The sequence below is a fragment of the Gossypium hirsutum genome, chromosome D06 (genome assembly GCF_007990345.1).
Source record: "Gossypium hirsutum isolate 1008001.06 chromosome D06, Gossypium_hirsutum_v2.1, whole genome shotgun sequence".
NCBI lineage: Eukaryota > Viridiplantae > Streptophyta > Magnoliopsida > Malvales > Malvaceae > Gossypium > Gossypium hirsutum.
In genome coordinates this window covers 7,790,928-7,920,739 of record NC_053442.1, presented here as the reverse complement: position 1 = coordinate 7,920,739, position 129,812 = coordinate 7,790,928, and the positions used below count along the sequence as shown (strand labels likewise).

At 32.4% G+C, this 129,812-nt stretch overlaps 11 protein-coding genes, 2 long non-coding RNA genes and 1 pseudogene across 17 annotated transcripts; 8 read left to right on the top strand and 6 right to left on the bottom strand.

Moving 5' to 3' along the window:
• Positions 1–9,079: 9,079 nt before the first annotated feature.
• LOC107901336 (translocase of chloroplast 90, chloroplastic) lies at positions 9,080–13,341 on the bottom strand. 2 transcript variants are annotated; one of them, XM_016827290.2, is made up of 3 exons: positions 12,906–13,341; positions 12,456–12,596; positions 9,080–11,816 (listed from the first exon to the last, which is right to left on the bottom strand). In XM_016827290.2, exons 2-3 carry the CDS (start codon positions 12,589–12,591, stop codon positions 9,547–9,549), a joined length of 2,406 nt encoding a protein of 801 aa, XP_016682779.2. In that variant the 5' UTR covers positions 12,592–12,596; positions 12,906–13,341; the 3' UTR covers positions 9,080–9,546. The 2 variants fall into 2 exon arrangements, with proteins under 2 accessions (XP_016682779.2, XP_016682780.2); XM_016827291.2 differs by having other exon boundaries at positions 12,941–13,341.
• A 970-nt stretch (positions 13,342–14,311) lies between these two features.
• On the top strand, positions 14,312–16,366 carry LOC107901337 (mRNA-capping enzyme). Its single transcript, XM_016827292.2, has one exon. It carries the CDS (start codon positions 14,416–14,418, stop codon positions 16,327–16,329), a length of 1,914 nt encoding a protein of 637 aa, XP_016682781.2. The 5' UTR covers positions 14,312–14,415; the 3' UTR covers positions 16,330–16,366.
• A 25,639-nt stretch (positions 16,367–42,005) lies between these two features.
• Positions 42,006–47,100, top strand: LOC107901338 (pyrophosphate-energized vacuolar membrane proton pump). Its single transcript, XM_016827293.2, has 8 exons — positions 42,006–42,397; positions 43,764–44,338; positions 44,449–44,828; positions 44,912–44,998; positions 45,083–45,413; positions 45,883–46,293; positions 46,392–46,451; positions 46,541–47,100. The coding sequence occupies exons 1-8, from the start codon at positions 42,136–42,138 to the stop codon at positions 46,745–46,747; spliced, it is 2,313 nt and encodes a 770-aa protein (XP_016682782.1). The 5' UTR covers positions 42,006–42,135; the 3' UTR covers positions 46,748–47,100.
• A 1,461-nt stretch (positions 47,101–48,561) lies between these two features.
• Positions 48,562–52,360, top strand: LOC107901339 (arogenate dehydrogenase 1, chloroplastic). Its single transcript, XM_016827294.2, has 3 exons — positions 48,562–49,912; positions 50,334–51,310; positions 51,709–52,360. Exons 1-2 carry the CDS (start codon positions 48,819–48,821, stop codon positions 51,286–51,288), a joined length of 2,049 nt encoding a protein of 682 aa, XP_016682783.2. The 5' UTR covers positions 48,562–48,818; the 3' UTR covers positions 51,289–51,310; positions 51,709–52,360.
• A 1,079-nt stretch (positions 52,361–53,439) lies between these two features.
• LOC107900002 (protein SRG1-like) lies at positions 53,440–54,855 on the bottom strand. Its single transcript, XM_016825732.1, has 4 exons — positions 54,556–54,855; positions 54,127–54,296; positions 53,692–53,983; positions 53,440–53,580 (listed from the first exon to the last, which is right to left on the bottom strand). The coding sequence occupies exons 1-4, from the start codon at positions 54,853–54,855 to the stop codon at positions 53,440–53,442; spliced, it is 903 nt and encodes a 300-aa protein (XP_016681221.1).
• A 3,279-nt stretch (positions 54,856–58,134) lies between these two features.
• Positions 58,135–61,665, bottom strand: LOC107901340 (heparanase-like protein 3). Of its 3 annotated transcripts, XM_041095212.1 has the most exons (10): positions 61,528–61,665; positions 60,962–61,122; positions 60,634–60,670; positions 60,362–60,545; positions 60,125–60,273; positions 59,774–60,004; positions 59,497–59,686; positions 59,283–59,408; positions 58,755–58,854; positions 58,135–58,635 (listed from the first exon to the last, which is right to left on the bottom strand). In XM_041095212.1, exons 4-10 carry the CDS (start codon positions 60,433–60,435, stop codon positions 58,246–58,248), a joined length of 1,260 nt encoding a protein of 419 aa, XP_040951146.1. In that variant the 5' UTR covers positions 60,436–60,545; positions 60,634–60,670; positions 60,962–61,122; positions 61,528–61,665; the 3' UTR covers positions 58,135–58,245. The 3 variants fall into 3 exon arrangements, with proteins under 3 accessions (XP_040951146.1, XP_016682784.1, XP_016682785.1); XM_016827295.2 differs by having other exon boundaries at positions 60,962–61,529; XM_016827296.2 differs by lacking the exon at positions 61,528–61,665 and having other exon boundaries at positions 58,726–58,854; positions 60,962–61,523.
• A 21,400-nt stretch (positions 61,666–83,065) lies between these two features.
• On the top strand, positions 83,066–84,660 carry LOC107900312 (coumaroyl-CoA:anthocyanidin 3-O-glucoside-6''-O-coumaroyltransferase 1). The gene has a single exon (XM_016825961.2). The coding sequence runs from the start codon at positions 83,129–83,131 to the stop codon at positions 84,548–84,550; it is 1,422 nt and encodes a 473-aa protein (XP_016681450.1). The 5' UTR covers positions 83,066–83,128; the 3' UTR covers positions 84,551–84,660.
• A 698-nt stretch (positions 84,661–85,358) lies between these two features.
• On the top strand, positions 85,359–91,733 carry LOC121218273 (uncharacterized). The gene is made up of 3 exons (XR_005914455.1): positions 85,359–85,683; positions 85,852–85,917; positions 91,323–91,733. It is a non-coding gene; the product is annotated as an uncharacterized lncRNA (long non-coding RNA).
• A 1,281-nt stretch (positions 91,734–93,014) lies between these two features.
• Positions 93,015–95,128, bottom strand: LOC107901341 (coumaroyl-CoA:anthocyanidin 3-O-glucoside-6''-O-coumaroyltransferase 1). Of its 2 annotated transcripts, none has more exons than XM_016827297.2 (2): positions 93,636–95,128; positions 93,015–93,515 (listed from the first exon to the last, which is right to left on the bottom strand). In XM_016827297.2, exon 1 carries the CDS (start codon positions 95,009–95,011, stop codon positions 93,638–93,640), a length of 1,374 nt encoding a protein of 457 aa, XP_016682786.2. In that variant the 5' UTR covers positions 95,012–95,128; the 3' UTR covers positions 93,015–93,515; positions 93,636–93,637. The 2 variants fall into 2 exon arrangements, with proteins under 2 accessions (XP_016682786.2, XP_016682787.2); XM_016827298.2 differs by having other exon boundaries at positions 93,015–93,439.
• A 688-nt stretch (positions 95,129–95,816) lies between these two features.
• On the top strand, positions 95,817–97,971 carry LOC107901344 (triphosphate tunnel metalloenzyme 3). The gene is made up of 2 exons (XM_016827299.2): positions 95,817–96,787; positions 97,697–97,971. Exon 1 carries the CDS (start codon positions 96,167–96,169, stop codon positions 96,770–96,772), a length of 606 nt encoding a protein of 201 aa, XP_016682788.1. The 5' UTR covers positions 95,817–96,166; the 3' UTR covers positions 96,773–96,787; positions 97,697–97,971.
• On the bottom strand, positions 97,935–99,607 carry LOC107901345 (acidic leucine-rich nuclear phosphoprotein 32 family member B-like; annotated as a pseudogene).
• A 5,998-nt stretch (positions 99,608–105,605) lies between these two features.
• On the top strand, positions 105,606–108,890 carry LOC107900003 (probable inactive leucine-rich repeat receptor kinase XIAO). The gene is made up of 7 exons (XM_016825733.1): positions 105,606–105,678; positions 106,300–106,410; positions 107,301–107,428; positions 107,684–108,043; positions 108,154–108,322; positions 108,440–108,764; positions 108,857–108,890. Exons 1-7 carry the CDS (start codon positions 105,606–105,608, stop codon positions 108,888–108,890), a joined length of 1,200 nt encoding a protein of 399 aa, XP_016681222.1.
• Positions 108,891–110,272: 1,382 nt separating this feature from the next.
• On the top strand, positions 110,273–111,784 carry LOC107901347 (uncharacterized). The gene is made up of 2 exons (XR_001685230.2): positions 110,273–110,816; positions 111,128–111,784. It is a non-coding gene; the product is annotated as an uncharacterized lncRNA (long non-coding RNA).
• Positions 111,785–111,970: 186 nt separating this feature from the next.
• On the bottom strand, positions 111,971–119,213 carry LOC107901346 (protein S-acyltransferase 24). Its single transcript, XM_016827302.2, has 13 exons — positions 118,594–119,213; positions 117,940–118,080; positions 117,136–117,248; positions 116,494–116,573; positions 116,230–116,393; positions 115,428–115,566; positions 115,223–115,322; positions 114,490–114,547; positions 114,213–114,290; positions 114,022–114,120; positions 113,651–113,729; positions 113,399–113,547; positions 111,971–112,450 (listed from the first exon to the last, which is right to left on the bottom strand). The coding sequence occupies exons 1-13, from the start codon at positions 118,888–118,890 to the stop codon at positions 112,064–112,066; spliced, it is 1,884 nt and encodes a 627-aa protein (XP_016682791.1). The 5' UTR covers positions 118,891–119,213; the 3' UTR covers positions 111,971–112,063.
• Positions 119,214–129,812: the final 10,599 nt, after the last annotated feature.

Below are 129,812 nucleotides of genomic sequence, written 5' to 3'. Positions count from 1 at the left end.
TAAAATAAATAACAGAATTAAATGTTTGGTTTTGAAAACGAAAAATAAATAAAAACAGATTTAAGAATATTGAATCGAAAATTAGAGAAATTAAAAATAGAGTTGAGAGAAAGAAAATTCTTATGGGAGATTCCAGCCTCCAGTTGTCTCGTTTCGCCTTGAGTTCAATCCTCAGCTTTTAGATGATCCTTCCCAAACTGAATAAGCCAATTATAGTGGAAGAGGACGCCTACGACCACTAGCTCCAAGGATTTAGACTTACGATTTGGTGGAACTTGACTCTAGCCAACAATCGCTTCTGTGGGATCGTCTTATGCTAGATCAACGCTTCTCAATGGAGAATCCCACACCATTTTGTCTCTTGGGCTCGCCAACCTCTGACGCAGTAAGCTAACGAACCGACTGTGCAACCTTCCTAAAACATACAAAGCGGTCGCCTTTGCATACGTTGAAAAGCTTACTTCTTAAGGGACATGGACGGAAGCGTCAGCCCCGTAGTGCGGAGAAACGATGAATACTCGTTGAGAAGGCTAAGTACGGATTCTAAGCCTTAAGAAGGCTAAGTACGGATTCTAAGCCTCAAGAACCCTTTTTGGGGAATATCAACAACCTTCGGCTAGATGGGTTTAGTGGCTCATGGTTGTGGTGGAAAAGAAAATAAATATAATAAAAATAGAGATTTTATTAAAAGGAAATATGAGAAGAACAAAAGCCTAGACTTTTGGAGAGAGAGTATTTACAGAAAAATATCTATCTCTTTTGAGTCACTTCACCCTCTATTTATAGTGTTAGGGGAGATAGTCTAATCCTACTTAAATTCTTAAAAGATAAATACATTTAATTGAAGATAAATAAAATAAAATCCTAAAAATAATCCTTAATAATTATCTCAATATTAATTATCCTAATATAATTAAAATAGAGTTTAATATAATAAAATCTCTTCTTTTTGCATTTCAACCCTTGTATCCTCCATGCTTGCACTTTTGGCACCAACTTTTCCTTGTGGCGCACATTGGCCTTGTGGCGCACATTGGCCCATTTTATCTCTAAATTCACGCTTTTGGCCCTTAATTTTGCTTTTGCCTCAAATTTAATCCCTATGAGATAAAAGATCATAAATAGCTCAAATTAGCAGAATCATACTCAGAATAAATACATAATTAATACATAAAAATACGTTATTCTAGAGTGTTATCAGTACACAGGTTGAAGTTATAGATTTCAATGAAACATTTGCCTCTATTGCTAGAATGGAGGCTATAAGGTTACTTCTAGCTTTGGTCATATATTTGAATATCAAATTGTATTAAATGGACATAAAGAGTGACTTTTTAAATAACTACCTAAAGGAAGAAGTTTGTCAGACTCAACCAAATAGATTTGAAGACATAGCATATCCAGATTATGTTTACAGGTTGAGGAAGGCTCTACGGCCAAAAACAGGCACCTAGGCCCTGGTACGAGAGGTTAACATAGTTTCTTCTAGGACAATATTATCAAAGGGGATCAGTGAATAAAACCTTGTTCATCAAAAAACATAAAGGTCATATTGTCATTACACAGATCTATGTCGATGACATAATATTTGGTTCAACTTTTGTCAATGTAAATGATAAATTTGTGAAGATGATGAAAAATAAGTTTAAGATGAGCCTTGTTGAGGAAATGACATATTTTCTTTGTTTCTAGACTAAACAACTAAATGATGGTATGTTTCTATTCCAAGAAACGTATGCAAAGAACCTTGCCAATCTTGTTAAAAGTTTTGGCTTAGACTCTACAAAGGCTGCCTTAACACATATGTCAACTAGTGTGAGACTGAATTTAGATGTTGAAGGAGTGCCTACAGAAGTGAGCACATTTTGAAATATGATTGGAAGCTTATTGTATTTTATAACAAGCAGGCTTGACATTATCTTTGTTGTGAATGTGTGTGCTTGGTTCTAATCCAATCCAAAGGAATCCCATGTCAAAGTTGTTAAGAGGGTAATCAAGCATGTTAGTGGCACTCTAGACTATGGCATATGGTTATTTAAAGATAGTGTTATGTCCTATTTCGAATAAGGCTCATCTTACTCTCCACATTTTGTTTCTTGGTATAGAAAGAAACAAAATTCCATCTTACTCTCCACAATTGAGGCAGAGTATATAGTACCTAGGGGCTGCTGTGCACAACTTCTCTGGATGAAGAAAGTGCTTGTAGATTATAGTATGGAAACTTCTATGGCCATTGTTTTCTTTAACAACACGAGTGTAATTAACATATTGACATACATCACTAGTTTATCAGAGAGCTCGTTGAAGAATGAAAGGTAGAGCTAAAATATGTGAAAACAGAGAATCAATTGGCTGACTTGTTCACCAAACCACTAGATGCTTTAAGGTTTGAAGGGATGATAAATTCAAATGGGGCCTGTCGCATTTTGTTCATGGTAATTATGTTATGAAGGCAACCAAATTTCATATTTGTGTTGCCAATTAAAACTTATTTGATGGAAAATTTTAGCATTTAATTTTGATGGTCTTTTCCCTACTTTTGGAGGCAAATATTTGGGAAAAGATTTCTTTCCAATTTCTTGGAGGGAAAAGTTTGATGGGTGTTGTGCCAAAATCAAATTGAAGCCTATAAATACAGATCACGTTAGAGAAAAATACTTACATTTATTCTTTGAATTCACCAAGCCCTAAAGAAATTCTTGCCTTCTTGATTTTCTTACTCTCCTCACCTTTTCGTGTTTGAAGAACCCTACGAAAAAACTATCATGGCGAACATTGAGAATTGCTCTCCCTTACTTGAAGAAACACTAGTACAATAATTTAAAAGTTCAGAGAGAGCTACTACTAAACCTAAAGTTTCTGCTCTTGAAATCCTCGAAGGTTTTTAAACAAAGCCACAAACTATGGGCACTGTCTCAAGAATAGTTTTGCCTGATGATGTTGCATAGATTTCATCTCCTCCCAAGACTAGACTAAGGGTGTTGATGAACCATCTGAGGAGGTCCAAGAGGAGGCCATTGATGTAACAACCTGATTTTCAGTGGTACCAAAAAAAGGTTGTTTCAAAACCCCATTTCCATAAATATAGTCCTTAAATATTAAATTAGAATATTTACGAAGTTTGTATAAAGGAATATTAAATTTTAGTTCTTTAATTTTGCCTATTACTTGCTTAATTAAGGTACAAGGATTAAATTTTAAAATTTTTTATCGCTGTACATTTTTTAATAGCTAAAGGTTCCAAATGGTAAATAAATCATTTGTGTCCTCCAATAGTGGAAAATGATGTTATCATCCACTAATTTTAGTTAATTATGATTAAAGTTTAATTAATTAATTAAGGTTAATTAAGATTTAATACAAGTATATAAGTTAAATTAAAGGAAAAAAAAAGACCATTTCTCTTCATCTTTTTTTCTTACTGTAAGGAAAAGAAATAAAACCCTTGAAGCTTCCAAACAGTCAGTCCTTAATTTGGCGAGTTCAATTAAATCATTTTCTTGTAATTTCTATGTTTTGAGGTCATGAGAGCTTGATTTAGATAGCTCATATGCCAATTTGAAAAAACTATTAAAATTTTTAAAGGTTTCCATTATAGGTTTCTTGAAGATATTGATGTTAAATTGATAGATTTTAAGCTTAGATGTGAAAAAAGACTAGATTGTAATGTTTAAATTGTTGGTTTTGTACATAACGACTAAAGTGAATAAATTGTGAAATTGAGGTGAAATTTCAGTAATAATAGATAGTAGAGGGTCTAGAATGAATGTAATTGAGGTCAGTTTTCAAACTGAAGCCCAAAATTTAAAGTTATGGCTATTTCAGTTTTAAAGACTAAATTGAATAAAATGTAAAACTTTAGGGGCATAAAAAACAAAATTTTATAGGTTCATACATATCATGTCATAATATGAAAATGTTTGGTATTGATGAATTGTCTAAAATAATTGTATAGATCGAGAATTGGATCAAACCAGAGATAATTGGAGAAAAGCCAAAATTATCAATTAGTCTTTGAAGATTCAACTTGTTTTCTTTTTTGAACAAGAAAGTTCATATGGTATTTATTTATATAGATTGATGTGTACTTGGTTTTTTAATTATACGTGTTTGGTTTTTTAATAGATGCCCGTTTGAACTTAGTAAAGGTTAGGATATGATTGGCATGCCAATAGAGTTTTGTGCACGCTTGTACTGGATTAATTATAGAGGATTGCCGAGGTTCAACATTTGTTGTAGATACTCAAGTACATCTGACACAGGTTTACCTCGGACGAGTAACCGAATGTCGTTTTAAAAGTGTAGCCCGGATGAGTAACCTAACATGTATATATTCAACTTGGACAAACAATCATATGTGTTGTTATAAAGGTTTAGCCTGAACAAGTAACCTAACATGAATATATTTAGCTCGAATGAGCAACTGGTGTAACAGAGATATCTGCATATCCAAGCCTGCTTACTAGAGTTCATTGGACGATGCAATTCATATGAAATGATAAATTGAGATGAGATATAACGATCTTGATGTTTATATATAGAAATGTTGACTTGAACTTGAATATTGTATTGGAGCAATGCTATTAACATATATGTGATCACATTATCCATTGATTGAATGAGATTGAAAATTTGTTGTACATAATGACTTAACTGGTATGATAAGAAATTGAGATGTTATTGCTCTGCTGTAATTTGATGTGTCAAATTAGGTGTCCTCGTTATACTTAAGGAGCTTGTTTTTGGGTAAATTATAACATATTTTTCGTAGTTTAATGTAGATTTTAGATTTCTAACTTAATAAGTGTAAATATCTCTTTTTACTCATTTTGAGACCTAAATTGGTTGATTGTGCCATTGGGGGCACTAATATTTAATTGAGTGTTGTAAGTACTCGACAGTGGCCTAAAATTACGCGAAAACATCACCAAGAAAAGGGTATCATGACATCGGAGCATGAGAATTGCGATACCTTAAATAGGCCCTAGATAAAGGCTACCTACAGTGGTATCGCGATATCCACCTTCAAAGAGGGACCCCATTTCAAGATTGATTACGGTATTGCAATATCCACATCGTGAAGGGGACAAAAAATGATGCCAAGGGTAGTCTTTGTCCAACTGAAGCACCAATCAGATGAGACTCGTTCAAGGGCATATTGGTAAATAAAATTGGGTAAAATTCTGTTGCTAAAACAACTAATTTTGGCTGAGGAGAGAGGGATACACACATTAGTCTTAGTTTAGCTTAGTTTTCTCTTTAGTTCTCTTAGGTTTTGTTCTTCATTTTTAGGGTTTCTAAGTTCTCATCTTCCTTAGTTGTAGAGTTATTTTTTTGCAACTTTTATTCTTTTTCTTGTTTATTTTGTTAGTTAAGTTAGTTATCACTGTAGCTAGGATTTATTTGCACTTTTAGTCCATTTCCTTTGCTTGTAATGACATTTCAGCCTTTAGTTTAATAAATTTCAGTTTCTTTTAGTTTAATCTATTAAAAATTCCAGTTTTTATGTTTTTTGTATTTCATTCTACTATTAAATGTTCATTTACACTTCTTTTAAGTTTTATAGATTAAAAATCTAAACTTTCATGTTTTCTTAAGCTTTATATTAATGGTATCCATTTCCTTTTCTTGCATGATTATTAGCTTAGTTTTTTGCATGGATAAATAAACTTTAAGGGGTTGATTGGTGAAGATGTGGGTAAGTTGATTTTTGGATGAGAGACTAAGTTACAAATAAATTAGACTAAATTGAATAAACCTAAAAAATTAGGATTAATTCCCCTAAGGGATTATTTAGGCAAGTGAGACTGAGAGGTAATCTTATTGAGCACCAATTCGTTATTCACGAGTTAGCCAATGAGATTAAGAGATAAATCGAACTAATTTGTCTAATTTGGTAAAGTTGAGATCGAGAGGTAAAACAGAACCACTTTATGAGTTTAAACAATTTAGATCCCTAATTCGAAGATTAGTGAACCACATCTAAATCAATCAACCACTATTTTTTATTCATTGGTTGATTCAGTAACTTTTCATATTTTACAATTTAGTCTTTGTGTTAATTAATTGATAAATTAATGTAATTATTCTTGATTTCATGACTTTTCATACTATAGTGTTTAGCGATTAGTTAGTTAGACTCTTTATTTTTCATGCTTGTAGCTATAATTTGCTCAATCGTCGACTCTCTTAGGTTCTATCCTCGGAGTACTTTATACCTTATTGTACAATTATATTACAACTGTCCTTTCACACTTGTAGACACCGCACGTTAGTATATTTTGATTATTTGTTTGTTGTCTTTAATTGTTGATTTCCTCTCATTGTTCGCGAAGGCGATGTGAGGGCAGATAGTTATATGGTTTGATTACATGTTAAAACTCACATTGTTATTGTGTGATTTGTCATGTCTAGACAAGCTATGTCAAGCTAAGTTGCTTATTGTGCTTAATTGAAAGCTAAGGTAAGCTTTTGTTTAATGCCTATGAACTTACTAAGCATTTTATATGCCTACCCTATTTGTTTTCCCTTTTCTTTGTAGATTGTCACCTTACAGAACACATTAAGTTAAGTCATATCGAAGCTCACACTATCTTATCATCGAATCGATAGTTTTGTGGTCATTTTGAGTCCAGGGTTGTAGAATGTATAAATAAGGTGTCTTGAAGTTATTTTGATGTATATAAGTTGTGGTGAATTGAAAAGCTTGGTATAATATGATGCTTATGGTAATGCCTAATTGGAATGGTATATTTTGATTAATGTGCTTGAGGTATGAATGTAAAGTGTATGTTTTAATCATATACTTGAATTGGTATGTTTTAATGATATACTTGAATTATGAGATAGTGAATGGTTAAACAGGTTGATGTTTTAGACCTAAAAGCTATTAATGTCAAGTGTGCACTTATGTGCATGAAATTGAAGTGATTTGATTTGTTTTATTATGGTAAGGACTAGGTAAAGATAAGTGTTTAGATGTTCTGATTGGTATACCTAATGACGCTGAAATGTTAGGTACAATTGATGGTTGTGTTTATTGTTTTGTTAAGATGTTGAACTTGAATATTTGAACTTGATTTGTATGTTTTAGGTATGTTTTGAGCCATTTGAAATTGGTACTTGATGTATATGTGGCAAGGTTTGGATGGAAATATTGAAATAGAAACCAAAAACATGCTTTTTGCCAAATACAGAGGTCACGTGGTGACACCAGATTTTGGACGTCACAACGTTGCCATTACAGTGAGTGACGTCATGACGAGCTGAGGCTTGTCGTCCCGACATGACATACTATGATGGTCACGTCTTGATGAAAGCTAGAACGACGTCGATCCATACATTTCTAAAAATTTACAATTTGATCCTATTTTATGCTCAGGTTGATAAAAGAGCTTTCGTAAGCTCGATTAAGACTTGAAATTGATTGTTTATCATAGTTTGAATGTAATTGGCATGTAATTGCGTGCGTGAATGATTACTTATTTCGGATTTGACTGTAGTTGCTCTAGCAACTGATGTGGCATCCTATAGCTTGGACCCAACAATCGGGTCGGGCGAGGGCGAGGGGTGTTACAATTAATGCTGCAAAGGACCAGGAAAACCAAGCAAGAACAAGCCATGAAGAAGCCTTTGAGCCAACATAGATTATTTCCCAAGTTCTTGCAAAGATCAATCATTCACTCAACATCACATTACATCTTTAACTCAATGCATTTCGATTTTGTATACTAGTCTTTCAAATATTGTGGTTGGCAATGCCTTGGTAAAAAAAGATTTGTCAAATTATCACTAGAATGAATTTGTTGAACTTCTATATCGCCTTTCTTCTCAAAATCATGAGTGAAGAATAATTTTGGTGAAATATTGATTAAAGGAAAAAAGTATAACATGTTTTAGACTCTCATCACATTACATCTTTAAGTCAATGCACTCCAATTTTGTATACTAGTCTTTCGAATGTTGTGGTTGACAATACCTTGGTAAAAATATTTGTAAATTATCACTAGAATGAATTTGTTGAACTTCTATATTGTCTTTCTTCTCGAAATCATAAGTGAAAAATAATTTTGGTGAAATAAGTTTCTTCTATCACCTTTAATGAAACTGTCATTCAATTGAGTTATACATGTTGCATTATCTTCGTATAAGATAGTTGACATTTTTTCTGTAAAAAGAATCACATATCTTCTAGATATGCTAGGTTAACAATCTTAAATATCCAACATCAACATAGTCAACTAATAGAAATCTTTAATCACTTAAATAAAATAACCCATACAAATGACTCCTCTAAAATATTTAAATACATGTTTAATTTCATTTCTAATGTCTGCATGATAAAGAAGAATTAAATCTTTCTAATAAGCTTACAACAATTAACATGACTCAAATCGGTTACTTTTCATTGCACATCTATTAGTATCTTAGCCTTGTTAAATAAGGATGTGTCTTTCTAATAAGCTTACAACAATTAACATGACTCGAGCTGGTTACTTTTCATTGCACATTTATTAGTATCTTAGCCTTGTTAAATAAGGATGTGTTGGGTTTAGCTTTGCCCCCAACATATCACCCTAGTCTACACTTTTAATTTATAAATGTGACTCAATTCTTTTTTTTTTTTTATCAAAGAATCTTATGAACGATTAATTCTTGTATGATACATTTTTGATCGAAAGAGTTTTACCAATTCCAATAACTTTTCTTTTTGATTTGAAAATAGTTTGAATCGGATCCTTTCGATTTCTATATGGAAGTTATACCAAAATTTACCATATATAAAGAATGAATATAAAGTGTCTTTTAAATTATTCACAACATAAGATTGTTGGCATTCACTAAACCTCCAAATTCTCATGATAAATATTTGTTTATTATTATTAAACACCTTCGACTTAGTTTGGACCGATAAAAATGTTGTTTTATATTTGAGTGGGAGGGGGAAAGATGGGACAATCGAATCTAGTTTTTAGATAGTCTTTTAAAAGCTCAACAATCTACTATATCAGCTAAGTAGCAGATCACAGTTCAGCAAGTAAATCAAACATGAAAAGGTTAATTAGTTAAAAGTCATCACTCAGAAATTTTTATATACTGCCATTCAACTCAACAAGAATGAAACTTTTAACAACATTGAACTTATTAGATCAAAATTTTAAATAAAAAAGGGAATTACGGTCAATCTTTTACAACTATAGACTATTTAGCATTATTCTATGAAAAAAAACTCATTTCCCATGAATTCCTATATAACTACTTGCCTTGATTGACACTAACCTCAGCAGACATGGCTGAAAGCTCTCCTGGATACTCAAATGCCATCGCCCCCTCAGGATAGCGGAGATAGCAATGGGACAAACATCCAATACCTTGTCTTTGTTCCTACATATCTGAACTAAAATGTCCAATAAACCGAGACTATATCCAGAATGGCCTCAAAAAATCCTGCATACTATAGCATGTGTTTGGATGAAACTTGTATTCAAGATATAGACCACTTTCATGACCACTCTCTTGCAAGTCCTAACAAGAAAATTCTGGCGCTCAAACACCCTCCAATGCTTCAAGGTCTCTATTTCCAGTGGCCTTTCGACGCAAAAGGGCCTTGAAAATTGAAAAGACAGCAACCAATGCAATCTCCACATGATCCGAGCTACTCATCTTCACACGGACTTGCCCCATTTTCTGGCTATTTATATTGCCATTAATAGACAGCCTCATACCTCGTAATGGCCTGAACTCTGACTCAAAACCTCCGCCAAGGACGGTCTCTTTTCTAAATGAGAGAGCTGTCATAGTCAGGCTGAGATTATCATTTCTCACAGGGTAGTCCCTCCCTCTAAAACAAGCTTCAAAACTCCCACCATATGCCAGTTGTCCAGAACCCTCCATTAGCCCAGTATTCATAACAAACTTCACTCTCTTCCCCACCAATATCGTATCCTCAAGCTTAGCACCAACATAATACTTGTTTCGGAATGATGTCAGAGAGATTCCACAATCAGTAAAATTGTGCTTGAGGCTCCTCAGCTTTGCATTGCTGTGGACATTATACATAAGATCTTTACCAGTAGACTGAAGATCAAGTCCTAAAGAATAAGTAGGCCCCACAGGATCTACATATGCTACCGCACATTCAGATTGAATACTGAAATCACGCTTGTCCTTACTCATCTGCCCTGCAATTGAAGCAAAAACATTGTTTTTCACTTCCAAAGCTGTCTCCAAGTTTATTCCATCAAATCCAACATCATGATCCCATCCATGTGGATCAAGAACAGGTCTCGTAAGCAACAAGTCATTTGTGACCAGGCAGCGGTATCTGTGTACTGGGCAATCTGAGTCAAAACTTGGAGGGACTGCCATATCCGGTAATGGGATAGCCTCTGGAGCCACATTGTTATCAGCATCATCACCATCATTACCTTCAAAGCTTTTCTCTCTGGACAGCTTGCTCTCGTTCCGTCTGAGGCACTCTTCCTTCAACTGTTTCTTCAAATAAAGAGTCTCCCTGTATTCCAGCTCATCAAGATAGGCTTTTTTCTGTGATTTAGTCAATTTTTTAAATTGAGACTTTGTCAGGATTTGAATTGAAGGCAATTGATCATACTCCTCTTCTGCTTCCTCTGAGAGCAGAATCTCATCAATTCCAATTTCTGGCTCAGCTGAATTTGATACTGACCGATGACGTAAAAAAGATGAGAGAAGATGAGGCAGAGAAGGCAACTGATTGTTACTTACTTGTCCTAATTCAATGCTGTCTTGAAACTCAAAGAGCTTGTTGGCATCACCAAGAACCTTGGTACATGTGCATAATAACAAGAACTGAGATTTCCAAACCTGCCCATTTGGAAGTATATTTTCCCCCAAGAAATTTCTTTTGCACTGAGGGTCATTCTCCACCAAAAGTACCGGGTTTTCAAGCCTCGAGTCAGACACTGCCTGGTGAATATATTGCTGCACTAAATCAGTGCAATGGTTCACATAAGATTCATAACTGACAGGGTAACCATTAGGTCCTTCAGGAAGTGCTGAAGAAGAATGTGTCATGACAAGGATAGTGTTAAACCAAATTGCATTACCAAAAACTTCAGTCATAAGCTTCAAAAGTGGGAAATCACTATAACCCATGTTCAAGAGGTCAAGCCGCTCAAAATATAAAACAATGTCTGGAGGGGATCTTCTAATGAATCTCTTCACAGATAGCATAATCTTCCTATTCCTTCTCATGGTACTAGATGATGAAGGTAGAAAACCAGGGGTATCAATGAATGTTACTTTAACCCCATGAACAGTTCCTGTGATCTCTTGAATGCAATCGGTGGCAGGATGAAATGCATTTGTCTCGGTTTTAGGTTGATCAAACATAGAATTTATGGTTGCACTCTTGCCAACTCCTGTTTTGCCAAGGACAAGTATTTTAATAGAGAAATCTAATCCTTGGAGCCCAGATGCCTCCTGTTCCCTTGCTATTGTTTTGGCTCTCTCGTTTCTTAAGTTCACTCTCTTCAAATCTGATTCCCCTGCTCGTATCAAAGTTGCTAGGTGCATCCTATATAAAACTTTAGCCACCAGAAGATTGTCTTGAGATTGCCCCAAACGTATGAGAAGACGCAAGAATGTAATCTGGAGATCCTCAATCTTAACCAATGGATCCATCTTTTTTCTATTAGGACTACTATGCGATATATTAGAACCTTCAACTAGGATTTGCCGCTGTGAAGTAAAAGAGTCATTATCATGAATGCTACCAGAAGGGGAGGATATATCAGGAGGCACTGACAATGCTACTGAACTGGTGGTGTGAGATGAACCTAATAAAATAGAAGACAATTTGCCCAGTTGGTTATGAAAGTTACGTAATCTACCTAGAACATATTTTTTTTTATTCTGCATCAAAATCCACTTCTTTAATATAAGAACAGGTTAAAAGATGAACTTAATGAGAGATTCAGAATACATTTGTAGTCATAAAGGTATTATCAATTTCCAGTTCAAAGATTACTCAAAGCATTATAAATAAAGTTACAAAAAAGATTTGATTCTAAGTAGTGAAACTCCTATCTATTAATCTGCCAAGTAATCCGTCAAATAGGCAGCTCCAAAGTATATAATGTCACGTTCGTTGCAGCTTGCCAAATTCGGTGAAGATATCCAAGCTTCCCCTTTCTCAAGGTTTAATTTGCTTGACTATGATTCTTCAGTTAATTTACTAGTTTTTTGTTTACGACAAATATGTCAGTATCAATGACAGCCATCAATAAGCAAGTTTCTGACCACCTAAGATCATTCCACCAAGTACCAAGGTCGAGCATTTAACCATGTAGTTAAGAATATCCAATGAAATTAGGTTATGAGAAGGACAAGAAAAAGTAAGAGTCTTACATTTTCTAGGGATGAATTAGACTCATAGAGCTATCAAATCGGAACATCGTACAGATATTAAATCATACCTTGATCTTCTGATTCAAACTCTTGAGACGAAGGAGCCTCCGGAAAGAAACCGCCGCCGCTGCCGGACAGTGGTCTAGAGGATGCCAATGAATTGGATAGTACTTGAGTGAAAACCCAGTCTCGAATACCTTTCATCCTTCCTGAAATTTCACCAAAAAGGCTTATTGTTAATACTAAGCCTCAGACCAATACAATTTCCATTACAAGCTGGTACTAGTAAGGAAAAATCCTCACCATAAATCATAAGCCGAGATTAAAAAATAAAAAAAAACGTATTTCCAAATATTTTTATAAAATATGAATCCATCGAGTAAATTTAAGATTTATATAAGTTAAAAAGTAAAGAATAATTCAATTGGAATGAATATTATAATATAAATTAAAGGAGAAACATTGAATCCCAGCAATATGAAATGTCAAAAAACAAAAAAGTGGGGATAACTTCATACCTAAAATGAAAAATAAATAGAGCTGTGAACTATACCCAAATTCAATCTCCCTGATAATTTCAATGAAGAAGAAGAAGAAAACGCTCAGCTAGAATTGGATTCTAAGCAACAAAATTCACATCGGATTCGAATTGGCTGGTGCATCTCTGAGAACGGTGGTGTCAGGCTTATTTGATTTGATTTAATTTAATTTAATTTAAGCTTTAAAAAAAATTGGAATCGAAGGGTTTTTTTATTATTAATATTATAAATTCCTGTAAACACAAGGAGGGGAAGAAACAGAGAAAAGAAGAGGCTGTGGCTGTGGCTGTGGCTGTGAGAAGAAGAAAATTCAGATAAGACAGACAACGATAGAAAATAAGAAAATTTCCCACTTATTATAAAACAAATTTTATTTTTTCCTTTCGATGCAATGTTGGTCGCCAATTTCTTCTGCCCTACCCCGTTTCTTGTTTCTTTTTGTTTTTTATTGGGATAATATTTCTTTTTTAACTTAATCATAATGTTTCATATTTTTATTCATATTAAATATTTTTTGAGATTTTATATTTATCAGTGTTGATGTAATGTAACTTTCTTTTTTCTGTTGAAATTCAATATACGTGTGGGTTTAGATGCACAATGTATTTATTTGTAGTTAGTGTAAAAATAATAATAGCGATAAAATTAAATATTGTAACGATACTGTAACGTAAAATAAACAGTAAATTAAACTTACCTTACTGGCCATCTAAATTTAACCATAATATTATCTGAACCTTTTTCCTGAATTCCTAACTTCATAATCCTTAAACCAAACTCATTTCTTAAGCTTTGAATCTTGCATTGAAACATCTTATAATTGCCTTTCAAATTATTTTATTGTAACATATTCAAGTTATAATATCTTGTCTTATCGGGTCAAGAATTTTGACTGAACTTCATTGTTAATCAAAGTTGATATTGACTCTTTTGTTTGAGATGCATTTTGTGAGCATAGTCCTCTACAAGTGTTTAAGTATTATTTAGATAAGGGAAAAAATATTCTAAATTAATCATAAATAAGGCTTATTGTAAACCCTAAATCATATTTAGGATAAACTCAAATCATATCTAGGGTTATTCTACTAAGTATTTGTGTATCTAAATAATGCTTAAACAATTTATAAATAGGAGGATTATGCGCTTTAATGCACTCAAATCCATGTTATCTTACATTTCATATTCTCAATCGGCTAAAATATTTATTTATATATAAATGGATCTGAACTTTCATGAGGTCGACGGCAGCCCTACCAATGGTCCAACCTAGTAGGTAATCCTTACCTCATTCGTAAAGGAACCACTTAATATACGCATATATAAGATGTTGTCTTTTATCTCCCTATCAACTTTCACAAGTCTACTTTTTTTTTCTCTTGTTCATTAATTTCCCCAGTTTGCAGAAAATTTATATTGCCTTGTCTCTCCAATTTTCCTTTTTCTTCAGTTTAGCTTGGCCAGGAATTGAATGCCACAAATTTAATTTAGAATGGACTCAAATCCTTCTAGTGATCAAGAAAGCCGAAAGAGATTGAAAATACAAGACTTAGAAGATCACGAGCTACTGCTTCTTCATGTTGATCGGTTTCATCAAAGTGAGAGTTACCCCAGAATTCATGATAAGAATGAGATCCCTCCTGGCTGGTTGGATTGCCCTTCACTTGGTCAACAAATCTTAGGCTGCATTCTTCCTTCCAAGGTCCCTCTTGATGAATCCTTCCAAACCAACATTCCTCCTGGAAAAACATACTCTTTCAAACAAGTGATTCAAAGGGTGGAAAATTCCGATGGGAAGCTGAGTTTAGTGGTTGATTTGACGAATACTCGTCGTTACTATTCAGTTCCAGACTTGAAGCAAAAAGGGATTGAGTATGTCAAGATTAGATGCAAGGGGCGTGATGCTATGCCCGATAACTTCTCCGTGAATATTTTTGTGTATGAGTTGTCGAAATTCTTTTCACGTCAGGCGAATGAGTCGAAGAATTTCGTGCTTGTTCATTGTACACACGGGCATAATCGGACCGGGTTTATGATTGTTCATTATCTGATGCGTTTTCAGCCATTGATGCCTGTCACTCGAGCAATGGAAATATTTGCTCTTGCTCGTCCTCCTGGGATCTACAAGCCAAACTATATTGATGCTCTGTATGCATTTTATAACGAAGGAAAGCCTGTAATGTTTGCCTATCCGTCACCTCCTCAGTGGAAGAATACCTCGAATGCATCGTTGAATGAGAATCATAAATTGGATGCAGGTCCAACAACACAAAATGATTATATCTTGGGAGATAAAATACCATTCAATCAAATGAAATCACTTAGGGAATCATGCTACAAGATGTTGAACCTAAATGTTGAAAGAGCTAGAAGGTTTCCAGGGTCTCACCCTGTTTCACTCAACAGGGATAATTTGCAACTTTTGAGGCAACATTACTATTATGCTACATGGAAAGCTGATGGGACTCGGTACATGATGCTAATAACTGTCGATGGATGTTATTTGATCGATAGACATTTTAATTTCCGAAGAGTTCAGATAAGGTTCCCATGCAGTTACAGAAATAGTACTCACCATTATACCTTGCTTGATGGAGAGATGGTGATTGGTACTTTGCCATGTTCTCAAAACAAGGAAAGAAGATTCTTGGTTTTCGATATCATTGCTTGTAATGGAAATAATCTGATGGAGAAACCATTCTCTGAAAGATGGAATTTGGTGGAGAAAGAAGTGATCGAGCCTCGAAATCGAGATCAGAAAAACATTAGCCAAAGCAAGCATTCGTGTTACAAATATGAATTGGAATCTTTCAGGGTTGGGAGAAAAGATTTTTGGTCACTTTCAACTGTGCCAAAGATATTAAAGGAGTTAATCCCCAAACTTTGTCATGAAGCAGATGGTCTTATTTTTCAAGGTCGAGATGATCCTTACATACCTTTCACTCATGAAGGCCTTCTCAAATGGAAATATGCTGAAATGAACTCAGTTGATTTCCTGTTCCAGATGGGTGTTAACGATGATCATAAACTTTTCCTTCACGAAAATGGGAGAAAGAAGGTGATGGAAGGGCACAGAGTTGAATTCAGAGATGGCTCAAATCCTAGCTCATATTCTGGGATGATCATTGAATGTTCTTGGGACAGCAAGGACGCGGTGTGGGTTTATATGAGGAAGAGAAATGATAAAAGAAGCCCTAATGATTTGAATACCTACAAGAAGGTGATGAGAAGCATAAGGGATAACATTACAGCAGACATTTTATTACAGGAGATTGATCACATTATTTGCTTGCCTATTTATAAACATCCTCCTTCTCATCGGTTGAGTTTTAAATACTTATGTATGTTTATGAGTATACTTATTGTAATATTTAAATGTCATATGAAAAATGGTTCTTCTGGTTGACGTATATATGGAAAATAACAGTACTACCATTAGCAACTAAAGATTCTATGCAAATAATTAATTAAGGAACTATCATCTATGCATCTAACAATAAATGATGAGCTCACGCTTTAGCTCTATTCATCATTCATAGAAAAATTCTCTATGAAAATTGTAAACTCTTTGTAATTTTTTTTATTATAACTTGATTTCAATGTGGATATTCAAAACTTGCAAATTCAATTATTTTTTAATTTTAAATTTTAAATATTGTTCTTGATTAAATCTTAACTCGATTCGCACGAACATTGTTGCCGATGTAGGAGGATGTAATTTCGAGTGCACTAAAACACATTATTAGGGGCGAAGCTAGAAATTCTTTTTAGGAGCGGCCGAAATTAAATTGTAATTTTTACGGTAGTAAAAATGCAATTTCACCATTTGAATAGCCTATATTTTTATAATTTTTAAAGGATTAAATCATTTTTTTATCATTTTTAAGGGGCTAAAGTGCAATTTTACCTTACTAATTTAAAATTTTGAAAACTATAAAGGGCTTAAATAGAAAATTTTCCATTTTAAAGGGATCAAGCCTCAGCCAGTCCCCCTAGATACGCCCCTATGCATTATCCTCCTATTCATGGGTTGGGGAATGGCTATAGGTAGTTCTAGGCATTGTGTCATAAAAATTAGATATGATCAAAACCTATAATGAGATTATTCAAAAAAAAAAGTTAATGGGTCAAAGTAAAAATTACAAAAGCCCCTCAACTTCTAAGATTTGCAAAATTGGTCCCTTGTCATTAGAGGTGCTCATGGGCAGAGCGGCCTGGCTAGACGGCCCGCCCGAAATATGGGAGGGTTCGGGTAAAAATATAGGCCCGAAATATGGGTTTGGGTAAGAAATTAAGCCCGTTTTAAAAACGGGCCGGGCCTCAGGTAAAAATTTTTTGGCCCGGCCCGAATTTAATTAATATAATTTTTTTATTTTTTATTTTGTCATTAATACATTTCCCATTTCCCTTCCCTTCCCCATTTCCCCCCGACCCCAGATAAATCCCTAACCCTTTCCCTCCCTTTTTTTTCCCCCAAATCGGATCCAACTCCACCTCCACCGATTCACGACTCCACGTCCACGACTCCACGACTCCACGGTGCTTCACTGCTTCTAGCCTTCTTCATCTTCTCAAAGGTGAGTTTGCTGTTAACCTTTGAATTTGTTTTTTTGCTTTGTGCTTTTTGATTTTCATTTTTATTCGAATTAGTTCCCTCACTTGCTTGTGACTGTAGATGTATAATTTCATTTTATGTATCCGTTCTTTTCTTGCTTGTGACCTGCTTTTCTAGTAGGAATTCTTCTGTCTACATACTATTATCGCTATTATAGAAATAGCTTAAGTGATGTTTTTATCAATATTGGTTCTCCTATGCTTCAATAGTTATCCTTCTTTCTGTCTCTGCTATTGGATGTCATAGGTTAGCTTGCGGATTTTGGTTGGATTATTTTTCATTTGATGTATAATTTCATATATTTGTTGAAAGCCCAGATGCTAAAACTTCAATTTTGATTTTATTATTATTATTATTATTATTTTGGCTTTGGATTTATAGGTAGTTAGGTACTTTCAATTCTAGGATTATTCTACTTTTCTGAATCACTGAATTGATTTTAGCTCTTAAAAAGTATATATTTTTAAGAACCGGGATAGTGCTTGATTTTGACTTTGATCCTTTACTTGAAGATTCATTTTAGATCTTTATTTAGTTGGAAACTGCTGAGAGATTGTGTTGCTTAAATCTCCCTTGCAAACCCTTTTTTCTCTTCTATTTGACGCATAAATTTTGCTTTATTTGGATGTGAAATCTGTTTGAAGATCTAACTAAAACTCATGTTTTTGAGTGATTTTTTTGTTTTTTTTTGTTTGTTTTATCACAGAACTTTTTTCACTACTGGGAAAGAATACTTGGGCAATGATTTCAATAATTCAATTCCATGTCAACTTTATTTTGTTGAGTTGTGATTTGTGAAGAATTTTTGTTTGATTATATCTAGCTGAGTATCCTCAAAAAACCCAATTTGTAGATTTGAGGCTTTTTTTTTTATCTTTATTGACAATGGAGCACCTACCAGTTGAAGTCATTGGAAACATTTTGTCTCGACTTGGAGGTGCCCGAGATGTTGTGATAGCCTCTGCAACATGTTGGAAATGGCGAGAAGCTTATATTTGTTTTAATATATATGAGTTCGGTTATATTGTTTTAATATACTTTTTTAATATATTGTTTTAATATATTGTTATAATATACTGTTATAATTGTATTGTTTTAATATAATGTTTTAACTTTTAAATTTTAGTATACTGTTATAAATATACATTTAATTTGTAACACATTAAATTTTAGTTTCTATACTTTATTTTTTAACATAAAATGGTGCTTATATTTTTTTAATGTTATTAACTAAATAATTAATATTGTTAATTTTTTGATTAAAACAGTAATTTTTAATGTAATATACTGTTTTAATAATATATTGTTATAAAATTTATAATATACTGTTTTAATATACTATTATAAATATATTTTTTTAATATATTGTTTTAATATACTATTATAATTATATTGTTTTAATATAATGTTTTAACTTTTAAATTTTAATATACTGTTATAAATATACATTTAATTTGTAACACATTAAATGTTGATGTCCTAATGTATTATAGTGTTACTACTTACTTGTCAAACATTAAAAATATTTAAATTTAAAATAATTACTTACCATTTTTAATAAAATACTAGAAAACTATGTCATTAATTGCCCAAGATGTTGTTTAAAATCTAATATTTTTATGATTAGATGTCGTAAATCGTAATTTACCCCCAAATGTAGTGTCATTTTGAAGGTGCATGGCATTGATTAAATTTACGATTATTTAATTTTAATACATGTATATATATAATTATATATTCAATAACCGAGTTATAAATAAGATTGTTTTTGGATTGCAGGACTTGAGTTTTATGACTATGGCTAGTTCAAACACTCCTATACCTGTGGATGATGGGTTTAATGAGTATGAAAGTTCTCACAAACATCAAAAGCCTACCACTTCAAAGGTGTGGGATGAAATGACAAAGCTTGAATGCGAGAACAAAAATGAATTGAAGGCACAATGTAATCACTGTAAGACTATCTTCTCTGCTAAATCTTCTAGTGGAACCTCTCATTTAAGACGTCGTCTAAATAGCTGTTTAAGATACTTTCTTTCTAAATGTTTAAAATTTAATTTAGCTTACAATTTATATTTTGTTATGAAATTAAATATGTTGATGGATTAATGTATAAATATTATGGTTTGTTGCTTAATTTTCCAAAGTCATTTTGGAGGTATATGTACTTGTGGGGTTGAACTTATGTTTTCTTATCTCAAACATAGTTTGAAGCAAAATTAGAGATTGGGATTTTCAGTGCTTGATTTTGTTGTGATTATTATGATTAACAACAAACATATGGCTAAAACTTTGTACTAACATTTAAACAGTGGCATTCAAATTTTTTTAGATTTATTCTGATTAGTTATCATATTCTTTCTTGATATGCTATGCTAGATTTGGACATTCATTTGATACATTCTAGTTGATCTCTTTTTCATCTAGTAACTTTGATCTTTGGATTAAAACTTTTAAAAAAGAAAAAAAGTTGAGCTTTACCATTTTAAGTATAAAGTACAGAATAAGAAGTTAAGAACTGACTCCATATTTTAAAATTTATATAATAAGTATTTTTTGACTACTTTTGTCTTACTTATTAAATTGAGTATGGAACTATGGAACAAAGATCAATGAGAGTAATAGTATGGATCAATTTTGATATTGTTATCCTTTAAAAGCATAAAAATGTAATGATATGATAAACTTTAAAATATTTAAGTTAAAAAGTTAAAAAGTTAAAAGTAATTAAATTCTTAGTTAATTGTTTGTAATTACTTGTATAATCATTTTTTATTTTTAAGATTTGATTGTTTGTAATTAAATTCAAATAAGTAATCTTATTTTATTTTTTTGTTCATTATATACAAAAAAAATTACAATTTGATATTTAATATAAATTCAATAATAATTAATTTTAATAACAATTAGTTTTAACTTTTAAGTCAAAAAAAAAAGCCGGGTCGGGCCCGGGCTTCATTTTTTTACGGGCCGGGCCTGGGCAAAATATTAGGCCCATATTTCGCGCCGGGCCTAGGAAATGGGCTGAAATTTTTTATGGGCCTGGCCCGGCCCATGAGCACCTCTACTTGTCATTGTCCTTGTCCTTGTCCAAACTTTTGAAGAGTACATAGACTTATAATATATTTTAACATTTATACTATAAAAATTTATTATATTTATTGCTAAAATATTAATATAAATATTTTCAATAATATATGAAGAATATTATTTAAACTTTAAAATTATTGTTTTTAAAATTTATTATTAAAATAAAATTTTAATATTAAAATAATAAATTATATTAATTATATTATTAAATAGAAATGATAAAATATATATGTGTAATCATATTAAAAATTATAATATTTGATATTAATATTTACATATTTTTAAAATTAAAATTAAAAATTTATTATTAATATAATAATATTAGGCTTGATTCAAGTTGATTTTTATATAAAAATAAAATTACTTATAAAAGAGTTATTTTTTGAAAAATGACTTACGCTTGGATAAGTAATTTTACAAGAAAAATGACTTATTATCCATTGACTTGTTAGTCATTTTTTATTGATCAAGTTATTTTCCATAAAACAAATATAGGAAAATGTAAATAAATAAAAAACATTTCCCATAGGGATGAAGCCATAATTTTTTTATGGAATTAAGTTGTATATTTTTACGATAGTAAAATTGTAATTTTACCATTTTAAAAGCCTATATCTTTATTATTTTTAAAAGATTAAATCAATTTCTATCGCTTTTGAGGGGTCAAAGTGTAATTTTACCATTATTAATTTAAATTTTTATAAATTATAAAAGGGCTAAAAGGGAAATTTTCTATTTTAGGAGGTCGGGGCCTCTACCAGCCCTTGGTTCTGCTCTTAATTTTTCGTAAATTATTTTTTGTGAAACAAATGCACTCTAAGTGTCGTTTCTTTAACAAAGATGACCGGTAAACATAACAAAAATAAACGAAAAACGAACAAACACCACCAACCCAATAGTTTCTAACTTCTAAGCTCTCATAAAAAAAAAAAAAACATGTTCGTGTCTAAAAAGTACATCATTTTATTAATTTTGTTCGTTACGTGATTTTCAAATTTCACCCGAATAACACTCTTTTAATTTAACTTACAAAAGATGATTAAATTACACGAATCATAGTTTTTCAAGTATAATTGATGTTAGAATAATAAATCTCCAAATGTATGATATTTCAAGAATTAACAGGAATGGAAGATGAACTATTATGTATCATTGCATTGAGAAATTCAAGTTACATTCACTTGTAATTTATACACATAAGCTATAAGCTCTCATAACAAACTAATTACTAGTTGAAACTTAACCACTTTGTTAACATATTTAATTGCTACTGTTTTGATATTAATCATATCAATCTTAAATTGATAAATTTAAGTTATGTCCATTTATATAGATGCATAATATTTTATATACTTTTATATTTTAAATCATGTATAAATATTTAGAAAAAAAATTATTATTATTATTTCTTAACTATTTTTTAATATAATTATTAAAAAATAAAATATGATCATTAAATTTGATTAAATAAATAAATTAATAATTTTAAAATATGCAATTGAGGCCTATTTTGCATATATATATTAATATAAATTTATTGAGAAACTAGAAATTGAATTATAAATATATATATATATATTAAAAATATTTTTTAAAAGTATGAATAATTCCAAAATGATATACCAAAATCTCCCATACTAATACATAAAAATACTTAACAACAACAGTAGGTACATTTGTATGGTACTGATCACCTTAACAAAGACTATGCAAGGTTTCATGTTTTAAATTAAGACAATCCATTGGGTTTGGGCCTCTAAATCTAATCTCAACTTGGACTTCAAATTAAAAGCTGTAGAGATCTGCTATTTTATCTATAATTTAGGATAATTTTAGATTTATTAAAAAATTTATTTGATAAAAGCTTAATAAATCACTTGCTATCCAAATTTAACAAACACTTCAATTGACAAGTGATACAAGTCATTGATGTTAAGATTTTTTTAAAAGTGTTTTTAGGTAATTGTCGATTGAGTTTTAATTCGATTGACATCGATATAATTGTCAGTGCAAGAATTGGAGCGGGACTATGAGTAATTTTAGGTATTCTATGAAAAAGAACAGATGTGATAAGAACTTATAATGAAATTAAGATTAAAAAAAATTAATAGTGTTAATTTTAATGAAATAACAAAAGTAACAAATATTTAACTGATATGTATATTATAATGTTACAATTTCATAGAAAGAAACTACATGCACTTTTTTTAAGAATAATTATTTTCCAAGAAACTTTAGAAAGGTTAACCAACCAACCAACCCACCCTCAAAATCTTATCTACTTAAATCTCTCATCTTCTTCATTTTTTTCCCCAATCTTTCAAGAAAGAAATCAATATTTTAATAAAGGATTTGTATTTCATCTTGAGTTGATATATTGTTTGAAAATCTCTTTTTATCTTTGTTATATGTTTCAAAACTCCTTTTTATAATTTTTATTTATGATTTTTTCTATTAACAATTGATAAAAAAATTTTGGGTTAAATTTTTTTTTAATGAGAAGAAGGAAAAGGAAATTAAATTAATTAAAAATAAATCTTGTTTTCTTATTGAAAAATTTTAGCCTAAAACTTCGTCTGATGACGGTTTATTTTAGTAGAAAACCAATTTACTATTCTTTAAATTTTTAATTATGATTTAGCGTTGGAAAAGTAATATTTGTTTGTTTTTAATAAAAACGGAGGTTAATTCATACTAATTAATAATCATAACAAGATATCTTAAAATTTTAAATTAGGTGTCATGTAAAATAATAGCAACCCAAATCCTAAGTCCTATGCCACAGTTTGAATTAAAATAATAATACAAACTTTGAATAATAAAATATCAAATAATGTATCTAAAGATATTTTAACAAAGCCGAGCTGAGACCCTCTGGATGTCGCGTCCACGTCCTAACCTGATGGGTTATCTGTGAAAATTTAAGGAGGGTGAGCTATGACGCTTAGTGTGAGTTCAATCACAAGAAGATTAGTGCAATAGTCGATAAGGCATATTAATTAATAATGCATAAAATAATCGTAATTTAATAGCAGCTTGAAATATCAATTCTTAATTTAGCCACCATTAGTATCAAGAATTCACAATAGCAATATCAAAATATTGATTTCACAAATTACTCATTCATATATGTAGATATAAATATATCCTACTAGAAATTCTAGGTTTGTATGCACATACTTTCATAGATGCCATACAATATCAATTTTTAATAGAAACGATCTTACCCCACCGCTACACATTACAATCGGAGCTCCTTAGAACTCCAATTGCCAGCACACCAGGTTGTGGGTTAACCACCAATAGTTTGCAGTTTTACCGTCAATGGCTATGGACACACAACAAAATACCGCAGATGGAATCTGCCTTTGGCTGTGGATACACAACAAGACCGTCGCAGATGGAATCTACATATGGTTGTGAGTACACAACAAAATAAATGCAGATAAATTGCCAATACTTCCGTCGTTCATAACATCCCACCCCATGCAATACAATATGGCATGTTCAAACATATCATGCTTTTTATGTGATCGGTTTAACAGTTTCATAAAGCATACTATACATACAATCACCGACACCGAAACAATAGTCATACGTATTGTTCACAATTCATGCAAATGTATATAAATGTCATATTAATATGGTTAGCCAATTTATGGATTCTAACATATTTCACATTATCGGTGACTTAATTGAATAATATAATATACTAAAATAGTTCGAAAAAAATTAGGGAATAAACTAAACATAACATAAAATTTTGGGCCAAAACTGTAAAATCTGAGATACAGGGGACACATGACCATGTGAAATGCCTTAGACCTTGTGGAGGGGGTACACGATCGTGTGGCTAGGCTATATGACAAACTATGACTGTGTGGAGGGTCTTAGGTCATGTGCGATTCGAAAAACCTAGGGCTTTAGGGGGACAATGCCGTGTGAGGGGCTATGTGGTCCACAAGTGTGGTTGGTCGTATGGCCCTATTTCAAGCACGATTTGTCCCGATTTTCTTGTAAAAGAACACACACCTGTCATCGGGGTCTCTAGCAATGTTCCTCATGTTCTAATCTAATTTGAGATACCTAAATCGGGTCCTTCAAACGATATTTACACAATAATTAATAATGAATTTCAAGAAAAATCAAGATTTTGAAAGATTCATAAAAGATCATTTAATCAATCTTAAATTTAACGTAAAAAGAAATTCTACAGGAATTTAAGATCTAAACATCGGGATTGGAATGTTCTTACCTGTTATTGGCAACGATCGAAGAGTGATCACGAATCCGATTGGGAAAAAAGTTAAAATCGGAATAGATTTTCATTTGGGGTAATCAAGAATAATTTCCAGCAATGGAACAAAATTTTGATGAAAAGACAGAGAATTGAAAATCTTAGGCTAATTAGAAAAATGGTTTAAATAGGCTGCTATTTAGGCAAATAATCTTTTTTGCCGAAAAAAGAGAGAAAATGAGTAATGAGTGCTTAACCATTTGAACTACTACCTACACTTCATAATATTTTACTCCTAATTTACTGAAATTAAAAAAGAAAATGGGAGAAGGGTGGACAAAACCTAAGATGTTTTGAAAAGAATTGGGAAGATAGCAACTTTTCTGTTCAGAATTTTATATCATAATTTTTAGAATTAAATTACAGTAAATGACAAATCAATTTTAAATTATAAAATATCAATCTCCAACTTTATTAGAAGAGAATAGGAATGGATTAGCAATTAACATATTTTCTAAAGAACAAGTATGGGATAGCTATTGATTGCTTTGCATGTTGTTAAAAAGTACAAGATATTTTCCATAAAAGAAAATTAAGAATAGAGCTGTGAGTTTTTAACACGCAATTGCTGACGACTTTAAGCCTAATCCTTGATTAATGCTTATCTCTGTGCAATATATTTATCTCCTTATTTACAAAATTACTAATATATAACACTCAAGTTGATGATAACAGTCCATAATTGATGACATACAAATTATGAATTATTTCTGATTGGTCTACCTGGCATGGAGTAGGAACGTTGTTTCAGTATGCATTTTCTTCTGCCTATCTTTCATGAGATTCAGTGATCTGGGATAAATGAATTGCCCTCTTGCTGTGGTGTACCATTTTCAATGCCAATCATCTATGTCAACTTATGAAAAAGAATATAATTTCCAATTATATCACATTCTTCAATTTTCTTTTAATAATTTCATTATATGTTCTTTTTGACACAATGCATAGAACTATCCATAATTTCTCCCCAACTCATAAATAAGAAGATAATGTGTTTTAACGCACTCGAACCAGTGCAATTTAAAATTACTCATACTATAGGTATAGATTTATTAAATAATTATGGTATGTTTATTTTTAATAAATTGATAATATACAACATGTAGAGCCAAAATGTTCCGAGGGTGACCATTGACCAGCCGTGACTACCCTTCACTCTCCCCACCAAAGCTTAAGCTTCCATTTAATTTTATTTTAGTTCCTTGTGCTGCATTTTTTTAAATTGTTGGTGATGAGTAATAATGTCACTTTGGCACCCACAAGATCCCTAATCTGGATTCCAGTTAAAGAAATATACCAAGACACAAAATATCCTTATTAGGTGGAACTTAAATTTAATCAATTAGGTCAATTGTCATGTGGTCCATTTTAGTTTAATTTCAATTGTAAATTAATAAATATACAAAGTATTTAGAGGGCAACAGGGACTTGTACTTTAAGTTTAATCCTCACTTAAGCATCCAATGTTTTGGAGAAGTGTGAAATTGGTGCTTCCATCCCATCATTTGAGGACTACTTTAGCTTTCTTTCAATGGATATGAGAATATTGAATCTCTGATTTTGTCAATTTTTTTATTTGGTTTCTAAATCTTTTTATTTGGTATTTTTCTTATAATTTATTTTTTTAGTTTTGGTTTTTACAATGACTGACGTATTTTAAGATTGTGCCACATTTTGTCGCATTTTCACAAAGGTTCAAACTAAAAAGGATAAACTATAAAAATAGTCACTCAAACTATTAGTGTGTTCCTGTTTTGGTCAACTAAGTTTAAGATTTTCTATTTTAGTCACTAATGTTAAATTTAATATTTTTATCACTCTTTCGTTTAACCACTAACATTGACCCTTTTTATTAGCATATTAACAATTTAGCCCTCCAATGTGTACAATTTCTATCAATTTAATCATAAATCTAAAAAATCCAACAAACTAGCCTCCAACTTTACACATTCTTTCAATTTAGTTTTGATTCTTAAAAATAATAATAATTCATTTTCCAATAAAAGTACATAAGGTTTTATAAAAATACATACAGAAGTATAAATATTTATAAATAATTTTTTTTTCATTTGCTAACATGAAATTTATTTATTAAAATAAAAATTTTATAAATAAAATAATAATCTTATAAATAAAAAAAATTTAAGAGGTAAAACCATGAAGAAAACTTAGATTCAACTTTTCCCTTTTTTTCAACATCGAAGATCACCATATTCAAGTTGGGCTTAAAACTATAGCCTGAGGTCGAAAAGGGCGAGAATCAATGTTTTTAAGTTGTTGCCCAGAACGGGTTGTTGCGTTTGAGGTTGTGCTTAAAGGCAAACATGATTTAGGATTTATATAGGTGAGAATGAGGCTTTGGAGATCCAGTAGGTGGAAGGCCATGTTGGTAACTCAACAATCAATTCCTAGTTCGATGGCTCGATGATGAAGGATGTGAAAATCAAGGAATTCAGAGTAAGGGTTATTGGTGTCGATGGCCATGGGCAAAGGTGGTGCCCAATGCTTGGCAAATTTGACAAGGACTGAGGAGCAATGTTAGATGTATAATAAAATCTATTATTATAAAATAAACTAAAAAAAATGAAAAATTTGAATCTGATTTAAGTATTTTTTGTGGGTTTTTTTTAAATATTTTATTTATAAAAGTATTATTTTAATAAATAAATTTCAGAGAAAAAAGTAAAATTGGTACTCATTTATTTATAATTTTTAAGTATTTTTGTAAACTCTTATGTATTTTTATTTAAAAAAATGAACTTTTGAATAATTTTTAAATTTTAATTTTTAAGAAGTAAAACTAAATTAATAGAATATGTAAAATTGAGGGCTAAATTTTTTAAAATTAGAACTAAATTGATAGAATTTATAAATATTGGAGAGTTAAATTTATTATTATGCCAATAAAAAGACTCCGCTAGTGATTTAACGTAAGAGTGATTAAAAAATAAATTTCGATAATATTAGGGACTAAAATAGATTTTTTTTAAACATGCATAACTAAAATAGAAACATGCTGAAGTTAGGTAATTATTTTTATGTGGGCCAAAAACCAAATTGAAAAAAAAATCAAATTGGGGGAATAAATATTTTTTTCTCTCATTATTTTAAAAGTGTTCTAAATTTCAAAATCACATGCTTCATTGATTAAAATTGGAACTTAGGAATATCTTTATCAGATTTGTGGACGAATTTTTTATTTAATTCCCATGAGTTGTATCACGGAAATTTATTGCTGCCTATTGATCCAAGAATTTCAAATTCAACATCCATAATTGATTAATTTATGGATTTTTTTTAATATTAATGCTGTTTTAATTATATATGTTGTTTTTTATATAATGCTTAGAACTATTTATAGTTCCTCTCCAACCCTTAAATAGGAGGATAATGTGCTCTAGTGTACTCGAACTCACGTCCTCCTACACTAACAACAATACTGATGCCAACCGAGCTAAGACTCAATCGGCTAAATTTATGGATTTAAGTAATCATGAAATTAAGTTATATTTATAATTTTAATATGTTAATTTGTGTTACATTTTGTTATGTGCGACAGTTGTGTGTAATGAACCCCAAGCTCGCAACGCCTATCTAGTATTGTTTAGAAAATTTTGTAATTTGGTCCTCAAATAGGAAAGCTTGTATACTGTCTTGGAAGTCATGACATTGAACTACTAATGTCGTGACATCAACCTGAAAACTTTTGAAAATGTTACATTTTAGTCTTCCAAGAGTTCAGGGTTATTAATAGAGCTTTAGTAAGCTCGTATAAACCCTTATTTGAAATATGATATGATGTAATGATTCAATAATTGTATATTTAGAATAAAATGGTGTTTTTGTGGAAAAAATTTAATTAATGTTGCTCACGCATTGGATGTGACATCCTGTAGTCCGAATCCAGCAATCGGATTAGGCAACGTATGTTACATATCTGATAGAAAAACTAGTCCCCTAGTTCTACTAGGAGAGGGGTGGCACACCCTAGTTAAATATACTAGGGTTGCCTCCCCTCGTATGTATTATGAAAGGTTTTGAGCCTCTATTGTATTTGGTTCAATTATATGTGCTTCCTAGACTTTTAGCCTAGCACTTTATAATTTATTTCAATATGGTACATGTTTTTTATTTCCTAAAATAAATATTATTTATTAAATTAAATTAAATTAATTAATTTTTCAATTAAATAATTTTTTTCAATCCAATTCTAATTACGTTAAAGTCATGACAACTTTACCATAAAAATATATGAGAAAATATATTTATTTTTCGTATTTAATGGATTCACAATGACTGATTAATTTATCTATTTTTGAACTTCAATTATTTAATTAAATAATAATTCAAAAAACTTAAATTAATTTTCAAATAATTTCCATACTTAGTGAGAAAACACATTTATTTCCGAATGTAACTCATTTCTCTAACTTTATCATTTCCATCCATTTTGGTTCATTTGACTCTTTATGCAATTCATTTCTGATTTCAACGAACTAGCGGAGGGACTGATTAAACATATATAATTAGGGCTAAAATGATTTATAATTAAGCTCTAACTTTTCGCCTATTAATTATAAACTCATTTAGTTACGAAGCCATTCCACTATAGTATCATGATTGAGCTCTCCCTAATTACATACCATCATGAAAGCTACTCAATCAATTCTCGTCCAATGATCTTATCATGCATGTGTTACCCTCATAGGATATTTTTAATCTCTTTGGCATAAATTTGTTCTCTCAATACGATCCAATTTCATTCCGTGGTAATAATTACATCTTCCTTCATAAAAAGTCGATTACTATCAAATAGTAATTAAGTCATTTATCATAAAGATAAACAAATCGTAATCATGTTTACTTTTCATCTATCATGTAATGTGTAACACCCCTAACCCGTCTCCATTGTCGAATTAAGATGACGGGATGCTACGACGATTAACAAGTCCAATAATAAATCAAAACAGTTCAGAGTTCAATTTAATCATCATAAATCAATACTATGATAGTAAATAAGTTCGATAATATCTTAAAACAGTTCAAAAATCAAAATTTAATATCATAAATCATTATCCAATTATTAATCATAGCATATATGCGAAAACGAAACTTAAATCGAGCCTACAAGACCTTAAAATCAATTTGGAAACAAACAGGGACTAATTCGAAACAAAATAGAAAATATGAGAAAACTGAAAACAGGGGTCACACGGCCATGTGGAAAAAACCAGCCTGTGTGGCCTCAAACATGGTCGTGTGACTATACTACATGCTTGTGTCATTAAACCATGTACAGTTTGAAATAGGGTTACACGGCCGCGTAACAAACTGAACCCGTGTGAAAAATTCTTCACCTAAAAATCAATAAGACACACAACCGTGTGGAGAGGCCATGTGTGGCACACAACTGTGTGACAGACTGTAACACCCACATCCTATTCTGTTATCGAAATAGGGTTGCGGAGTGTTACCTTACAAGTCGGAACTTTTCATTTCATACCATAATTCAACTTAAATAAAGCATGCATATTTCCACAGTTAATCAAACATAACAACACAAGATAAAGTGTAAACTTTCACAAAACTAAGTACTAATACAACATATCCAAAAGGGTCCTATTACATGTCATATATATCAAACCAAAATCAAAGTCTACCAAAGATTCCCGGATAGTGTGATTTCTTGTGTTGATCTGATCTTCTGAGTCCACAAAAACGTAATCTACAAAAATGAACCAAATATTGGTAAGCTTACACAAAGCTTTAGTAAGTTCATGTGAATAATCAATAAAATTTTACCCACTTAAACATGATAAATTAGACTTTTTATTTAGACAATGAAATTCCTAACAATCACAACTTCCATCAGATGAATAATATTCGGAACATTATTTCAGTGCTCGTGTCCAATCATCAGTATAGAAAATCTTATTTAGTATAACCAGTGGATAATGCTCGTTTGAGCAAGCATTTAGTATAATCAGTGAATATTACTCGTTTGAGCAAGCATTCAGTATAATCAGTGGATAATGCTTGTTTGAGCAAGCATTCAGTATAATTAGTGGATAATACTCGTTTAAGCAAGCATTTAGTATAATTAGTGCATAATGCTCGTTTGAGCAAGCATTCCGTATAATCAATATTCCATTTTTCATTTTTAAGGGCATACTATTATACAATATAACATTTTAAAAAATATATTATCATATAATATAAGAATCATTAGAAGTATAAATAACGTACGAACTTACTTGACTAAATTACAACAATGACAAATGTACAGAGACTATTCGGTAATTTTCTCTTTTCCTTAGTTTTCCACTCGTTCTTGATCTAAAATAATAATTTCATCCGATTCACTAATTCCAACATCAAAACCAACTCATTTAGGCAATTAAGTTCTTTTAATTTTTTTTACGAAATTACCCCCAATATTTTATTTTTATGCAATTTAATCTTTAAGCTCAAAACTTGCAATTTAACCATTTTTAACCACAATTAATTTCAGCCGAATTATTCAATACCTCCCTACAGCCCCTACTTGCTATTATTTCACAACAAGTCTTTGCAATTTTATCACTTTCACATTTTAGTCATGTATATTAAAATAAACAAAAATTACTTTACAAGATAGTCCTATTTAACAACTAAGCTTAATAATCTATCATAAAACTTCAATAATATACTAAAATCATCAATGATATAATCCAAAACATTTGAAAGTATTACACATTAGTCCTCAAGTAACTAGATTAAACTAATACGAGCTCAAAAATATAAAAAGTACTAAAAACGGACGGAATTTACACCAAATCGACAGGCCTAAACTTGGTCGAACCTCCCATGTCTCAAAAATGGTGGTTTCGGTTTGGGGAAGAAGAACCTAAGTAATCATTTGTATTTCTTTTCTTTTTCTCCTTTTAACTTAATTTATTTATTCTTTAAAATATAAAATTAACATATTTTTACACTAAAAACAAATTCCACCGCTCATCATATTTAATTATGGGTTAAATACCATTTTTAGTCCCCCTATTAAACCTTTTAAACTAATAGTGATTGACTTTTACAATTTTTATGACTTAGTCCTTTTTTTTAATTACTAATCAATAAGGATCTAATAGCAATTAACTACAAAGCTAGAAAATTTCAAACCATTTCTACCGTTTGGCCATTTAAGGAGGGTTTCATTGCACAATTGGTCCTTCAATTATTTTAAAATTTAACTAAACAAGCTTAATTTCAAGTTAATCCTAAACTAATTAGGACTAAATGAGCAAATAGCCCAAAAGTTAGTGGATTTAATCATGTCACCACCGCTTGGACTTTTGATCATGGTTTAATTACCATTTTGGTCCCTTTACTATTTTTAAATCAAAAGCAATTAATTTTTACCTCTTTTACAATTTAATCCTTTTTACGATAATTGAACAATAAATCATCAACATTACCAGACCATACTTCAATTCACATATAATACGACTCTATAAATATTTAATAAAAATATTTACGGCATTAAATTATGGAAACGAGGCCTAATACCTCGTTTTCAATTATCACTTGACTTTTAAATCGAACCACTTATACTAACTTTTAATTTAGTTAGTTAAAATTCCTCAAATCAGAATTCAACATAAAAACTATTTTTGACTCATATTATTTAAATACTAATTATACAAACTCATTCATCAGATTTGTGGTCCCGAAACTATTGTTTTCGACACCACTAAAAAATGGGTTGTTACACAGATCGTGTCCTAGGCTGTGTGTACCTAAAATGACTTCAAAACCAAGTTATTTCAACATCCATATCTTAGGTTCCAAACCATACTATTTCCATTCAATTATACCTATTCAAAACACATCAAAACATGCCAAAATTATGTCAATTCACATTCAACCTAAATGCCTAACCAATGTACCGTCATTGGTACCACAATTCAAACATTTAAAATCCAATTCACATACATCATTTCCCAAATCACAAAACATGTATCTATCAAGCATTTCATAACTTTAAATCACAATCAAAACCAAACTTTCAAATGCATGAATCATACCACTTATATACATATGGCCAAAATACCAAAAGAGCCAAATAAACACAACCACAACATCACATAATAAAGCATGAACCAACATGTCTAATAACAAGTGAACTTAAACTCCTAGTACATGCCACTTATAACCTAGATCAAAATAATCACGATTTATACCGAGTCGTTGAACGTATAGTGTGAGCTCCGACTTGAACTTCCAATCGACATAAACTTTCGATGATCTATAAGAAATCAAACACAAGGGATGTAAGCAAATCTTTGCTTAGTAAGTTTGTATTAAACTTAAGCTTTAACTTACCATAAAGGTTGCAACTTAAACAATTTGCAATTAAATTCATAAGCAAGGTCATAAGATCGTTATTAACCTATAAATATCACAAGTCTCACAAGGTTAGTGAGTTCACATATATGAAACTTATAACCTTATCATGTTATAAAACATATACAAGTAAACACATTAGGTATACATTTCATTCAACATCTATTCATTTAACATTTCACATTTACATTTCAAGTATTAATTTCAAATGTGCCTTTTTACATATCTATCTATATAAACATTTCGTATAAACACTTTATAATTATTTCCATATAACCAATTCATATAATCATTTAGTATATCTATTTCCATATAACCAATTCATATAATCATTTCATATATTCATTTTATATAACCATTTCGTATAATCGTCTCATATAACCATTTCATATTACACATTTAACACAAAATCATTTTGTAAATTACATTTTGTTTAAATAATTCATATCAGTCTCTTATTCTATATAACTATTTTATATACCCGTTTCATTTTATACATTTAACACAATGTTAATAAACATTAATCCTGTCAACCACAATCAAAATCATTTTATAAATTACATTTCGTTTAAATAATTCATATCAGTCTCTCATTCCATATAACTGTTTTATATACCCGTTTCATTTTATACATTTAACACAATGTTAATAAACATTAATCTTGTCAACCACAATCATTCAACAAGTGAGTTTTATATACACAAGTTGCATAATATAACCAATTATACAAGATCATTCAATACCAAGTCACAAAATAATATCAGAAATCATGTAAACATTTATATAATTCATTAGCAAGTCATTTAACCATTGAAAATCTGCCTGATGAATGATATAAACAGATACGAATATGCGGTTATCCATCCAAGACATGCCAAAAAGCTCAAATGAGCCAAACCAACCAAAAACATGCCTGGGCACCAAGTGCCAAGCTCGTAGGCTAACACCCACCCCCGGTAACACGCCAGAATCATTGTAAATATAACATGATAGTTTGCAACAAATGTTGGACTCTGGTAGATTCAGTGAATAATAACAAGTCAAGAATCATCATTTCATCACAAGTCAATCCCATACAGCGCGCAATATAACCTATTAGCATACCAATTGTATCGTATCCTATGTTCATCTGGGCTCGATACATGTAATCGTATAACAGTTTACATTTCAATCTATTTTCTCACCAATTCAATCGTAATATTTCAGATATAACCAATGTCATCAAATTACAGAATTTTTAATAATAACATTACTAAAATACCATATGAACTTACCTAAATACAATAACTACGAACACTTCAACGACGACTACTTAATGATTTTTTCTTTCTCGCGATTATCAACCAACTAATCCGTCTCTTGATCTAAATATAATATTTTCATTCAATTAATCAATTAAAATACTTTAAAACACTTAAATTCACATATATAATCATTTATCAACATTTTACACTTTTACCCTAAACTTTACCTTTTGTTCCATTTAGTCCTAAACCCGAAACTTTTACAATTATCACAATTAAACCCAAAACCAAACTAGCCAAATTTTTAATTATACATATACAGCCCATAATTGTTGAAATTTCACAATAATTTCATGCTAAACTTATTATTTTATCAATTTAGTCCTTAAACTTAAAACTAACCAAAAACACTTAACAAAATAATCCTAAAACATTTCCAAGCTTCAAAATCTTCCATTCAATATCAAGAACATCCAAAATTATCAATAGTGATTTTATTAAACTTTAACAGTTTCGAAAATGAAGATACGGATTAGTTGGACCTAGTTGTAATGATCTTAAAAATATAAAAATTACGAGAAATGGGTGAAAAATGACTTACCATGCAAGAAAATATCAATGGCTGAACCAAGCTTTAGCTATGGTGTTTCTTTCCATTTCAATTTCGGTGGAAGGAGAAATGGGGAAGATGATAAAATAATAAAATGGTTTTCTTTCACTTTTGATTTATTATAAAACATGTTTTAATTTTAATTAAATATATTTTTAACATGTAAAATACTTAAAAACAATCCCATTATCGAATAAGGTAATAGCGATTAACTTTTGTAACTTTTACGATTTAGTCTTTTTTCTTTAATTAACTATTGAATCACTAAAATTTCCAGATTGAACTTTAATATACCTATATAGTAACCCTATAAATATCTAATAAAAATATTTACAGACTAATTTTACAGAAATGAGGTCTCGAAACCTCATTTTTCAAAAACCACTTGTATTTAAATTTTCATTCACTTACCAAATATTATCAAATTAAAATTCAATATAATGATATATTTGACTCGTAAATATTAAATAATAATATTTACAAACTCACTCGTCAAATTTGTGGTCCCGAAATCATTGAAAAACGGACTGTTACATAATGCATATGAGAGGATACCATTCACTCATTTATTGCAATATGAATTCCACTGTTGTGAATAATGTTATATACTACAGAAGTCGTATACCCAATGCACTAACTTTCAGTTTCTTATCTATTTGAACTTAGGTTTTTACTTACATCAAAGTATACTAATCATGCATACATAGTCTATCATCCACTCAAGGTTTAAGGTATGCCACTATAAACGTGTAAATAAATTCATAAACTAATTCAGAATCTAACCTATCTAATTAATCGAAACTACATGAACTCATCTACACTATTCTAAATTCACATTTTATATAAAACAATTGCATGCTTTATATATTTTTATTAAAAAATCCTAATCATCTATAAATATAATTAAATTTTAAGTAGTGTATTTCAAAAAAAAAAACAAAAAATCGAATTTGGTAAAGGTACATGGTGTTGGCTACGAGGCTGCCATCCACATTGGGTGAAGGGTCCTCATCTCCCTCCCCGTCTTAATTATTTGGCAGGCCTAAACTCTTTATTTTTATTTTTATTTTATTTTACGTTACTTGCATGATTGACAGCTTCATGCAATCCATAACCTAATTTCAAAATCAATAAAGTGAAGTATTATAATAGGTTGTTTTCTATTACTCTTCCCTTTAACATTCTTTCTAAATAGAAATTAAATAATAATTTTTATACAATTTAACTTAATTTTTAAAGAATATTAATTTTATAAAACACAATAATTCAATAATCACAATATTATTTCATCTTTTAAGTTTTAAATTTTAATTAAGGTTGTCAATACCATATCGATAAACAACTCATTTTTATTATGGCATTGATATGTACCAATACTAATGTATTTTGGTATATTATTTCGGGTTTTTCAATATTTTTAAATGCTTTTCACACATATTATATGTATACATGTAAATATATCTCAATTATGTACTTATAAATATATGGGCAAACAAAACCCGTAGCCATCCAATTATTAGTGCCTTTTTACCCAACTCCAATTTTTTTTATTTAGTCACTAACGTTATCGACATTTGATATTTTGTCACCCCCTTTGTTAAACCATTAGCAAAATTTTGACGTGGTCTTTTTTATTTATATAATAACAAGTTTAGCTATACGATATTTATAAATTATATCAATTTTATTCTAATTCTAAAAAATAACAAATTTAACCCACAACTATACACATATTATCAATTTAGTCTTGATTTAAAAATTCAAAAAAGAGAAAAAAATTAAAACCTTTTAAAAATAGAATATTACTAAAAACTTCATTTTTCAATAAAAATAAATAAAATTTTTAAAATATATTATTTTCATCATTTTCTTTTTTAAGTTAAAATGCAAACAGTTTTTTGAAGTTAAAGTTAATAAGAATTCTTGTAATTGTTATAAAATAAAGAGAGATGGAGAGAATAAAGAACAAAGAAAATATGAAAGCAATAGATGATATACTTTATTGATCAAAAGGGATGATTACAATGCTTCACCAGAATCTCTATTTATATGCCTAAGAAGTATAAAAGAAGAAGAGATCTAATTCTAATAACTATTAGAATTTAAAGTGCATTAAAACTTTATCTTGATCATGATGGACATCCACTTAATAAGATATTCATAACAGTAATTAATTTTTTAAAATTATTCGAACTTTCTCTCACCTCAAACACTAACCTTCTCTTTCACTTTTTTTTCTTTGTTTTATCAAATTTTGTATGTATGAACATTTAAAATAAAATTTACATATTTATTCTTAAGTTATTTTGTGAAAATATTATTGAAAATCTCATTAAACATCCTTAAATTATTCAAATACTAAAAAAATTCTTTAATAAAATGATTTGATATGTTTTTTTGAGTCAATTCAAAATGATTTCAAGGCCTTTTTAAGCATTTTATATTTATTCCCAAGTAGTTTTGTAGAAATTTCATTAAAAATATCATTAAACATTCTCAAATTTTTAAAACACTAAATAACTCTCGAATAAAATGATTTGATATATTTCAAATCTTACTGAGTCAACTCAAAATACTTTTAAACGTTTTTCAAGTATTTCCATGATTAAATATTGATATTTTACCTAGCATATTGATACCTTAGAAGTAAATAACCATAGCTATTTCCAGAGGGATAAGGTATGAATATCTATTCTTAATATGTATGGGTACCATATATAGGTATCAATACCTCATTGTCTAAGGCTGAAATTTAACATGATTTTCACTTTTCAACACCTATTTTTTATTTCCAACATTTTCAATCGGCTAAAAACTTATTCTTTGATATAAATACGTCTTAAGAACATTGCAAAAACTAAAAGATCAACATCCAAACAAGAAATCAATATACAATCATTAAATGAAGTGAAAATACAAGACAGCTTTAGTAATTTTATATGTTTTTAATTTTTTTATAAAATATAAGTTTTTATGTTATTATTTTGAATATATATATATTATAAAATTATAAAAAAAGTGAAAATATGTAAATTGATAAAAATATAAAATTTCTAAAAAAAACCATATTTAGAATGAATCTGGATAACTGGTTGTCCGAATTAATTTGAATCTAGATAAATAATTGTTCAGGTTCATTATTGATGTAAATTTTTTATACTTTTTTATTAAGTTATATATTTTTAATTTTAAAATAATAATATTAATAACATTATATATTATAAGAATTAAAAATTATAAAATTACTAAAACCACATGTAGAATTAATCTAGACAATTAGTTGGCTGTATTTGAATGAGCTTGGACAACCGTCTGTCTCGATTCATTCTTGATATGAAAAAGATTTTTTTATTAATTTATATGTTTTTAAAGTTTTTTTAATTTGTTATTTATATTTGTCGTGTGTCTTTGTGTGATTGATTGTCAGTATCACGTTAACACTAACTAATAGTATTAGTACAAAAATACCAAAATGTATGACGAGTAAGTTTAAGTACCAATTAAGTCTAGAAAAATTTAAGTACTAACTAAATGCTTTTGAATAATAAGTTTAAAAGATAATTTACGATTAACCCTTGATTATAATTGGATTGTTTTGTTTTGCTTAGTGTATTTACCCAAATTTGGATTTATAATTGGTGATTTTGATGGGTGAAGATGAAGATGGATTGAGGATGGCGATAGGTGAAGATGGTGTTGATAGTTTTAGGTTTCGATTATGGTGTTAAATGGGGTTAGCGAAAAGGCTTTGAGATTTTTCTAGTGTGGGTTTAGATGGGTAATTGGGTGCAGTGTGTTTAGTTTACTTTTTGTCTCAAGCTACAGTATTACTATAGTATTTAATCGCATTGTCACCGTTGTTTTTACACTAACCACAAGTAAAGTCACCGTCTATCCAAACTCACCCTTAGAAAAAATAAAAGATGATAATGAAATTTTTGTCAGAATAAATATGACAAAAGAAGATGATAATGAAAATTACGTATTTCCCGATACTTCATAAAAAAAATCAAAAGAAGATGATTAAAAAATATTTTTAGACTTTTGTAAAATTTTATGTATTTTTATAAAAAGATTATTTTTTAGTAATTTCTATTTTTAAAGTATGTTTTTTGATTTTTTTTATCTATTCTTTTTAAAAAATTTTAGAATATAGACTAAATTGATAGAATGTAAAATTAAGGGCTAAATATGTTAATTTTTTAGAATTAGGGTCAAATTGATAGACTTTGTAAATATTGGAAGGCTAATTTTGTTATTATGAGAATAAGGAAAGACAACGTCAATATTTCGTTAATGATTTAAAGGATGAGAGACCAAAATATTAAATGTTGATAACATTAATGACTCAATAAAAAAATTTTGGAGTTAAATAATCAGAACAAAAATGTTGGCGTATGATTTTAAATTTTTAACCCTCTTCTCCAATGTTTTAGAATTGGACCAATGAAGTCACCAGTTCGTCAATTTAGTTAGTTCGATTAAAATATCACTAAAATTTAAAAAGAGTAATTCAACTATCAATTTAATTAATTTTTCTTTTTGCCGATTCAATCCGTCTGCATAAGTTCTTGATCATATCAGTTTAAAATCGTTCTCAAAATTAATATCTTGGTCAATTTTCAACCTAACCAAACTATTGGATTCGATTCTAATATTATTTCTTTATTCTTTGTAAAAAGCTGGATTCAGGCGCACAATGCGTGTAAAATACGCCCTTCTAGAATTATAAGAATAATTAATTGCCACGTCAACTTATAAAATTGAAAAAATAAAATAAAAAGGGTTTCCTCCTATTTAGGGAAAAGTCCAATCCTATATACATAACTACGTTGCGTTGATTGGCATCATGTTTGGGTACACGATGTCGTTTTCATTGCCTTGTTTTTTTCAACCCAGAAATTTCCATCCATAAATACCCATTTTGTTTGCAGTTTGGTTCATATTATAAAATCATTATTCTAATTTTGATAATTAAATTATAATTATTTCACGCATATTTTTAAAAAAAATATATATATATTTCATTTTCAAAGCTTAGATTTCTTTTTTTAAAAAAACCCTATATATTATCATTAATCATGTGACAATTTTATTAAATGTTCTGATTATACCTGAATGCTTAGAACTATTTACAATCCCTCCTAAACTCATAAATAAGAGAATAATGTGTTTCAATATATTCGAATCCACATCCTCCTACATTAATAATAATATCCATACTAATTGAACGTGTACAAAAGTTATATATATATCATGATTACACATAATCCAAATATCTCAATTCAACCCGAATAATAAAAAAAAGAATGATTTCATTTCCTTTAAGCACCAAATACATACACATTTTTTTTTATAGAACATAAACACCTAAATCTAATTTTGATATATGTACACAGTAAACTTTAATATTTTAACAAACCTTATCCTAAAAACTTGCCATATTCTTTAAAACATTTTGATCACATCTTTGAAAGCTTTACTGCTACTTCCATAATTTAATCATAACTAGTTTTCGGCCTCTATGATGTACTGATATTTAATTGTTGTATTTAAAACTTGCTTGTTTTTTTTCTAAAATTATTATTTTAGGGAAAACGATATATTTAATTATTGAATTAAATGTTGGAGTAAATTTTTAGAGCATTTTTATATTTTTAAAATTTTTTTCACATAAATTATTGTTATACTTATATATTTGCGAGCTCTAAAGATGTAATCGAGCTTAAACGAATTCAAATATTGCTAAGTTTGAACTCGAAATTGGGAGCTCAATATTTGGCTCGAGCTTGATCGAACATCTATTTTTAAGTTCGAGTTACTCGATAATTAAGCTTAGGGTTAATAATATATATTAAGGGCAGTGATATAATTTAATAATATAAAAATATGAAAAGCTTGATAAGGCTCACGAGTCGTTTGAGTCAAGTATTGCTAAGTTCAAATTTGTATCAAGTCGAGTTTGAATTTTTCGAGTTGAACTCAAATAACTTGCGAGCGCCGGTGTCTCATTTACACCCCTATGAGCTCACCTTGCAATCCATCAACCTCACGAGATGTCTTGCGAGCTAAAGAGAACTACAAGATCAAGACTTTATCGACCAAGACTCTATGACCTCTCTCCCTCACAGGGCAAGCACATGTTGTCTCTAGAAGAATATAATACTTGCCATCCATACCTAGGAGGAAGGGAGGTCAGTAGGTCGACTAAGCTTTAGGAAATATGAAATTAATGAGGGAAGGACACATGATGTCTCTAGAAGAATCAACATCATCTTTTATAAGACCATCTAAGGCCAAGGAATCGAAATCTCTCTCTCTTCTCTCAAATTCTCACATGTAAAAACCCTTCTTCCTCCTCCTAACTTGAATTACTTACAATCACGTACGACTCTATGCCCATCAAATAAACTGTCAGAGTCACAGTGACCATCGCAATTTGATATCAACAATAATGATTAGAATGAAATTATAAAAAAAAATAATTGGTTGAGTTGTAAGATGAATATTTGGAAATAATCATAGAAAGTATTTTAGCCAAGTAATCACTATCAATTATGGCAAGTAGTTTGAACACAAAGTTGTCAAACGAAATTATTAATTAATTACATTTCTAAATAATAATAAAAGAAGACTTTGGTCCTAAATTAATTTTAATTGTAAAATTGCCACTTAATCCCCCAAAATAAAGGTAAAAAACAAAAGTGATTTTCACCACTTACTTGTAAATGTAAAACTTTCCTTCCACTTCTTATAATTTCATAAAAAAAAGAAAAAAATATTTATTTGTGATTTAATTTATTATATTTTAAAGTTTTGGACCATAACCTTTGCGTGTATATAAACTCACAGTTCTCTCCCATTTTCTTTCATTGGAAAATAGTCCTTTCTTTTCTCTCTCTCTCTCTCTCTCTCTCTCTCTCTCTCGCCTCGGTCGTTTGTTTTCTTTTCATTTCTTTAGGAGGGTGGTCAATATGGGGTCTTCGATTTTGCCAGATCTCGGAGCTGAGATCTTGATCCCCGTTTGCGCCGTTATTGGAATTGTCTTTTCTCTTGCACAATGGCTTCTTGTTTCCAAGGTGAAGCTCTCCCCGGGTCGAGACTCGGGTTCCCCCGGTAACAACGGTGCGGGTGGGAAAAACGGCTATTCCGATTACCTCATTGAAGAAGAAGAAGGTCTTAATGACCATAATGTTGTTATTAAGTGTGCTGAAATTCAGACCGCCATATCTGAAGGTTCTTACTCTTTTCAACCCTTCTTTTTACATGTTTTTGAGGTCTGGGTTTCTTGGAAAATGGATTCTTTTGGTCTTTTTTTATATTTTTTGTGTTGGGTTCCCGTCTTTGCATGTTGGAATTAGTTAAGCTGAAATGGTTCGTCTTTCTGAAGAAAAACGAGACTTTTTCTTGTTGTTCAGAACTTTAACATCTTTTTCTAATCTTTGAGTTCTTTTTTTTTTATGTTTGGTTGGTGGTGTTTTTGGTTTGTCTGTATAAAATTTGATATTGTTTTATGAAGCATCACTGGGAAGAAGAAAGATTTTTGGAGCACGAGGTTTGTATTTCTTGATGTTTCCTGTCCTAAGTGTCTGTATTTGCTTTCTATGTTGTTGGATATTTATGTTTTTTTAATTAAAACCCATGAACAACTACAGCTTGTGCAAGCTATCTTAAAAATAAAATATGCGTTTTAATGAATGCTTTATTCAGATCGAAGTGTATGGTGATGGGGTGAATCTATAGTTTGGACCTACATGTATTTATTTATTATATCTCACAATCAACGTTGATTTAGGCTGTTCTGCTACATTTTTCCTCTTTACACATAGGGAGTATAATTGAGATTCTGGCCATTTCTTTTTTCCTTTTTGGGTTTTAAATGCTCTTCTAGCACATGGAAGATGCATGATGGCAATCTATATACAATATCTTTTACCTTCTTTTTCTTTTGGTGGAAGCTTGTACCAGATCTGGAATTCCTACTTCATATGGGGCTGCCCTGAATCAAGTTTTCAGTGGCCAGAACCCTTCAATTTGTTTACTCTGAAAGCCTTACTTAACAAGGATATAAAAGTTGGATGGTTTTTTTACTTTGTTATCTTCCTTTTCTAAAAAAGAAAAAAGATTGTGTTTTTGCGTTAAATGTATCATACATGAATGATTGTGAGAGTAAAAGCTGATTTCAGCAAATGCTGCACTATTTCATGATATTATATGCTTTAGCACTTTATTTTACTTTTGGAAAGTGAGATGCTTTGGAATAATTTTTGTGCTTCTAAGATTGTAACATACTAAGTTACTTTTTGGTGTAACAATTCCAAGTTCGTTTCTGCTTTTCACTTTATTTTTGTGTTTATAGGTTACTGTTGTTAAAAACAAAAGTATATATAGATTCAATATTTTTAAATTTGCCGTCAACAAAAGGTTGTATTGGAAAATGCAACTATTTTTAAATTTGTTCTGTAGATGATGTTTCTAACAATATGCTTTTCTTGCAAGGGATTACTGGATTACATTTAGTTGCTCTGTTTATTGCCTTTTCTGTTGTTAATTTTGGAGAAGACTTTCCCCATTAGCTAATTTTGGACTTATGAGTTTGCAGGAGCAACCTCATTTCTTTTCACTGAGTACCAGTATGTTGGCATTTTCATGGTTGCTTTTGCAATCTTGATTTTCCTTTTCCTTGGCTCGGTAGAGGGTTTCAGCACCAAGAGCCAGCCTTGCACTTATGACAAATCTAAGATGTGCAAACCTGCTCTTGCCACTGCTATATTCAGCACAGTATCTTTCTTGCTCGGTGCTGTCACTTCAGTAGTTTCTGGCTTTCTTGGGATGAAAATTGCTACCTATGCTAATGCTCGAACCACCCTGGAGGCAAGAAAGGGAGTTGGGAAGGCATTTATTACTGCATTCAGATCTGGTGCTGTCATGGGCTTTCTTCTTGCTGCAAATGGTCTTTTGGTGCTTTACATTGCCATCAACTTATTCAAGCTCTACTACGGTGATGACTGGGGTGGTCTTTTTGAGGCAATCACTGGTTATGGGCTTGGAGGTTCGTCCATGGCGCTTTTTGGAAGAGTTGGTGGAGGCATCTATACGAAGGCTGCTGATGTGGGTGCTGATCTTGTAGGCAAGGTGGAAAGGAACATTCCTGAGGATGACCCTAGAAACCCAGCTGTAAGTAACTTGTATCTACTAACATGTTATGGCACTTAGAATTATGAAATTGAGTTTTGGTTCCTCATGTTGGGTTTTCACTTGTCACTGAGTTGCTTTCCTGTTTTCAGGTGATTGCTGACAATGTTGGGGATAATGTTGGTGATATCGCTGGGATGGGATCTGATCTTTTTGGGTCCTATGCTGAATCATCTTGTGCTGCACTTGTTGTCGCTTCCATCTCTTCTTTTGGCATCAATCATGAATTGACTCCGATGTTATATCCTCTCATTATAAGTTCCGTTGGTATCATTGTTTGTTTAATCACCACCTTATTTGCTACTGATTTCTTTGAGATCAAGGCTGTTAAGGAAATTGAGCCATCATTGAAGAGGCAACTTATCATCTCCACTGTTCTCATGACTATCGGAATTGGGATTGTTAGTTGGGTAGCTCTTCCATCTTCCTTTACCATTTTCAATTTTGGAGATCAGAAAGCTGTGAAGAATTGGTAAACTCTTGGTGCTTCTTTCATTGAGAAATATCGTCATATGCTTGCATTAGAATGAGTGTGACATTGAATTCCATCTGCAGGCAGCTATTCTTATGTGTTGCTGTTGGTCTTTGGGCTGGCCTAATTATCGGTTTTGTAACCGAGTACTACACTAGCAATGCATACAGGTAATTAGTCTGGATGGTATTTATTTTTCTCTTGGACTATCCTTTGTTGTCATTGATTTTAACTGTGTGTACTTTCTCCTGCAGCCCTGTACAAGACGTTGCTGATTCCTGCAGGACTGGAGCAGCGACTAATGTTATTTTCGGCCTTGCTTTGGGTTATAAGTCTTGCATTATTCCTATTTTTGCCATCGCAATGAGTATTTTTGTTAGTTTCAGCTTTGCTGCTATGTACGGCATTGCTGTTGCTGCCCTTGGAATGCTGAGCACCATAGCTACTGGATTGGCTATTGATGCTTATGGTCCCATCAGTGATAATGCTGGAGGCATTGCTGAGATGGCTGGCATGAGCCACAGAATTCGAGAGAGAACTGATGCTCTTGATGCTGCAGGAAACACCACTGCTGCTATTGGAAAGGTTTGATTTGTTTTCACTTAAGTACCGGGCATACAGTTTCTCTGCTTGTTTGATTTATGTCACCTCTGGATTGCATTGGTATAACAAGTTCTAATGCAGGTTTTAGTGTTTTGGTTGGCATTGATGTCTTTGCAAAAATGTTGCGTTTGTCCCTTGAAGCCAGCTTGTGTTTGCTTTTCCAAGCCCTGATTTTTTTGCTTTAGTGTAAATTGAACTTCAACATCTATTCTATATTTTGATTACTTACTAAAATATTTGCCCTTGAAACTGTTACCGCTTGAGCATCTTTGTTCTCTTCTTTAGTTTGTCAGTTGAGAACTAATTGTTGTACTAAGGCCTGGAATGTAGTTGCGCTTATTTTTGCTTCATGTAGCATTTATGTGTTTGCTAGCTTGAAGAAAATGTGATCTATATTTTTGCATTACAGCGATAATGGGTATTCATTTGTACACTCCTAAATTCTTTTCAGGGTTTCGCCATTGGTTCAGCAGCCCTTGTGTCCCTTGCCCTCTTTGGTGCCTTTGTGAGCCGTGCTGCTATTTCAACAGTTGATGTATTGACCCCTAAAGTTTTTATTGGGTTGCTTGTCGGGGCAATGCTTCCTTACTGGTTCTCTGCTATGACCATGAAGAGTGTGGGAAGTGCTGCTTTGAAGATGGTTGAGGAAGTGCGTCGGCAATTTAACACGATCCCAGGTCTCATGGAGGGCACTGCTAAGCCAGACTATGCTACCTGTGTTAAAATCTCTACTGATGCTTCCATCAAAGAAATGATCCCACCTGGTGCGCTAGTTATGCTCACACCCCTTATTGTTGGGATCTTTTTTGGTGTGGAAACTCTCTCCGGTGTCCTTGCTGGATCCCTCGTCTCTGGCGTCCAGGTAATGTTAACAAGTCTTAATATCGGGTCACCACAACCTTGTAATTCTCCTACAAGAGGATCATTTTTAAGTTGTTTCTGTCTTGGTAATATTTGTAGATTGCTATCTCCGCATCGAACACAGGGGGTGCTTGGGATAATGCTAAGAAGTATATCGAGGTATCCATGATTTGACTGACTGTAATTTTGTTGTTTTGAAGTTAATGGTTCTATTATATTTATGGTGTGGACTTTGTTGTGGAATGCAGGCCGGTGCTTCAGAACATGCAAGAACTCTTGGTCCCAAAGGATCAGAACCACATAAGGCAGCTGTTATCGGTGACACCATTGGGGACCCTCTAAAGGATACATCCGGACCATCACTGAACATCCTCATCAAGCTAATGGCTGTTGAATCACTTGTCTTTGCACCCTTCTTCGCTACACACGGTGGACTGCTTTTCAAGATATTTTAAGTAAAAGAACACAAAAACGGTTACAGTCTCTGCCGGTTCTCTTCCAAATCTCCTTTTTTTTTTCTCGAGTATAGTTTTAGTGTGTAGCACATTTTGACAATATCCTCTTAAAGGTTGAATCTATAGCGAAAATTTTCCCTTGCAAAAGGTTGACAATGAAATCAATGATGATGATGACTATGATAATGGTCAATCTAGAAAAGAGTTCAGAACTGTATTGTCACTTTCTTTTGTTCTATGGAAGAAGGCGTTTTGTTTGTATTGCTGTGAAATTCATGTTATAAATTGCAGGCAAAACTCAACATTTGAATGTATGTAGTTCTTTGATAAATGAAGCCATCATTTTTAATCCAGTGGGAAAAGTGCTGTTTTACTTGCTAGACTTTTTCTACATTCTACCAAACTTATATGACTTCTTTTTAAATAAAAATAATTGAAGAAATAATCGGGAAAAAGTAAAATTAAGAGCCATCTAAATGGCACGTGAGACAAAATCAAAATGGGTGGTTTAATTTTTCATAATCACAATCCACCTTTAAATAATTATGGTGAAAAATCATTTCTATAGATTAGGGTAACTTTAAACACAACTTACAAATACAATTTTTTTAGATAATTTTTAAAATATCAAATTTCTTAAATTCTTTTTAATGTATGAGTAAATAACAAAATATTTTAACCTTTTTAATTTCTTCCTTTATCTAATATTAAATTTAAATTTGTAGTAACTATTCTTTACTTCATGTTTAACTATTGTAATACATGTATAAATTTTTTTTTCGTGTTACTATACTAGTAACCAAACTAGTTATAAATTTTTTAATTATATGCTGATTTATTTTTCTTTTGGTTATAAGTTCTTGTATTCTTCGTAAATTTAGAATTTAGTCTATTTTTTATTTTCAATAATTTAGTTTCTTTACTTTTTAAATTTTAAATTTTTGGTTCAATTATTAACACTGTTATTTTTTTTATTAAATTTATTGGTGTGAAATTTTGAAATAAAAAAAATACTCACTTAGTAGCAAGGGGCCTCTAAAATGGAAAATTTTCCAATTAGGTCTCTTTATAATTTATAAAATCTTAAATTAATAATGATAAAATTATATTTTGACCCCTAAAAATAATAAAAATTGATTTAATTCTTTAAAAATTATAAAAATATAAGCTATAAAATAGTGAAATTATATTTTTACTACCGTAAAAAATATATAATTTAATTCCACTCCTCTAAAGAAAATTTCTTGCTTCTCCCTGCTTAATAGTTATGTAATGTAAAAAATGACATTGTAATAAATCTAAATTTAATAAAAAAACTTAATAGTAATAACAATTAGACTTACATTTTGAAATTTGAAAAGTAAAGGGATTAAATTTCTTGAAATAAAAATAAGGAGACTAAATTTTAAATATATTAAAAGTACAGGTACTTAAAAGCACAATTTAACTTTTTTTTGAAGTTGTCATTGACTTTTAAAAATTTGGGTAAACTAAATCTAATGTCACTAAACTATTAACGGGTTTATGTTTTGGTCATTCAATTTTAAAAATATTATAAAATGGTCAGTAAATTATTCGAAAGTTTTTATTTAAGCCATTGGGAAGTTACGTTTTATTTTTAAGCCAATTAGTAAGTTTCAAGCAACGATTCGATAATTAGTATGATGTATTAGTATCCAATAACAAGTAGAATAATATACCTTAAATCTAAGTTTATTTGATGGTCAGTGTTGAAAATCAAAGAATAAAATTATTTGATTTTTGATTTGCATATATGAATGGTAAAAGAGAAAATGAGCTAAATAAAATTTTTTGAATGATTTAATAACAATTTTGTAATTTTGTGGAGTTGAAGGACTAAAATCATTCGCTTTTGAAAACCAATGGTGCTGCAGCCGCTCCCTTTTCCTCTAGGGCCGCTGAAACACAACCCCTAGAAATCTTAATTTCATTGCCGATTTTGGACACACCCATAGTCGAAGGGGTCTCAGGGTCAGCCCTCTTTCGCCGGTTGCTGCCGATTGCCAATTTTAGGTGCATAAGCAGAGATTTCCTTTCTGCTAAACAAGTCATGATTACTCATCCTTGTTTCCATCCGTCCCTTTCCAAGCCCTCTCTTTCTTTTCTTTCCTCTTCCTCTCCACCTTTCCTCCAACACCTCTCTTTCCTTCCAACATCACCTTCAATAACAAAACCCGTATTTGTCCATTCCGTTAAACCACTCCATGTCAAATGCTCCTCCACCAATCCCACATCCCAATCCCACCCAGACCATGCACCACCCATTTCCACCCTCAAGATTGCCATCATTGGCTTCGGTAACTACGGCCAGTTTCTTGCTAAAACTCTTGTTTCTCAAGGCCACATAGTTTTATCCCACTCGAGATCCGATTATTCCCACGTAGCCAAAAAACTGGGAGTTTCCTTCTTCTTAAACCCCCACGACTTATGTGAGCAACACCCAGAAGTTATACTCCTTTGTACTTCAATTATCTCAACCGAACAAGTTTTGAAAACTCTTCCTTTACAAAGACTTAAACGCTCCACGTTGTTTGTCGATGTTTTATCCGTCAAAGAGTTCGCCAGGAATCTACTCCTCGATGCCTTGCCCCTTGATTTCGACATCATTTGTTCGCATCCCATGTTCGGACCACAAAGCGCCAAGCAAAGCTGGAAAGACCTCTTCTTTGTTTACGAAAAGGTTAGAATCGGAAATGAATCCTCCAGGGTTCAAAGATGTGAACAATTCCTTGGAATTTTTCAAAGTGAAGGGTGTAAAATGGTGGAAATGAGCTGCCAGGAGCACGACAAGCTTGCGGCGGGGTCACAGTTTATGACACACACGGTTGGAAGAGTGTTGGACATGTTGGGGTTGGAGTCAACGCCGATTAATACAAAGGGTTATGAGACTTTGTTGGATTTGGTTGAGAATACTTGTAGGGATAGCTTTGATTTGTATTACGGGTTGTTTCTGTATAATAAGAGTGCTTTGGAGATGGTGGAGAGGTTAGATTTGGCCTTTGATGCTTTAAGGAATGAGCTTTTTGGTAGGCTGCATCATGTTGTGAGGAAACAGTTTTTTGAGAATGGAGAGAAGGTAAAGAGTGTGCATGATAGTAGTTACCAAAATGGTGCTGCATCGGCTTTCAGCTCAAATGCTTTGAGGTATTTCTTGGATTTCATGTTTGCTTCTTTAATTTTTTGTTCAATTCAACATGCATGGCATAGATAGTCACTATTCTTTTTGCTTATAGACTGAAGACTTTCTATATCAATTGAAGCTGAATAAGGAAGATCACAGAGAATTTAGAATTTTTCTTGGTTGTACAGGCTGTTTATGGTTAATGCTTTTGTTTTGATAGTCGTTTAATATTAATATCATGGACTGAATTGCTAGGAATGAAGGATTTCAGTATCCTTTTTCTTCCTTGACATGGTTAATTTCGTGTTTAATGCATAATAATTTGTGAAGTTTATAATAGATCTAGGATTAATAGACCTTTAAAAGTGCTTGGGAGAGAGTAAGTTGGGATTATTGTGATGCAAATTGTATAATATATTTACTGTCTTTTACTGGAACTTTCAGATCTCAAGATGTTACTATACCTTATGAATTCAAAGGAAAGATATTGGAAAGTGTTGATGACAGTTCAAAGCTCAAGGTTGCGATTGTTGGATTTGGAAACTTTGGCCAGTTCCTTGCAAAGACTCTGGCTCGTCAGGGCCACTCTGTTTTAGCCTATTCTCGAACTGATTATCGAGATGCAGCTCAGAAATTGGGGGTTTCTTTCTTCTCTGATGCTAATGACCTCTGTGAAGAGCATCCTGAAGTTATTCTCTTGTGCACCTCGATTCTTTCGACTGAAAAAGTTCTCAAGTCATTGCCTTTTCAGAGATTGAAGAGAAGTACTCTGTTTGTTGATGTACTATCAGTGAAGGAGTTTCCAAGGAATTTGTTTCTTCAACATTTACCGCCAGAGTTTGATATTCTATGCACACATCCCATGTTTGGACCTGAAAGTGGTAAAAATGGATGGAACGAGCTTCCTTTTGTTTTTGATAAGGTGAGGGTTGGAAATGATGAAAGACGGGTAGCTCGATGTAATAGTTTCCTTGATATTTTTGCAAGAGAAGGATGCCGAATGGTGGAGATGACATGTGCAGAACATGATTGGCATGCGGCAGGTTCGCAGTTTATTACCCATACGATGGGCAGGGTTTTGGAGAAGCTGCAGTTGGAGTCTACACCAATTAACACAAAAGGTTATGAGACTCTGTTGAAGTTGGTGGAGAATACAGCAGGAGACAGCTTTGAGCTTTATTATGGGCTTTTCATGTACAATGTAAATGCTATGGAACAGCTTGAGAGAATGGATTTTGCGTTTGAGTCATTGAAGAAGCAGCTCTTTGGTAGATTGCATGGTGTTCTTCGGAAGGAACTGTTTGGAGATTCAGAGAAGCTTGAGGTATTGCAGGAGAAATCAGTTGGGAAAAATGGTGCAGCACTTTCATCTTCTCCGGAGAGTGTTAAAATCAGCTAGCTCTATGTTTTTGTTTTTATCCGTAAGTTATATTGTTAATCTTTATCTTGCTGTAGTTTGTACTACTACTTTTTGGCCATTTTAATATCTATTTGACTCTCAAAAGATCAAAAGGCTTTTTAAGCTAAAATTTCTTAAAATCAAGGCTTTAGTGTTGATCCTCAAAAGTCTTGCTTGATTGAGGGCATGGAAGTATTGGCCCTGGCAACTGTTTAAGTTTGTAGATTTATCTTATTGTAGGTTATCTCACTATACTCTATGTTGCTGTATCTCTTCCTGTCTCCCCTTTTTATTAGTATAATGTTGATGGATACATTGTATACGTATGTGTCTATTTATGTATATTTTTATATATTTATTAATTAGATAATTATCATTCTATCATTTTGGTATTGATTTGGCATTTTTTTACTTGTGAAGGATTTCACTTGATTTTATTTCTACATTATGGTGATCGGCTTTCTACATTATGGTGATCGGGTCTCTTACTGCTCACTGGAATCAGCAGGTGAAGGACTTGTTAATGGTGTATGAACCCCATGCACGTCATCGTTGCTGCAAAAGTGAAGTTTCTTTTTATTTATTTATAGATTTATTTCTAGTGTACTTTGGGAAGCAAATGATGCCTACAAGAGGGTCTGTTTCTGAATAATAAGGAAATTGTAGTTGTAGACTAGAAAATAATTATGAGCACTGAGATACAGAACATTAGGACAGGAAGAATTGTCAGAAGTTGGCATTGGTGATCAATCATAATAATGAAAGAAATGTAGGTGATCTGATTTCAAGTGAAGTAGGGCCCCAGGAATATGATGCTTCAATCAAAATTTTGTCTTGACTGTAGTTGTTTACCAGATCCTGAGTTATCCCTTTGTCGGAGGTAGCAGTTTGTTTTTATTTTCTATTATTCTTTGGAAAGGAGTTGGCCATTGTTGTATCACTTATATTTCTGTAGCATTGCCACTCTATTTTGTTGAGTGTAGGAGCTGTGCCAGATAATATTCCACATTTCATTGTGGTGATTATCATATATAAGAGAGAATCCACTGATGCTGCTGAGTTATTGCTAGTAGTTTAGTCTCCAGTATGATTTTTCTACTCAAGCTACTTGCACAATGGATGTTTCTCATCAAAGACACGTCTGAAATTTTTTCTGTATGTCTCTTACTGTTGGTCATTAGCATTCTTTAGGCATACACTAGGACCCTGTTTAAAACCATTCTCATTGGAGCATTTCTAATCTTGTAAGTTGTAACTTCAGGGTAATATTCACTTAAACGTTACCCTTCAGCCGTGTCGAAGGTAACTTCTGTTGTTTAGCATTCAAGCCTAGATGAGATATGATGTATGCACCTCACGCTTATACATATTTTTAGCTGATTTATTCAATTCGTTAGTTTTATCTGAAATTACTTTATATTTAAAATATTTTATGAATATTTGAAAACTATAATTTTTGTACTTTATTCTTTTTATCATTACTATTTATTTCTTAATAGTCAAAGCTCAGACCTGAACACCATTATCAGTTATACTCCAATATAAGATATCTGAGTAATAATGGTATTGTTAAACAATGTAGGAGAAAACAAAAATAAATCGATCAATCAAAAATAGGAAAAAGAAGTTACAAAGTAAACTTGGATAGTTTTATAAATTGAATAACTGCAAATTTTAAAAATATTTTCATGTTAAATAACATTTGCATGTTTAGGAAATTGAAGTTTTTTTAAAAATTAATTCTAAGTTGATATCTTTATTCTTCAAGTTAAAAAAAAAGGTGAAAATAAATAAAAATTAAACGTTAAAAACATGTAATGTATGTATAGGTGCATGATTTTAAAGATATGTATACCTCACTTTTACATTCTATAGAAATTTTGTTTTATTTATTTTTTGTATTTGTTAATATAGTTGGTATCCAATTTACTTTGATAAAAGCATTAGTCAAAAGCATATTATATATGGTATATATGATTAAACTTGATGCTTCAAAAGGCATGCATCAAAATCTAAAAATAGCCTTTAATCCTTGCATGAACCCACGTTCTATGCATGAAATTTTACTTCCTCAAGTGCTACTTTGCCTTTCTGAAAGCACTCATAGTTAAAAGAAGCATAATATTTCACATTCCTGTATAACCTTGACCTCTAATCATCTATCAAGGCTTCCACAGGTCCAATCTCCTTATCTACCTCTGCTTCATTAGACATTGCCACAGATATCCTCGGCTTGTCTGTGTTAGTCACCGCCTTGTGCACAGGGCTCTTGAATATCCTGTTACTCAGTATCTGCATCCATTCAAAACATATTCAACTAATTCCATACTTCATTTTCTTTTGCAGCTCACTGCTGTATTATACAGATTCAATATTTCAGTGCTTAATGTTAAAAGTTCATACCTGCATTTGGTTACCAAGGTTGACAACAAGAGCACGAGGGATGAGAGGAACTGTGATCCATGCCCCATCTTTGACAATTTGAAGGCCTTCCACTTCTTCGTCTTGTAATAAGACTGTCACACCTGATCTATCCATATGTGGATAGAAGTTGAACCTCACTTGCATTACAGGGTTGTCTCCAAACTGACCCGAGAAACTATTCTTCTCTAAGTCAAGTGATTTAGCCATGGCCTTAAAGAGAAGATCCATCATTTGCTTTACGTTGGGGGAGTATGCATGCAAGATATCTCTGCTAGTATTCAACTCACAGTACACAGTTGTTCAAGAAAATAGAAATCATCATAAATCACAAACTATTAGACAGCAACTACATCACAAATCCACAAATTTTGGCCCCAAAATTCCTTTTGTGCTTTTAAGTGTAAGTTGTTATACCTGAAATTATGTGGGTTTTCAGGCCAGAGGTTGAGGTTTCTTTCATTTTCAGGACATACCCTAAGAAATAAGCGAGTGTTCCAGTCAAGAACTTGTCTTTCTGAGACTATCAGATCATGGCCGTAACCCTCCACCTCATTAGCTGCTCTCGAGTTTTTCAGCTTCTCTTCCTGTGGGAGTCCAAAAAATTGTTTTGCAACTCCATGTACGAATTGGAAATCCCTTGGCCAATAGCCAGACAAACAACACATTTATTTAAAAGGACGAAACATATATTCCTAACCTCCTTTGAGGACCCATCTTAGAGCGTTGTGGTGGAGCAACCGAAACATATATAATACATCCAAAAGTTCTCAGATGGGAAATATTTGGTTCTTGACCAAAAACCATTTATAACGGAGAGAACTTATGATAACTTGTTGGCCTGACTCGAATTAATGATGCCGCATGTAGTATGGCATGCCCCAAAACAGAAATTGGAAGTTTCGACTTCATAAGCAATGGCCTTGCAATCAATTGAAGATGTTTGATTAATGATTCAGCAAGACCATTTTGTGTATGAACATGTGCTACAGGATGTTCAACACTTATCCCAATAGACATACAAAAATCATTAAAAGTTTGGGAAGTAAATTCACCAGCATTGTCAAGACGAATTGTCTTGATAATGAAATCTGGACAATGTACTCGTAATTTGATCAACTGAGCAAGTAACCTAGCAAATGCCATGTTTCGAGTTGATAACAAGGATACATGCAACCATCTAGTCGAAGCATCAAGTAAAACTATAAAATATCTAAATGGTCCATATGGAGGGTGTATTGGTCCACATATATCTCCTTGTATCCGTTTTAGAAAAGTGATAGATTCATAATTTATCTTGGCTGGTGATGGCCGAATGATTAATTTGCCTTGAGAGCAAGCATCACATGAAAAATTATTAGCTTGAAGAATCTGTTGACTCTTCAATGAATGTCCACATGAATTGTCAATAATTTTTCGCATCATAATTGAACTGGGATGACCTAACCGATCATGCGAAATAATAAAGTCATCAGTAAACTTCTGACTTATTATAGCATTTGCTTCAATTGTACTAATTCTCGTGTAGTACAAACCAGAGGAGAGTGCGAACAATTTTTCCAAAATAATTCTATTTCCTTGAATTATACTTGTAATTTGAAGATATTCATAATTCCTTTCACTTATTGTCTCAATATGATATCCATTATGACGAATATATTTAAAACTAAACAAATTTTTTTGAGACTTAGAAGAGTATAATGCATCATTAATTTGAAACGTAGTTCCTCTAGGCAACAATATGCCGTAGCCTTCTACGATTTTGGTACTACCAAATATAGTACTCATACTAGCTTTTTGCATTGTGAAATGAATATTTCTTATTCTTAAATATAGTATGAGTAGTTGCACTATTTGCTAAGCATAAGTCTTCACCATTTGTTGCTAATTGAATTTGAGAGGTATTCATATTTTTCAAAGAAAACAAATAAATGTGACATAAATTTTCAAAATATATAAAATTTCATAAATAGTTTAAAACATAATATAATAATCATGTTAAAAACATAACAAACTTACATAAAATTTATTCTTTAAAACTATAATAATAAAATTAAAAAATCAATTATTCCTTTCAGGGGTGGTAAAGAAATTAATAGCTTACAAATGAGTTGTATCAATGATGCCATAATCATCTTTGCCATTCTCACAAAAAAATTTGTCTCTCTTTTCTTCCCTTTATCCTTAAATGATTGCTGATATAGTTCTACAAGATGCTTTGGTGTACGATAGGTACAGGACCAATGGTTTTTACTTTCACAACGATAACACAAACTTTCTACTTTCCCAGTTATATTTTTATGATTCTTTCCATCCTTATGATCCCACTTCTAGTGGGTATTTCTAAAACGACCACCTCGTTCATGTCCACGTCTTTGACCGTGACAGCGACCACGACCATGTCCTCGACTGTAAGTGTGGCCTTTATCCTTTCCTTTATATGATATCACATTCGCTTTAGGGAATAGAGTTGAGCCAGTTAGACGTGACTCATGATTTTTCATTAACAGTTCATTATTTTGCTCGCCCTCTAGTAGACAAGATATTAATTCAGAACATTTCTTAAAACCTTTTTCACGATATTTTTTCTGAAGGACAACATTATTTGCATGAAATGTGGAGTATATTTTTTCTAACATATCCTCATCAGTTATGTTCTCTCCACATAATTTCAATTGGGAAGTGATTCTAAATATAACCGAGTCATATTCACTCACAGATTTAAAATCTTGTAATCTCAAATGCAGCCAATTATAGTGAGCTTTAGTAAGTATTATGATTCTCTGATGATCATATATTTCTTTTAAACTATTGCAAAGGACAAGTGGATCTTTAACAGTCAAATATTCAATCTTTAGTCCTTTATGGAGGTGATGGCGAAGAAATATCATAGCTTTGGCCTTATCTTGACTAGATGCTTCATTTCCTTCATTAATAGCTTTATTAAGGTCTTTTGCATCTAAATGTATTTCAGCATCTAACATTCAATATAAATAGTTCTTTCCAGTAATATCAAGAGTCACAAATTCAAATTTTGTAAGGTTCGATATTGATGATATCGCTACAATATAAATTTAATATAAATATAAGTAGTTCATTAACAAACATTCAAGCAAACATTAGTAATCCCTTAACAAAACTTTCAAGAGTAACATAACAGAAAAAAATCTAAATAATTACAACAATTTAGTCATAAAATAAATTACAAGTAAATTGACTATATTAGAGGTTTTTAACAAATTACAAGATTAGTGGAACCCTTAAAAGATGAAACAAATTATAAACATAAGTAATTTTATCATAATGGACATCTTGATAAAATGTATTACATACATTGATCCAAACTAACGAAAAACGCGAAACTATTGATTGATGTAATCGCTCGTGTTGATAATGCATTATAAACAAAAAATAATAAATAAAATATGGATATGAGAATATAATGATTTCTATTGCATTCTATACTTTTTCATCATATTTACAAGTAGTATACTCCACTCTATATATATATAGGGGATTAGACTTTTCATATTCTAACTCATAAATAAGAAAATGAGGTTACAAGGAGATGAAAGGTTTAAAGAAGATGGAAGGTTAAAGGTTAAAGGTTAAAGAAGATGAAAGGTGGAAGGTCAAGGGAGATGAGATCCATTAAATAACATTCATAACATTTTTAAGATTCTAATTTAAATTAACTCATTTTTTCCTTTACTTTTTGCATTTGTAACCTATTTCTTCCTACTTTTTCCACTTCTCTTTACCTACTATCTTTTTTTTTCTCTTCGAAGCCTAAACGAAATTTATCCCATACACTATCTGAGTAGTTTCTAGACTTTACAAACAACTTGAGAATACTACTGGTAAGTAAAAAAATAAATATATTAAAAATGAAACACTTATTGCATTTTCAATCTACTTGTGAATTATACTATATATCAAATAATTAATATAATAGCTTCATCTGCAAGAGAAAGAAAGATGGCAAAGAAAATAATGGATAGAGAAGCAGGAGAATGGGGGGAAGGTCTCTGAGGAAAATGCTTGCAAAAATGCTTTTCATGTGTCTTTTCATGTCTAGGAGAATGGTTTCTGTTGACTTCATTGACTTGTTTTCTCTCTAATTATTAATTATTTCCTCCGGTAAATGGTTTGTGTTGTTCTTCTAAAGCAAATCCCAAGCCACAAACCAAACCTCTTCCCTCCTGGCCTCTGGCTAACACAAATGCTTCCATTTAACTCACCAAAAGCTTCTGTTCCCTCATGAATCGTCTGGTTGGCATTTGCTAACAGATGGACCAATATGTGTGGTTTTGTTCTCCCACAGCCTTTTATATAGCTAATGACAAGTTTGTTGTACAAGAGATTGACTTAATTATAGATACTTACATTCACAGACATATGGATGAAGAAAGGAAATAAGTGTGCTTATGGAAAAAGTATGTTGCCATAATTTCTTCACTATGGATAAAAATGGTACATTTGCAATGTGTTCTTATTTGATTAGCAATAAGGAACCGCTTTTGGTTCCCTTTAGAGTTATACCTTGCAAGCAGGGAGAATAACATCCGACAGGTGAATGAACACAATGGATAAAGGTTCGACCGTTATTGGCTTTGCTGAGTTTACATATAAAGGCTCCAGAGGAGGTATATTCCCAGATGAATCCACACTTAAAATGTTTCCATTCAGTAGCATGGTTCGGCTTTGTAAGTTTCCATCTTTCGCTCTTAGATGGTATTCCTCTCTTCTGATTTCAGCATCAACCATTTGAGGCAGCTCGATAATCATTTTTTTAGAAGACATGCGCTGAATGCGCAAAGTCCGAGACTCGTGATTGTGTCGCAAGGTCATTGTACTATTGAATGCAAGTTTAGCTTGGACAGTAGTGCTTTTGTCAAGGTTGATAAATAGTACCACGATGCCTTCCTGCAAAATAGGAAACATTGGTCAAATACCAAGAAAAGCCTTCCTGCAAAATAGGAAACATTGGTCAAATACCAAGAAAAGGAAGATAACCTGCTGCATAATTGTGGTATGAGACTTACTGATTGTTTTGCACAGTGAGTGTAAGAGCGTATCTTTTTGGTCCCATCAAAGCTTGTAGACAGGACATTTCTTCCCATTAATCGGTGCCAAAGAAGAGCACTGCAGTGGAGAAAGCAGAGTATCAAGCATATGGGGGCTTGGATAACATACTGTAAATTTTCCACTAATTTTCCACTAATTTTCCACTAATTTTCCACTAAGACAAAATCATGAATAACTTATGCTCACCCTCAGATTTTGAAGTGAAATGGAATAAATGATAGGCTGATCAAGTTGTTTGAGGCAAAAAAGAAGTCTAAATAGTGTAGCAATCTGTTTCAGGGAAATTTATTTTCACTGATTACTATGATGACCGTCTTTATAGTTTTGCATTCCCTCTTTCTCTTACACAAATAATCAAAAGCTTATTTTGAAGTATTTGGAAATAAATGGTTGCAGTGATAAGGGCTGAAAGAAAAATTTTCCTTTATAGTAATGAATTCTAGTTATGTAAGTCTCATAATGAAAGAATTTCACAAAGCAATTACCTATAGTAGTCTGGATTTGGTACAAAGGTGGAGGTGTCTAGTAAACCATAATTTCCACCAATCAGTGATTGTCTGCAGTATGTTTTTGTATCATACTTTGACGCCATGCCGAGCTGATCTAAATACCTGTATTTCATGTCCAAGGTAATATCATTTACAAACCAATCAGAGCATAAGGCCTAAGTTGCTTGATAGCAAGTTATTGTCACTTTACCAGAAACTGAACACAAACGCATTTGTAACAAGATTACGGCCGCTATTGTAAGCTCCTCCTGCCTCTCCCACCCAGGCAATTGCTTTAGTTGCAGAACTCTTGATGACGTTATGAAGGCCGCTGAATGTTCCAGAGATGCCATCAAGAACAGAAGGGTTAAGAATCTTTTCAATAAGGTGGGTATCGACTCCTATGACAAAAGGATACGATTGTCAAGTTAGAACCTTCTTTCAAGTCTTAAAGCTCCCAGAAGATTATACAAGATGAAGTACATTACCTGGCCCAAGATTGTATATGTGGTGAGTGACTACATCTAAGGATGTGGTTGTTTTATCGATGAATTCTTTGAACCATTTTGACTCGTAGAACCCACCGGGTGCTATGATCAAGGGTTTCAAATCAACATCCTTGTATATCTTTTGCACTATTCTTTGTAGAGCTGCTGTATCAGCTGCATACTGATTAACTGCGATCCTAGTTCCAACCCCATTCCCGGACAATTCGTTTCCTACAAGCAAAGGATATCAAATATAAGTTATTACAATCTATCATCAATCGTCTTCCATCTCATCTATCAACTAACAAGAATTGCAAATATGTTATAAAGAAAAAGAGGCTTATCATTTACCTAGCTCCCAACCATGGATTTTATAGTTCTTTTCAACGGTGTAACGTATAAAAGATTCTGCATTGGTGTAGTTCCAAGCTCCTACAGCTGAACCACCAGGCTTTATAGATTTTCCAGCAAGAGCATTTAGTCCAACAATAATCTTAGCCCTGAATTATGAAACTTGAGTTAAGCTAATGGTCAAAATATTCATACAAGGAATACAAGAACAAAAAAGGACGTAATTATTTGATTTACCCTGCTTTTGCAAAGAAGGCATTAAGTTCATCCCATCTTTTCATGGGTAAACATCCTTTAGTAAAACCAAACATCTCAGAAGGGTCTTTAACAAATGAAGTACAGGGTTCCTGATTGTCATCTGTACCATATATGACCTTATCTTGCAATGAGCCTCCCAATCTAATCTTCAATGGTGAAAAAGCTGAAAAATATAGGGACTAATAAATAATTAAAAAAAAATATATTTTTTGTTATTTACAATATCTATCCGAATGGAAAGAATAACTTACCTTTCACGGCATTTAAGAATATATTATTGTTAAGATCCTGCAATAGGAAAAGATGGATGAAAGTGAAACACATCTCAGCAAGCATTATAAACTGGGAAATAGGCTTTTTAAAAAAAATTTGAACAGGAATACATTTACTAGGCATGAAAGCCATCAAGAGATAAAGTAGTTAAATTCATAATTGAAATTCATATATAATTAAAATAGAAAATGCAGATTCTTCTTTAGCAGAAATCCTTGATTTTGTACAAAATGAGATCACATTTTCTGTACAAAACTAGGTGTAGTGTTCAAAAGAGCAAATGAAACTGAAAAAGAAAAGGCTTACTAGATTGAGGAGTCCAGCAAGACCCCAACTGCATGTTCCATAATCACATTTCTCAGGAGGCCACCAATCCAAAGTAGCACAAACGAAATCATCATCTATGATACCAATGGGAGCTTTCCCATCAATATAAACAGTACCCTCAACAATTGCATCCCCTTCAGCTGCAGCAACAGCTTGTAAACTTACAAAAAGCAAGCTATACCCAAAACAAACCCAAAAACAAAAACCCATTTACCAAAGCTGAAAACCAATCTTTGGATTCAATTGAAAAACAAAAGTTTAGATCTTGAAACCCTTTAGTGTTCTTCTACGAATGGGCAAGTTAAGAACTTCCTAACAGGGTTTCTCATCCACAGGAGCCAAAATGTAAATATATATATAAAAAGGGATAGTAATAAAAACTTTACTGAGAAAAGTGAGCTATAAATGCAAACAGAGAGGCATATTAAATAAAATGTTTAATGGAAGTGGGGAGGATAAGTTAAGATAGTCATTTTCGTTAGTTACATGGAACCATTTTTAGGGCTTTACATTTCTTAAAGAAAACAGCAAAGATTTTTTCTTACCTAACAAACAAAGCAAGCTGCATGTCGAGAATTTAGGGCCTACTTTTTTGCAAGAAGGAACAACGAAGCCGCAATCTTTATTTTCTTACGGTCTCAGAGACCCATTCCCCCAAAATATATTCTCAAAAATAATTTGATAATATATATCTACGGCTAATTCATACTCTAATTTATTAAAGTTATGTACTGTTGTTTTCTTTCTCTATCTGATTATTGTGTCGGCAATCCGCATTGATTAATGTGCATTTCACGGGAAATTTTATACAGTTTTTGGGTTCAATGATGTGTTTTATTCTTTTCGGTACATTATAATTTTTGGAAGGGAATATTATTAGAGCTTTTTAAATTAGAATGGTTGTTCAATCTCGCACTAATAATTTTACTCTCTTCTTGTAATTCATAAAAAAAAAAGAGTTAAGTTGAGTTGAGCTAAATTGAATTATGATATGATTTGTCCGACATAATTAATTAAATGTGGCTAGGTTTAGTAATGATTAAATTTTGCTATTAATTTTTGTACTTTACGAAAGTTGTAGATTTAGTTTATGTACTTTTATTTGATCAATTTTAATCTCTCTACCTTTCAAATTAGTTAGTTTTAGTCTCTATAATTCGCAAAATTTAAAATTTTAGTCCTAACCCAAATAGTAACAGTTAAATTTGTTTGGTTAAATTTAACCATTAGTCATGTACTATGCGTATAGTTATAGATTTTTTTTTCCAATTGGGTCATTCTAAGTCCCTATACTTTTGAATTTTGAAACGGTTTTGACGTGAATGATAGACGTCAATTCATTAATTAGATTTTTAGTGAGTAATATGTGAAAATGATAAGCTGATATTACATTACACACATGATAATATGTTTGGTGCATCATATTTAAAAATAACATAACTTTAACAGTTATTGTTTGGTGAGGTCTAAAATTTTGAAATTTGAAAAGTATAGGAACTAAAAATGACCAAATAAAAATACAAAATAAAATCCACAACTTTTACAAAGTATAGGGACTAATAACAAAATTTAACCTTAAGTAATTATGCATACTTTTTACTACTAATATAGGTAATTTATTTAATTAAAATTTAAACTCATATATTTTTAATATTTATGTTATAGTATAATATATTCAATTTTCGTATAATATAACTTGCATATTACATAAAATAAAATAAAAATATTACAAACTTAAAAATAAATTAAATTAAGTTCAAACTTTAATATTATAAATCTGAGTTCAGTCAATATTTTAAATAAATATAAAATTTTAAAAATAAATTCATTTCTCAAATTTAATATTTTTATCTAAAATCTCCTAAATTTCGAATCACAATCAAGTAATTGAAGCAAAATGAGTTACAACTTTGCCCGTGAAGAAAAAGTCACCATCCTACAACCCTTTAGACCAATCATAAAATAAATAAAGTTTCATCGAACTATGCTAAAATTTACTCCTTGAAGATCGTGTCCAGTTAATTTGAAATTTTTATTTTACTTTTTAAAAATATTATTTTAATATTAACATTTATATACCTGTATTATTAATAAAATTCTTAATTGAGTAGACGTCATTTTCAATCTTGTCATTATTACTAGAATTCTCTTTCATAATTAAAATAAATGAAACTATTTAAGAGAATTTTAATCTTTTCATTTTAACAACACATATCCCATGTGTAATTATTAATTAGTTTTAAACTGTACATTTCATTATTTATTGTATGTTATTTTTAAATAGACATTTGTGTTCTAAATTTATGATTTTCAGACCCATACGTATGTGATAGAATTTCTAATTTATATAAATTAAATAATAATTATATTGAATTACTTAAATGGAATTGAGTATATTTGATTTTATATTTAATTTAATTGGAATCAAATAAAAATATTTTTAGTAAATCAAATGTTGTTATGTCACTAAAAATAGAGTGATTAGCATTTTATAAAATTATATGGTTTAATATATAATTTAGTGTTTGAGTTTGTTATTTTTTTATTATGATATTTGTAATATTTTTAAGTTCAAGATGGTACTTGATGGTAACATTGTTAATTTTTTAGTGTTGAATTCGAGTTTCAGAGTTGATTTAATAAAAATTCATAATTAGCTAATAATATTAGCAATTTACTTTCATCAAATCAATCCTAAAACTCAACTTAAATCACATCCATCGGAATATATTTGACAAAATAAATACAAAATTAAACAATTTCACAGTTAAGGCTGAATTTATTCTACTAACAAAATCATAAAAATTCAAGCATTATAATATTAACAATTAACTTTCATCAAATTACATATTAAAAAAATTAATATTATTACCTTTGAGTACTAAAATATATATATTTTATTAAATACATATTCCAAATTAGATCAGAAAATAATATAAATATCACATTCAAAAAAATAGTTAAACTCCAATACCAAACAATACGTTAAACCAATTATATATTGTAATATATCAAATATATATTTATTTTTTATTCTATTTTTTAAAGCTATGGTAATTAAAAACAAAAAACAAAAGAGAGGGGAATTAAAATAGAAATTATATACGAATTATATTAAAGGAAGTAGTTAAATAATAAGAAGATGGAAGGAATATTTAACCTCTTATAAAATAAATTAAGTAATTTAATCCTCATACTATAAAATAAGTAAAAGGACAAGTGATAATAATGGTTATAATTATTAGAAATGCAAATTTATTTTTTCAGTAGTTACCAACCATTATTTCCAATACTTACAAATTGTTTTTTTATCGTTACAAATTATGATTGTTACATAAAAATATCACATTTTTTCCCTATTAAATTGCTTTTTGGCCTTTTCCAAAATCCTATAAATAGGAGGCATTTTTTCCTTCATTTGATACACAACTGAAAAACAAAGCTTCTTCTACTCTCTCTCATTCTTTCTAAAACTTTAGAATTTTTCTTAAATTGCATTAGAGAAATTTCTGTCTAGGAGTTTGGGTTTTAATCGGGACCGTCTATGACCCCTCCAAACTCTAGTAGCTCTAGTTGATGAACAAGTCTACATGGGTAACTCTAACAGCTCAAAAGAAGTCGGTAAAGGAAGGAATCTTCTCAAGCTTACTTCTAGCAAAACGTTAGCATTAAATAATGTCCTTTATGTACTTGCCTTGCGTAGGAATTTAATTAGTGGTGGATTATTGAATAAGACAGACATTAAACTAGCCTTTGAATCCGATAAACTCGTACTTTCCTGTAATGGAGATTATGTTAGGAAAGGTTATCTGAGTGGAGGGTTATTTGTGATTGAGACCATGTTTAATAATAATACAACCACCACTTTTGCTTATATTGTTGAATCTTTTGACATGTGGCATGATAGACTAGGTCATGTGAATATTCATTATCCTAAAAAACTTAAAAAAATGAATTTACTCCCTAATCTAGATTATAGTAGCTTTAATAAATGCAAAATTTGTGTTGAAGCCAAGCGTTATAGACCTTCTTTAAAAATTATTAATCTTAGGAAGACTGAACTATTAGAATTAATTCATACTGATCTAGCATACTTTAGAAACACAGAAAGTAAAAATGGAAAACGCTGCTATATCACATTTGTAGATGATTGCTCTAGATACACAAATGCTTATCTCCTAAGATCAAAAGATGAAGCTGATAAAACTTTTCTTTTTTATAAATCAGAAGTAGAAAACCAACTTGATAGGAGAATAAAACGTCTTAGATCCGATAGAGGTGGTGAATATGACACTAATTTTCTTAAAGAGGTTTGTGAGAAAGATGGTATTATACATGAATTTTCTGCTCCTTATTTTAGACCTGGTTTCCTTACTTCTTTGTAATTGAGATTAATGATTTAGACTAACAAGTGATTCTATTGATCATGTATTTTTTTATAGATGATGATCAAAAAATCTATGATGAAGTCGTAGAAGCAATAGATGAAAGTTTTTAGAGAGATGATATTAATAATGAGTTAGAATCTATTATGTCTAATCATACTTGAGAAATAGTAGAATTGTTTAAAGTTTTTAGACCTATTAGTAATAATTGGGTCTTTAGAAAGAAACTTAGACCAGATTGGTTAATTCAAAAGTATAAGGTAAGACTAGTTCTTAAAGGATTCACTTAGAAATTGCTCATTACCCAATACTTTATTACCAAAAATAGTTACCACCACAATAAATTATTTTTAATTGCTCACTTTCTATTAGTACGTAGACTAATTATTTTTTACTATAGTACAATGATTAAATTACTCCAAAAATTTACTTTTGTAGCATGTTTTTTGTGTTTACTCTGATAACAGTCTTCTCCTTCTTTCTCTCTTAATTTTCATTTTCATTTTTTCTTTTCTCCTCTTTTTCTAGGTCCGACCATGCATGGAGGAACAATCTATGAAGGATTGGACAACAATTAATATTATATTATTATTTGTTTTTATCTTTTATAAATAAAGAATACATTGAGCTATTATTAAATGCACATAAATATTATAATATTGTATTACATAAAATATAAATAAATAAATAAAAATAAAAAATATTTTATATATTATTTTCTTAATTTTAATTAAAAATTATTTTATTATTGATTAATTAAAAATATAAAAAAAGTTATAAACCTTAGCAAATTGAACTATAATCCCTGGTTACTTTAATTATTAAAATGAATAATATTCCGTTCTTTGTCAGTGAAATTATTTAGACTTCACAAGCAGAATTAGAAGGTTGTATAATAAAGTATTAAAAATAAATATTAAAAGAAAAATACATGACAATTTTTTAAGTCTGCTTATAGATTAAAAAATTAAATATTTTAAAAAAAGAAATACGTGACAATTTTTTAAGACTACTCGTGAAATAAAAAAAGTACACCGCCCGTATACTAAATACTAACCTTTATTAAAATATCATTTTATTTATAATACTCATTTTATATTTTTAAAATATTTAAATATTTATTATTTTATAATTAAAAATAAATGGAATAATAAGTTGTATATATATAAAGTCGAAGGAACAACGAGTGTTGAAGGATGGAATTCATGACATGACATCAACAAAAAATTTTTGTCATTACACCACAGATGAATTTGGATAAAAGCTCACAAATAAGTGTGTATCTTTTGCAATTCCTCTCTCGTTACAATTTGATCCCTTTGTTTGTGTTGAAACTCAAAACAAACTAGTTAGGGATTTTCAATGAACACACACGTCTTTCCTTTATCCCATTCCATTTTCTTCATCACGAAGATCAAGCGACAGATTGAGAACCATCCTTACCTTTTCATTCAATTCTACTTCACTACACCCTTTCCCATTTTCCTTTTGATTCTAACATTAACCTAACACCCTTATTTCACAATCCTCTTATCTTTAAACAAGAAGATAAATGTGTTTCAGCGCACTTGAACCCACATTCTCTTGCTTTGACAATAATACCGATGCCAACTGAGATAAGACTCAATTGACAGCAAATGAATATTATTCGCTTAATAAATATAAAGTAATGTAAATAACATGATTCTAGCTAACTGTGAACTGATGGATATGATATGCTTAATGTATTCATCATATTTAAGATTTTGATACGTTTAATCACACATATATAATAAGAATAATGACATATTATTTTTATTAGAAACTCATAAATTAAGAGTAATCTAATATGGTTAAGATTAATCAAGCTTCAATTGTTAAATAAAATATGAGTAAAATATGCGTAGATTTTCATATAATTAATTAAAAATTAAGATTTCGAATTAATCATACTTAGCATTTCAGACCTCCCACATCAATAAATTTAGGTGCGCTTCCACATCTAATTTTTGTTCTTCGCAATCCGATATGATAGATCCTGAATTATTTAATTTTGTATTGTAACATATGTAACACAATTAATACATGAGATATATCCGTAAGTAATCTAAAAATGGTGTTATCTAAACAAGAATCAAACAAAGGTAGCAATCATTAGTAAAGGAGAAGGTAATAGGAGTCTATCGTGTTTGATTATTAGCAATTAATAAAGTCGGAATCAGTGGGTGTCAATTTTCTAGCAACCTTCCTTTTGGGTTGATTTTCCCACTTATACAAGCCATTAGGTACGACAAAATGGGGTTTGAAGGAAAAATTCAAAATTATGGTGTTTAGATAGATAATTGGTTTGTTGATTAAGTTGATTATTCTTAGCGCCCCTAACATTTGTCTGTTCCCTTAACTTCATCATTCCATTGAACAACATGCCGTAGTAGGATGCTGTTGAACTGAAATTTATGATTTATTTAATAGGACAGATTCATGGCAAAACTCAAGTATATTTGTAATTTTTTTACCATTAATATTATCTGATTTATCAATATAATTTTATTTGTAATATATGTAAATTTTTGAATAGATATGATGCTTTTATCGTATCGATCCAAAGTATATTTATTAACTAATTCCATTTCTATATAAATGTTAGGATTTAATTGTATGTATCATTTAAAAATATTATTAATTAATTTAATAATTTTAATACATTTTGTAATTAAATGTTTGATTTAATAACTATAATATATAATATCATTTTTGATATATTTATATATGGTTTCCTAGAATAAAATACTTTTTAGTCAATTATTTTTATTTTTATTTTATTTTTTGCATTTGCATGTAATTGTTATAATTTTTATTATTAATATTGGATTGGAATTCCAAGGTAAATGTATCGTAGAATTCCATGTACTAGGAGTAATGTTGTATTTTACTTCCTTTACTTAAAAAATGATCAAATTAGTTTTTATACGTTAGATCAAAGAGTAAATAGATCATTTTGTTAAAAGTTTTATCCGTTTCTACTATTAAAATATGGCTCATGTACGTTAGCATGAGGTAAATGTGACACACCGCATATTGTTGTTTGGTTATTTTGTCAACCATGCCAGTTTTCAACAATACAAAATGGATGAAAATTTTAATAAAAATGACTAATTTTCTCTTTAATCTAACGTAATGTACAGAGACTAGTTTACTCATTTTTTGAGTAGATGGAACAAAATGCAATATGACTCTTAATACTTTTTCCGAATTTCAATGATATTATTTCAAAATTTTAAAATTAGTATTGATTTGATTTTATAAAATTTGATTCTTTTTTACAAATCTCACTCAATTAACAAATTATATTGTTTAAAAGGGGGGAAATTAAAAAATAATTAATATCTTAAATTATGTGTTGATTTTTTCCCTTAATTTAGTATCTTAATTGAATTTTTTAATTTCATTAATTTATTGATATTAATGTTTATATTAACCTGTAATAAATGAATAATTACATTAAAAATAAAATCTTTTGACGTTGTTTTACAAGATTGTTAAGATTGCATGCGTTGACTAAAGACTTAAAAGGATTTAATTAGGTAATTGCTTAAATCACCCACTTTCAATAGGATCAACCATTCAAGATTTTAATTTTTGTTGACAAAGAAGAAAATAAAAATAAAAATTACAGGCTAAATAATTAGCCCGATTCTCCAAGTAGGGATACTTCAAATATTCACAATCCATAACTTTCCCTGTGTGCTAGTTTGACCAGACTATCAGCTTCTTGGTTATCTCCTTTAAGAATGTGCGAAATACTCCATCTTTCAAACTGCGACAGCACCTAAAGAATCTTCCTAATCAAAGTCGAACTGGATCCTCCTATAGGACTCTCTTGAATAGCCTTAATTGCCTCAAGATTATCAGTCTGGATCAAAACATGGTCATATCCCCGATCCATTAAAATGCCTAAACCATCTAAGATGCCCCATAATTCAGCCTCAAACACTAAGCAACTTCCCAAGAATCTGTTAAAACCAAAAATCTACTCCCCGCTCTGATTTCTCACAATTCCTCTTATAGCAGCAGAACCATTCTCATATTTGACAGAACCATCAGTATTCAAATAAACCTTAAACCCTGTCCAATTTGTGCAAGAAGTCAGAAATTGATTCAAACTCGTAAGGCCTTTACCATAAGAGACAAAATGCCTGGCCCAACTATATGACTTCTTAATAGTATCATTGTAACTCCAAGAGATACCCTGAAATATGAAGAGATTTTGATTTTTCCAAATACGCCAAATAGTTATCTCAAATAAACATTGCCAATCAACCTCACCAAAGCGAAGGTCATGTCAGTTCTGTAAGTTTGAGGTGAGTCATTCTTGCAGATTATCCGAATAAAACCTAACCTTTCGATTATTAGGGATTAGAGGGTTCTAAATATTCCTCGTTATTGTACAATCCTAATAGCATGCAACACATCTTCAAAAGAATGCCCACATATCCCATACAACAAACTATGATTGAAGCCCCGATAAACTCTTTCTATATTAGTTAACAACCTCTACTTAAATGCAAGCTAGATAAAGAGTCTAACCCATTGAGGACCTTGAAATAGAGAAGGAACCTGTCAAAGTACCTCCCTAGATAATTCTATCCATACCAACTATCGAATGCGGTTGAGGAACCCCAATAATCTTTCGAATGACCACCTCAAGTAACTAAAGCCGAAACAAATCAATATTCTAAGTACCATAATCCAAAAAATTATCACTTAGTATGCACTCCAAATTAAGGTTAGAATTTCCAGGAATCATATTAATTAGAGGTCCCATGCTAGGCACCTATGGATCACGCCAACATTTGGCACTTTTCTCATCCCCTACGGGCCAAAGAAGATTCTTCCAAATAAGTGGCCAAACCTTTTTAAGGGCCCTCCACAAGAACGAACATCTGCTACGCGAAAGGGTTTCGGACAGTTCTTTCATAACCCCATACTTAACTCGGAGAACTTGGACCCAAAGTGCCTTAGAATCAGTCTTAAGTTTGGAACTTAGCTTCATCATAAAGGACATATTATGATCCTATAACTTATGAAAGTCTAGACCTCCATGGTTCTTAGGCTAACAAACCTCCTCCCAAACTAACCAAAGCCAATTTTCTACCACTACTCGAAGACCCCTTTACAAACAGACATACCATACACTCAATTTCCTCACAAAGACATTTGGGAATCATTATTGATATACCAAAGCCACTTTTCTACCACTACTCGAAGACCCCCTTACAAACTAACGTACCATACACTGTTTGTTACTCTGTCATGAAACAAAGGCACACCTAGATAATTCCCAAGCTTTTGAACTCTTCAAAAACTAATAAATCCGTACAATCTTCCTCCTAATGCCTCATTTACTCCTTTTGAGAAGAAAATATTAGTTTTATTAACATTGATCTTGTGACCAGAATACTCACAGAACCTATCCAACACTCTTTTCATGACTACGGCTTGGTCCTTTTTTACATGGCCAAACATGATCAAATTATCTGCACAAAAAAAAAGGTGAGAAAGGGGAGGTGCTGATCAGGATAGACGGATAGACCTCCAATGCCCATCGTTGATATTAGAACAGATATTGTGACCAAGCCATTCTATACACAAGATGAAAAGATAGGGAGATAATGGGCATTCTTGATGGACACCCTTAACTAGTTGAAACTTCTGGATTGGTGTGTCATTCCACATAATCTACATAGTAGAGTTAATGATAGTAGACATGACAACATTAATAATAAAATTTGGAATACCTGCAACTTGGAGAGGTGCCTCAATAAATTCCCATCAACTCGATCATAGGATTTCTCAAGATTAATCTTGATAGCCAACCAAATTACTAGATTTTTGCTTAATTCTTATGGAAGGAAACACTTCTTGAGCAATAATGATGTGGTCAGTAGTGCTCCTCCTAGCAATAAACCCAATTTGCTCTTGAACCAGTAATTCTTGGGAAAACCAACTAAAACCGATTGGAAATTATTTTCATCACCAATTTGTAAAAAACTGAACACAAACTAATTGGTCAGAACTGTGAGAAGCATTCAGGATTCGACATCTTGGGAATGAGAACAATTAAAGAATTATTAGGCTCTGGATCAATTTTTTCTCTTGGAAAAATATCCTTGACCCACTCACAAACTGAACCCCAAGATGTTCCCACTGACTCTGAAAAAAGAAGGCATGGAAGCCATCACACCTCGGAGCCTTTAAAAACCCCATACCAAACATATTAGTTTTTTTCTCCTCATCAGAAACATACTTACTTAAAAATTTAATCTCACTATCCTCAAGTTGAGTGAACGAACTAGTAGGAAGTCCCCTTATCAGGCCAGGATCTTCACCATAAAGGTTCTTGAAGAAACCAATTGTCTCATGACACAAACCTTCCCTATAAAAAAATCCTCTCACTTGCCTCATTTTTAGAGCCATAATCTGATTTTGCTTCCTTCTCTTAAGAGTGCGCTTAAGAAAAAATTTAGTGTTACGGTCTCCTAAAAAAAGCCAATCACATTTCGCCTTTTGCTTCTAGAAAAGTTCTTCATGATAAAGAACGTGTTCTAATTCCTTTCTAACCTCCAAATCTGACTGAAGTAACAAATCTAACTGAGAATAATCCATACCCCTCAGAATAGTATCAAGCTTCTGAACTAGTTTTTTTTGTTTTTTTTACGAACCTCGATATGGCTATACACTTTCTTATTCCACTCTTTGAGTTGACTTGTAAATCCAGACACTGTATTGGACATAGAACCATCAAGTTTCCAATTCTCCTTAACAAAATAAAAAAAACTCTAAATGCCCAACCTATCCCGCTAAAAAATGAAAAGGTTGTCCAATAGCAGAATGGAGCATAGGTCGAAGAGACAAAATCAGAGGCTTCTGATCGGACTTGAGCTTAGGAAGATGAGTCACAGAGCAATTTGGGAAAGACAAAGCTATGCATCATTCCCAATAGCTCTGCCAAGCCTCTCATAAACTCCATCTATATGTCATGTGAAAGAAGCACATTTAAATCCCAAATACTGAATCTTAGCTAAATCCATATATTCCCCAAAAGAAGAACATCTTTTACCTTTAACTCACCCACCCTTCTTCTCGTTGGAAACTAAAGTGTAAAAATCACCAACTGCCACCCAAGAAGAACCATTATTCGAAATAGTCGCCTTTAGAGCATCCCACAACCTCCTCCATTTGTGACTATTAGGGCTACTGTGAATAAAGACGACAAAGATACAATGTTGCGAAGAACTATCAAAAACCCAAGTTAAAATGAATTGAGGATAACTTTGAAGAATTTCGACCAGAATTGACTCCTTCGATCCAACCCAAATACCTCCAGAAAAACCAATTGTTTCCACCCGGTGAGAATATTGAAACTCAAGACTGGCAATAATCGAATCGGATTTACCACCACTAACTCTAGTTTCTAAAAGTCTAACAATATCCAGTTTGTATTCTTGATTATACTCACAAAAAATCCGCGGAAACTTGCTACTAGCACAACCTTGACAATTCTAGGATACATTAGATAAATTCATAAAATATAAAAACAAAGATAAGGATAAAAAACATACCATAAGTATTGATTAGCAGCCACCTTCATAGCTTGTTCAATCACTATTCAACCTCACCTTTTTAGCCTTAATGTCAATCTGCGAGCTGATAAGTTTGGCCATGAAATTCATGGTATCTGATAGCGAGACCCTCATATCACCAGAATTCTTAAAACGTCCACCACACCTCGAATGATTTTATTGATGGCGCCACTACTACGTCTAATACCACCCTTAATCCTTGATCCCATCCCTTTCGAGGTCGAGATCCCTTTACCTCTCCTGGTTGAATCAACTCATCTGTTGGGCTTAACAATGTTAGGTACCTCAATTTCCTTAAAAACGACAACTGAATGTTTCCTGGGATCAATGACGTCACTATTAAGTTCCACCATTGACTCTACCAAGTCATTAAATGTTGGGTTAAAATGGGAATTAACCCCTCAAAAATTCAAACCCTCTTCATTGGCCGACAAATCCAATTCAAAATTTGGCTTCGTACCACCCCTTTCAAAGTCAAAGATTTTTCTAACCTAACTATATTTTTTACACCCCCACCTTCTAGAATTGATTGTTCAATTCCAATTAAACCAAAATTCACTATCTCCAACCCCTAAAGCTTGACACTCTTGCAAAGACACTATGTTTGTCTTTAATGATAGACCCATGCACATTATTCATCAAAACATTGACCCTAATTAAAGGTAAAGGCCCACCCGAGACTTCATTCCTCAAAGCGCTACATGCATTGACATCTTGCATCATACCATTAATCATATTTTTTACAACCTCGAAAACTAGACCCTTCTACGAAGACCCAAAACTTTTATCATTATTAATTGACCCAGGCCTAATTTCCTTCAATATATCAACCCTATTTGAAGATGTCAGCCTGTCTAAAATTTTAGTTCCCAAAATTCTAAAAGCATTAGCATCTTGTGCCACAACCCTATTATTTTTCTTTGCCCTAGACGTAAACCCCTAATTTCTCTCTATTAAAAAACTCTTTTTTTAAAGTTTACTTCCGATAAATCCACCATTAGCTCCCTTTCCTCGGTTGTCTTGATTATATTTGGAATAACAACATCATTTTCGGTTGTTTCCTTATCAAGATTTTGACGTGTCCTTGGGTTACGCCGATACTTCCGTTCAACGAGCATCCATGGCCCAAAGGCCTTCGTCGGCTCTGCCACATTGTTTTTCTCCAATGAGGCTACTGCCGTCACATTCGTACCCATCTTAGTGTCATTTGCTACGTCAGAACCAGAACATAAATTCTGCAGATGGCCGAACCTACCACAAGAGAAAAAAATTGATGGAAGTGATTCAAACACGACCCTCTGAACCATGCCATTGACTAAGATCTAGGAAACCGAGGGTTTTCCCAAATTTATATACACTGTCATCCAGGAAAATTTCCCTCTTGATCCCTTATCCGTTTCAAAATCCAATTTAGTAACTTTACCTATCAAACTTTCAATTTCCTCCAAGATATATCGTTTATAAAGATAACCCGACAAACCAGGTAGCCGAACCCAAACCATAGTGTTACTAGGAAAGGCTTAAAAGGGGTTAAATTTTGGAGTCCACGATTGCACCATGAGATATTGCCCAAGAACGATCCACGGCCCCTGGGTAAATACTTTCTTGTAGTCCTCTCGACATTGAACTTTTACCAGGAAATATCCATTCTCCATATCCATGAGATGGAACTGTTGCAAGGGTTTCGAAAGGTTGTGGATCTTATTTTGTAGGAGGGTATAAGATAGATTCTGGTCCAGAAATTTCACCACTATTGTAGTGACCATATCTTTGACGAGAATTTGTTGCACTCTTTCAGAAAAATTGATTGTAAGTATTCCATTAACATTAGATCGCATGACATCTCCTTCAAGAAACTCAAATTCCTTATCGCAACCAGATCCAAAAATTCCTCGACCCAAAACTTTGTCTCTCCAAGACACACCCGATGCCGGGGTTGAATCTACAACCATAGCGTTGTTCACATCTAGATCCAAAGGCTTAAATCGAACCTTTTTAGTGTTCTGATTCTCACTAGAAAAATTGTCTCCGCTATGTTTAGTCATCTCGTTTAAGAATTTCTTAATATTTCATTTTTTAAATTTGATATATTTGCATTTAGGCACAAATTTATTCTAATCATTAACTTTTGAAATCAAACAAAAATAAGCTTGAATTGTAATTAATCGTCACAAAAATATTTTGTCCTCCATTTTGATTTGGAGGGAAACTTTGGCCCCATACTTCGCGTAACAAAACTTTTCGATAAAGAAATAAAAACATTGTGAATAATGAAGATGATTAAGAATGGGTGACGTATTCACAATGTTATCATAAAATGGTGTGAATTTGTGACGTAAAAATAACACATCACTCAAGTTTCTCGTATTGCCATCGGCCTAGCTATTCATCTCCCAAGAAACATACATAAAAGGAGACAAATCCAATAGCATTTAGCTTGGGAAAAATTCCATGGTCGAAAACCCAGGTTTGAGCACCAAGAAATAGAGAGCATGGAATCAGGGCCTCTTTATAAAGTGATTATGCAGTGATTGGATGGAATTTTTACTTGTTGTATGCCAACTTTTGGGTGAATCGACTTGGCTTTGTTTAAATAAATTTCTACATCAGACCATGAAAAAATTTAGTGTTACGGTCTCCTAAAAAAAGCCAATCACATTTCGCCTTTTGCTTCTAGAAGAGTTCTTCATGATAAAGAACGTGTTCTAATTCCTTTCTAACCTCCAAATCTGACTGAAGTAACAAATCTAACTGAGAATAATCCATATCCCTCAGAATAGTATCAAGCTTCTGAAATAGTTTTTTTTTATTTTTTTACGAACCTCGATATGGCTATACACTTTCTTATTCCACTTTTTGAGTTGACTTGTAAATCTAGACACTGTATTGGACATAGAACCATCAAGTTTCCAATTCTCCTTAACAAAATAAAAAAAAACTCTAAATGTCCAACCTATCCCACTAAAAAATGAAAAGGTTGTCCAATAGCAGAATGGAGCATAGGTCGAAGAGACAAAATCAGAGGCTTGTGATCAGACTTGAGCTTAGGAAGATGAGTCACAGAGCAAGTTAGGAAAGACAAAGCCATGCATCATTCCCAATAGCTCTGCCAAGCCTCTCATAAACTCCATCTATATGTCATGTGAAAGAAGCACATTTAAATCCCAAATCCTGAATCTTAGCTAAATCCATATATTCCCCAAAAGAAGAACATCTTTTACCTTTAACTCACCCACCCTTCTTCTCGTTGGAAACTAGAAGTGTTAAAATCACCAACTGCCACCCAAGAAGAACCATTATTCGAAATAGTCGCCTTTAGAGCATCCCACAACCTCCTCCGTTTGTGACTATTAGGGCTACCGTGAATAAAGACGACAAAGATACAATGTTGCGAAGAACTATCAAAAACCCAAGTTAAAATGAATTAAGGATAACTTTGAAGAATTTCGACCAGAATTGACTCCTTCGATCCAACTCAAATACCTCCAGAAAAACTAATTGTTTCCACCCGGTGAGAATATTGAAACCCAAGACTGGCAATAATCGAATCGAATTTACCACCACTAACTCTAGTTTCTAAAAGTCTAATAATATCCGGTTTGTGTTCTTGATTATACTCACAAAAAATCCTCGAAAACTTGTTACTAGCACAACCTTGACAATTTTAGGATAAATTAGATAAATTCATAAAATATAAAAACAAAGATAAGGATAAAAAACATACCATACGTATTGATTAGCAGCCACCTTCATAGCTTGTTCCATCACTATTCAACCTCACCTTTTTAGCCTTAATGTCAATCTGCGAGCTGATAAGTTTGGCCATGAAATTCATGGTATCTGACAGCGAGACCCTCATATCACCAGGATTCTTAAAACGTTTACCACACCTCGAATGATTTTATTGATGGCACCACTACTACGTCCAATACCACCCTTAATCCCTGATGCCATCCCTTTCGAGGTCGAGATCCCTTTACCTCTCCTGGTTGAATCAACTCATCTATTGGGCTTAACAATGTTAGGTACCTCAATTTCCTTAAAAACGACAACTGAATGTTTCCTGGGATCAATGACGTCACTATTAAGTTCTACCATTAACTCTACCAAGTCATTAAATGTTGGGTTAAAATGGGAATTAACCTCTCAAAAATTCAAACCCTCTTCATTGGCCGACAAATCCAATTCAAAATTTGGCTTCGTACCACCCCTTTCAAAGTCAAAGATTTTTCTAAACTAACAATATTTTTTACACCCCCATCTCCTAGAATTGATTGTTCAATTCCAATTAAACCAAAATTAGCGTTTTTCTCACTATCTCCAACCCCTAAAGCTTGACACTCTTGCAAAGACACTATGTTTGTCTTTAATGATAGACCCATGCACATTATTCATCAAAACATTGACCCTAATTAAAGGTAAAGGCCCACCCGAGACTTCATTCCTCAAAACGCTACATGCATTGACATCTTGCATCATACCATTAATCACATTTTTTACAACCTCGAAAACTAGACCCTTCTACGAAGACCCAAAACTTTTATCATTATTAATTGACCCAGGCCTAATTTCCATCAATATATCAACCCTATTTGAAGATGTCAACCTGTTTAGAATTTTGGTAAAATTTTAGTTCCCAAAATTCTAAAAGCATTAGCATCTTGTGCCACAACCCTATTATTTTTTTTGCCCTAGATGTAAACCCCTAATTTCTCTCTTTTAAAAAACTCTTTTTTTAAAGTTTACTTCCGATAAATCCACCATCGGCTCCCTTTCCTCGGTTGTCTTGATTATATTTGGAATAACAACATCATTTTCGGTTGTTTCCTTATCAAGATTTTGGCGTGTCCTTGGGTTATGTCGATACTTCCGTTCAACGAACATCCATGGCCCAAAGGCCTTCGTCGGCTCTGCCACATTGTTTTTCTCCAATGAGGCTACTACCGTTACATTCGTACCCATCTTAGTGTCATTTGCTACGTCAGAACCAGAACATAAATTTTGCAGATGGCCGAACCTACCACAAGAGAAAAAAACTGATGGAAATAATTCAAACACGACCCTCTGAACCATGCCGTTGACTAAGATCTAGGAAACCGAGGGTTTTTCCAAATTTATATACACTGTCATCCAGGCAAATTTCCCTCTTGATCCCTTATCCGTTTCAAAATCCAATTTACTAACTTTACCTATCAAACTTTCGATTTCCTCCAAGATATATCGTTTATAAAGATAACCCGACAAACCAGGTAGCCGAACCCAAACCATAGTGTTACTAGGAAAGGCCTAAAAGGGGTTAAATTTTGGAGTCCACGATTGCACCATGAGATATTGCCCAAGAACGATCCACGGCCCCTGGGTAAATACTTTCTTGTAGTCCTCTTGACATTGAAATTTTACCAGGAAATATCCATTCTCCACATCCATGAGATGGAACTGTTGCAAGGGTTTCGAAAGGTTGTGGATCTTATTTTGCAGGAGGGTATAAGATAGACTCTGGTTCAGAAATTTCACCACTATTGTAGTGACCATATCTTTGACGAGAATTTGTTGCACTCTTTCAGAAAAATTGATTGTAAGTATTCCATTAACATTAGATCGCATGACATCTCCTTCAAGAAACTCAAATTCCTCATCGCAACCAGATCCAAAAACTCCTCAACACAAAACTTTGCCTCTCCAAGACACACCCGGTGCTGGGGTTGAATCTACAACCATAGCGTTGTTCACATCTAGATCCAAAGGCTTAAATCGAACCTTTTTAGTGTTTCGATTCTCACTAGAAAAATCGTCTCCGCTATGTTTAGTCATCTCTTTTAGAGAATTTCTTAATGATACTTTTTTAGTATAGCTTAATATTTCAATTTTTAAATTTGATATATTTGCATTTCGGCACAAATTTATTCTAATCATTAACTTTTGAAATCAAACAAAAATAAGCTTGAATTGTAATTAATCGTCACAAAAATATTTTGTCCTCCATTTTGATTTGGAGGGAAACTTTGACCCCATACTTCGCGTAACAAAACTTTTCGATAAAGAAATAAAAATATTGTGAATAATGAAGAGGATTAAGAATGGGTGACGTATTCACAATGTTATCATAAAATGGTGTGAATTTATGACGTAAAAATAACACATCACTCAAGTTTCTTGTATTGCCATCAGCCTAGCTATTCATCTCCCAAGAAACATACATAAAAGGAGACAAATCCAATAGCATTTAGCTTGGGCAAAATTCCATGGTCGAAAACCCAGGTTTGAGCACCAAGAAATAGAGAGCATGGAATCAGGGCCTCTTTATAAAGTGATGGGGCTTCAAATAACATAGTTTAGAAATTAACAAGTATGCAGTGATTGGATGGAATTTTTACTTGTTGTATGCCAACTTTTGGGTGAATCGACTTGGCTTTGTTTAAATAAATTTCTACATCAGACCATGAACCAAACTTGGTGTAAACAGCAGCTAGATCCTGCTAGGCAGCTGTATTCTGCAATACACAGGTGGAAAAATCTTTGCTTTGTTGAGAAAACAAAAACAATGAAACAAGTATTCTAGTTTTTTAATTGTTTCACTCATGAAAATAAATTATTATAAAACTACAAAAATATATTATGACAAATTCATCCAATTACATAAGTTGATTTTGAGTAAAATTCATAAAGTTTCGTATTATATTTGAAATAATTAATAATATTGTTATTTGGTTTTAAATTTAAAAAAATAAAATATAAGATGATAAAGAAATTAATATTAAAACTAAAGAACTTGAATTTATTGTTTTAGCATTAAATTTAAAAATTAATAGTTTTTTAAAGATAAATTTATTAATTCATTCAATGAATCAAACCATACAATTTAGATAAAAAAATAGCAAACACTCGTTGTAGATGGTGAATAACAAACTCCAATACAACAAAGATTTTAGCCTCAGTATCAATAGAACATTATAACATGTTGACAATTGGCTTTGTCACAACTCAAGCACGACATATCTGGAGTGATTGCAAGCAGTTAATATGATAAGGAAATCAGCCTCGAATGGTCTAAAGTGGAGAGCAAAAATCAACAAAAGAATCAAACATTCACCAAACTAGAGAGGAAGACAACAAAATCATCCCTAAAATCACTTGTAAAACTAAGATTACATGCATAAGCAAGACTAAAAAACGTACTACAAGAGCAGACAAAAACTTCTAAAACTGAAGATTTATTAAATAATAGAAAATAAACAAAAAAATATAAAACTTAAGACAACACGGGTCCAAATCGACATGTGAAATAATTTATTATTCTAAAATACTCTTAAAACAGAAACAAATTAAGAAGTTGGACGAAGAGTCACCCACTTTCCAAGAAAAACTACTAGTGACTAGTGGAGTTTTAGTGAACGACAAACACCGTCATTTGTCCATCACAACTTGTGGAGACAACAAAGATACCCACAAAATAGATCTGCAAACTGAAAAGAGAGAAAACATGTGTAGTGAATGAGAAGAAAAAAAGAAATGATTGGTAGGAAAGAAAAAAAGACGGGCGATAACTAGCCCGAAAGTTGACACCATCGCAGAGCAAAACAAAAGATAAGAAGCAAACAACTTATAGAAAAAAATTAATAATTAATTCAGTAATTTTAATACATTAAAATCACAATTAATTTCATCTATTATTAGTTTACACACCCAAATTAAATCAAAATCTAAACCCAATTATCAAAATATTTTTACATAAAACTTCAAGATAAGATTATTTTACCTTTATTCTAACTCACAATAAATGTAAAAGTAACCCATCTTCAATTACACTTTCATTATAATTTAAACTATTTATTTAATTAATAAGTAATATTTTATTATTTTAAATCATTTTTATTTAAACCGAGATTATTTCTATTATTAGACAACAAACACACACACACAAAAATACAGCATACAAAGAGGTGTTACCACAAGATAGACACATATGAAACATTTATTTTATAACTAAAAGTAACATTATAATTTAATAAATTGATAATATCGTTAATTTATTTACATTAAAAAAAGTAATATTGAAGAATAAAAAGGTTCTTTTAATTATGATTTGGAATTCTTTTATTTTTTAAATGTTATATACATTATTATTTTTAATAATGATTACTAAATAAAAATATGTTATTAAATAATAAAAATATGGTTAAAAGCTCTTTAAAGCTTCTAAATTATTTCAAAAAAATTAATTAAGTCATATTTTTTCACTCAATTGGGCCCGTGAGTATATAAATTTCAATCAATTAATCCTTTTGATTGTTAAAGTTAACTACCAGCCATTGAAGGATAACGAAGATCATTTTAGGGGTTGTTTTCATCCCATGGCACTCTAGGACTGTGCCACATGACAAAATTTGGTGTTTTATACTTAAAATTATTAAAAATAATAAAAATCATAAAAAAATTATAGATAATCATAAAAAATATTAAAATTATAAAAATATTAAAGTTACAAAAAAATTGTAAAATATATAAAAGTGCAAAAAAATATAAAAAGTATTATAGCTTACAAAAAATATATAAATTATAAAATTTATTAAAGCATCGTAAAAAAGCATTAAAATTATTTAAAATAAAAAAATGAAAATATGTAAATTATGAAAATATAAAAATATTAAAAATTTTATAAAAATATAGAAAAGTACAAAAGAATATAAAAAATTAAAATATAAAAATTATAAAAATATATGAATTACAAAAAATAAGAAAATGAAAAAATTATGAAAAAAATTTAAAAATACATAAAGCTATTAAAAATATTTTAAAAAATTAATTAAATTTAAAATTTTTATAAAAAATTAAAAATTATAATAAAAAAGTAAGTATATAAGAAAAAAAATATAAAAATAATTTTTTTATTTGCACACTAACCATCGTTTGATACTTAAAATTATAAGTTGTGCTTGTCCACAATGCGGACCTCCCCAAAGCTTGTAACCCCTTTATCCATTGTCAATGAGAGGGGAGTGTTTAAAGATGCAAATTAAAGTTGGGAAATAGGTTAATAACACAAGTGATAACTGAAGCTATGTATAACATTATAAACATTGTTGTGCTTTTTAATGTTATATAATTTTTATAATTTTCTGTTATTTATTGAACAATTTTGAATAAATTTTTTTTGTAATTTTCTATAATTTTTAATATTTTTTTGCACCTTTTTATATTTTAGTAATATTTTAAATAATTTTATATGTTTTTTAAAATTTTTCATATTTTTTTTTAAAAAATTATTGTAATATTTTTTTTACAATTTATATGATTTTTGAGTCATTTATGATATTTTTATAATAATTTTTAAATTTTATTAAATTTATAATATTTTAAAAAGTTTAATATATTTTACAATTATATATATTAATTTTTTTTGTTATTTTAATAAAAGTTTAAAGCTTTTTGCATTTTTAACAATTTTTATAATGTATATAATTTTTTTGTGATTTATAATCATTTTTATAACTTTTTTGCACTTTTATATATTTTTTGATTTTATAATTTTCTATAGTTTTTTAAAAAAATTTATTAATTTTAAGTATAAACTATAAGATTTCGCCAAGTGGTACAATCTTGCGGTTATCTTTTAATGGTTAACCAGGTCAAAAACTGAATTGAATGCAAAAAGAAATTGTTAAGCGAGATCCAAGATTTAATTTTGGGTTTTGTTTTATATCATATTGAAAAAATGCATCAACTTGCATATGAGTTGTAAAAATGAAATATTTATATTCTGAAAATAATGCAAACAATTGCAAAAATTAAATGCCATTATGTATTTTTTAAGATACATTTGTCAATTAATCACATCATTATCTAATTAAAAATATTAAGAATAAGATCTCACTCTATTATATATAATTAAAAATGATAAATAACCTATTGATTTACTCATCAGATATGCAAGTATCAATTTAAAAAGTTTTGAAGATAAACGAGAAAAGTCCTCTCTTAAGTTATATTTATATGAGAAATTCAGATCCATTGATGAAGCACATGAAAAGTCAGCATTGCCAAGTCTGAATTTGATAAAATTTAATTATAAATTTAGCACCAAAATCAGTATTTCAACTATTTAGGGTAGTTCAAAGTTGCTACAGCACTGACTCCAATCAATGACAATCCTAGTAGAGAGCAGCGTGAAAGTGGTTGAAGATGCAAGCTATGTATCTCCTCCGCCAGGCTCAGTGCCCACAGCTTCTCTCCCTCTCACCTGTTTTGATAGAGTTTTCTTTTGTTTTCCGTTCACTTGGATGCGTTCCCTGTTTTTCTATGAATTCAAACACCCCACCTCTCATTTCATGCAAACCATTCTCCCCAACCTCAAAACATCTTTATCGCTTACTCTGCAACATTTCTTTCCATTTGCGGCCAATCTCGTGTACCCTCCCCCTCCTCAGGTCCCTTATATTTCCTACACACAGGGCGACTCTGTTTCGTTTGTCGTTAAGGTATCCACTGCAGATTTTAACCATCTAGTAGGAGATCATGCACGAGACAATCAAGAATTGCCAGCTCTTGTCCCCAAAAGGCCATCTTCAAATGAGACCAATGGTTGCAAGCAAGAGCCTGTCATGGCCATTCAAGTCACCGTATTTCCCAATGTAGGCTTTTCCATAGGTGTTGGCTTTTCCCATGTTGTAGCTGACGGAAGGTCGTTTGGTCACTTTATGAAATCATGGGCGTCCATTCATAGGTGTGAAGGAGATTTGGCTTGTCTTGACAATTATTTACCCTGTTACAACAGGGATTTAATCAACGATCCTGTAGAACTAGCTTCCCTTTTCACCAAGGGCGCCGAGAGGGCATTCCAAAGTGCAATTTCACCCAGCATTTTGTTTAATAACTTTAGGGTCACTTACAAAATCAAAGATTCACAAGTTGAGTTATTGAAAGATCGGGTGAAAACAAAGTGCATGGAAGTGAATGGATCAGAGCCAATAAGAATATCAACATTTGCAGTAACATGTGCGTACATGTGGGTTTGTTTGCTCAAATTACAACAAAGTGGAACTCATCAGCATCTCTCATCAACCGATTCTGACGCTCTTTCTTATTTCCACTTCGCAGCAGAGTGCAGAGACCACCTAAAATTACCCCAAACATACTTCGGGAACTGTATTATACTACGTTTGGCATCAGCAAAGAAGAGTGAGGTATTAGGGGAAAATGGAATTCTGGTGGCCGCAACTGCTATTGGAAGGGAAATAATGGAATTTCAGAAACAACCATTCAAAGATGCACAAGAGTCATTGTTAAAAATAATTGAGATTTTCAAAATGGGAGAAGATTTAGTTCGGGTTGGTTCATCACCAAAATTTGAATCGTATAAGACGGATTTTGGGTGGGGACGACCTAGAAACATCGAGAATCCAATACTTCCATCATTTGGAACTTGTTCTATGTTTGTTATTGCAGAGAACAGAGAAGAAGAGGAAGGAGGTGTTGAATTCGCCTTGGCATTCGCTTCCCATGACTTAGATATCTTCAATACTATTTTTCACCAAGGCCTATTAAAGCTAGAATCGAGTAAATAAAATGGCCTATCAAATAAAATCTTGTACTTATGAATGGAATGGGTGGTTTATCACATTTGTATTTCCCTTCATTACTTTTCTCTAATTATCTTTCCATAATGTAATTGATGTAAGCATGCTTTCCAATGTAAAAAAATTGTACTTTATTAAGTTTCAATTTTTTGTGATCTAATTTATCATCACATCATATATTATAAAATTTATAATTTAAAAGATTTACAACAACCTCAAGTTGGGGCTTATTGGTCGAGTGTTTACCTTTTCCAGAAATAGCTTGAATTTAAATCTCAGTTGTACCGAAAAAAGAGAGGCAATTATAAAAATGAAAAAATTGAAAAGATGGGTGATGGATTTGGAAATTAAATTAATTCACGTATATGATCCTACATCCTACATCCTTAGTACCTCAAATTTTGTGGTTAGCATCTAAAATATGGACTACTTCATATTGTTGGTTTTAGCGGTTCAAGAATTAACCAAGTTTATCTGACAATGGTGTATTTTGAAATACACTTGAACAGTCAATCCCAAAGAAGACTGCATTGAGAGGTTTACAACTATCACTACCCAAAATTTCCTCCTTATTGGTCCAAGTAACCTTAGGCTTGGGAGTCCATACACCTAATACATCAACTATTGGAGGTCCTAGGTTCTATCCACTCTTCTCTCATTTCTTTATTTTATTTTATTTTATTTTTATTTTCAGCAACCTAGGATGAAAACCACATTATAATATATATAATTTAGAGTAAAAATTTAATAAGGATGGGTAGCAGCCCAATAATTAAGCCACGCCATTCAATTCACACCATTCCCCTTCAGCTCCCTTTTATTTTCGACAGAAAAGGTAAGTTGCTATCCAACCCCCCAAGGTTTGAAGCCCTAAGTATTAAGCCAATTTCCTAATTGTATTTGAATTCTTGTTTCTATTCCAAACCAAAATAGAATTTTTATTTATTTTCTCCCTATTTCTTCTCCACTATCTTTTCCATACTCTTCTTTGCAAAATATTTTTCCCCATTGTTGAAATTTATGCTTGACCCCGAATCAAAATCAATTCCCAATTTCAACTCGTTTCCCAGTCGGATTCGGAATCGCTAGTAGAAACAATCTTTGATTGTTGCCAAGAATCAGTAAGTACATCTCAATTCCAATGGTTGACCGTGAATATTTATAGAATTCATATCTAACGATAATCTCACGAAAGATTAAAAGATCTTTTTTGATTTATCATCGAATCTTTCGACAATCTTGATTTATCTTGAAATTGATAATTAATTCATGCAATTTTTTCGTTGAAGGACCCGATTTAGGTGAATCAGATTAGATTTAAGCACAAGGAACGTTGATCGAGATCTCGGTGAAAGGTGTGTGTTCTTTTACAAGCGAATCGAGAAAAACCATGTCTCGAAATAAGGTCACACGAGCGTGTGAGCCACACGTGTGGACCACACCGCCATGTCCCCCTGAAACCTTAGGATATTTTGATTCTCACACGGCCTGGCCATACAACCATGTGCCACAATTTTACAGTTTTTCCTAGAAATTTATGTTATGTTCCGTTTAGTCCCTGCTTGATCTTTGAAGTGTTCCTAGAATTTTTGTGTGCACTAAATTGATCTTTGAATTAGCGTTTAATTGGAAACATACAATTTATATGCATGAATAATCACTGTTATATTGTGTTTATCGATATTGATTTATTGAATTTTTATGAGGCCATGAATAAACATGTGAAATTAACCATGCCTATTGTTAAAGTGTTATTGAGAAATTGTGAAGTGTTATTACTGGTATCGCTCCACTGAATACATGATGAACATATATATAGCTAGTGATGAACGAAATAAGTGTTAAGCATGCCTACAAAATTTTGCATTATTATGTTATAATGTATGCCATATCGCATTTCATGAAGCGAGATTATTGTACGGAGGGAGTGTCAGTTTAATAATCTACAAACCAGTGGTGGCTAGTCCATAAACCGAGTGGCAGTTTATTTGATCTGCAAATATGTTGCGAACTCAAAACAAGTGGCAGTAACTACAAATATGTGGTTTGATCTCAAACCAAGTGGCAGCTTGTCTGCAAATGTTTTTATCTAAAAATACTAGCGGTTCACCCACAATTTTTTATAAACCCAGTGGCAACTTTTATCTGCAATTACGTTTTATATCCACAACAAGTGGCAGTTCATCTGCAAATCAGCGGTGGTTCATCTACAACCTGGAGTGATGTGGTAAATGATCTCTGGGGAACTCATAAGTGAGGTGTGTAGCGGAGTTGGATAGACCCCTTTCTAATAAATTGAAATTACATTGCCATTCATTAGTATGTGCATATATAAACTGTGATTTCTGAGATAGTGTAGTGAAGTGATTATATGAAAAACTGTTAATCTGAAGTGCTTTATGATTGTGATTACTCTTAGAATTGCTAATCATGTGCTTTGACTACTATTTCATTCCAACTTTCTTGTGATTGAACTCACACTGAGCGTCATAACTTATTCCCCTTTAATTTTCATCCTTACAAATAGCCCACCAAGTTAAGACGAGGTCGTAACATTCAAAGGGTCTCGGCTCGGCTTCTATTTATTGAATTACTTTAGGGTCATTATTTGATTTATTTTATATTGAAAGTTTGTATGATTTTAATTTTGAATTGTGACATGAGACATAGATTTGGGTTTTTTTCTTTATATATTTAGCCTGCATGACATTTAAGTTGATTTTAGGATATCAAAATATCAATATTAGTTAGTTATGCATGAGCCTCGTTTTTTATTCAAAACTGATGTAAATATCACTTTTCCGCTACTAAAGTATAAAAAAAATTAGGTAGTAAATAAATTAGTAATTAACTAAGTTTTCTTCCAAAGATAACAAATATTCTAAAATGACTGTTCTCAAAATCTCGATAGCTTACTGGGTTATTTTCGTGGCTAATGTAGCCTTCTGAATTCAGGTATAATGTCTAGGTTTGGTTAGGGAGGTTACATAGTGACATCCAACATAGGGGTTTGGTAATAATTGAACTTTCAATCTTAGTCAAAAACCAACTATGGGATACTCCACTTACTGCTCAAGTGTCTAAATTTGATATCAGATGAAAGTTTGTTGATTTTTTCTTGTGAGCTATATGTTTAGTTGCATCTAGATGAAGTAACTACTAATAAGAAAATAAAGATAAACACCAAAAAAATGTTTACGCGGTTCTAAAACCTCTTACATTTATATAGCATTGTTTAGAGAGTAATCAACTATCAACAATGAATACAAGCTATGATTTAAGCTCAACTCACTCACTAAGTTGTAACCTTACTCCTATACTTCAAACTAGATCACTTTTCCTCTAAAATTTTCTCTCTAAAAGTTTAGATATAAATTGATTGACTTAATTTGTGTACTTACAAATTTTGAACTAACAAAATAATTCCTAGTCGAACAGATAAAAAGTTCTCTAATTCATGCACCTAACCTAAACAAGTCATTCAATAAAAATACAAAATAGGCTTGTTGAATTGCAATAAATTACAACCACTAATCCTTCTAAAAAAAACCATTGAAAAGTTCTTTAAATAATCGCATGCTGGAAGAGATCCTCTTAACATCAAACCCATTTGAAAACCAGATCTTCTACATAAGGGAACTTTGATTGCATTGAAAGGTAAAATTTTTATCTTTTCTTATCTTGATTCTTCCATATGAAGTATTCACTAGTCTTTTGCTAACATTCCTCGAAAATCAATAATTAACGGTCTAAACAATTTTGGTCAGAATATTCTAATAAAATAAAACAAGTTATAATGTCTTGCCAACTTTTCCTTAAGTTATAATTGACGTTGCAGTGGGCAATTATAGCTGAAACTAACATATTTGAAAACAAGAAAAATATTAAAAATGGAGATTCTTAAGAAAGTGAAGAAAAATAAAAAAGAATGGGTGGCAGTTAAAATTGATCTTGAAAAAGTGTATGATAGAATAAGATGAGATTTCATGCAAAATTGCTTAAGTGATGCGAGTTTTCCTAACAATTTGCGTATGGTTATTAATTCTATGCTTATATAGGTGTTATGGAATGGTGTACTAATTGAAGAATTTGTTCCATTAAGGGGTATTAGATAGGGTGACTCGTTGTCTCCTTACCTTTTTGTTCTTGGTATGGAGAGATTAGGGCATAGCATTTGTAACACCATGGAGAAAGGGTTGTGGAAACCTATTTGTTTATCTAGATGAGGGACACTGCTTTCTTATTTATTTTCTGTAAGTGATTTAGTTTTATGAAACCACTATTGATCAAGCAATAGTTTTGCTATTTTTTTAGCACAAATTAAATGCTAGCAAATTGAAGGTTTTTTTTTGCTAACATGTCAGGCTCTACCACATCAATTATTTCTCAACATTTGGGTTTTCTAATAGTAGATGACTTAAGAGTATATCTGGGTATGCCTCTTTTTCACCAAAGAGTTAAAAATGCGACTTTTCAGTTTCTTATTGATAAAGTTTATACCAAGCTCTCAAGATGGGAAGCTAAGAAGCTCTCTTTAATAAGAAAAGTAACTTTAGCTAAGTCTGTTTTGATGGCCATTCCTAGTTACTTTATGCAGACTACCATGATTTTGATTGGGGTGTGCAACACTATTGAAAAGTTGGTGCGTGTGTGGTTTTATTTAGGGTTCTTCTATTGAGAGGAGGAAAGTTTCGCTTACTAATTAGAATTCTTGCTGCCAACCTTTAATTAAGAGGGGTTTAGGCTTACAAAAATTAGGTGACCAAAATAAGGCCTTTCTCCTTAAACTTGGATTTAAGCTTATTACTAAAAAGGAGGCTCTTTGGGTTCAAGTTGTAAGGAGTAAAAATAAGTTTGAGGAAGGATGTCATATCTCCATTGACCAACCGATCTGCTCCTTTGTTTGGAGATCACATTCTAAGATATGGGGGACACTCCGTGAATGTATTCATTAGGTTATAAAGGATGGTAGGTTAGTGAAATTTTGGGAGGATAGTTGGATTTCAAGTATAGGTATTTGATTGAGCAATTTCAAGGTCTAATTATGATGTAAGGATCGATTCATGTTAGTGATTATGTGGATTCTATTGCAAATTACATTAGTGAAATAAACAGTAATGTAAAATATTGATTTAAAACACAAGATCGAACCACAAAAATGTAGTTATATATATAAGATCTGAAAAATAGAAATTGAAAATAAAATTGGATCGAAATTGTGTACTCATAGGTAGGCAGAAATCCGATTGGTAGTTGATGTATGTTTTTACAGTTTCCTTAAAACAGATTCGGCCGCTCATTTGGTGCTAGAGAAACGTTGGTCGATTGTCTCCTAGGATACAACAACGAGATGAGCACGACAGTAGCACGATTGCAGTGATCAACAAACTATAGCCCAACTTTCTTCTATCATCAAAAATAGATTCGAAATATACAGGGAAAAGATCTCAAAATTTTGTACAAAAAATAGAGAAAAATTCAGTGTATTTTTCTTATACAGATTATTTTGGTTTAAATAAAAATAATTCAAAATGAAAGAACTTTTGGAAATTTGACTAATAGAGCCATTAACGTATACGCATTGGGCTAAAATATTCGTAGGCCTAGAAGGGCCCGACCGTTCTGAACATTTCACGTTGCCCACGTCGTGCGGGTGTGCCCCCAATCTCGACAGGTTTGGATTTGCACCTCCTATGCGTGAGGAAGAGCATTAGCTTAGCCATTCAATAATCACCAAGTTGGTTCATATATATAAACATATTCCATTTTCCATTTTCCTCAACATAATTCACAAGTGGCTTACTTTGAGCATCAATTTCTTATTCATCACTCAACCATTTTGAGCATATGATATACCGTTGTAACGGTCTCATGAGGTAGAGTATAAAACTATAATTTTATGATTCAAATCTCCACCTTTACCAATCGAGAATATGCCTCAAAACTTCCAAAAATCTATTTTTCCCAACAATCCCCCACATGAATGAAATTGATAGTTTTAACGAAAAACATTCACTCAATGTGCTGATAGAATCTACAATCGATAGTTGCATAGGATAGGCAGGCATCAACCCTTGAACCTTTCCTTTGTGAAAGTATATTTACTTTACTAGCTGACCAATAGACGCGATGTCCTTGAACTTTTCTGCCATTTGTGTAAACGATGATATACCTCTCACAACTACCTCACTGGCAAGGTTTTAGTTCTTATGGATATGTTCATATGGCCGTGAACATCTCCTGGTTCTACAAGAGTTTGAGAGTACTATACCCAAGTAGTCTCTTCAAAGCAGTCCCACTTCACTCTCACATATGTGACTTATGTTGCTCGGCTCACCGGAACATACGATGGTCATTACAAGCATTGCTTAACCTATCCCACTTTTAATCACTATTTATATCATAGAAACAGACTTGGGATAAGAACCCCCACAGTGACCTCACAAGGTCTATGCAACTAGGTTGTCCCTTACTGAAAGTTTTGATCTTTTGGAGAGTGTTGAGGTTTTGCATCATTTTCCCTTCCATTCCTTGCCATTGTGATTGGTGATTGATAAGTATTCATCATATCTATACGTTTAGGTCCTTTTCACTTAGTTTTTGGTTGAATTTTAACTAAAATGTCATGCATTTCGAGTTAATTAGAGTAGTTTTCATTATTTGTATTCATTTTGCATTTATGCATTTTTTAGTTTTTCATTATATTTTAAGTGTTTTCAAGTAATTAGAACTTAATAAGTTTTGTGTGACTTTTTCATAGGTTGAATTATGCTTGAGATGCAGGATAGAGCTCGAAAGAAGGTAAAACATAAAAGTGAAAGCAAGGAAAATTTGAGGGGAAAAGAATGACGTGGGCGTGGTGGCGCTTAGGCTAGACGTGAGGGCCAATTTGGGCTCGATTTTTCCTCCTTCAATGCTTTTAGATTCTTTTTATTTAAGACCCTATAAGCACTTATAAATAACCTACTTTAAGCTAGATTAAAGGAAGAAGAGGCTATGTTAAGTTAGTATTGTTTATTACTAAGTTTTTCTAGTTTCAAAGCTACTTATGAGTTTTGGTTCTTTTCTTTTTATTTTGAGAGTGATTGTGTTGAAGATTTGCTTGTAGATTCAATCAATTCTTGGATCATATTATTGAAGAAACTCGTGCTTCAATCAAATAAGTTTCTTTACTCTTTTTCTTTGTTTTGATTGTATTCTTATTTGTGTTTGGTGTTGATTTGAATCTTACTATGAACTAAGTGCTCTAAGTGGTGAAGGAATTGTAATTCAATGAATTAGTAATTGAAATAGATTAAAAATGGTTTTAGATTGTAACTAGATTAATTATTCAATTTGTTCATAATTACTGGAGGAAAGTGCGACGAGATGTTGGCTTAACATTAGTGATCTAATTGAATAGTTACCCAACTTACTAATATATACACCGTGACGCTATTTGTAAGATATACAAACTTAGGTAGTAGGGAATCAATGATATTGGCAATCAACGGTTTAGTTAATTCCTCTAAGCTATACACCAAATTAGGAATTCAAGAAACACTTGTAAGTTATACAGCAACTAAAGATACTTACACCTTCATGACCAGCTTAGTTATGAACTATAGATCCATTGATGACCGAAATGGATTATTAAATTCCAATAACTAAAAATTTCTTCACCACTAAATCTCTACGAATATTCTTCAACAATTGCTTTTGATGTACTTTTGTTGTTTTAGTTAAATTTATTAGATTAGTTTAGTAAAAAAATCATTTTCCTTGATTTAGTTAATCTTAGCTAGTTTTAGATTTAGTAATTAGTTGGTTTAATTAATTAAGTTGCGTTAGTTATTTGTTTATTCAATTTGACTCCAATCTATCTGCGAGTTTAATACTCGAAATCCTTCATGCAACAAAATTATTTTGTTGTAACTTATTACATAACAGTGATATCATATAAAAATGGTAACATTCTTGTGCGTTAAAATCATGTCTTATTTTGTTATTATTTTCATCACCGTCTTTCGCAACACTAAAGTTTTTTTTTGCGGCGTTGTTGAGTGTGGTTTTAATTTTTATCATTTTGATGAATTCACTCTTACTTACCTCCTTTAATACAGCGGTTTACGCGAGAAGGGACAAGGCAGGATGGATGGCCTAGGAACTATGCAACTACAACCTACTAGCTGAACCCTATTCGCGCTCGCTTAGATCAGCATTCAAGGGACGAAATTACTTAAGAGTAGTATTAAGAAGCCAGGGACTTCTGATACAATTCCAAAAGGCACTACTGCTACAATAGCAGCAAGGACGAAGTAAGGGAGAATAACTACTCTCGGGTACAGCCAGCCTTTCTGCAATCGATACGCTCGCCCCTTTTGATATAATGAAGCCTTTCTTTAAAGGTAAGATTTATTAGAAAATAACTTAAATTTTTAGAGCTAGCAAGTTTTTTTACAAAAAAAGTAAAGACTTAAGTGACAAACAATTTTATTGTCACAATAATTTTATAATAGCGATCACCGTGTAAGATTGCACTATTATATTATTTCCGGCCGAAAGAAATTTGGCCAACTATATTGGTGATTGAAAACAAGGCAATCTAAAGATTTATATAATATAAGAAATCTTAGAAGATCTAATAAAGCTTTAATATACTTGCTTCAATGATCACTGGTCATAGCTCTCAACACTATATGAAACTGGGATCAAACTAAGCACAAAAGTTATACTTGAAGCTCCAAAATCCTTGCAAGATTTAACACACTTAAAGTCGGTTACGCCATAGATTGTTGACAAGCCACAATACACCAAACTGCACTTTAATGATGAACCAAATCAAGAATCTGGCTCTCAATCAGAAGCCAGGACCGAGTAGAGATTCATTCCTCCAATCTGACGAAGAGCCATACATAGATAGGAGTCATACCATGATGAACAACGAACAACACATGAACTCTAACTGAGATAACTGACAGTAAGGAAGAAGCACAGGAGAAAATGAGGCTAATTTTTTTTTTTGTATTTATCGGTTCTCATTAAAATCCAGCAGGCAAGTAATATTTAATAATAATTGTTACAATTGCAGTACCTTTAATAAGTCCTGTGGAAAATAGAATTGAAGATATCCAATTCATGAGGAGCAAGTGCTAACCCAAATTCAATACTGCCTTCCTCCTCTCTACCCTCTGCAATAGAAAACAGAGAAAGAGATCCCAACGACCCAATGTTGGCGACCTCCGTCTTTCTAGGCCTTCCCCACCCAAAATCTACCTTATATAATTCGAATTTTGGTGATGCTGAAACCATGATAGGAGGGTGTCTACTTTTGAACTTTTCCCTTTCTGCCCCTTTCAGTGGTCCTTTGTACGTTTCCATAACTTCTCTTCCAATGGCCTTGCCTGCCACCACAATTCCATTTTCTCCCATCAGCGCACTTCTCTTAACTGCTACGGTGCGTGCTATAGTACAGTTCCCAAAGTATGTGGCAGGTAATTTTAAGTGGCCTCTACAATCTACTGCAAATAGGAAATAAGAAAGCTCATCGGAGTCATCAGCTGATGAGATTTGTTGTGATACCGTTGTTTCTTGTAATTTTGTCAAACAAACCCACATGTAAGCACATGTTACTACGAATGTTGAAATACTTACAGGCTCGGACCCGTTGTCTTCCACGCAACCTTTTGTGACCAAATCTTTCAATAACTCAACTTGAGACCGTTTGATAGTACAAGTGATTCGAAGCTTTTTGATGGGATTGTTAGATAAATCCTCGAAACTCCACTTCCGCTTCATGAAAAGACATGCTAGTCCTAAAGGGTCTTCAATCAAATCCCTACTGCTGAAATCGGGTAAGGGATTGTTGAGACAAGTCAAATCCCCTTGAGACTGCTGAATGGATGCCCATGATTTCATAAAATGAGCAAGTGTTCTACCGTCACCCGCAACATGGCAAAAGCTAACTCCAATTGAAATGCCTTGGTTCGGAAATAGAGTGACTTGAATGGCCATAAAGGGCATCTTTTGTATGCAACCACTCGACGTCTTACATGCAATCGCAGGCAGTAACTTGGGGAGAATAAGTTGAAATTCTTGAAAATGTCTGGCGTGATCGCCTGCGAGATGGCTAAAATCAGCTGTGGATTCATTGACGAAAAACGAAACAGAATCACCCTGTGTATAGAGAATATAAGGGATTTGAGGAGGCGCAGGGAACACAAGATTACCGGCGAAAGGAAAGAAACGTTGAAGAGTGAGGGAGAGAGATGTTTTGAGAGAGGGGAGAGTGGTTTGCATGAAATACGAGGTAGGGTGCGGGAATTCATAGAAAAATAGGCGTTGGAAGGGAGAGGAACCAAGGAACTGAATGTCGAAGAAGGTGAGAGGGAGAGAGGTTGTGGGAACTGAACCTGGTGGTGGAGATACATCTTCCACCACCTTCATACATCTCTCTGCTTGGGTTGCCATTGCTTGGAGTAGTGTTAGAAATTGTTTTCCCTTTCAATCAAAAAGATCTGTCGTATAGTTTAGGGATCGAGTTTTGGATATAGATTTTGGGGTTCTGAAGATTTTAGATCCAGGTTCATGATTTATAATAAAAAAAATTATTAAAATTATACATCAATTATAAAAATGATTAAAATATTATTAAATAATTAAAAAGTCATAAAATAATTTTGAAAAGTTGAACTATTAAATTTAAAAAATTAATAGTTGGGTGATTAAAATAGAACAAACTAAATAGTTAGGTGAATATTCTTGTAGTTTAACATGTTGGATTCGGTGCCCTAATTGTAAGAATAGTTCTAACTTTTAGAACATATTAGTTAATAAAATTATTCACGAATTATATTAATACTTTGTACTATTGTCCTCAAATAACTTTTGTACACAAAAGATCTTAGTCACTGGTTATCCAATACCTATATTTATGATTAAAATATGCTCCAAGTTCTCATGCTCCTTGTAAATTTAGAATTTAATACTTTTACTTTTATTTTTAAGGATTTAGACCCTATACTTTTTAAATTTCAAAATCGAAGTCCAATTGTTAACACCACCTTAAAATTTTTCTATCAAATTCGCTAGTGTGACGGTTTAAAATTAAAAAAATTATTCACTTGGTAGTCATGTAATAAAAAAAATGATATTATAATGAAATTGAATTTAACAGAAAAATTCTAATGGTATTAACAATTGGACTTACATTTTTTAATTTGAAAAGTAGATGACTAAATTACTTGAAATAAAAGTAGGAGGACTAAATTCCAAATGGACAAGGAGTAGAAGGACTTACAGCACATTTTAACCTCTCTCTATATATGTTTCCTGTATGCAATTGCCGGTCTCCGCCAGTTACTGCAATTCGAAACAAGAGAATGCAGTAAACCTAATCGCATTATTCTTCTAACTCTTTCTGAAGTCCAAGGAAATGCTTAGAAGAAAACCCTCCAAAATCGAAGTCAAGCTCGAGGACAAGCAAGAACTCGAAGATTCCCGCAAACCCTCTCCTCCTCCTCCCTCAACCGCCAACGCCACCTCTTCTTCCTCCCTTCTCCACCTCCTCGATCGCTCCCACCCTAACCCCTCCTCCAAACTTCAACGCATCGGCCTTTCCCCCTAATGGAAGTCGAAGTCAAACTCCGCCTCCAGGACGCCTCCGCCTACCGTCAATTAACCTCCATCCTTTCTCCTTTCCACTCCAAAACCCTCCATCAAGAAAACCTCTTCTTCGACACCCCAACCAATACTCTTTCCTCTCAACTTTCCGTTCTTCGCCTCCGCTTCCTCAACAAGGACGCCCGCTGCATCGTTTCCCTCAAATCCAAACCTACTCTGGTAGATGGTGTCAGCCGCGTGGCGGAAGATGAGGAGGAACTAGATCCGTGTTCTGCACGCGCTTGCGTGGAGGACCCGGCAAGGTTGGGGAAGATCGAGTCGAGGATTTTGAAGAGGGTTAAAGAGGAATTTGGGGTTGGGGAAGAAGTGGGATTTGTTTGTTTAGGTGGGTTTGAGAATAAACGAGAGGTTTTTAATTGGAAAAATCTGAAGCTGGAAGTGGATGAGACTAAGTATGGTTTTGGGATATGTTATGAGCTGGAATGTGAAAGTGAGGATCCTGATGGCGTTAAGAAATTGCTTGAGGAGTTCTTGAAGGAAAATGGGATTGGTTATTCCTACTCTAAGATGACAAAGTTTGCTGTTTTTAGGTCTGGGAAATTGCCTTAGCGAAGTGAGTTTGAGGTTAGTTTCTTGCACGGGCAGTTAAAAAAGTAAAAAGTTTATGTTTGGTTGTTTAAATTGGTCTTCAGTTTATTCTTGCTCCTTATATGGATGAAATGAAGGCTGCTTATCATTGTGGGTAATTTGGTGATGTTAATTTGTTTGTTTTGTGGTTTCCTGATTATGTTTTTGCTTAAATTGCTATGCTGATTTGATTTTATTAAAGTGCCGATAATCTTTTTGAAAAAGAAAACATATGAATGCATTGCTTATTCTTCCATATTCACTGTAGTAGCAATTATGTGGAAAAGAGAGAAAACAAGATAACTCCTTTGACAAGTATCAAAACAAGGATACTTTAACTCCTTTGCTAGTAGAAATCATGCAAATCTACATTTGTACTTTCAGGACTCCAAAGCTCATCCACAATGGGACATGAATAGCTGGCTTAAGCTCATTAATGTCTTAAGGAATAATGACTTAGTTCATCAATCTTCGCCTCTTGCAAAGGCTTTTCTTTTTAATCAAGAAACTATGCAGTGACGCCTTAGACTTACTGCTTTCCTTAAGAGCTTTATCCTAATGAACCTGTGTGATTTCTCTCTGTTCTTTCTGTGTCAAGATTTGCAGTGAGGACAAGTTTAATGGTTGATGTTAATCACTTGACCCTTCATGATGAGAAGGGAATGATCTTGAATGGTTCTTTCTTTTATGTCTGTCCGGATTTGCAGTGAGGACAAGTTGAGTGGTTGATACTTGTTCCACTGTCCTTGATGAGAAAGGGGTGATCTTGAATTGTTTTCTTTTGTAGGCAGTCTAAAACAGTGAGGACAAGCTTGTATGCTGTATTAATTGAAATGTAATGCGTGCATCATAATAGTGTTTTTGAGTCACTGACTTAATCTGATAATGTGCTATTTTCATTTGTAGGATGTCCTGCGGTATGATTATCCCATTGTTCCTTACATACAAGCAATGGTAGAGAAGCAAGGTTTATCATCTTCCTCGCAAAAATAAATGTTTACTTTCACGCAACGCAATTCCGAGATCTTGCATCGTTAGCGAAGAAACATGATTATTATTGCTAGTTATTAGTCTGTCGACAGACAGTCAAAGAAGTCTCGTCTCTGTCTTAGTGGCTGTTTCCTATGAATTTCATTTGATTGTGTTTCAGAATTTTGTGTATGCTACGGCTTCTTTTCTCCCATAGCTGCCTCTGATTTGTCTCCAACTTACAGTCTCAAGCCCTAATTACCCATCCTACGGTGGGGTGCTTTGAATGCAAAGATGAGTTAGAATTTCCAAATGACCTATGTATGGGTGGAATATTAGCCAACAAAAATTAATGTACATCACCTATCAAATACGAATGGTTAAAGAGCATTGCTTACAGCTAGCTTTTAGTCCTTCAGGCCAACCACCTAGACATTTGTACGTAAGAACATGACAGATGCAAGAATTTAGGTTCATTCGGAACAAAGGATGGCAACTCTCCTACTCTATGCAAATCACAAACAACTTGAATCCTCCCTATCTAATGGCGTGTGATTAGGTTCATTTCCTCTTCTTAGAAGGTGGCTCATTAACCTCTTCATCTTCCTCTTCTTCGTCCTCCTCTTCATCCTCAACATCCCCTCTCATTGTCATCCTCCTCTTCTCCACTCCCTCCATCCCCATTGGCTTCAGGGTCATCCTCTGGATCCCCTTCCTCACCTGAGAAATCCTCATCAGCTCCATCATCATCTTTTTCATCTGCATTATCATCCTCTTTATCTTCATCATCATCCTTTGTATCACTGACATCTTTGTTTCCTAGACCAGGATGTTTCCATTTTAGAAGTTCATCAAATGGAAACCTGAAAAAAGTTAATCCCACCAACCTGTCAGATTTCCTCTGTAAATTAAGCTGAAAAAGAAAAAGAATCTCCTTACCTCTCATCTATTGCAGTCAAATTAAGTGATGAATTCATAGCATTAACCACTGATCTTGTCTACAACAGAAATCTTATATCTTGTTAGAAAGGATCTAAGCCAACTACATACACTAAATAAATTAACACTGTTAACGTAAGTAAGATCAAAGAATATTAACACTCTTAACATAATTAAGATCAAGGAAACAAGTGGAAGGAAGAGTGGACTACAGACGGGGAGGACAAGAGTGGAAAGAAATTGTTGCAAGTGACTTCAAAGAGGGGTGTAACTGAGACTTCGTGCACTTATGTCAAAATGTATACTTTGCCCCACATCAATAGCAAAGTCTTTTCTCTTTTTTTCTTCCATTTCAGCTGGTGTAAGATATTTAGCAGACTAGGGGGTGAAGTGGTTTAAGGTGGTATAGGAGGCTGACTAGCAGGAGGCAAAGCTAGTAAAGGGTTGGGGGCAGCTTAGTTGTTGTTAGTAAAGGGGGTGTATGTGAAGGTTTAGGTGTCCAACTAGGAGAATGGGTGCAAGAAGTAGGCCAAGGAAGCTTAGGTGCTAGGGAGGGAATCGATTTCTTAAGGGTAGGATACAAGAGGTGCTCACACGCATGGCTAAGTGTAAAGTTTTAGTGAGAGTTTTGGGACGAAAAATTTTGAGAAGTTTAGCAACATCGGGCTTAAGGTTCTCAATGAAAACACTAACAGCATAAGAATCCGAGAGTTGGAGTTCGTTGAGGATACCTAAGAAGTCTCCATTGTATTGGTCCATTGTTGCAGTCTGCTTCAAGCTCTCCAACTCTGCCATGGGGTCCTCAAACTCCATAAGTGCAAATTGAGCCTACAATGCTTCCAAATAACAATCCCAGGATAATTTCTTAATCTCTCCTTGGATCTTGGCATAGTGATAATGCCACTGTAAAGCCCGACCTTCCAAATGCAGCATAATGACACAAAATTCGCTATGGTCGGAAACATTTCCTACTGCAAAATAATGTTCTAGCTTCAAATACCAATTCTTAAAATTATTCCCATTAAACCGAAGACAGTCTCATCGATAGGATCTGGTTGCTCCCGATTCCCAACTACCCGAGTGCAAGGGTTTAATGGGTAGCAAAGAGGCCTTGCCCCGATCCCCTGCAATTGAACTAGATTGTGGTGAAGAATCTAGTAGGCCTTTTTGGCTCATCATCTACATAAGAAACTTCAGATTGGCTTGTAACTGATCAAAACGACCATCCAACTTTTGGTCCAAGTGCTTCATGTCAGTTTGTGTCTTTGTAACACCCTTACACGAGTAAACTCGAATATGAATGTTACATTTTACACTAAACACTCATTTACAATCCCAAATACTTATAAATTTGACTTTTATTAATGATTCCAAGTTCTCATTACACTTTAAAGGGAATAATTAAACTATTAATAAAGTTTAATTGCTTATAAAAGGTTTTTCAGTCTCTTTTAATCCAATTAAAAGTTTTCAACGACAGTTTCGTATGTCTTTAAACCAAGGCCTAAATGTCTCAAGACATTATCATAGCACTGTAGAAATTTAGTTTCAAAGTTTCCTATTTCGAGCTAAATGAGTATAGGTCTTGAGCAAAAGAGCTATTGTCTTGAGACAGTTCAATATGTCTCGAGAAATGACATTGTTTCTATGGATTTTTAGCTTCGAAGTTTTTATGTCTCAAGACACATTTTGCATGTCTCGAGACCTAAGACAGAGGACCTGAAATTTTTGCTTTCAAACACTTCTAAACCATACCAAATTTGTTCAAAATTAGTCCAAACATTAAGCGAAACTCTTAAACTATGTAATATCTCATATTTACCCCTTCAAAACACCAAATATGACAAGTACAAGTGCAGCTAAACACCTACTTACTCTATTGTTTCACCTATGTATATTGATCTGTTGTGATTTACACTATTAGTTATATCCCTTTTTCACGAAATTTAAGCTTGTTTAATAGCTAAATCAAATCATTTTAGTATTAATTTATGTTTTTACAGTTGAAGTAATAATTTATGCTTTTTAATAGTTTTTATGACGTTTTGATACTTAAATAAGGTTATGTGGTTATGTAGGGTGATTTGGGAGCTAAAGATGCAACTTCGAGCTGAAATTGTTGCCAAAGTTGCAACAACGAAGTATGAAAGTTGTGACATCAAAGACTGACTTGAAAATAGCATCGAGGACAAAACTTGATTGAATGTCGCGACATCGAAGATCAAAGCGATGGAAGGCTACAAACTGTAAGGGATGTCTCGACGAGCAAGGTGCTCCACGTTATGACAATTCCACAAACACAACAACTGCATTTTCGAGGGGTAGTTTAGGGTCTTGTTCGGGTTTGAAGTCCTAATTGTTGTATTAATTAGAGAGGCATCTTAGTACTTTGATTTTAGCTTATATAACTGACCGTGTAATCAGAATTAATGGGTAATTCAAACTTGATCAGATTTTGATACTTTCGTTTTCACTTTTTCGTTATTCTTTAGTTTAGTTTTTTTTATGTTTTCTTAAGTAGAATTCTTCTATTCTGAAGTTAGACGATTGCAAGCGGAGATTGTTCTAGACGCGTGTTGTTACATTGATTAAATCTATAAGCACTCTCTTCTTTATTTTATTTAGTTATATCTTTGTCGTTAATTCAATTTAATTGATTGTTTGTATAAATAGTAGAATAAACTTGCACTTTATACTTATCTCGCATGAACCAACTACTTAACTAGATAATCAATTAAGTAAATAATTATCTAAAATTAGGTATTTGCTCAAGTTTCCTAAATAACTTAGTATACTAGGATTGACTACCCTAGTAGAATATCTAAATGGGTGCGACCAAAAGAGTATCCTGTTGAGTAAGCATTTAGTGAACTTGTGCTAAGCAGTGAGACTAAAAGGGTATCCGTATGCCTAGGTGATACCAAAAGGATATCTTAGGTAGTAACTCTTAGTAAATATGAGATCGAAAGGTTATTCTTAATTAAGAGTGGTAAATCACTCAATTAAGGGTAATTAGTGGCTTAGTTGACAATTAGTAATTCGATCGATTCTAGGCTAAGTAGCTTGCATGTTAAAACTAGGAATAGGATGTTCCAATAGTTTATTTTAGATTTAGTTTAATTTCATTAGTTTTATTCTCATCTTAAATTAGACTTTACACTACTAGTCCGTGACTCGATTAGATTAGTGTAGAAGCCCAAATTTGCTGGCCTAGTAAAAATAATAACCCAATCACAAATGGGCTCAAAAATTAAAAACCTAGCCCAAACAACATTAACATTTCCAGCAGAAACAAGTAAAAGAAACCCTAGGAGCCGCATGCCTCGGGTAGCCTCCTCGTCTGCCACCCCTAGCCACCAGGCACCTTCAGCGCACGCCTCTGACACTGCCGCCGTTGGCCCTCCACGCGTGTCAGACCACTTGCAGAGAGAAATGAATGCAAAGAAATAAAGAGCAATAAAAAAAACAGTTTGTAATGGCCTATAAAAAACAACAAGAGCCATTTTTTTTCTTCTTCTTCGATTTTCTTTGTAAAAAACCCACATCAGAAATCAAAAGCTGAATAGAAAATTTTAAAGGTTGAATCTGTGCTATTTTCTTCTTCGTTTTCTCTTATTTATTTGTTTTATCTTATTTTATTTTACTTTTTTTCGCCTTTTGCAAATCTATTTTAAATAACTATAATAAAAAAAAAACAAAAGCAAAAAATAAGGGGGAAGGGAACTCACCGGAAGTGGCCATGGTTGCGCCGTCGGAGGGTCTCTCATCCATCGCCCGAATCGGGTCCAAGAGGCTGAGAACTTCCCTTGTTTTCGACTCCCATGGGTTGAGGGAGCTTTGGCTCTCAAGGATGCCATGGAGCAGGGGCTAACGGGCCCATTCTTCGGCGCCGGTCGCCGGCCACTTTGGTGGTGCGACGGAGGTCTTGAGAGACTGTCGGCCATTTGAGAAGGGAGGGTGTTGAGAGAAAAACTGAGGCTCCTTCAGTTTTTTTTAGAAAATATGAAAAAGTGAAGTAAAAAAAAATATTTTTTGGTTTATATTAGCAGTGAAACGGCGTCGTTTGATGGGGATCTGCGCATGCTTTGCCCTAATGGGTAATTTATGTATTTAGTCCATCTACCTTGCGTTGAAGTGTAATCCAACCTTTTATTTCTTTTCGATTTGGGCCGCGAATTTTGTTTTTGTTTCAATCTGGTCCTCAGACCATGCGCAGACTCTCACTGCGTTTAGGGATGGGGAATATCTCCCTAAAGGTCCCTCATGTCATCAGCACATCTTATTTCAGTCCCCTTGCGAACTGTTTATATTTTGCAATTAAAGCCTCGATTTTTTAATTCCATTTCCACCTCATCCTTGATTTATTTAATTTATTTATTTGTAGAAAAGGTTCTTTTATCGTTACTTATTTTAAGTTTTTATATTTATTATTTATTTGCAGTTGTTTTACATTAAATTTATTTATATGTATATATATTATTTCTTATAAACTCATGTATGAACATCTTTCAAAATTTTTTTTATGTACGTATACATATGTTATTATTTATTTTAAAACCTCTCATATATAATACTTTTAAATTGTTTCGCATATGGTTGTTTTTTATTTTTATTATTTATTACTTATTCGAGATTCATTTATTATTATTCTAAATTTGCTCTACATTTTATTTATTTTAATTTGCTCTATACCACTCATTTTGAAATTGTTATATATGTTATTTAATTTATTCATCACCTTTTTTATTAATAATGATGTTTAAATAATGTGTGTTGAGTGATTATTTTCATTGTGTGTGCCATTGGTATAATTTTATTCATGTATCATTACTCTATGTTTATTATTGTATTGATTAGTTCATGTCCTTGTATTATAAATTAAACTCCGACATAGTTATCCAACTTAGATTGCTTTATTTTATTCTAAGTGAGATAAATGCATACTTTCAAATAGATTACCCGCTATTATTCAAAATGGAATTTTGTTAAATAAGGTAATATTTTGCATTCTGGAAATTTGAGAAATTGTACCCTAACTTACTGGGTCTCGATTTTCTCGTTAAATCCAAATAGCAAAATATCTTTTTAAATTTCAAACACATAAAATTTCAAAAAAATAAAGGCAATACTCTATATTTAGAAAATTCGAGAAATCGTGTCCTAACTTACTGAGCTTCGATTTTTCTCGTTGATTCTAAGTAACCGAATATCCTTTTAAAATTAAAATAAATGAGGTTTAAATAAAAAGTGAAATGCAAACTTACTCTCAAAATATGAGATGTCGGGTCCTAACTTATTGGGTGTGACATCTTGTAACTTCGAGATAAGGAGGCATTTTCTATTTTTGATTTAATTAAAGCATTTTTAAATCAACATTAATAAAAGAGGATCGTATTTTTAAATCTTTTCAAACTTTCAGCTTTCGACATAAAGACATTAAATAATCAACTAGGTACCAATTTTGGGTGTTACGAGGGTGCTAATCCTTCCTCGTACGTAACTGACTCCCGAACTCGTTTTTTTTGAATTTCGTAGACCAAAATCGTTGTTTTAATAAAATCAAATCATTTATTGAAAACAACCACTTTTTAAGGTGATCCGATCACACCTTATCAAAAAAGATTGGTGGCGACTCCCGATTTTTTCGTTTTCGTTTTTTTAAAATCCAAGTCGACCCTGTTTTATTCAAAAAAATGGTGTCAACAATTAGGAATTGTTTCTAATAATTAATTTAATAATAGTTTTCACCAACTTAGCAATCCTTTGGGTATAATCCTCATAATACTTCCCAATGTTTTGTTCTAAATTAATGTATAATTTAAGGTTTAATATTTAAGTAAGTGTATATGATTTAGATTTGATTATTTTTATTTATAATTTGTATAATTAATTATTAATATAATTTTAAATTTTATTATATGATTTTAAGGGTTTTTTAAAAAAAAAATTACAAGCATAACACAATCAAAGTAAAAGTACAAATACATATATGAGTAAACTACTTAGTGTAGAACCAAACTATTATAGCTTTAACTACATGTTAGAATAGTTCAGACTATTGTGATGAGAAAAAACAAAACACTAAATTATAATAATAAATAATAGACTCCAAATTTACATAAAATCTTAAACTTGCATTTGAAAAAGGTAATTATGAAGTTTTGTGTTAGATGGAGACTTTTGGAGTGTCACTCAATGTTTTTCCATAAATATATGTATACTCATACGTCTCTTTCTATCCCAATTCCCACTTTCCAAACTAAAAATGTTATGAAGATTAGATTTTCATATCTGTTATTCCATCTCAAATTTTCAATTTTTTTTTAACTTCAAAGAGAGTAGAAGCAACAAGCATAGAGGCACCTTTGCCTCTGGGAAAGAAGGTTTTTATTAGTTTACTAGTCAATCAATTCTCTCTCTCATTCGGTTAATTCTTGATCTTATCGGTTGGTCTGATCTAATTTAAAAAATCATAGTATATTTTAATCCAAATTCTAAATTGACAAATTTGGGTGAAAAACCTTTCGATTTTATTGATTGAGTTAAAATTTTTAAATAAAAAAAATAAGCACGTGATATTAAATCTCAAATTTTATCAAACTAGAAAAAGGAATAGCTAATAGGCATATTGTAACATATTGATAATATCTGCAAGTATGTGTTAATACATATATAAAGTGATGTTTGACAATTTGTAACCTTGTTTATAGACAGCGAGAAACAACTTAAGTTGATGAGATTAGAAAAAAACTTGATTTGAGTAGCAATCTCTTTAACAAGTGGTTGGTGGAATTCCCAATCCCAAGTACTTGAATGTAGCAACTAACAAGCTGAAAGGTTCCATAAATATTGAAGCTAATTTGCATTTTAGCTTCTTTCTTTTTTATTCAATCAAATTAAATTATTGATGAGTTATCGACTCTCCACAGAACTAGAAGGTTTGCAGACTTTAGAGGAATTGGATTTCATGGCTTCTAAAGGTATCAAATATTAGTATATGGTAGAGGTGTTCAAACGGTCGATTCGATTAATACTCGAACTGAATTGCTATTAATAGAATTATTTGAAATGAAAAAAATTTTAACCGTTAATCGAACCGAAGTTTTTTTTTCAAATACATTAACCGAACCGCAATATTTCGATTAATCGAATTAACTGAAATTTATATATTTTTTTCTTTTGGTTAAAATAAGTATAAAAAATATATTGCTAATGTTCATTTTCTTTTATTTAATAGTTCAAAAAATTTGGAGGTGAAAATAACAAATAAGACATTAGAAACACTACATAAGTATTAAAAGTTAACAACCAAACATTACATAAGTCTTGAAAACAACAAATATTTTCGTTAATTGGTTAATTCTGTTAATTATCTAGTTCTGAGCCGAATAAATCGATAATTGAAATTTCAAAAAATCATCAATCGATATCCAGCTGAACTAAATTCAACCACCGACTGATTAACCGAATTAAATCATTATTCTAACGTTTTATTTCATTAATTTACATGGACAAGCTTATCCAAAACATTTGATTAAGTAGTTGTATTTGCTTGCTAATGCAGAAAGTTTGAGAAAGTTAAAAGGTTGCTTATTTGGAAGGGGTTTTTCACAATGAAACTACATCGCTATTACAAGTGGTGGAGGCTTGCTCACCAGCCAAGACCCTGTTTTTGAACAACAATTACTTAACCAAGATTACTTCCTCTCAAGGTGAGTGAGGGTTTGATCACATGGCTACTTTTTAATTATATAATATAATATAATATTTTCCCTATTTTGCACAGAGTTGAATTTATCCAGCAAAATTCTCGTCTCACCCATAATATTCTTCAAAGCATTGGAGCATTGACTTCTCTTAAAAGCTTGATTTTGTCGAACAGTTCACTGACCGGCCCCTTACCTCCTAAAGGTATACATTAATTACGGTAAACTACACCATCAGTCACTAAATTATGAATAAGTTTTCGTTTTAGCCACTTAACTAACAAAATGTACAATTTGGTCACTAAACTATTTAAAAGTTTTTATTAAGTCATTAGGCTGTTAAAATCAATGTTATATGACTTTCTCTATTCACACTGCATGCACCGATAAAAAATTTATATTTCCCCTTCTCTTTTATAGTTTAGTTTTTTTTTTCTTTCTCATCAAAATAATTTTAGACGTTTCAAATTTGTAAACCAAAATTCAAATAGTTTTTTTCTTCGATCTTCAATACTGATTGTTAAATCGGCTTGGGTCTAAGGTATGTTCTTCTAATCGTTGATGGGTATTGTTCCACCTATCGATCATCAAATCTTCGCTTAGAGCTCGCTAGTGGAACTTTTTTTTCTAGAAAAACTTAACTGCCCAGTGACTTAAATAAAAACTTTTGAATAATTCAGTGACTTAAATGAAAACTTTTGAATAGTTAAGTGACCAAATTGTTACTTTTTTTAGTTAAGTGACCAAAATGAAAATTTACCCATAATTTAGTGACTAATGGTGTAGTTTATCCAATTAATTAATTAACATGTCAATATCTGATGCATTCATACACATCATCTAAAACTTTTAAAAGTAAATCTAATTACCGTTCATTTCTGTATATTTTTTTACAGGTGTGTGTGGTTTACGGAAGCTGGAAGAGTTAGATCTTAGTGGAAATGCACTTGACGGGTCAATTCCTTCATGTTTCCGTAACTTGACTTCTCTTGATCTACTGGATATTTCAAGCAATCGTATTGAAGTTGCATCATCTTTCAAATCATTTGCAAACAACTAAAACCTGAAAGCCCTATTGATCGACCAAAACATTTTAGTGAGTGATCCTAGCTTTGAGCCTCAGACCCTAAACCCAGAGTTTCTTCAACTAAAACTCTTGAGTGTGTCAAATTGTAGAGCAAAGGGTATTCCCAACTTCCTCCATTACCAAACTCACTTGAGATATCTTGACCTTTCACATAACAACTTGGGTGGACAAAATCCATCTTGATTATTGCAGAACAATACAAGGTTACAACAGTTTCTCATGCAAGGTAATTCCTTCAAGGGTCCTCTACAGTTACCAAAACATGTTAACGTTAACATGTTTCAAGTTGATATGTCTGGGAATAAAATGCAAGGCCAAATTCCAATGAACATAGGCTCCATGTTTCCGCATCTACAGATCTTAAACTTGTCTAGGAATGTCTTTGAAGGTAATGTTCCTCCATGCCTAGGTGGTTTGAAGTCTTTATCTTCATTAGATCTATCATATAATAATTTTTCTGGAGGAATACTGGAGGAATTAGTTAAGAGTGGCTCATTGTTGACTCTCAGACTTTCAAGTAATAACTTTGAGTGGGGAAATACCACCTACAATGTTTACCTTAGATAAACTGCGACAGTTATATTTGGATGGCAATAACTTTGATGGAGAGATGCCACTGATAGATATCTCAACCCTTAGTTTTTCTGCTCTTAGTGATATAGATTTTAAGTGATAACCATTTGTCTGGTGAGCTCCCAAAATGGATATGGAATGTGCCAAACTTGGAGGCATTGGATTTTTCCAACAATAATTTCTATGGTCACATTCCTCTTGAATTCTGCAATTTGGGTTTGCTTAGATTTTTAGACCTTTCTCAGAACAATCTTTCTGGTTCTGTTCCATCTTGCATCAGTTCACTAACCATAGAGCATCTTCACCTGAGCTGAAATAGACTAAGTGGTCCGCTGCCGCATGCGCTTTACAACATCTCTTCGTTGGTGGCATTAGATCTTGGCCAAAACAACTTGACTAGGAAAATTCCATATTGGATTGCCAATCTTTCGGCTTTGAGAATCCTTGTTTTGAGAGGAAATCACTTCGAGGGCGAAATTCCTAGTCAGATTTGCCAATTGAACTTGTTAAGTATCGTAGATCTTTCTCAAAACAAGCTTTCTGGTCATATTCCTTCCTGTTTGAGTACTTTAACTCTAATGCCAACAGACAAGTCTTTTCGGACTGCAAGCACTCCATATCTTATTGATGCGTCACAGGATCTGAGTTTGTATTTCCAGGTTCAAGTCATCGATATCCCGGTAGCTATGTGGAGGAACAAGTACTGTTTACGACAAAGAAAGGATAGTACTCATATTCAGGCAACCTTCTTGAGTATGTCTGGAATTGATGTATCTTGCAACATGCTAACAGGTCCAATTCCACCAGAACTAGGAAACTTGAGTGAGCTCCATTCATTAAACTTGTCCCACAACAGTTTGATTGGATTTAAACCCTCATTGTTCTCAAAGCTCGAGCAAATTGAGAGTTTGGACCTTTCTCGTAACAAGTTAAGCGGCATAATCCCCATCCAGTTGATGGAGTTGAATCCTTTGGCAGTTTTCAATGTGTCGTACAATTGTCGAAACTACTTTTTTGAAAACAAAAATTTTGGTTGTCGACTTTTAAAAATAAAAATTGGAGTCGCCACCGATCCTTGATTGGGGTGTGATCGGCTCACCTTAAAAACAATTTTGGTCTGCGAAATTTGAGAAAACAAGTTCGGGAGTCAGTTACGCACGAGGAAGGGTTAGCACCCTCGAAACGCCCAAAATCGGTACCAAATTGATTATTTAATGTCTTAGGGTCGAAAATTTGAAAAGATTTTAAAAGAAAACTTTTTATTTCATGAATGAATCAAAATAGTAAGACATTCTTATTTCAAAGAGATAAAACACCACACCCAGTGAGTTAGGGCACAATATTTTTAAATCTTCAAAATACCCGAATATTGCCTTTTACTTTTGAAAATTCTTATTTCGAGAAGTCAAAATATCAGGACCAATAAGTTAGGACCCAACATTTTTGAACTCCCAAGAATAAGCTTTTATTTAAAATTTGCGAATTTAATGCAAAATGAATACTTAGCATTCTAAATGCATCGAAGAATAATCGCAATCCAGTAAGTTAGGACACGGTCTTTCTCGAGAATTATGAACGCCAAATACTTTGAAAATTTATAAAATATGATGATTTTGACAAAACCAAAATATATTTCCCGAAAGGTATGTTAAAGTTAATGTATAGTGTGAAACAAAACTTTAATTTAAGACCAATATGAATAAATATTTACAAATATATATATATAAGTACAATATACAAGTAAATTTACAAATATGTGTACGCATATATTTAACACACATATACAAAGATACATATAAAAAGACGAAATGGAATATGTCAATCAAAATCTAATAAAACTGCATGTATGTATTTGAAAATCATGAAAATAGAATAAATATAAAAGCATGTACCAGTATATATTTACAAAATAAAAATGTATATGTATATATTTACAAAAATAAAAAAGTGTGTAAGTATATATATAATATAAAGTATAAAAAAGGAAAGTAAAATAAAAAAGAAGTATGTATGCGTAAAATGTATGCAAATTTAAAACCCTTAAAAGTATATATTAAAATATGCACATATATTGTATATAAAAATATGCGTGTATATGAATAGCAAATACAGTAGTAATAATAATAGAAAACAATGCAATAATAATGATGTAATGTAACATAATAATAGTAATAATGGCATAATAATAGTAAAAAAAAGATAATGATATATAAAAAAAGAAAAAATGAGAAGAAGGACTGAATTGAATTTTAAACAAAAATGGGGGGCTGATTTAAAATAAATTTAAAAAAGATCGACTTGAACGCGCGCGTAACAGTGGAGGACCAAAATCGAAATTATCCCCTCCTTCCAAAGCTCTGCGCAACGAGGGACTAAATTGAAACAAACATAAAATATGCGTCCCAATTTTAAAATAAGTAGAAAGGACTTAATTGGAACGCATTTGCGAAAGGGAAGGCCTAAATGCGCAATTAAACCTTTAAAGCCAAACGCGCGGATCCTCCCCTTTGGGTCGGGTCACCGCGCGCGTCAAGATTTGGATAAAACGGTGCCGTTTTAAGGTTTCAATAAAACCCAATTTTTCCTTTTAAAAATTTCATAACTCATTTTAAAACAAAAAAATGCTGCACCCCTCCCCCCTTTTTGTTCTCTGCTAGGGTTTTATACCCAAGCCGCCGCGCCGCCGTTCCACCGTGCGCCACAGCTCCGATCGCGACGGAGGTGGCGCCGATCGACGCTTCCGGCCAGAGAGGTAAGCTTCCCTTCTTCTTTTCTTTGTTACTTCTTTAAAAAAACAAAAACGCAAAAGAAAAGAAAAAAAATAAAACTGCAAGAACCCGATTCACCTTAAGAAAAAAATCTTTGTATTTTCTATTTTTCTCTTGATTTTTCTCTTGTCTATTTCTCTGTCTTTTACACTCCAAAAATCCCCCTTTTATCCTTTTTTACAATCGGTTTATATAACCGAAATAAAACATCAAAATATCAAAAAAAATCAAAAGAATCCTTATTTTCTTGTTATTGTTGCGATGAATACTGATGTTGGATCCGCTTTTCTCGCAGGTACGACGATCGTGGAGGCGCGATTTGTGCGGAGAGGGTGAGCTGCGGCGGCTATTGGCAAATGCTGCTATGGTTCTCTTTTTTTGAGGGGGCTTAAGGCTAGGATTTAATTTGGGCTTTGCAAAAATTGGGCTGTCCCATTATTTATTCTACACGGGCCTGGGCCAATTTGGGCCTACTACAACAATAATTTGTCAGGTAGTATTCCGTATGATAAGGCTCAATTTGCAACGTTTGACGAAAGCAGCTACTTGGGAAATCCTTTTCTTTGTGGACCTCCAAAGCATGAAAGTTGCAGTGGAACTGGTTTGCCCAACAACACCAAATGCCTCTAGCAGTGAAGAAGAAAGCGGTTTTATGGACAAGCATGCCTTCCTTGTGTCCTTTTTGGCTTCTTACCTAATCGTGTTAACGACAATTGGTGTCGTCCTATACATAAATCCTTACTGGCAACGAAGATGGTTTTATTTCATCGAGCAGTGCATCAACACTTGCCACAATTTCATTGTGGACAATGTTTCAGAAGAAGCTCGTAGCCCAATGCCTTCGTGGTTTTCCTTTTGTTTCTCATTGTTTAATTAGTGATCTTTTCTAATGTTACGAAAGTTTGAACTGAAATTTTGCAATAATTGATTGAGAAAACTAGTTTCATTTCCACATTCTTCCCAAAAAGCAATCACAAATTTATCAATTTATAATCATTGTTTTGTTCTTTAATGATGATGGGAAGTATTTACAGTATGCGGTTTAACCGCAAATGAATTACTGGAATTTCAAGCACACAACACCAAATCTAATATCAGACAAAATTAGATTAATGGGAAGCAAAGGGCAAAAGGAAAAAAAAATGAAGCAAACCCGTAGATTAACAAAACAAAAGCTGAAATTGTATGTATGCTTATAATACATACAATATGCATATCAGTTTGTTTTGACTCACACTGAATATGCACTGCTCCGTCCACTACCATGACCCAACCCCACAGTCCCACTCTCGGTTTCCAACTTACTATAGGTGCACTGGGAAGAGTGAAGATGCCCTTGATGTGTATTGGTTTTGCTAGAATTCACATTTATAGCAATATGGCCGTTTTTGTTCCCAAGACTACCATTTTCCCTAGTCATTTGGACCATCCCAATACCTTCAGAATGTGCTGCATCTTCAATAACCTGAATGTCTTCGTTGTAGCCTTTGATCAGGAAATCTGAGCAGTTCTTCCAGCATCCATGATCATATGGATTTCTAAATCGACCACCAGGACCCTTGAGGTAGCTATAGCGCATGACATTTGCCATTTCATTTGTTGTTATATTGCGAGATATCTGCAGCAAGAAAAGTACAAAATAAGTCTCCAGAAAAAGAGAGAACAAATTGCTCTCTAGGTTCTCAAAACACTCGTGTTCGAAGCTGGGTCTATAACATTCTCTTCGACTCTAGTAGTAGCAGCACTACAGGATATTTAGTTCTAACGATCATTGCGGCAAAATATGTGGCATTTGTTTGTAACTCAAAGATAGTTGGCATGGAGAAGGAAGATGATCATTTTTGAACAATCTGTCAAGAATCAGAGTCCAGGCATGGGCACATTCACTCGATCCATAATCACTAAATAACTTCCAACAGTAACAGTAAAATATATGATTCATTTATGATGATGCCAGGCCCGATCTAGTTCTTTTTTTTTTTCTTTTCCGGTGAAAGACATTATCAAGTTTAGGATGACAAATTTAGGGTAGTTCTTCATATGATATTTAAATAATTTAATATAATAGTACATGAAGTATAAATTTTATTACTGTTTAAGTAATTAATATAAATTATTTGTAAAATTGATGATACATAAAATATTTTAAAAACTTAAATATAATAATAAATTATATTTAAATAATTTAATGTAATTATACATTAAATATAAATTAATCTAATTTTTTATATTCTTTTAAATAGTTAATATAAATATGGGTATTTTGATAATTTTTGCTTCCAAACACAAAAGCCAAAAGCAATTAAATCCTAACTTTTATGCGCTTTTCCACCGTAGTTTTGACCCCAAAAGCAAGGTGTTCTTCATTGCTTTTGTGGTGGGAAAGCACTTTTAACTTCCCTAATGTATTACACCAACAACTCAACAGTGCATCAGACTAATCCAACTAAGAGCATTGGTGAAGCACACTTTCTTTACTATTGTGCCCCAGATCATAACCAGAAAAAGTAATTCCCACAGAAAAAAAGAAGAGAGAACTGGTAGATCACAAAATCTCAAGTCATACCTGAGAAGCCTGTATAACGGTCAAGGCTGCCACACCAAAGAAGAGGAAAAAATTTACAATCAAAAAGGATATAGCACCAACATGGTGAGAAACAGCATAGTTCATCCATGGGAAAAATGATGAGGGAGCTGATGGATCCTTCACAATTCCTGTATATGACAACAAATACGTAGGTAAGAGAATCAAGGAAGAAAATTTTGCTAAGCTAACTTTGGAAAACAGTTTGATCTTGGAACTGATTAAAATACATACTTGCAATAGTAACTCCACTAGTAATCAGCATCGCCGAAACCTCTAAAACAAGGAAAAGAATAAAGTCCCATTTGTTTCTCTGCATCATAAGATACCTAAATGAAATTAATCAACAGATACAATCACTACTCATCAAATAATTAAATGATAACCTCTTTCCACAAGAAATTAACCTATAAGCATAACTGTAACCAACTAGCAATCACACATCATCCATACTTGTCTATGATTCGCAAAAGTCTCATGTATGAGGGCTTTCAATTCCCTTAACTTTATTGTCTAATTGAAGTACAGGATGTTAAACATGCAAAAACTGAAACCGTAAAATTATAGAGGGGGGAAAACCATTAAACTCATCAACAATAAAGCACCTTTCCAACACAATTTGATACCCAAGGGCAATGATGGTCAAACTGTTCAACACAACGATCACAAGTGGAGCAGTGTTTTGCACGAAGAGGCCTAACAATCTGATAATTTTGTAAAATAACATAGCAAAACAATCAGAACAAATGGAATTTATCAAATAAGCCAACACGATAAGGCTAGATTAGGCAAGTACCTTGCATGTCGCACAAAGTTGAGACCAATTTCCAGCTAGCAAAGAAGGATTATTTGTCTCAATCTTCAGTAAGGGTTCCTAGCAGAACATACAGGAGAAATATGATACAGAGAGGAACTACATCAATCATTTAACAGAAAAGATAGATATATTCATATATATATAGTATATGAAGAAAACAAAATATATAGGACAGACAACAATCACGTTTCAAGAAGACAAAAGAAAACAAATCAAACAAAACCAGTTAGGCTTTGCAAGGAAAAACTGAACTCACATCATCTTTCATATTCATAGGGTCATGGACATTCATCCTGATGTAACCGGGATCTTTGCTGCAAAGAAATTTAAAATGATAAACAACTAGTTAAACACACTCTTCAATGAATCAGAATATGACCAAATACAAGCAAGAGAAGTCTGTCTAGCACAGCTAGGCATCATATACACCAAGTCGCACTTCTATTAAAGAGAGCTACCAACCAATTCAGGAAAGAAAATGACAAAATGTATTTCAATTTTGATAATTCATCATATGGATTCATAGACACTGCCCTAATAAATCTCAGAATATACGGTTAATATGCTATCTTCAGATATAATGACTCACTGCCACTGTAAACCACCCCATTCCTACCCGTTCAAAAGAAGATTCCTTCCCTTCCAACAAAAATAAACATGATAAAAAGCTAAGAATCTAATTGCTAGATGCTTGAAACCAATTGCATGAAAAAAAAAACATCAAAGGTGCCAAAGATCATATATCTCTCCTGAAAATTGTTCCAGAAAACTAAAAAAGGAAACTAATTGAATTTTGCAGACAAAACCCTTTATCTCAAATCCAGCCATATAACAATTCCAAAAACAATTGTCTCCACAGACAGCTGAATACTCTGAAATTTAACAAACTGATTAACAGACAGCCAAGCAGTGTCCAAAACAATGTAGTAAGTGCCATGATATCCTAAAAGACTTTTTGAAATAAAATACATCCAGATCACAGAATATACCTGCTACACCTATAAAACATAACTAAACCAGTAGATGCCAAGATAACACCAAACCAAGCCATGAAGCTAAATCCAGCTGTCAACTTTGGCAGATTTGCATCTGCAACAGATGTCCAAACCCAAAAATAAATAGGTAACAGAGAGAGAGAGGTATTGTCTTGATGTAGGGCACAATTAACTTTCATGAAGAGATCAAAAGACATACCCATTATGACAGATTGAATATAGGTCGCTAATAGTAGCAAGATAATGCACCAAAGAAATGGTGCAAGTCTTAATCTTGTAAATCGTCCAAGACGGCTATTCCCATCACATCGTTTTTCAAGCAGCCTTCTAGCATTTCCCTGCAGAATCAGATGTAAGAAACATAAATAGGCGGGTATAATTCATCTGATTTCATAAGCACGTCATCTTAACAATCAAAACAGACCAATAGCCAGGAGACAAATTAAGCACTTACAAAGTAAATTTTACAGTCTTTACCGAAACAAATAAAAACACCAATCAAAAGCAATAACAATTGCATCCTAATATTTCCATAGTGAAGTCACAAAATTTTCAAATGCTGCACCCATGTTGCACCTATACAAAGAAAGGTAAAAGGTTTGACCATCAAGAACAAAAATATTAGTTACTAGAGAACTCCCAGCTTCATAAACCTTAACACAGCATAAAGGTACGGAAAATGCTTTGAGTTTGCAACTGCATAAAGCATCAACCATTTCAAATTGTCCCCAGAAATATAAAGAATAAATAACACATTTTGGACATTTATCTCATGCTTATAAAGCATCTATTATTTGAATTTTTATCAAGAGTTCACAAGAAATATTTGTGGGGCGGAAGAAGCCAGAAATGTCTTTCATTCAGCCAAGGCATTAATGAGTCATTGCTAACAAGGAAGAGCTTGAACAGTACAAGACTGAAAAAAAAACATATAAATATCCAAACAATTCATCAAAGACTAATCATATTTCTTAACCAAGTTAAAATATCATGGAACCTACAAGGAAAAAAGCAACTTGTCTATGATTTTTGTCAGAAGCGAGCTGTTCAGGTGTAAGGCCACTATTATCAGTGACCGTCAAGTCCTCCATCTTGCCAGCCTGTACTAAGACTGTGCAAGCCTCAAGATTACCCCTGATAGCTGCCCAATGGAGAGGAGTGCAACCTGATGTAAAGATGAAACATGGTTAACAGAGCACAACACTCGATTAACTGGATGAAATTCATTAGAAATGGCATTTTAGAACCAAGAATCAGAAAATTACCCTCCTTGTCCTGACGCCCTCTATGTGCATCAAGAAATAAAAGAAGACGAATGCAATCGGCAAAACCTTTATAGGCAGCCCTAGAGTTGTCCATATTGAAAGAAAATTGGAATTAAAAATAACAGGCCTCAATTGTAAACTTCATCACACAATCAAGCAATTTGCAGGGGAAAATCAAAGAGAGTAATCAGAATATGTAAGCAAACTTGTTAAATTAAAAAAAAGATTAACTCAAAGAGAGATTTAACAGAAGGAATGGTGAACACAAACCTAAACACTCCTTAAAATTTCCAGAATGAAAACAACTACTATAAAAATCATACTAGCAAGTTAAACTCTTTTATAATTAAACTAATACTAGGTATTCCAAAAGTAGACTTACCAGCAAATGTTCCAAACAATAACTCATTAAGTACCAAAAAAAATGGTTCATCATTGATTACAAGGAAATTTGAAGTACCTAAGTAATCGAACATAGAAAACAATGTGATGCTAATGCTAGATAAGGGAAAAAAATCAACCCCCACAAATATGAAAGATAAAATGCTGATATTTAGATAGTGAAATAAAGAGCAGCACCATAGTGCCTTATCCTAGACCATCAAATGAATAAGAGAGATGCAAGAAGAACTCCTCATGTACCAGTGTAAAGGGCTTCGCCCATCGTTATCAGGAAGGTCAGGGTCAGCATTCCATTTCGAAACAACATGATAGAGAAAAGAAGTCTGACCATATTGGGCAGCAACATGTGTAATCTGCATCAAATTACAAAACTAAGTATGCATCCATTTGGAAGTAGAATTAAAAGCAAGCAATATATCAATTTGGCTATTGTCATACAATTAAATTGTAAAACACAAATAGCATAAAGTTTTCAGTATTAATTAAGAAATAGAAACCAGCCTCATGTTCTACACTTCTAGCAAATTTCTTTTTTAAAAAAAGTGAAAAAAAAGAAAAAGTAACAACTATAAATAATTGCACATAATGTTAGATGATACCTAAAGGATAAAATTACAGGGACAAGGACTAGGGAAAATATAAGGGGATCTAGCATGTTAGCAACCCAGAGCAAACAAGAAAGCATGACATGCTATGCTTTTAGGCGTCCTTGAGGTCCCAGACAAATAAGAATATAAGTGAGTGAATATTGTCTCCAGCAAGTATATAAGGTTTAACCAAAATGCATAGCAAAAACATATCTTCTTTAAATTAAGCCTCAAAATATCAATATGATGTACTCGTTTTATTGAAACCACATACTGCTGAGTTCCCATGCAGATTGAAACCAACTTCAGCAGAGAAGAATGTCTAAAACAGCTAGCTTTGTTTTAACAATAATTTACATTGCTTTCATCGTCCCAAATCCATATTATGGGGAGCCATGCCAATTTCTTGAATAAGAAAGAATATAATACAGGGCACCGCATTGAAGAAAATGCTAACCTGGTAACCATAGATCTCAGCAGCATCAACACGAGCACCCTCTTGGAGTAAAACCTCAGCAACCTGTACTGCACCACGGACTGCACTCCAGTGCAAGGCTGTCTGTCCATTATGATCCACCGCATGCACATCTCCACCATGCTAGCATATCAAGACAACCCAAAATCTGCTCAATTAAACTGAATTTATCCAATGAAAACTTAGGGTGGGTTTGGAGGGTTTGGATAGGCGATTGGGTGCGGTGCGGTGCGTTGAGGTTACTTTTTGTCTCACACTACAGTATCGAATCTCACCGCCACCGCTATTTTTACACTCACAGATAAACGCACCGCCCATCCAAATTCACTCACAGTTAAATGCACCGCCCATCCAAATTCACCCTTAAACACATGTCATAACTAAAAATTAAAATTCAAACAACTTCAAAAGTCATTTCCATGACTCAAAAGCATGCATTCCCAAAAATGGAGCTCACTAAGCCCATTAAACCCCAATTCAATAAATGTTTAGAAAAAAAAATTCCATGAATTGGCTACCAAATAAAAACAGTTCAATAAATCCCAAACTCAAAATTTCAGAAACAAAACTCCCAACTTTGACAGGAAAGGCAATTCATTAAATCCATAAAAATAACCAAACAAAAATAAATAAAACCTCGATGATGTACTGAGCAGCTGCGGTTCTATTATTCAAAGCAGCCCACTGGAGGGCATAGTAACCAAGGCCATCAGGCTCGGAAAGAGAGCAACCCTCGGACTCAACCAACCTCTGAAGTTTCTCCAAATCCCCATAAGCAGCAGCGGTATAGACATCGTTCTTCAAGCTCTCATCATCAGCAACATCACCAACAACCCCATGATGCCCTCCCCCATATTCATTTCCATTCGCTACAGCGCCACTCAATTGCTTCAAAGGTACAGTCTCCTCCACCACCTCGATCTCCGACGACATATCTCAAAGACCCAACAATCGAGAAAGACCAATGATTTTTTTTCCTTTTTAATGATCTGGGGTTGACTTTGTTTTTCAATAATTCGGTTTCAAATAAAAATGTGGGGGGGCAGCATTTAGGGTATTTGGAGGGAAGAAGGAAGAGAGGAGATGGGATTGGAGGGTGTTTCGCTTTGGCGTCCGTGCCGGGTTGACTGATGATGCCGAAGCCAAGGCACAGGACAAGTGCCAAGGCCACTTTGCCTAAGCAATAACTCGTAGGAATTTTGAGAAGGTGTGTTGTCTTCCGGTTTAACAAAAAGAAATAAATGTAATTTGAAATATTTGCACAAAACCGACCAAAATATAATTCACATTCAAGATCGTCCAAAAACAAATCACTTAAATAGATGTCACAAAATCGAGTTTTAAACGAGTAGAAGATTTACCAATTTAACAATATGATAGTGTAAGTTTCTTAACGATCCACTTGACATATTCCGCAAGTAGACAATTTTACAGGGAAAAGAGAAACAAAGGAGTAAGCATTACATATGCTTAGTAAGTTCACAATTATTAAAACAACTTACCTCATTTTATGAATTTAAACAACAAGTTATTCAATTTGATGATTTTGTCTAAATTCGACAACCCTATATCAACAATGTGAGTTCATCCCGTAACCAATTCATATAATAATCTAAACATTTAGCATTTCAAATAATTTTAATACCAATCACATGAAAATCAACAACTCAATATCATTCACAACATTCCAATTCACAAATACAACTAAAAGTCTCAATAGTACACATGTATCAATGTATTCAAGCTTCAATTAATCAATCTAAAGGTTATATCGTATCATTTCATTTTGTTGTCAACAATACATCCAATTTCAATATAATGGCTGTCATTATTCCATTTTATTGTTCGAATTTTACATCAAATTCATAGATTTATCACATTTCCATATTGGCCCTTCGGCTCGTATATCCGATACGTATGAGCATTCAATACTATCGATATTCATATATACATCATTAATCAACTTTGTATTACCATATCAAAATTAGCAATTTAGCTTATATCTCACAAATCAAATATCACATTACTTTCTATTTCATATCTATTTATAATCTTAATTATCAAATAACACTTTTCATTTCAGATTTTCAATTTCATGATTGCGAGGACTCTATCATCATTGTTTCAATTATATTTATCCCGTTTTTACCATTTATTCCCCCTAATAACTCGACTCGAACTTGGACGGATACATGAATCTAACTAACACACTAGTTTGGCATCTAGTGCCTTATCGGATAAATCTTAAGTAAATAGTTTGCACCCAACGCTCATTAATAAGTTTGACACCCAATGTCTCATCAGTATAACCGAAGTAATTTGGCACACCATGCCTCATCGACTCTTAATCGATGTAACCCTGAATTCTTCCTATCGTATGGCATGCCAACTATATCTGACTCTACCCGGATAGTTAATAGGGTAACCATCTTCAATTTCCATTATAAGCCAATTTATCAATTCAATTATATATGATCAATAGTAATTCATCAAAACATATCAATATACCAACATAATTCTTCTCAATACAAAATCCATTTTGCATTTACATCAATATACAATAATCTCGAATCAATTCAATTTAGTCCTTACCGTAAACAATCGATCAATTTCACACTAGCACAATTCAATCAATTATAATCAATTATCAATTCATTTTTATTTCAGATATCAATTCATCATTTTAGTTTTAACCTTTAGCTTATCATTTTTCTATGTTTTAGTTCATAACTCACCCGTTGTACCAAATTGTGCACAATTCAAACTATTATCAAACAAATACAAAATCAAAAATCAAAAATCAAAAACCAAAAAATTAATTAAAATTATATTATGAGAACTTACCTAATCAAATCAGCAACAAAACAAGTCACTAAGGACTAAAAAGCAATTTTTGTCATTTCCCTAATTTTCTTCAATTTAGTCCAATTTTTGATCTATTTAATAGTTCAATTCAATTTATCAATTCCAAACATCTTATTTCATCATATTATAAGCATACATCAATTTAATTTTATTTTTTGAATGCCCCTAAAATTTTATATTTTATTTAATTTAGTCCCTAAAACCAAAACTATCATAATTTTCGCATTTAGGCACCATTTTTCATTTTGATTTCAATTTCATCCCCATACAACACTCTAAATTCAATAATTACAAAAATTTCATGACAAATTTTACATTATTATAATTCGGTCATTATACACAAAACTAACAAAATTTAGTTAACAAATTAGTCTTTAAACATATCTAAGCTTATAATCAAACTATTAAACATCAAAAACTTCAATTTTCGTCAATGAAAACTTTATAAATCTTTAATAGTTTTGAAAACAGAAATACAAGTTAACTAGACTTAGTTACAACGATATCAAAAACATAAAAAATTATTAAAAACGAAATTGGAAAAGCTTACCATGCAAGGTTACCAAGCTTGGCCAAACCTTGGCTGTTAAAAAATAGAGTTTTTTTTAGTGTTTTTGGTTTCTAATTCGATAGTGGAATAAAATGATGAGATATTTTGATGTTTTTATTTTTTTAACCTTTTGTTATTTATTTTTTTAACCTTAATCAACATATAATTAAATCTAAAATGCATATGTAAACTGTCCACAATTAATTAAAATGATTTAATTATCCCTTAGGTTCTTTAACAACGGTTAATTAAGCATTTGAGCTAATAACAATCAATGATGATTAATTTTTTTTGTAGTTTTTACGATTAGTCCTTGTACTTTAATTGATCTTTCAATTAATAAAATTACCAGACTGAAATTCAATTCACCTATAAAACAACTATGTAAATATTTAATAATATTATTTACAGGCATGATTTATGGAAATTAGATCCCGATACCTCATATTCTGAAACTACTGACTTTCGGTACACACCACTTGTACCTTGACTAACTAACCAATTAATAAAATCTACCAAATCAAAATTCACCATAATCTATATTTAACTCATAAACATAAATTACAAATGTCTATGATCTCACTCGTCGAAATTTTGATCCCGAAATCACTATTTTCGATGTCACTGAAAAACGAGTTGTTACAGGCTTGAATGGTGAGAGCATAAGAGACACCTTTAGTCATCATAGTCGTAACATTGAACCTCTTCTTGAAATCACAAAGAGATTTGTTGTCTTTTTTTAGGATGGACATGAGGGAAGCTAAGGATTTTTGTGAGTTTTGTTGGCCAAAAAATCTGCTCATAAACAACCTGACCAATTGGTCAAAACTACTTATAGATCCTAGAAGGAGTGAAGGTACCACTGCTAGGCGATACTAGAAAGGGTCATGGAGAAAGCTCTACATTTCACAGCATCTGAGGCTCCAAGAATGTTCATATGGTTGTTGTAGTGAGCTAGGTGATCTTTCAAGTCTCCAGTGCCAATGTAAGTTAACTTAGGGAACTTGAAGGAAGAAAATAAGTTGTGTGTCAACATGGAAAAGGCTGGGGGTGTTGGAAAAATCTTGGTTTGAAAACGATTTTCTTACACAATGGAATATTAAAATTTTGAAAACCAACCCGGTTTGTGATATTTATAGTAATAATCCTTAACTAAATTCGTACCTGTGTTTTCAGCTTAGCAGACATTCATTGTTCTCAGCTTTCAACAAAACGATCTTCTTTGTTATTCTTTTACCACGAACTGCTTCGAATATGGGTTCGAACCAATTGAATCAAAACATAAAACTAGAAAAAGTTTTATTTCCTTTTGGGGTGAAAACAAAAATTCTCTCTTCTTAATAGAAACTGGTAGAATTGTTATTCCAAAAATATATATGTAATAGTTGAGAATAAATTCTTTCTATTTTTTGGCAAAATAACAATCCCTCGAAGTTGTGTTGATAACTCTACCTATGGCATCTATTTATAGGAAGAGAAGGTAGAATCATTGTTGAGTTGTAATTGTTTATTTCAAATAAAAAAAATAACATCCTACTTAGAATAAGACTAGGGTGGATGACAGACCCTAGTATTCCTACTACGATTGTCACCCCTTTATGTCCATGAGGGGTTTTTGGGCATCTCTCACATCGGGTTCAATTACGAGTACTTCCTAGGATTTTTTGACCTAGTATTGTGTAATGTGATCCAATTCGATTTAGTTTTTCTATTTTCTAAAATAAACTTTAATATTTAAATTTAAAACAATTTTCTTATCTCTATTTTACCTCCAACAAAATTTTGACGATTTTACCCCTAGTAAAATTTTGACTATTTTAGCCCTAGTAAAATTTCAAGAAAACATGTTCACTATGATCGAATGATTTATTTTCATTTTTGGGCTTTAAAATAGTCCAAAAACATAAACTCATTCTTCTGATTATTTTTTAAGTAATCCATATAGGATTGCAAATGGATAACTTCCATTTCCATTTTTAGAAACCTACATTCATTTCCAAATGATTCCATTTCTCCATTTCGAAGAAAACCATAATCATTCTTGAATCTTTATCATTTCTCTTTTCCTATTCATTATGTTCATTTCTATTCAAACACACAATTCATTTATGATTTCAACAAGCTAGCGAATGGACCGATTCGACATATGTAGTTGAGGCTCAAATGATTTATAATTAAGTTTTGACATTTTGTCTATTAGTTATAAACTTATTCAATCACAAAATCATTCCACTATAGTATCGTGTCTGAGCTCTCCCCAATGACCATCCCATAAGTGTGTTACCCTTATAGGATATCATTGGTCTCTTTGAGATAATATCCGTTCTTCCAATATGATCCTATTTTATCTCATAGTAACTATTACATCTTCCTTTATGAAAAGTTAATCACTATCAAATAGTGACAAGTCATCCATCACAAAGACGAACGACCTGTGACCACGTTTACTTTTCATCAACCATATAATACCAATGAGAGGATATCACTTACCCATATTTTGGGATATGAATTCCACTGTTGTGAATGGCGCTACATACTACAGAAGTCGTACACCCAACACACCAACTTTCGGTTTCTAATCTATTTGAACTCAGGATTTTACTTATATCAAAATGTATGAGTCATGCATACATAGTTCGCGCTCCACTTAGGATTTAGGGTTTAGGCAATAGTCGTAATAGGGTCTAAAGTATTTATAGGAAAATTCCTCTTCTCCACTAGCATGATATGGTTAGGTTAGCGTCCAATCCCATTAAACGGGTAATGAATAATCATATGCACATATTATGAGATTCTATCAATATAAGGTAGTCAAGCCTAAATATACTTCTTATTGTCTTAGAAGTATGTTCATAATAGGATAACATTCACCTCGGATGGTAAGTTCTGTTTGAAGTGGGATGGTAATTATGCTAAAGAAGCCAATGTAAAGTCAATGATGTCTTTTGTACTTGCCACGTGTCTTCTTATCGGAGGGATATAACAAACTTAATTCTTTTATAACATAATTCAAGTTATTACTCATTTAATATCCCTTTTCATATATCAAATCGACATGTTTCAGTTATAGAAGTTAACTCTTTCTTTTCTTATCATTTAATCATTCAAATCTCATTTTAATTCTCAATTATGTAGTTTAAATTTTCATATTAAAGCTATTTCTTTGCTTTATGATATACGACGTTGGGATGTTAATTGTTTATGACATTCTTGTTTTACTCATTATTTGAACATCTCTTAGGACAACAAGGATAATACTTAGAACAATGAGTTAAGATAATTAAAATAAGTGTGTTTGTTGGCATTTTTTACTTGGTTCGTCATAGTTCAATTCTCAATTAACAAATGATCCTTAAAATGAAGTTACAAATTATTTTTACTCGGTTAATGGTTTTTATTTCAAAGAAAAGAAGTAAGAAGGATTGATTGATTTAAAGTAAACCTTATCCTTATTCACTAAGGTTTAAATAAATTTATTTTTCTTGGAGATAAAGGTTATTAAATTTTCTTAGAGAGAAAGCATTTTCGAAAATTAAAAGAGAAGATTTTATATGGATAATTCCTTTATTTTAAATGATTTATCCAATTAATTACTTGGAGAATGGTGTTGATCTCAGCCTATAAATAGGTCGCATTGTCACACACATTGGGGGTGCATCTTGAATGCTTTATCGATCTTTTTCTTTCGGTTTTTACACTATTGTGTTAAACATTTTATTGGAGAATAAACCTTGTTGTAAGTGAAGTTATTTGGGGTGAGTGATTGTAATATTGAGATGCTTTGTTGAGACTGCAATTATCATACAAAATTATTATTAAACTTAAGAGAATTCAAAGAGCACTTACCTAATTCTAACACTTTGAAATCAACCTTCTCTTTTCCACTCCAAAGTTTTTGTCTTTCCTTTACTTGAATCACCTTTTTCAATTTCTTTTATAAGAGCCCATTTTTGCCCGAGGCCCGAAACCAATACAAACCCAAATAAATCTCAGCCCAAATACCAATTAAAACCAAACACAAAATAAAAGCATAAACTAGGCCCAAATACAAACTAAACCCTAGCCCAGCAGAATGAAAAAACAAGCAGCAACCAACCCTAGGGCGCACCGCACCTCTGCCCAAGCCCCCAATGCCGCGTGTTCTTCTGACCAGCCGCCACTCGCATGCCCATTGCCACCGCTGTTCGCCTATCACCGACCCCTGACATCTGCAAAACGTGCAACACGCAACAGAAAGAAGCAACCAAATCACAAAACAACAAAAAATAAACATCAAATAGTTGTTTAGATCGGCTATAAAACTAAAAATCAGAGACTTGTAATTTTCCTTTTTTTGGAGGCACACGAAGCAATCAAAAAAATAGATCAGAAATTCGGAAAGGTTGATTAAAATCATTTATTGTTTCCTATTTGTTTTTCGTTCATTTTATTTGTTTTTTACAAATTTATTTTGAAAAGAAAACTAGAAATAAGAAAAGGGTTTTGAAATACCTGTTCCTCGCGATGCGCCGCCGTTGGAGGCCTCCTCCGTTCGACGAGTCGCCGGAGCCACTAAGGTTTCGTTCGGGGCTTGTTGAGAAGAGAAACGGCGAGGCCGAAAGGCCATTTTCTTTTATTTTCCTCTCATTTTAGTTCAAAAAATACCCAAATCGGGTTTGTGTGTAAAAGGAACAATTAAAAAAAAGGATTTCGGACGTTTTCCGCCTTCCGGCGTGGTGGCGCTACGGCGGAGCCACCCCAAATGCTCGCCGGAGCCTCGGACCGGAGAAGGGGAAGAGTTGAGAGAATGGAAGCTTTTTTTTCTATTTTTTAAAAACATAATGGCTGAAATGGGGTTTGAAAAAAATTTGGCCTTTATAATATTATTAAACGTCGCCGTTTTGCACAAAGTGCATTGACGTTGAAACGACGTCGTTTCATTGGCTCTGACCCGCGACCCGACCCGCTACATAGCTGGGATCCGCGTGTTGTAGCTGGATAGGTAATTTGTGCCCTTGGTCCCTCCACATTATTGTTTTGTTTTAATTTAATCCTTCTGCTTGTTTCTTTATTTTTTTATTTGGCCCCGCAAATTTGTTGCATGTTCCAATTTAGTCCGCACATAAACGTTGTGCTTCAGGACTTGGGCATATTGCCCGATCAGTCCTTCGCACTTTGCGCGTGCTTCATTTCAGCCCCCTGAACCTTTTATTTGCAATTTAAACTCCGATTTTTGGCCGGATTTCAATTCGGTCCCTGACTTGTTTTTATTATTTCTTTTTTTTATTTTGTTTATTTATTGTTCTTTTTTTATTCCCATTTATATTTTTTAAAAAAATAGTTTCATTAAATAATTCAATTAATGTTTTTTTTGTATTTGCTCATTTTTAAATTTTAAATCAAACTTACACCATTATTTATGTTATTTATTATTCATTTTTTTTATATATGTGTATTGATTTGTATATTTAATTTATGTCATTATTATTATTATTATCATTTCATTATCTAGTTATGTGCCAATTTTCAAATATTTTTTAACTTTTAGATTCTTTAGTGTTATCTTTATCATTATTATTATTGTTGTTATATGATTATTTGTATTATTATTCATGTATGTTGACATTAGAACTTTTAAATATCAAAATATTTGTATTTTTATGCGTATTATGCTACGGTTATTTAAATGTATGTTGTATAGCCATGTATGATTCCTTTTGTGTGTTAAATGATTCTATTAAAAGCATAATGAATTAAAGGTTTTTATTTCATTGTTCTTTTACTCAAATTCGTAACACATTTCAAGATAAGACAATGTTTCGCGTTTTGGAAATTCGAGAAATTGTACCCTAACTTACTGGGTCTCAATTTTCTCGTTGAACCTAAATAGTAAAATATCCTTTTAAATTTCCAAACACACAAAATTTCAAAAAAATAAAGGCAATATTCCGTATTTAGAAAATTTGAGAAATTGTGCTCTAACTTACTAAGCCTCGATTTTTCTCACGTTGGACCTAAATAACCAAATGTCCTTTTAAAATTGAAATAAATGAGGTTTAAATAAAAAGTGAAATGCAAACTTACTCTCAAAATATGAGATGTAGGGTCCTAACTTACTGGGTGTGACATCTTGTTACTTCGAGATAAGGAGGCATTTTTCATTTTTGATTTAATTAAAACATTTTAAAATAACATAATATAAAGAGGGATAGTATTTTTAAAATTCTTTAAAGTTTTCAATCTTTGACATTAAGACATTAATTAATCAACTAGGTACCAATTTTGGGTGTATCGAGGGTGCTAATCATTCCTCGTGCGTAACCGACTCCCGAACCTATTTTCTGAATTTTGTAGACCAAAAAATTATCATTTTAGTAAATTTAAAATTTATTAAAATGATGAGGTGATCCGATCACACCTAGATAAAAAAGATTGGTGGCGACTCTCGTTTTTATTTTCAAATCCAAGTCGACCCTTTAACAAAAAAATGGTGTCAACAGCTTGGCGACTCCACTGGGGACTTAAAAAGAGAGTCAAGCCACATGTTGATTATTTTGTCTTTTTGTCAAAAATCGAAAGTTAGGTTTAAATATACGATCCTTTCATTGTATTTCATTCGTTTTTACCATTGTGGTTTATAATTGCTGTGTTAGTATAAGTTTTGGTATCTTTCTGCACATTGCATTGCATAACCGCTCGGTTACACCCTTTAAGTGGGAGTGAGAAGCTACTCCTTCGTGAAATTTTCACCTCCGTGCAGGATAGCGAATCGCTTTCGGGATACATCCGTACCTATGTCTTCGTGAGATTTTCATCTCCGTGCAGCCATAGGGAAATGTATCCCCCTAAACTGAACTCGGTCCGTATGAGCCTATACTGGGTGAGGATTGAGGAATCTACTGGTTCGGGTACCTTTGCTTTAAAGCCGAACCACATATAGTGAACCTAAGAGCCTACCCTAGATAGAACCACTTCAAACCCCTAGTGGTTACCCGAATATGTGTTCTATTTATTCTTGTTTGCTTTTGCTTTGTACTAACCTGTTTTCTTTTGTTTTGGTTATGATTGCATTGCATTTTCATCATAAAAAAAGAGGTGTTGATTCACGTTCAGTTGCTAAATAGAGAGCTTGTCATAAGAAAATGGGTTTTTTAATAGTGTGGATGACAATACGGTTGTCCGAATATAGTCCAAGAAAATGTGATAAGAGAAGGATGATAGTTTAATGGAGGACTACACGACTATTGCTCCGTTGTCCGAGGATTCAAGATGACAAAGATTATTTGAGAGCCGCTAAACTTTCGTAAAGAGAAGCCAATAAGCATCACGAGGATGAGTGAGCAACAAGTTGCGGCCCGGATCAAGCAAAAAGGAGATAGAAGAGACCCCCTTTTTGGAAAAGTGATGAGATTTGATTTTAACATCCGGATATGAAGAAAGGGATTGATACCTTCGCCTATGGGGGTAAAGCCATATATATATCCACTTTATGTAAAGAGATTTATTTTCTAGTAAAGTTGTTCTAATAGAATTGAACCAAGAATCAACGTCTCTTTTCGCATTCATTCCATGCATTTGCATTACATTGCATCATATGCGTTAGATTTTCACAAAATGACCCTAATTAGGTAAAATTATTTCAGTTACCCTGGAAACCAACAAGAATCCGCCAACCACATATCATTATGGTACCCGTCGCCAAACAAAAGCAACGGACCAGAGGTTAGAAAGATTGGAGCGATTACAGAAAGAGATGCAAGATCAGATGAAGAAACAACTCGATATAATCCAACAGGACATGCAAGAATCCCAAACAACTATGATGAACCAATTGAAGCAGTTCTTGGCTGGAGGGAATGATAAAGAAAAAAGCCCTGTAGTTGATGCTGGAGTTAATCATGAGGACCCTATTTATCCTTCAGGTTTCACCCTGACAAGCACTCAGGTACAACCAGATATGTGCCCGCAAAGAGTACCTGTCACTATTAGATCTCAATATCAGGCTGGTGCCTCAGTACTGATAAACTTTCAAACAGGCTCAGGTTCTAATCCCGGGGACAACCCTGCCAATCCTGTAGTCCCTGATCTCGATGACATGGCAAAGATAGAAAAGGCAAGACTGGACCTGTCAAAACAACTTGAGGACAAGTGTAGATGGCTAGAGGAAAAATTTAGAGCCATGGAGAACAGCGACTACCATTATGGAGTTGACGCCAAGGACCTGAGTTTGGTCCCTGATTTAGTGCTCCCGCCTAAGTTTAAAATGCTGAAGTTTGAAAAGTATAATAGGACTAGTTGTCCTAAAGCTCATATCACTATGTTCTGTCGAAGGATGACAAGATACGTTAATAACGATCAACTGTTAATCCACTACTTCTAGGACAGTTTGATTGGGTCTGCAGCCAAGTGGTACAACCAGCTGAGTCGTGCTAAGGTTAGTTCATGGAGAGACTTGGCGCAA

Excerpts from the sequence above, each read along its gene's own strand:
- LOC107901336 (XM_016827290.2), bottom strand. The coding sequence starts at position 12,591 with ATGAAAGGTATTCGAGACTGGGTTTTCACTCAAGTACTATCCAATTCA. Across the intron at positions 11,817-12,455 it reads GTTTGAATCAGAAGATCAAG|GTTCATCTCACACCACCAGT; the intron begins GTATGATTTAAT and ends CTATTTTATTAG.
- LOC107901337 (XM_016827292.2), top strand. The coding sequence starts at position 14,416 with ATGGACTCAAATCCTTCTAGTGATCAAGAAAGCCGAAAGAGATTGAAA.
- LOC107901338 (XM_016827293.2), top strand. The coding sequence starts at position 42,136 with ATGGGGTCTTCGATTTTGCCAGATCTCGGAGCTGAGATCTTGATCCCC. Across the intron at positions 44,339-44,448 it reads ATGACCCTAGAAACCCAGCT|GTGATTGCTGACAATGTTGG; the intron begins GTAAGTAACTTG and ends TCCTGTTTTCAG. Across the intron at positions 46,294-46,391 it reads CCCTCGTCTCTGGCGTCCAG|ATTGCTATCTCCGCATCGAA; the intron begins GTAATGTTAACA and ends TAATATTTGTAG.
- LOC107901339 (XM_016827294.2), top strand. The coding sequence starts at position 48,819 with ATGATTACTCATCCTTGTTTCCATCCGTCCCTTTCCAAGCCCTCTCTT. Across the intron at positions 49,913-50,333 it reads TTCAGCTCAAATGCTTTGAG|ATCTCAAGATGTTACTATAC; the intron begins GTATTTCTTGGA and ends TGGAACTTTCAG.
- LOC107900002 (XM_016825732.1), bottom strand. The coding sequence starts at position 54,855 with ATGGCATTTGCTAGGTTACTTGCTCAGTTGATCAAATTACGAGTACAT. Across the intron at positions 53,984-54,126 it reads GAAAACCCACATAATTTCAG|CAGAGATATCTTGCATGCAT; the intron begins GTATAACAACTT and ends GTTGAATACTAG. Across the intron at positions 53,581-53,691 it reads ACCTTGGTAACCAAATGCAG|ATACTGAGTAACAGGATATT; the intron begins GTATGAACTTTT and ends GAATGGATGCAG.
- LOC107901340 (XM_016827295.2), bottom strand. The coding sequence starts at position 61,192 with ATGGGTTTTTGTTTTTGGGTTTGTTTTGGGTATAGCTTGCTTTTTGTA. Across the intron at positions 60,671-60,961 it reads TTGCTGGACTCCTCAATCTA|GATCTTAACAATAATATATT; the intron begins GTAAGCCTTTTC and ends TTCCTATTGCAG. Across the intron at positions 60,274-60,361 it reads GCCTTCTTTGCAAAAGCAGG|GGCTAAGATTATTGTTGGAC; the intron begins GTAAATCAAATA and ends TTCATAATTCAG.
- LOC107900312 (XM_016825961.2), top strand. The coding sequence starts at position 83,129 with ATGACAATCCTAGTAGAGAGCAGCGTGAAAGTGGTTGAAGATGCAAGC.
- LOC107901341 (XM_016827297.2), bottom strand. The coding sequence starts at position 95,011 with ATGGCAACCCAAGCAGAGAGATGTATGAAGGTGGTGGAAGATGTATCT.
- LOC107901344 (XM_016827299.2), top strand. The coding sequence starts at position 96,167 with ATGGAAGTCGAAGTCAAACTCCGCCTCCAGGACGCCTCCGCCTACCGT.
- LOC107900003 (XM_016825733.1), top strand. The coding sequence starts at position 105,606 with ATGAGTTATCGACTCTCCACAGAACTAGAAGGTTTGCAGACTTTAGAG. Across the intron at positions 107,429-107,683 it reads TTTCAAGCAATCGTATTGAA|AACAATACAAGGTTACAACA; the intron begins GTTGCATCATCT and ends TGATTATTGCAG. Across the intron at positions 108,044-108,153 it reads GGGGAAATACCACCTACAAT|ATTTTAAGTGATAACCATTT; the intron begins GTTTACCTTAGA and ends TTAGTGATATAG.
- LOC107901346 (XM_016827302.2), bottom strand. The coding sequence starts at position 118,890 with ATGTCGTCGGAGATCGAGGTGGTGGAGGAGACTGTACCTTTGAAGCAA. Across the intron at positions 116,574-117,135 it reads GGGCGAAGCCCTTTACACTG|GGCTGCCTATAAAGGTTTTG; the intron begins GTACATGAGGAG and ends GGACAACTCTAG. Across the intron at positions 112,451-113,398 it reads CCGTTATACAGGCTTCTCAG|ATATCTCGCAATATAACAAC; the intron begins GTATGACTTGAG and ends TTCTTGCTGCAG.